Source organism: Salvia splendens, chromosome 15, assembly GCF_004379255.2.
Source record: "Salvia splendens isolate huo1 chromosome 15, SspV2, whole genome shotgun sequence".
In the NCBI taxonomy this organism is placed as follows: Eukaryota; Viridiplantae; Streptophyta; class Magnoliopsida; order Lamiales; family Lamiaceae; genus Salvia; species Salvia splendens.
In genome coordinates, this window is record NC_056046.1 from 11,973,916 (window position 1) to 12,118,094 (window position 144,179).

The 144,179-nt window shown below is 38.5% G+C and overlaps 10 protein-coding genes, 1 long non-coding RNA gene and 2 other non-coding genes across 16 annotated transcripts in view; 8 read left to right on the plus strand and 5 right to left on the minus strand.

Moving 5' to 3' along the window:
• Nucleotides 1-11,200: 11,200 nt before the first annotated feature.
• Nucleotides 11,201-11,272, minus strand: TRNAT-UGU. Its single transcript has one exon. It is a non-coding gene; the product is annotated as a tRNA-Thr (tRNA).
• Nucleotides 11,273-15,571: 4,299 nt separating this feature from the next.
• On the plus strand, nt 15,572-15,767 carry LOC121769572. Its single transcript, XR_006043602.1, has one exon. It is a non-coding gene; the product is annotated as a U2 spliceosomal RNA (small nuclear RNA).
• A 607-nt stretch (nt 15,768-16,374) lies between these two features.
• LOC121767885 lies at nt 16,375-17,229 on the minus strand. Its single transcript, XR_006043229.1, has 2 exons — nt 17,108-17,229; nt 16,375-16,695 (listed from the first exon to the last, which is right to left on the minus strand). It is a non-coding gene; the product is annotated as an uncharacterized LOC121767885 (long non-coding RNA).
• A 1,963-nt stretch (nt 17,230-19,192) lies between these two features.
• LOC121767284 (rho GTPase-activating protein 5-like) lies at nt 19,193-21,122 on the plus strand. The gene is made up of 5 exons (XM_042163524.1): nt 19,193-19,767; nt 19,837-19,957; nt 20,034-20,153; nt 20,227-20,457; nt 20,521-21,122. The coding sequence occupies exons 1-5, from the start codon at nt 19,412-19,414 to the stop codon at nt 20,941-20,943; spliced, it is 1,251 nt and encodes a 416-aa protein (XP_042019458.1). The 5' UTR covers nt 19,193-19,411; the 3' UTR covers nt 20,944-21,122.
• A 938-nt stretch (nt 21,123-22,060) lies between these two features.
• On the plus strand, nt 22,061-24,877 carry LOC121767285 (4'-phosphopantetheinyl transferase HetI-like). Of its 2 annotated transcripts, XM_042163525.1 has the most exons (8): nt 22,061-22,485; nt 22,596-22,771; nt 23,151-23,218; nt 23,316-23,417; nt 23,555-23,710; nt 23,821-23,940; nt 24,217-24,346; nt 24,417-24,877. In XM_042163525.1, exons 1-8 carry the CDS (start codon nt 22,388-22,390, stop codon nt 24,524-24,526), a joined length of 960 nt encoding a protein of 319 aa, XP_042019459.1. In that variant the 5' UTR covers nt 22,061-22,387; the 3' UTR covers nt 24,527-24,877. The 2 variants fall into 2 exon arrangements, with proteins under 2 accessions (XP_042019459.1, XP_042019460.1); XM_042163526.1 differs by lacking the exon at nt 23,555-23,710.
• Nucleotides 24,878-26,288: 1,411 nt separating this feature from the next.
• LOC121767286 (E3 ubiquitin ligase BIG BROTHER-related-like) lies at nt 26,289-29,655 on the plus strand. Its single transcript, XM_042163527.1, has 7 exons — nt 26,289-26,660; nt 27,053-27,392; nt 27,487-27,548; nt 28,508-28,549; nt 28,635-28,756; nt 28,870-28,978; nt 29,383-29,655. The coding sequence occupies exons 1-7, from the start codon at nt 26,493-26,495 to the stop codon at nt 29,431-29,433; spliced, it is 894 nt and encodes a 297-aa protein (XP_042019461.1). The 5' UTR covers nt 26,289-26,492; the 3' UTR covers nt 29,434-29,655.
• A 16,863-nt stretch (nt 29,656-46,518) lies between these two features.
• On the plus strand, nt 46,519-59,891 carry LOC121768396 (probable inactive ATP-dependent zinc metalloprotease FTSHI 5, chloroplastic). The gene is made up of 19 exons (XM_042164895.1): nt 46,519-47,554; nt 48,543-49,014; nt 49,711-49,911; nt 50,001-50,294; nt 50,442-50,711; nt 50,947-51,036; nt 51,113-51,244; nt 51,694-51,867; nt 52,845-52,966; nt 53,474-53,675; nt 54,869-54,997; nt 55,521-55,703; nt 55,891-56,010; nt 56,343-56,528; nt 56,610-56,684; nt 57,512-57,571; nt 58,366-58,473; nt 59,138-59,218; nt 59,456-59,891. The coding sequence occupies exons 1-19, from the start codon at nt 46,611-46,613 to the stop codon at nt 59,519-59,521; spliced, it is 3,909 nt and encodes a 1,302-aa protein (XP_042020829.1). The 5' UTR covers nt 46,519-46,610; the 3' UTR covers nt 59,522-59,891.
• A 515-nt stretch (nt 59,892-60,406) lies between these two features.
• Nucleotides 60,407-63,278, minus strand: LOC121769077 (histone acetyltransferase KAT6B-like). The gene is made up of 2 exons (XM_042165755.1): nt 62,847-63,278; nt 60,407-61,619 (listed from the first exon to the last, which is right to left on the minus strand). Exons 1-2 carry the CDS (start codon nt 63,201-63,203, stop codon nt 60,672-60,674), a joined length of 1,305 nt encoding a protein of 434 aa, XP_042021689.1. The 5' UTR covers nt 63,204-63,278; the 3' UTR covers nt 60,407-60,671.
• Nucleotides 63,279-72,991: 9,713 nt separating this feature from the next.
• Nucleotides 72,992-75,498, minus strand: LOC121767414 (cytochrome P450 86B1-like). Its single transcript, XM_042163679.1, has 2 exons — nt 74,094-75,498; nt 72,992-73,621 (listed from the first exon to the last, which is right to left on the minus strand). Exons 1-2 carry the CDS (start codon nt 75,402-75,404, stop codon nt 73,214-73,216), a joined length of 1,719 nt encoding a protein of 572 aa, XP_042019613.1. The 5' UTR covers nt 75,405-75,498; the 3' UTR covers nt 72,992-73,213.
• Nucleotides 75,499-86,163: 10,665 nt separating this feature from the next.
• Nucleotides 86,164-92,408, minus strand: LOC121766708 (protein FAR1-RELATED SEQUENCE 5-like). The gene is made up of 5 exons (XM_042162971.1): nt 92,243-92,408; nt 88,321-88,551; nt 87,795-88,230; nt 86,459-87,618; nt 86,164-86,390 (listed from the first exon to the last, which is right to left on the minus strand). Exons 1-5 carry the CDS (start codon nt 92,406-92,408, stop codon nt 86,164-86,166), a joined length of 2,220 nt encoding a protein of 739 aa, XP_042018905.1.
• A 17,660-nt stretch (nt 92,409-110,068) lies between these two features.
• LOC121769067 (ENHANCER OF AG-4 protein 2-like) lies at nt 110,069-120,927 on the plus strand. 3 transcript variants are annotated; one of them, XM_042165740.1, is made up of 12 exons: nt 110,070-110,406; nt 111,176-111,252; nt 112,441-114,231; nt 114,313-114,814; nt 115,924-116,032; nt 116,344-116,456; nt 116,526-116,713; nt 117,976-118,624; nt 118,726-119,200; nt 119,648-119,746; nt 119,843-119,927; nt 120,688-120,927. In XM_042165740.1, the coding sequence occupies exons 1-11, from the start codon at nt 110,296-110,298 to the stop codon at nt 119,905-119,907; spliced, it is 4,179 nt and encodes a 1,392-aa protein (XP_042021674.1). In that variant the 5' UTR covers nt 110,070-110,295; the 3' UTR covers nt 119,908-119,927; nt 120,688-120,927. The 3 variants fall into 3 exon arrangements, with proteins under 3 accessions (XP_042021676.1, XP_042021674.1, XP_042021675.1); XM_042165741.1 differs by having other exon boundaries at nt 119,651-119,746; XM_042165742.1 differs by lacking the exons at nt 119,648-119,746; nt 119,843-119,927; nt 120,688-120,927 and having other exon boundaries at nt 110,069-110,406; nt 117,976-118,649; nt 118,726-118,921.
• Nucleotides 120,928-123,021: 2,094 nt separating this feature from the next.
• On the plus strand, nt 123,022-125,594 carry LOC121769068. The gene is made up of 3 exons (XM_042165744.1): nt 123,022-123,423; nt 123,772-123,905; nt 124,377-125,594. Exons 1-3 carry the CDS (start codon nt 123,250-123,252, stop codon nt 125,194-125,196), a joined length of 1,128 nt encoding a protein of 375 aa, XP_042021678.1. The 5' UTR covers nt 123,022-123,249; the 3' UTR covers nt 125,197-125,594.
• A 12,941-nt stretch (nt 125,595-138,535) lies between these two features.
• LOC121768023 (nucleolin 1-like) overlaps nt 138,536-144,179 on the plus strand; it is a 29,019-nt gene continuing 23,375 nt past the window's right edge. The window contains exons 1-6 of the mRNA XM_042164363.1: nt 138,536-138,881; nt 139,015-139,175; nt 139,408-139,905; nt 140,221-140,312; nt 140,390-140,507; nt 140,607-140,698. Of these exons, the coding sequence (XP_042020297.1) occupies nt 138,857-138,881; nt 139,015-139,175; nt 139,408-139,905; nt 140,221-140,312; nt 140,390-140,507; nt 140,607-140,698 (986 nt within the window). The 5' untranslated portion in view covers nt 138,536-138,856. The remainder of the gene's footprint in view (nt 138,882-139,014; nt 139,176-139,407; nt 139,906-140,220; nt 140,313-140,389; nt 140,508-140,606; nt 140,699-144,179) is intronic.

Here is a 144,179-nt window from a genome sequence, read left to right on the forward strand (position 1 = left end):
ATTTAAAAAATGTTGCAACTGAATTAATCTTCCCTCCGTACCTAAGTATATGACAAGATAAATTGGTATTCCACCTCCAAGTAGCTTGAGTGCAGCGCCACCGCATTCGGGGGATATTTCACCGGGGAGTAGTTTTTAAGTATGTAATTTTTAATTTCTAGTATTTTAAATTATGTCTTTTTTATTTATTTTTTTATATTTTAATTATGTATTTTTTTGGGATTTTAAATTGTAATTTTATTTTATTTAATGAAGTGTATTTTTATTAATTGAATTTGTTGGAAATAAAAATAAAAAAATGAAATTGAATGAATAGTTAATGGATGAGATGATTAAGAGAATGTTAATAGATGAAGGGATGTATGTGTTGTCTCTTAATTAAGAGATGTGGTGAAAAGTACAGTGGAGCCCATAAATAGTGAAAAGATGAGCCGGTTAAGAGACGGATAATAGACAGTGTTGCGGATGGCCTGATGTGGTTAATTTTGTCTTGAATAAGACAGCCAATGAAATTATTTTTCGTATAGGTTGATCGTGATATGGAAGTGGATTCCCATTTATTTCCAATATCCACAGAGAGACAAGTGGATGTTTGAAATTTACAGAAACAATTAATGAAGAATTTCTCTCCCTTTTGTTTGCTCTTTGAATATAAAGTTCAAATTGAACACAAAATCTTTATTCATGATCAATTTTTTTTATGATTGAATTATAATTCAAGCACTCCCAACAGTACGTACCTGATGCAATTTCTAGCTCTTATAATTAGTTAGAAAAAAAGTCTTATGATCAAATAATTGTTCATTAGACAAAAGTCTTGCTGATGGGGTGCGTACTAAACAAGCCCAACAGCAATGACGGCCCATCAGCCCAAAGCCCAAGGAAGAGTATGAGTTCGGCATTACCAAAGAGTTCGGCCTCAGCCTACAGCTCGGTAAAAGCCAACCAATCAAGCTCTGCTCTCAGGTCGGCATCAAGCTCTACTCTCAGATCGGCAACCAAAGCAGTTCGGTCTCAGTATTCGACCGAACAAGGAGTTAGTGGACCCATACAGGATTTCCACAACTTCCAACACACCCACTACCACGTGGTGTCAACTCAGGCCACGATCGTAGGCCATGACCTACGCTACATCCACGATCTTAGGCCATGACCTACACGACATCCACGACTTAGGGTGGTGATGCAAGCCACGATCTTAGTTCAATATATAAATAGAACTTAGATCTGATAGACAGGGGTTAAGCTCTCTAGAGATAAAATATCATATAGCAAGTCTGTGTTGTAAGCTGTAATCCCAGATCAAGCAATACAATCTTGCCTTCCCTTCTTCCCGTGGACGTAGATTTACTTCAGTAAATCGAACCACGTAAATTCATTGTGTCGTAGTCTTTATTCTCTACCAGCATTTACTAACATCAGAAATTCGCGGACTCATCACTGGCGCCGTCTGTGGGAAACAGAGAACCAAATTTGTGATAAAGCGAATTTTTGACCCTTTTTCCACCCCAAAAAAAAAAATGCATACCAGATCACATACTACCCGTAATACCGTTCGTGAAAACCATGAGGAAGCTAGTCCAGCCCGCAGGTCCGGAAAACAGCCTCGGGAGACATCTACTTCCAGTTTTCACGATGAAGGAACAAGCCGCTCAAAAGGTCCACACACCGAGTCTTCCCAGCAGCCTGATTTAAATGAAGCTGTCAAGCTGTTCTTGGCCGAGAAGCAGGAGGAGTTCTTAACCTTCCTGCAGAAGAGCCAACAGCCGGAGAAGACAACGGCGGATTCTCCCTCCTCATCCAGACATGAAAGTCACTACCGCAGTAGTGACGTGTCTTCCAGGAGAAAGAATCCTCAACCCCGACATGTTCCTGTTCCTCCTCGGTACCGGAACCACAGGAGAACTCCATCTCCTCCGTACCGAAGAAATGTCGGGTTCGCCATGTACGGAGCATTAAAGACTCCGTTCTCGGACGATATCACCCGAACTCCTTTGCCGCGGAACTACCGGACACCGTCAATGACTTATGACGGGCTAGTGGATCCTCATGACTTCTTGGGATGCTATCAATATAATATGGCGAACCAGGGTCTCAATGAGGTCCATATGTGCAAGCTGTTCCCCGAGCTGCTCATCGGGAACGCCAGAAGGTGGTTCGACAGCCTTCCTCAAGGCAGCATTAGATCCTACCGAGATCTAATGGATGCTTTCCACAGGAGGTTCTTTCAGAAAGCGGAAGCCCGAATTACTTCGGCTCAGCTGCTTTCTATACGTCAAGGTCGCGACGAAAAGATCAGCGACTTCCTGACGAGATTCCATAAGGAATGCAAGTAGATAATCTCAATGATCTACTTGTCATTTCGGCATTCCAAAATGGAATCCTGCCCGGAGCTCTCTACAGAAAGCTCGTGGAATGCAGTCCGCAAACAGCTCAAGAGATGTGGGACATTGCGGACAAGTTTTCTCGTGCCGATGAGGCAGACCGTCGAAAACGGTCTTTAGACAGCTCATCTAGAGAAGACAAAAAGAAGCCCGATCATAGCGATCAGAGGCTTCCTCGCCGAACACCTTCCCCACCAAAGGAGGGATAGCGGTCATCCGAAGTGATCGAAAAAGAGCAAGTGTGTTCGCAGATTGCGCTTAAAAGTGCCGAGCAATCAGTTCGGCACCATCAAGCATAGCAATCACAGCAGCCGGAGTCAGAGGCAGGCGAAATGACCGAAGTCACACCGGAGCCGAACTCGATGGTGTACGGCACTGAAGCCGTGATTCCGGTTGAGATCGGCATACCCAGTCCCCGATCTAAATTTCTCCTCAGAAGTGAATGATGACGGACTGAGAGCCGAACTAGATCTGGCCGAAGAAAGAAGAGAATTGGCCTGCATAAAAGCAGCCAAGTACAAGGAGCAAGTAGCCCGGTATTATAACCAAAGGGTGAAAAAGCTGCAATTTCAAGTGGGAGATCTCGTCTTGAGAAACAACGAAGTAAGCCGAGCAGAAAAGCTGGGCGAACTCGAACCCACATGGGAAGGTCCATATCGGGTGTCAGAAGTCCTCGGCAAAGGGTCTTACAAATTGGCTCACATGTCAGGAGAACAGGTACCCCGAACATGGCACATTTCCAACCTCAAGAAGTTCCATTTGTAAGAGACAGTCCGGTCAGTCAGTCTTGAGTCCTGTTCGGTCAATGTGCTTTCTTTGGTTTGCTTGGTCTTTGTTTGTCTCTGTGCGTTTTGTCTGTGTGTTTTGTCTGTCTCTGTGCGTGTCGTCTCTTACAAATGTTACTGAGGTATCTTGTTCTTCGAAGGCTGATCCCCTTCTTAGAACATATACAAGCCAACGATTGTGAGTCAAAGCTTCTGAAGAGGATACAAGACCACAATTCAGCTTAAACAAGCAGTTCGTCTGAAACGAACTGCAATAAGCCAACGATTGTGAAGTCCAAGCTTCTAAAGAGGATGCAAGACCACAATTCAGCTTAAACAAGCAGTTCGTCTGAAACGAACTGCAATAAGCCAACGATTGTGAAGTCAAAGTTTCTAAAGAGGATACAAGACCACAATTCAGCTTAAACAAGCAGTTCGTCTGAAACGAACTGCAATAAGCCAACGATTGTGAAGTCCAAGCTTCTAAAGAGGATACAAGACCACAATTCAGCTTAAACAAGCAGTTCGTCTGAAACGAACTGCAATAAGCCAACGATTGTGAAGTCCAAGCTTCTAAAGAGGATGCAAGACCACAATTCAGCTTAAGAATCAAGCACTTCGTCTGAAACGAACTGCAACAAAAGTCCGATTCACGCGATAAAACTTGCCTGAATTAGGACAAGGGAAAGTCCGATCCACGCGATAAAACTCGCCGAATTAGGACAAGGGAAAGTCCGATCCAAGCGATAAAACTCGCCAAATTAGGACACAAGCTTAGTCCGGTCAAAGATGTTTATTTCATCAGACCAAAGACGAGTCCGGTCAAAGATGTTTATTTCATCAGACCAAAGACGAGTCCGGTCAAAGATGTTTATTTCATCAGACCAAAGACGAGTCCGGTCAAAGATGTTTATTTCATCAGACCAAAGACGAGTCCGGTCAAAGATGTTTATTTCATCAGACCAAAGACGAGTCCGGTCAAAGATGTTTATTTCATCAGACCAAAGACGAGTCCGGTCAAAGATGTTTATTTCATCAGACCAAGGACCAAGTCCGGTCAAAGAAGTTTATTTCATAAGACCAAGGACCAAGTCCGGTCAAAGAAGTTTACTTCATAAGACCGAGGACAAGTACGATGAAATTTTTTCGCTAAGCTGTAAATACAGTGTTAGAAGCGAAAACAAAATTTCATTTTTCAAATCTTGTTCGGCACACAACTCCGCTACCCTACAAAATGGCGTTACGCTATTACAAAGGACTATTCTACTGTCCGGGGTTGCTAAAGTTGAGCCACCTATTCACAAAATCCTCGTGAAGCCGAGTTCGGGCGTTCTCGGCAGCTGCAGAATAAGCAGGTCGACGAGATGCTCTAATCGACCTGCCACCTCTTCTCTGAGCCCGGGAAGCCCTAGCACCTCGGCGGCGAAGAGTCTCTTCACGAAGCATTTGCCGATCTTGCTCATTCATAACCACAGCTCCTCTGCGAACTTCAGTCCGTCCTCGACTTGACGTCTCTGGTTGTCCCTGAGTTCGTTGCTGACTTGGAGTAGGGTTTTGAGCAAGTGAATCAGAGGTTTGAGCTGGAGTACTAGCATCTATTGGCGGGAAATGCCTGAGGAATCTCTCAATTGAGGGACGCCGGGAAAGAACTATGTCGTACCGAGAAGCCCAGCGCCGCAATGATTTCACGACTTGTTGGCAAGCCAAGCTCTCCAGCGCATTGTTCCTCCGGAGTACATGATATTCCTCCCACAGTTCGTCAACTCGTTCCTGAACTTCAGAGATGGTCATTCCCCCACGCCTGCAGATGAAATCCTCATACGCAGTCCTCTCAGCGACGGCAGTGTTCAGCTCGGCCTCCAGATCCTTCTTTTCGGACTCTAAGTCCTTATTATCGGCCTCCAGCTTCATTGAACGAGCCAAGAGTTCGTCATTCTTCATCTGGTCAGCTATAGCTCTTTTCTCAGCTTCGTCTAAAGCCGAAGAGTACAGCCGCTTCCAGTGAAGTACCTCCAGCTCCTTGAGAGTTAAGAATACAAAGCAGCTACGTCAGTTCGGCATTTCAGCTTACCGAGCAGGTAGTAAACCACAACAGGAGTAAGAGAGTACGAAAAGCTATACGAAGACACAAGAGCAGAAAGAAGAATTTTTTCATTCATAAGAAAAAAATTTTTCTACACAAGGGCTTCAAGGCCGTTTTACAAGAAGGAAGAAACTAAACTAAGAGAAGGGAGACGAAATCATACTCCGCTAGCTTCGTCTCCGCCTTCTCGGTGAGGTTCAGCTTCCTTCTCCTTGTCTGCTTCAGCTTCAGCCTCGGCCTCCCTGCTCTCCCCAGTCACGTGCAAGGCACGTCCCCTGACATCAGCCTCCCCCTTGCCTTTATCCAGAATGCCGAAGTGACTCACTTCGCCGAAGTGATTCACTTCGCCCTTCGGGGGGGGGTAGTGATGGGGTGCGTACTAAACAAGCCCAACAGCAATGACGGCCCATCAGCCCAAAGCCCAAGGAAGAGTATGAGTTCGGCATTACCAAAGAGTTCGGCCTCAGCCTACAGCTCGGTAAAAGCCAACCAATCAAGCTCTGCTCTCAGGTCGGCATCAAGCTCTACTCTCAGATCGGCAACCAAAGCAGTTCGGTCTCAGTATTCGACCGAACAAGGAGTTAGTGGACCCATACAGGATTTCCACAACTTCCAACACACCCACTACCACGTGGTGTCAACTCAGGCCACGATCGTAGGCCATGACCTACGCTACATCCACGATCTTAGGCCATGACCTACACGACATCCACGACTTAGGGTGGTGATGCAAGCCACGATCTTAGTTCAATATATAAATAGAACTTAGATCTGATAGACAGGGGTTAAGCTCTCTAGAGATAAAATATCATATAGCAAGTCTGTGTTGTAAGCTGTAATCCCAGATCAAGCAATACAATCTTGCCTTCCCTTCTTCCCGTGGACGTAGATTTACTTCAGTAAATCGAACCACGTAAATTCATTGTGTCGTAGTCTTTATTCTCTACCAGCATTTACTAACATCAGAAATTCGCGGACTCATCACTTGCAGCTCTTGATTCTTCGCCGCAGCCTTACCATCTTCATCCCCTGCCGCGGGAGCACCTCCTCCCTTCAAGATTTTCCACAGCCCTTGCTGCATCACGACCGCCTTCATCTTGAGTTTCCACAACCCAAAATCATTCTTCTCGGTAAATTTCCCCAAATCGAACTTAGCTGTCGACATTGCAATCGATAGGAAACTCTTAAAGTTCCCATAGACGGCGCCAATTTGTGGATCGCGCTCCGATTCTCAAATGCCAAACACCAATCGCAATAGATCGAAAGCAAGAAAGAAAGAGTTGACAAACAGATATACGTGGTTCGGCCGTAAAGGCCTACGTCCACGGGAAGGTAACCCAAGCTTTATTCAAACACTCCAAAGAATTACAACAAGAAATACAATCGATCAAGATCACTAAGAACACTCAAGCTCACGTACAAATCGCTCTTTACAATCACAGCAAGAATAAGGAAAAATAGAGCTGCCCTCTTCTCCTCACCTTTTATCAGCCGGAGAAAACAACCTAAACTCCCTCAACTCCCAAATCTGTTTCAGCCGTTTGAAGTTCCCAACGGCTGCTAACTAAAGTCAATTCACTTATAGTTATTTCACTTTTGTCACGCCCGTATTTTCTAAAGATAGAAAACACGGTTGATAGCGACTAGGGAAGGATTAAAGAAGCGGGGAAGAGAGGGGAAAACAACACAACTCGGCCATAGCTCGAAACAAATGAGAATAACTCGAATAAAATCAGAGTATCATTTCAACAATCAGCAACTCCAAATGAAAATATCTCAACAATACACCAACTCAAAAGAAACAATATTTAGCGGAAGCATTTCGAGAGTAGAATAATGCTATGTATGAAGACACAACATATTCTAGACATTTGATAGACATTCTTCACTTTTATGCTCAACACTCACCGCGCTCGTCACCGCTCAACCTGCACATTTTTAAAAAGAAATGCAGGGCTGAGTACTTGATGCACTTAGTGGACAAATGCCAAAACAATTTTATAAAATATTGTGTTAGCATTTAAAAGTGAACTCGGGGTTTTATAAAAGACCAAGTCACCAAAACATTTTCTCGCTCAAAAGTATGGCCATGCAACCCATTTTTCTCTCTCCTCGTACCATATATGAACCTCATATGTGAAACGAGAACGTGGCCACATTCTTGATCACTGAACCGGTCAACTCGAAAGATAGCGCACGATCCCCTCTGTGTACACTAGCTTGAATAGAGACTCACTCCCTAGACAAACCCGAATTCGATTAAACTCATAACTTCTAGTAGGGACTCACTCTCCACTAGGCGATCAGATAGGCACATCCACTAAACAAAATAGTGCATGACACAATATATTTGGAATTTAATCACATAACTCATACTTGAAAGATATTGCGTAAATTTAAAAGTAAGCCTACACAATAATGTAGGATAGAAAGCCCACAAAATACTTAGTTAGAAAGCCCACCTCGTTCTCTTAATATTCTTAAGGCCATCCGCAATGGGCGGACGATGGCACGCCCGATGGCGCGCATCGTCCGCGCCATTCATCGTCCGCCCCCACTGTGGGTGTGTGGCATAGGCCGCGGACGATAGTCGCGGCCTATGCTTCGGGCGCGACTTAAACCGCGGACGATGGCCATCGTCCGCGCCATCGTCCGCTCCATTGCGGACGTCGCGGACGATGGTCACGGACGATGGCCATCGTCCGCGACATCGTCCGCCCCATTGTGAAGGCCGCGGACGATGGCACGCGGTCATCGTCGACCGCTGCAACCCCTGTTCCGGACCCGGATGAGCTCCCGACGCAGACGGCCACCGCGTTTGCATCGTTAGCTACAGCGTCGATGACAAGGACGATGTTGCAGACGCACAAGGCCCTCAAGAAGTGCACCGACCCCGAACAAGCCGAGTATCTCTGTGCATTACTCGATGAGTTGCGTAGGAAGTTGGGAATTGGCCCGACTTAGTTTTTTCTTTTTTTACTTGAATGGTGTAATTTTTTTATTATTAAAACTTCGCCGCTTGTTATTTAGTCGTTTTTTTACTCGTTACGTGTTATTTGAAAACAGTTAAATTAATTAAACAAAACAACAAAATGATGATGTGGCGCGTCATAGGGCGCGCCTTAGGGCGCCCCACTGCAGGTGGAGAAGGAGGAGGATAAAAATGCTGACGTGGCGCGCCATAGGGCGCGCCACTGCTGATGGTCTAACTTGAAAACTCTCACTTCATCTTACTTGCTTGCTAAAAAAAACCCTTTTGAACTAAAATAATAAACTCATCAAACTCAAGAAAACATCTAATTAGAATGCATGCATCCTACGTGTCTGCTTGTATTATTCCTCATCTCCTCTTAGAATGGTTTCTAGATTCTCGTATTTTAAAAACTTGGCCCGACCTCAGCTTCACAAAATATTTAATACACTGGCATATATTTATTAACCAAGACCTCCCACAAAACAAAATAATCCAACACAACACTAGACTCCCACCTATGAGCCCAACACATAAAAGTAGATTAAAGTGGCTCAAAGACAAAATAAAACAAATTGGTCCAATTAAAAGCATTACTTTGGCCCAATGCCTAAAACTAAAGAAAAAGAAAAAGAAAAAGAAAAAGTACATAAACAATGTATACTCCCACCTACACGTCTACCTATCCCAAGAGCCAACTCACTCCCTCTCTCTGTAATTCTTCTAAACTTCACAATTCAGAAACAACAAGCTCACTCCCAAATTCTCACTCAGGCAGAACCTAAATCCTGATTCCTATCTCCCAATCTAAAACATGTAAACGCTGACTTCACTTTCCCAGTTTTAATCAATCACTAAAATAAATAAAATAGTAGTAGTAACTCCCGTTTGAAAAGAAATAAACAAAACAGAAACTCCCCTCTTTCAAAATAAATGCCGGCTCCCTTCCTCCCTCAATGTGATTCCTGCTGAAATCCAGAATCTCCAAAGCCACATGAACACTTCCTGAGAGCAAGTTGCTGCCCAAGTCAAGAACTCTAAGCTGTTGCAGTTGCAGCAAGCCAATATTTGCTGGGATTTCTGTCGTCTCTCTCCCTCCCGTTTTGTTTCTTGGAATTTGGAGAGAATGGTTTAAATTGTGGAATTGATTGGATATATATAGGTAAAACTGATAGATATTGATGGATTTGGTGATTGGGGAGATTTTAGATAACTATCATGGATTTGATATTAAAGGGTGATAGATATCCTTGGATTTAAAATTAAGAGACTAATTTTGGGCTTAAAGGAGGAAAAAATAAAAAGGTTTTGGGCTCATAACAATTAGGTTCAAATTGAGTTAGGAAAGAATAATTATTTGGCTCAAAAAGTAAAATTCTTCTCTCGACAAAAGAAACAAGGTCGAAAAATTTTCAAGTGCACAAACGACCGTCCTTTCAAAAACACAATAAAAGGGTAGAAAAGTCGGGGTGTTACAACTTTAGTCCCCAACTTCTTCTTTATTTGTTAGTTCCAACCCCAACATAAATAAAGATAATAGTTTTAACAGTAATTCTATAAATTTATCATTTTTTCATTACATTATTTTTACCTTGAAAATAAATTCGCATCTGAAAAATATGCTTGCTTGCTAAGAACAATTGTTCAATATTAACAGATTACACACGCACTAGTTTGTTTTATGCGTTATAGGATATTTATGAATGCATGTAAAATTTATTTTCGTAGAGGATACTTTGCGTTAGACTATATTCAGTTCTTCAAAATTTGGCTAAATAAAATCCAACTATTCAGGTGATTGAAGGAAAATAATATTTTAAATGAGACCAAGAGATTATATTTAATCTAAAATATAAATAAATATAAGAATAATTGCGCTCCGATTGAGCGCGAACCACGATTGGGGAGCCTGGAAGCGGGTCAAGCAGTAGGCTTGTTCTTGTGCAATGGCGGCGGGGTTGCATCGAAATTGTCCATGGTTGAAAGAAAGTCGACGCAGATGTTATTTGCAGTGGTGGAATCGATTTCCATTGATGCTACATAATCAGGAACAGGCCCCGGAGGAACAGCTAATCCTGCGTCTCTCTCTGTCGAATGTAGATCGCTTCGCTTCCTCACCGACCTTGCTTTCTTCGGAACATCTACCATCTTTGTCTTTCCCGATGATGAGCCGGCTGCACTCTTCTTCTTTGTATTTGAATTCATGCTTTTGGCCTTGTTTTATTTTATCCAATAAACTAATCAGGAGAATTGGTTTTATACTAGCCGTCGATCTCTGACTAGATAAATCTTTGTAATAAGTGTACTTGATTTCAATGTATATATCTTTATAAACACTAGTACAAAACAAAATATAAGTTGAAATCCAATCGGAATTCAGTTACGAAAGATAACACTTGTATTTAGATTAAATTAAAATATCTGATTCTGTAGGCAAAATACACGCTGTAGTTACAAATCCTAAGTAGCAAAAATCTGAGAATATAGCATTAATTGAATAATTGATTTACTTATTATGAGAGACATAATTTGATGAATGTACGTATATATACTATTGATCATTGAGCTAGATAGTAGTATTTTTTTTTATTGTGTGTGCACTTATTTTAAAAGTAATCTCTTTGCAGTATCATATCTCATATAATATACATGTGTTTTGTAAGGTAATTCAATATATATACGTCATTGTTTATTATAGATATATAGATAGATATCTATAGAAAGATTAGTTTATTTCAATTTAATAAGCGAAAATAGACTTCGTCCAGTCTATCTATATAAATGAGAATATTGGAGTATATCTTATTTTATTAATCAGGCAAAGATCTGAAACATTAATAAATAAAAATGGCCATATCCATAGAAAGATTAGTTTATTCATTCAATTTAATAAGCGTAAATATTTTTCGTCCAGGCTATCTATATAAATGAGAAAATTGGAGTATATCTTATTTTAATAATGGGACAAAAACATTAATAAGTAAGTAAAAAAAGAAATTGCCCCCATGCAGGATCGAACTACAGACCTTCAGTTTACAAGACTGACGCTCTACCACTGAGCTATAGGGGCAACTTATCTGGACTTACTGGACTCTAATTATTTGACTCGTACTTGCGTTATTCATTAACAACTCCGGCCGTTTAGTGTAAGAAAATGGATCAATGGTAATATCGGGTAGGGTATCTAGACTGGGTTGGGTTGGTGTTTAGCTTTCATGGGTTCAACAATATCACCTACTATAAAATAAGCCTAACATCAATGCACTTAGTCCTCCTATTAGGTAGTAATACAATTTTTGCACACTTAAATAGTTAAGACTATATGAGTATGTAAGTTTCGAGGTTTGGAGATGGCATCCGGAAGTACATCACCGTTTAGCCAAAGGTTAAGGTACCTCAAATGAACTATGAATGTAACTGACTTCAAAATGTTATCTTTAGACAGATTTGAAACTATCATGTTTGGATGAAGAGATACATTTTGGAATGAACTTAGAACGCGGTCATGAATACACCACTTATTAGACGAAAAAATGCTTCTCCGTCTGTGACCAAATTTTTATCTACAAGATCCATTAAATATTTTACGTGTTGGAAATATAATGACCTTTACACTGGCAACCCTTACTATTACAAAGAACACAAAGCTGGAAGGTAAATGTAACAAATAAATTACAACGAAAGTAAAGAGATGCAAACTATAGTATTCTTCAAGTCGAGTCGAGGTGACCCTCTCTCCGCAAGACGAAATACGCCCCGGCTAGTGCTCACGGATTGGCGTAATGTCCCCAAAGATGAAACGACTTTCCTCCTATCGAGTTGAAGCACCTCAAACTCGTAGGCTCCGGCGAACTTGAATTGGAGGCGAGAACCGAGCTAGACAATGCTCCTAGAATGCCCACTAGAATGCTTAAGTGATGTAGAGAGAAGATTTGTTTTTGTTGTGTCTTCTTCTCCTCAAAACAAGCCTATTTATAGGCTAGGAAACACAAGTGAAAGGTCTTGTAATTAGGGCACCTCATAAAGGTTACACCATGAGAAAAGCCAAAGGCCTAGCCTTTTGAAATTATCACATGTGTTTTCCTACATTACGTAGTCTGTTTTCGAAGTGACAATCCTGCTTCGTGGTGCAATCCACATCTGGAAATGGGAAACTTTAAACATTCCCAAGTAGAAAAAGCACGGTCTCACACAGTAAAGCAATTCATTGTAATTTGCCTTATTAAATGGAACTATACATTGAGGAAAATCTTTAATTCCATACTCTCGATCCAACGTTAATTGTTCCTTTAATTTCGAACACTGACAAACACGGATTTTGCATGTTTTTAAGGGCTAGCTTTGACTCATTTTAAATGTCAATCATGCAACTTATGTTCTTAAATTGTATATTTTATACATTTGGTATTTTTGACGTGTTTGTTGATAAATGATAGAAAAAAATTGAAAAATGTGAAAAAGGGCCAAAGTGCAGCAGCGTCAGTTCAAGCCGATTTTTCAAGCAAATGTGAAGTCCAATAAGTGCTTAATACATATCATTCTCTTTGTCTTCGAAAGAGCTTCGCGTGGATATCTCGCACGTCTCAATCGGAGTTCTGTGAAGAAAGTTATGACTATTCTACAAACGTTGCACAGTGCAGTCAAAGCTGGCGGAAATTCACGGTATAAAAGAAATTATTATATTGTGAAGCCAAATCTCTCTCATTTCTTGAAGACCACGAAAATTATCAAAAAATAAACCTTTTTCCAACCTATAAATACCTCTAACCTAATTCATAATCATCTCAGAGCCTCCAATCATTCCCCCTCTACATATTCATATCTTCCATTAGAGCGGAGCTCTGCAGATCCAGGCAAGAGAAGGCTGAAGATTCAACTTTGGGTTTTATCAATTTCTTTCATGAGCAAAACATCAATTGTGGAATTTCCGCCAGCTTTGACTGCACTTATTTGTCTTCGAAAGAGCTTCGTCTTCGAAAGAGCTTCGCGTGGATATCTCACACGTCTCAATCGGAGTTCTGTGAAGAAAGTTATGACTATTCTACAAACGTTGCACAGTGCAGTCAAAGCTGGCGGAAATTCACGGTATAAAAGAAATTATTATATTGTGAAGCCAAATCTCTCCCATTTCTTGAAGACCACGAAAATTATCAAAAAATAAACATTTTTCCAACCTATAAATACCTCTAACCTAATTCATAATCATCTCAGAGCCTCCAATTCTCCCCCCTCTACACATTCATATCTTCCATTAGAGCGGAGCTCTGCAGATCCAGGCAAGAGAAGGCAGAAGATTCAACCTTGGGTTTTATCAATTTCTTTCATGTCTCGTACTTTATTTGTAGTTTTTACTTGTCTATGAGTAAAACATCAATTGTGGAATTTTTGGTGAAGATATTCAATTGGTTTCCTTGTTACCTCTTGCAGTTATTTGATTTATCCTTATGCCTTCTATATTCAATTGATTAGCTACCTCTTGAATACATGTTAGAGTTGATTAGAGTACTCGGGAGACGAAATAATTAACTTGGAAAATGGATAATTCACACTTTAGTGCAATAGAACTCGGGAGAGTTGAGGTTTCATGTGAGGTCATTGGTCTTCACGATCTTTGGGAGTTAGATGTTAGAGATTTAAAGGGGGCTTTGATTTCAACATCTAATCTACAGATTTCTCACATCGGGAGGGGATTTAATCTAATTAAGTGACTGACTTAATAACTCTATAGACCGTAATTTAAGGAAGTCGATTAGAGAATAGCTCTTGATTGTGTTTTTGGATCCTAAAATTCTACATTCTTTCGCCTGCTTGTATTATATGGTTTTATGCTTTATTTTATCTGTTTATTTATTTATGTCTAGTTTAAATAATCAACCCAAAAATCCATTATCTCTAGATAGTATGTGATGCTTAGTTTATGGTAGTCAGTTGCAATCTTATTCCATGTGTTCGATATACCGGTACTGGCCTTTAGCTATAAAAAATCTACCATGTATGCTTGCAGGTATTTTTAACACTAATAAATAGTGCATCAAACACTCACTTGTATTTTTGTGGGCAATGATAATAAGTGAGAATACATATCCACAATGCAATCAATATACATGAAAAAATATAATAAATTCATTTGCCATTTTATTCAAGACAAAATTAACCACATCAACTCATGGAGATTTTCCATAAAATTTTCATTTGTCATGGCCATTTACATTAATTAGTAGTATGACCTATAAAAGCTAGCATCTAAACATAGAACAACTCAAGATTAGCATTATAAAAAATAATATAGAGAATTTAGAGATAGTGATCCATAATCATGAAACAAAAGAGCAGTGCTCCATCAGCCTTGTTATTCATGCATTTGGTCTTAATAATAATAGGAAATGCATCAGCTTCACCAGTCACCTTCCCTTTATGCTATGGAGGATGCATTTTGAAGTGCATAATATTTGGATCAAGAATTCCATGTGCCATAGATTGTTTGGTAAAGTGTTATATTTCTCCACTTGCAACTCCAGCACTTTACTATCAAAATCTTGGCTGTGCAGTTGCCAACTGTGCCAAGTATGGCAATGGTATTATATCTCTCTTCCTCTCTCTGTTTCTGTCCATATGCATTGATATAGTAATATTTTTGTGAGTTGTTATATTTTGTAGTAAGAAATTGTTTTGATTTTATAGACACCAGAGCAGTGAACGACTGTGTGACAGGCTGTGAGACGGGCAAGTTCTCGGGGAAGATCCAAATTTAGTGCAACCGATGGCCTTACACATATTTATAATAAGTTCAACTATCTACTATAGATAGTTAGATGATTTAATCCTGCTTTCATGCAATAAGATTTGTGTTCTCAGCACATTTTTGTATAAGAATAATGGATTTGTTAATCGATCCTTGGATGATTTTGTTGTTTGTCATGTTTGTGAACTATTCTCTATTGATGTTTATTTCAGAGAATTTGTTCCTTGAAATTATTGTTGTACTTAATCTGCAGTTGAGTCTGACATTCATGGGAATTGTGCATGTATATGCCAAAACAGATACCATTATTTATTTTTTTATTTGTGTTTTAGTTGAGAACTTGAGATAATGAGCTAGCTCCTCTGATTAGCAAACCTGTTGTCTCCTATGCAGATTTTGAGTTGCAAGGTTATAAGTATTCTAGTTTTTATGTTTCGTAAGCTGTAAAAATGTTGATCAGGCATGCATATTGTTGTAGTTTTGTAGAATATCTTGGATGCTCAGTTTTGAAAATCAACTTATAATAAGAAAAAAATTTCATAAAATTATTGTCCCACATTGAAACCTCTAAGCTATATATCCATAGACAGAAGAGAATAAAAGAAGAAACATGTAATGTAAGAAAGCATACCTTTCTCGGCCTTTTGGCTAAGATCAAGTGTAGTATCTGTTCTTATCAGTTTAATATCTGATATGTGAGTCATTGATTCACACGATATTAAATTTATTTTTTGAGGGGGAGAGCCCTTCATGGTAGCTTGCTGCCTGGGCTTTTGAGTGTCGCCTTGGCGTTGCACTACTGCCATGGCTTGGCACACCCCACCCAACTCAAAGTTAAAATTATTTTCTGTGATTAGTGGAGATTTTTCCTGATTAATCAAATAGATTTGTTTGTTGATCACCACGTGATAGAATCGGACATCAACTAAGATGGTTATAATGATTATTCTTGGTGTATGCAAGAAAGAGTTGGAAAACCAAGACAAAAAAACAAACAAACAAAGGGTGGATGTAAATTCACTGATCTTATAGTGAGGAGTGTGCTTCTATCTTACTGTTGGAAGGGACAATAATAGTGTGAATTTCAAACTAGGCTTTGGGTGGCATGGCCCAGGCTATGTCAGTAGTGAACCGTCAAAGCAACACTCTAGAGCATCAACAGAAGCTTCTGTGATGGGGCTCTCCCTCCGCGTGAGTCAATAACCCACATATATTAAGAACAAATACTAGACTCCATCTTAGCCAAAAGGCAAGAAAGATGTGCTTTATTATGTTTCTGCTTTCCAATTAATAGTATGTGGTGCAAGTATCAACAGTGGGAGGATTGAGAGAAGAGCAGCCTATCAAAACCTCTGAATAATGTTTGTAGCATATCAACATTGATTGTAGAAAGGTTTGATATGAACTTTGGTGATGGCACAGCTTAGGTATGTTGAGTTGAGAATAGTTCACAAACATTGTAGATTGGCAGTTAAATGAATGTTTTTACATTCCCTGAACTAGCACTGCTATCCATTTCATAAAGACAGGAAAATATAACCATATACATTTTGACAGCAGTATCTCAGGATATATTATTAAGCAACATACAAAGGAAACCTGCATAGTTATACAATGCACTAAGGCAAACTTGGCATTGAAACAAGTAACACATAAAAGGTTCTTGTTGCTTAAAACAAATTAGGAACTGATTACTTTCCCACCTCTCAAATAAATGGCTTTATTGCTTCTCCGACACTGAAGAAGGTCTCCTTGCAATGATACGAAAGATATGTTATCAAGGTAATGTTGTAACATCATGCAAAAATGGGAAATCTGCAGTAGTACTCATATTGCGCGTGCTGTGCATGATAAATGATGGGATTGGAAAGAATCTCAGAGAAGCAAAAAAAGTGAAATAAGTAGGGAAAATCAGGGATCAAAATATGTGGCCATCTGAATGATGTAGTTTCTATGGAAAAGATTTTACCAAAGAGTAATTTGGTAATTGTAATAGCTGGAAATGGAATACACAGCATTCACAAGTTTTAGCGTCTAAGCATATAGGTTCAGTTGGTTAAAGTTGAACGAGTCTGCATAATGTTGTAATAATTGTAACAAGTGACAAAAAAACATTGAATCATGCAGGGATTCGAATCCATAACTTGTAACAGAAATCCTTACATAAATAGGTATAACTCTGTCACTGATTGTTCTGGCCTGAATTCAACCCTCTCAGTCCTCCAAACACGCATGAACAGTTACATGTCAAGCCACCTATGGTTATCTACATGTGTCGAATGTGGGATTAATTAATTAATTAATCTCATAACTCCATATTATTATGACAACTTTAATTCATTATTTCCCACTTATGGAGTTAAGAAAAAATGAATATACCATACTCATCTACTTAGAACAACGTAGATCAATTCTGTTATTTCACCAAATTAAATATTCAGTCACTTGTACGACCCGGTCAAAATGCGTTGACCGGGCTCTAGATTCCAACAACAATTTTTACACAGGAACCATTTGCTCTCTTAACATGATATGCTTTGCTTTGATTGCAGTATATTAAGTAAATATACATAGGCTGCACCTAAAATTATACTAGTAATGAACATGGTGGTGGAAAATACTGTGGAAGTGAATGGAAATGAGAAAACTGACATTGGCGTGGTGGTGAGTCTTTTTCGAAGCCTGGTTGTTGAGGATGTTCATGTATGCTTTTCAACATCATGAATCAACCTTAATTACCAATGTTGTTGAATGATTGCTTCTATTGCAGGTAATTTAGAGGTTACAGCGTGATTATCCTTGAAGCTATTGAACCAGTTAGTAGAGCACAATAAAGTGTGCATTGTTTGTGTATGCATTCAATCTAATTATGTAGTAATATTATGCGACTTATGTTTGTTTCTCAAACTAAATAGCTTAATAGCCTGTTGTTTATGATTTATATACCTGAGAATGTTTGAGCGTTCAAACATGATTCCAATATTTATTTCGTATTTTCTATAAAAACATTAGTTGATCTTTGATCACGGTTGGAATAATCTATATTTAAATTATGTATGAGATACGATACGAGATTATTGTCTTTCGAAAAATTAGGGAGTACTCCATGTTTTCACAATTCAAGAGTTACTTTATTTAAATTTTATGTATAAAAAATTAAGGAGCGTTTCTCTCCTTCCTTTTCGCCTCCAAAAGATCAAAATAGACTATAGCTTTTACTTTTTTCGCTTTCTGTAATCTCTTCACTGTGACCGTTGCGAATGGTTGCCCTTTTTCCAAATCTTCATTTCAATAACACTACTTTACGGCTTATTATGCTACCGTTTAATAAAGGGATTTATCCCACCTTTCAGCATTCAACTACATGTATATGGTTTATTATCACGTTCATTTGTGAAATTAAAATACATGAACAAAGGAATATGAGATTTGGAAGCTAATTGAGATGATTCCATGTACGTATATTACATGCCAAACTTTGTCGAGCAAAACACATGTTTGGTATAAAAAAATCCCATTTCTTCCTCTGTCATAATATGCGCAACTACTCCATTCTTGTTTTTTTTCTCTTTTTTCTTATATGGCCCTTGAATTTCTTTTCTCGATATGTGACAATTATTCTTAAAATGTAAATTAGGCATGCTAACTCATTTTAGCTAGCTGATTACTACTATGATCAATGATGCTTGGTGTCACAAATAAAAGTTGCAAGTTGGTTAATCCAAAATCACCGGGCTTTATTTAACAGCACGCCTAATCATCGGATGCACTTTGATTAGTAATTAGTGCGTCTTATAATGTAGTATAACTACTAATATTATCGCCACAAATGTGTTAATGCACCAAGATGAGGATTCAAAATCAATTTTTTTTTTAATTTATGGTTTTCGCCTACTCTATCTTGATCTAGTGCCATTATTACAAGCTGGTGGAAGTAGTTGAGTTCATTATAAATAGAACCATACATTGAATAATCATGGTGAAGATCCTTAATTGGTAGTAGAATGTAGGAAAAGCACACCTATATTCTAGAGCACTAAGTAAAGACAAATATTAGTAAGAAGTTACTTCAGATGTGGACTTGCCATAATTCATGTGAACAAATTGGATCCAACTAAGTTAGCCTGTCATATTTCACCATTTTGCTGATAAACTATACCTCCTATAAATGATGATGTACAAGTCCCACCATCCACAAAAAAAAACATTACTTGAATCACACTCTACTCAACTAAACACTAGCATTCTCAAAATTCTTGTCTTGCTCTTACACCATTGGCATTAACCCATCCATCTACCACCAACCTCATAATCATTAACCTGCAGTATTTACACAAAAACAAAACATTAATTAATTTATTCCAACTACCAAACACTTCCCTATTCAATATTCTTCCCTCCATCAAAACCCCCCTCCAAAAACTTGAAACACACACAACACGCATAGCCTGTTTTAAAGGAGGAAATATGATAGAGATACTACGTTCCCCACCTCAACAACTGCCCTCAACCTCCATCTCTAACGTTGTTGAGTTGTCACAAGCTGGCCATGAGTCGGCTGAATTTTTCAGTTGTGTGAGTGGAGAGATAGGAGAGGAAGGGGATGATCAACTGCCTGTTTTGGCTGCTTTCTTGACTGTTTTTAGGAAATCTTTGGTGGGTTGCAGAATCAGAAGTGGAGTTCAAGAACAGGCTGGAATGGAGATTGGTGGCCCTACTAATGTTAGGCATGTTGCTCATGTTACCTTTGATAGGTTCAATGGCTTTCTCGGCCTTCCCGTTGAGTTTGAACCCGAAGTTCCTAGGCGGCCACCTAGCGCCAGGTCAGCTTTTGAATGAATTCTTGTCATATGATTGTGTACTTGTGTACTGAGATTAATAATATGTTGTAGTACGAGGGTGTTTGGAGTTTCAACAGAGTCGATGCAGCTTTCTTTCGATGACAGAGGCAACTGTGTGCCTACCATTCTGCTCATGATGCAGCGACGGCTGTACTCACAGAGAGGCCTTCAGGTATATACACATCATATTCCGATTTCTGATCAACTGTGTATGCAATTTATTTATACTCTGCATATCTCATTTGCAGTCTGAAGGGATCTTTCGAATCAATCCAGAAAACGGACAGGAGGAGTATGTTAGGGAGCAGCTAAACAATGGATTGATCCCAGATGACATTGATGTCCACTGTTTAGCAGGTCTCATTAAGGTATGTATCGTTATATATGTGAAGTGGTTAAAGGTAAGTTAGTGATGATGACTTGTGTTGGTGATTTGCGTAGGCGTGGTTCAGGGAGCTCCCGAAAGGGGTGTTGGATTGTGTGGAGGCAGAGCAGGTGATGCAGGCGCAGTCGGAGGAAGAGTGCTGCCATATTGTGAGCCTCCTTCCGCCCACGGAAGCAGCACTGCTGGATTGGGTGATCAATCTGATGGCCGATGTTGCTCAGCTGGAACATCTCAACAAGATGAATGCGCGGAACGTAGCTATGGTTTTTGCTCCAAACATGACTCAGGTAAGTTGTTCTGAATACTTACATAGAATTTGGTTTTAAAAAAGTACTAACAAGTTGTTGCAGATGTCTGATCCTCTGACAGCGCTAATGTACGCCGTCCAAGTGATGAACTTCCTCAAGACTCTGATTGAGAAGACACTGAGACAGAGAGAGGAATGTGGTCCGGTGATTCAACCGGTGCCCTCAGATGATGATCATAAGAATAAAACCAAATGTGAAATACGTGAGGAGGAGGAAGATGACAAACATGTGGAATCAGACATGTTAGCAGATGGAAAAGGCCATTTTGGTGATATGCTAAGCAGCAACATGAGGCACATACTTGAAGGTGGAAGGAATGAATGGAAGATTAGGAGGTCGAAATCGAGAAGTTGGAATGGAGTGAGGAAAGGATTGATGAAAAACAGCTCTCAGTCAGAGGGAGAGAGAGACGAGGAAGTGAGGGTGATTAGGCGTGCCAATTCATGCACGCAGGCACGCCCATGAATCACTGCCTTCTCATCTCTATTTCCAGTGTGCATCTTTATGTATGAATATATTATTGTTGTTTGCCATTTCATGCTAGTGAAGTCGGAATTTGGGTTGTACAGATTGTTGTTTTCCTCGGAAAACATTGGAAATTTGGAATCTAATTTGATACGACTGTTATTTTCTTGTTGCAAAAAGGTGGAGGTAAAATTTCTATGTCTAAATTAATGCGAGTATTAGTTACTTGTGTTAGTGAATTTGTTCGGTTAATATATAAGTTTGTTGTTTAAAGGTCAAATTTTTTTTTATCTTTCTCTATTGATAATGTGTAAGTTGAACAACTAAAATAATCGGGAGTTTTTAGTATAAATTTATCCTTGACTCCGTAATAAACGATTCATGCATCCGCCATTGCCTAAATAGGAGTAAAATGCAGTAGCAACAATATAAGCTCGAAGACTTCACTTCATAATATCTTCATTGGGATCTTAGAGCATCCACAATGCTATGTCGGCGTTCCGTTGGCAAGAGTCGATATGGGTGGAGTGGCCAAACAGGTTGTCCCACCACATGCCCCCCTCTCGACAGCCATTGGCTGCGTGATGCCCACCTGCGAGTGGGCATCCATGTAATAATACTTCATATCTTTAAAAAGAAAATTAACCATATTAATTGATATATGTTTATTTGTTTTCAACAAAAAATGTTAAGAAATTACATCCCAAGTAATTATTTGTTTTGATTTTTGAACTAATGAACATGATTTTCAATAGTGCTAGTAATATTTTACAGGTTGTTCATTTTAAACTAGAATGCACTCTAGCAAAATTATAAAGTCTTAAGTGAATTTAATAGTCATAGAAATTTCAAATGAAAGTAGAAAATTATAAGGAATTAACTAAGATGTCTATTATCACTGTTGTTTTATTATGCAGGTTTTACTTTTTTTTCTATTAAAGAATGATTAGTATGATACTAATAGCAAAATAATTGAAATAATTGTACGTAAGTGAGCTATATTTATCAGGTATTGGGCCTTAGTTCGAAAGTTGGGAGGTAAAAAGGAGAGAATACCGAAGCCCACTAAATGAGCCCAAGTTAAAACAAAAATAATATCTCTCGCGACTCGCACACTGCTCTTTTCTGTGGTTCTTCTTCTCCCCACCACCATTCTTGTCGCCTCTTGTTGCTACCGTCTCTCCCCGTTCAGACACCGCCAACACCCCTCCGGCTACCACCTATGTTACCACATAAATCCACCGGTTTTTACTCTGTGATCGGACAAACTCCTGGTTGTCCCGGCTGTCCCACGTCTTCTTCGAAAATTGGGGCCGCTAGCCGCCGCAGTCTGTCAAACCTGCGCCTTTAGCTTCGTGATCTCAAAATACCTTTCAATCTTTGCAAATTCGGTAATATTTATGTAATTTGGATTTTCAATTGTTCTCTTCTCCGATTGATTCGAATGCGGAGAGAATTTTCGAGAATGAAGTTGCATTGCTTCGATAGAACATTCATCCGTTCTTCGCACTCTTTAAATGCCGTTCAACTCCCTGTCCCAATGTTTGTATTCCTTTTCTTTTCTCCCGTACAAAAACTTTCAAATGTGTAAATTTTTGTCCGAGTTTGATCCACCAAATATACTATACCAATTTTTGGGGGTTTTCTTTCAGGGAGACACATTTGTGGTATGTGAACCCCAGCGAAGTGAAGAGTGAGTCTTTGCTAAAGCAATACTTAGATATTCTGTCTCCGTGTGAGAGGGAGAATGTGCTGCGGTTACAAGGAGAGGAGCTGAGGAAGAGCGCGTTGCTGGCACGTGCATTGGTTCGCACCACGATTGCCAAATGTATGTCTGTGTTTTTTTTATGTTTTAATCGATTTGGATTGTGGTTATTCAAGTGTTGTGCATATATATATTGTGCCGCCAATTGATTGCATGTTTTTTCATATCTTGTTCATTGCCTAATTTCAGCTTTGTATCTGGAGTTTGGAGAACTAGGTTTTCTGTGTTTATATTTATTTTGTTCATGGCATTTATTGAAGATTAGTTTTTCTTAATTAATTTCAGAAGATGGCATATATGCTAAAAAAAACGTAGCATGTACCACAAAACTATATTTGTGTTCAAAAAATCTGTGTATATGGAAGAGGATAAAGCTCTTTCATGATCAATAAGCAGACCTTCCTGAAACTTTGGCACTCATAATCACGTTGGGTTTTGGTAGATCAGATGAACTCACCAGTTGAACCTAGATCATTGAAGTTCCGGAAAAACATGCACGGAAAGCCTGAGGTTTAGTTTAATATTGTTTGTTACTTCTTACAATTGCTTGGCTTTCCTGCATCGACATGGTCAATCTTTGCTTTTAAACATTGAGAGGTGTTGGCAGGTATGTTGGCCATCAATTGATGATTGGGATCCACCTCCTTTGCATTTTAACCTCTCCCATACATCTTCCTTGATAGCTTGTGGAGTGACTATTAATTCTCAAGTTAGTTCTCTAATCCTTTTTAGTTGAGTTTTTTACACTACTGATATTAGATTATTAGTCATTTAATAGAGTTGCCCTTTCGTGCCATGCACCATGTTTCATTAACTAAAATACCTGTGATTTTTACTTTCAAGTAGATTGGTATTGATGTAGAAGAAAAGAAACGGAGCATTAAACACGACATTTTATCCTTTGTTCGTCGATATTTCTCCAAATATGAAGTTGAATTGTTAGCTGCTATTTCCGACCCTCAAGTCCAGCAAAGGGAGTTTATCAAATTATGGACTCTCAAGGTCTGGCACTGACATACAATTACTTAAGATTTCTTTTAACTTGTAGATAGATCAAACTATCTGAGAAGACCGTTTTGAAAAAATTTCTCACTACGAGCTATCATTTTCAGGAGGCATATGTCAAAGCATTAGGTAAAGGATTTTCTGGTGCACCATTCAAAACATTCACTATTCGCTTCCAGGGTGTAATGGAAGGAGACTCTAAAGCTTTCGATGAGTCAAGCACTAAGGTTTCTCTTGAAAATTATTGCTAGCATTCCATTAAAGAAAGCTTTTTTTTATTTATATATGATGTTAGAAACGTTTATGCAAGATTTATCTATAAGGAAATCAAACAAATTAACAATATCCAATGGAGCATACAGTATATCTATGTGTTTCCAACGTGGTGTTGCTAATATTATGATACTATTGTTTTTCAAATTTCCAATGAGAACTTGTCATATAACTGCTGAACGGTATAGAGTTTGTTATTTCTCGGCTAATATGTCCAATATTGGTTCCAGGGTTGTGAAATAGTTGTGGATTCTCTGGATGATCCAACCGATGTTTCAAATATTTGGCAATTTTCGCTCTTGGAGTTGGATGGTTCACATTATGCAGCTATTTGCACTGAGAAGCAATCTTCGTTAGATGGTACAACTCCTCAACATGATAACTAGAAAGGAAAATCCACAGATGATGCAAAACTATTTCTTGTTTGTAGGCAAAATAAATATTCCGGGTAAGCTGATGGTGTGGAAGACAATTCCAATTTTAGGGGATGAATACGTCTCTGGAACAGATGCAGTCAAGATGATCTGTGGCTTTCAATGATCTGTGGTGGACATTTACTGCAATTTGAATGTTTGAATTACATCCAACTCATCTTATGTTATAAATTGCTTCATTTACTCGTAAAGAATTCTCTTGCATTTTGCTAATGACAGAAACAAACTGAGAGACATGAATCAATTTGTAAAGCAGCAACTTCAACAACAGTCTTCCTCTCTTACACTTAAAATAGATTCAGCTCTGTTTATAGGCAGCAGAATTGTTCAGTATTTGATTATACTTAATTCTGCATATTGCTGTGTACAGTCTCTTCTGTTGAGAACATAAGCCAAAGTGAGTGTATTATGCGAATAAAATAATTTTGTTACTAAATTGAATTTTCATTTTTCCCAAGCTAAGAGATGCCTTGTACATCTTTGATTGGATATGGTTAGACGCTAGCTTTTGCACATAGAGATAATTAACATGTCTGATGAAGAATTAGTAAATTATTATTATTATTTTCTTCTAAATTAGTAAATTATTATTATTATTTTCTTCTAAATTAGTAAATTATTAAGCATTCTTTAAGGCTTTCAATTATATCTAAGTTTTGGGATTTTAATCTCACAGTAATTTTTTCTTTTAATGAAATCCGTATTTTAATTTAAATAGTAGTATAATTGTATAAGAAATGAAAATTCTACAAGGGGAACTTATTTTAATTTGTATATTCTACAAACGGAGTATGCCTGCTTATTCGGCCGGTTCCGGTTCTAATCGGATCGGTTGACCGGTTAACTGGTTTTAAATTTTCATAAATCTTAGAACCGGAACCAGAACGATTCCGATTCCGAATCGGAACCGATGTGTAATTTTGATCGGTTCCGGTTTGGAACCGGTCGATTCCGATTCCGAACCGGAACCGATGTGTAATTTTAATCCGAATTTATTTATAATTTTAAATAGTTCAATACTAGTAAAAAATAATAATCCAAAATAATACCTAAAAATTCAAATAAATACATAAAAAATTCAAACCAACAATACAATAATATTCATATATGGATAAAAGTGATGCCAAGCGTAGTAGGTCGGGAGAATGGATCCCCTGCTGTGGCAAAATCACAGCAGGGGGTGCTGTGGGGCAAAACGCAGCCCCTTGAACATTAAACGCAGGTAAACTTCTTCTCCCTTATTCTTTCATTGTATATTAAGTGTTTATTATTTTTTTTATATTTTCTAATATTCAAAAAATAAAAATATAGAAAAAGATTGAATCAAAATGTTGAAAAATATAGTCAAAGACAGAATCAAAAGCAAAAGAATGTAAATAGGTTTCTATCATATGAAATGATATTGTATTTGTAAAAGTTCTTTTGGAAATTAAAAACAAACGAACGATGTCCTACTCATTGTAGTTAGTTCATAAAAAATGGATTGGGGAAATAATTGTAGATTCAAAGTATCACGGTTTAAACATTTTAAATACTTCAGAAAACACAGCTCGCAAATCTAACACTATTTAAATCTAAAAATCGCTCAATGTTTCAAATTATTTTACTTTAATTCAAAATTAATTCAACTAAATTAGATTTATTAGTATATTAAATTATAAAAAAAATAAAATTGAATTATAATCCAGTTCCCGGTTAGGAACCGGTACCCTAAATTATTTATAAGACAGTGGCGGATACTTAAATTAAACAATAACAGTATAACAATTTTTTTTATTAAATTGAAGGTCGCTTAAAATTAAATAATCAAAGTAAAGAGGGGTGTTTTAAAATCTGATTATAGTGGGCATGGAACATTTTAGCAATTTTCCTGGGTTCTTATAAATATTGATGCACTCGATTTGAAATATCAGCATTCCAAAAGCTGCCGCACCGCCTTCTTCTACATCTCTATCACTTTATTGTTCATTGTTTAATAATCCATGTGTTTTTGAATTTCCGCCGCATTTCATCCTTTCCACTCTTTTGCGATTCAAGATTGTCTCCAATTTCGATTTCCTGCTCAACAAGGAATGGATGACTCCAAAGTTAGTGCCAACACTCCCGCCGACACCGCCGACCGAGAACAAAACCCTACCAATGGAGGTGACGCCGCCGAAAATCTCCGCGGGCGAACTCCCTTTACGAACCTCAGTCAAGTCGATGCGGATCTTGCTCTTGCACGTACTCTCCAGGAACAGGTTTTTATTTCTTCAGCTCGTCTTTTTTTTTTCAGCTATCCAATGCCAATTTAATTAGAAATATGTTTGGATCCTACCTCTTTTGTGTTTTTTGGAGTGATTTTTTGTTCATGTTTTTTATTTTAAATTCAAGTTGATTTTATTGTGTGAGATTAAGTTTCACTTCCAAATTAGTCATACTGTATTACTGTTTTAAAAAAAATCAAATGAGTGTTGAATTTCTGGTGCATACTGTATTTTTTTCCCTGTGCATATGTATATACTTTTGTGATTATGTATGACATAAATGCATTTTATTTGGACTAAGTAAAGTTTTATCGTAAGAGTAGCAAATTTTCACTTTTTTGTAGTAATACTATTATTCTGAAATTGAGATTGATGTATTTTGGCAGGAAAGAGCTTATATGATGTTGACAATGGGTGCTGGTGATGGCTTTCCTTATGGAAGTTGGGGAAATGGGAGTTATGGGCTTGGAATTGAAAATTATGGTGATGATTATGATGATGCTAGTGAAGAGGATTATGATGGTTCTGATGTTGAGGTGGATGATGATGATGCAGAAGATGCTTTTGATGTACATGCTCGTGGTGAAGGAGTAGAAGATGATAATCAAACAGCAGAATTGGATCCCTCTTTGTTTTCCAGTGATGAGGCCTTTGCTAGAGCATTGCAAGATTCTGAAGAACGGGAAATGGCAGCCAGAATGTTTGCACTAGCAGGGATGAATGAGAGTAGGACTCGGATTTTCTTTGTTTAGTCCTTTATTTTATTAATTATCACTTTTATGGAACTATGTAGTGTTAAAATCTCTCTGGTGATTTTTAGTGGTTGTTGGGGATGATGAAGACGTGGATGAAGATGAGGAGGAGCAAGCTGGAATTCTTCCGGTAATTAAGCCATGTTTCAATTTCTATTTCATGTTTCCATTGCTTGTGAATGGGAGGAGGATACATATAATACTTTGGGGCTGGAATTGCTTATTTTGTGTCATTTTGGACGGTTTTTCTTATATGCATATTGTGCTGAACAAGAACAAAATGCAAGGGAACGAATCATGCTGAAGATATGTGCACATATTTTACGTTGATAATTATTCTACTTGATGAAATGTGTATGTAACTCCGTTCTATACTTGAAAAGAGAAGTGTGATAGATACTATTCATGAAGGAAACATGATAATAGTAAGGTGAAGGCTTATGCTAAGCTCCTAGCTGGCGCAAAAATAGTAGAGACTAGAGAGGAGTGGGGGTGTGGGTATCGGTATGTGAGGTGGGCAGGATAATGGGAATGATAAAAGGGTTGATGTGGGGGAATGCTTCTCTTACAGTAACTTTCATACCCCAAAAATGGGGTACAATACCCAATTACCCATGCTTTTAGTCCCGCTCCCCCAAAAGTATCAAACCTGACTTAAATATGAACTGCATTTATGATCCATGACTTTAACAATGACATAAATAACTATTTCTAACTAGATTATTTTTGACAATGACATCAAGCTTTCTCCATGTGCACAGAAGTTGTATACTGGTCCTGATAGTGGTATGTAACTTTTATTCCCTTTTAAAGGATTCCTTAGGGCTGGAGCACTTTTTCCACCCCTCAATGAACCCTGTCATACTACATGTCCTAGTTATTGGCCTTCCTCAATTGAATCTGCTTCTGGTTTGTTATGGAGTATTTGTTTATCCTCTAAAAGGACCGCCAGTTTACAACTTTTGAATTATGTTGTTGCTGTCTTACAGTCTTAGCTACTTTGAAAGGAGGTTGTTAATTGATGTTACTTATCCTATTGGGAATGGTCAACATATGTTATGTATGCCTGACTTGGTAATTCATGTGTAGGATACATGGGAAGAGGTTGATCCCGACGAACTCTCGTATGAGGTAAATTGGAAGGCTATGTCATGTTCTCTTTTTCATTCTCATTCTGCACATTGTACTTTGATCTCATGGCTGACTTCTTTTGCAGGAGCTGATCGCATTAGGAGAAGTTGTTGGAACAGAGAGCAGGGGTCTTTCTGCAGATACAATAGCTTCTTTGGCTTCCGTCAACTATAAATCACAAGACACTCAGGAAGGAATCAGTGATTCGTAAGTGAAAATCATGTTCCATCATTTGCTCATCTTCCCACCTTCTAGTCCTAGATTCATCTTTCACCTATGGTTTGGCAATATGTTAATAACAACTTACCTGTGTTCCTCAGCTGCGTTATATGTAGATTGGACTATGAGGACGGCAATGCTTTGACTGCTCTCTCTTGCAAACATTTATATCATCCAGAATGTATCAACAATTGGTTACAAATCAACAAGGTATACTCTTTTATATGAAAGCTTTTGTACCGTTTTGGATATTCCTACCTGTATACTTCTCGAACATTCGTTGCATTAATCTAACGTTAAGTTCGTGAAATTTTGTCCTAATTTAGACGATTTGTTGAACAAATTTGGTAGTTATCCCATGAGATGGTCTGGGTGCTTGAGAGTCTGATCCTTAGGTGTTGTACATTCTATATTGTCAATTGCATTGTCTACTGTATATTGGAACATAGTTTTATTTGTCATCTCCTTTCATTGTTGCTATATATTTAATGCCATTAGGGGTAAAGCTAGCTAGCTTGGTGTATTTCTCTGGTATGGGTTGAAATTGTTTACTTCCTCTTTCCCGAAACAGAGATTTAAATTCAAGCTTGTTTCACTTCTATTTGCATGTGTAGGTTTGCCCCGTGTGCAGCACCGAAGTATCAAACTCTTCGGGGAAAAGCTAGTAGACTCCATTATCTAAACTCTTAGACGGTGTGGAGGAGGAGCAAATAAATGGGATGCAGTCAAGCTTTGTCTGTCATGCAAGCTTGTGTCTTTTCACAAATTTCTTGGCAACATTATGTTAGCTTCTGTAGTTCATGAATTCTTTGATAGTTCAGATTATTACATCACTTTCTATAGTGAAATTAAAGTCAGATTATTACATCACTATCATTTTATTTTAATTTGTCATGTTTGTCGACGAGTGAACTTCAATGTGTCAGTTCAAGCGTTGAAATATAGCTTAAATTTCATACTTGGACAAATAAGCATATCACCTGCACTTGTAGTATTGCCGTATTAATCCAATCCTACATGTCATATAAATCTCAAGTTCCTTCTTCTTGGGTATCATCGAATGGAATAAACATGAGAATGAAATGATAATTCTCTTGCTCGTTTGTGATACGGAATACAAAAAGAAAAAGAATGATATTGTTATTTAGTGGTTGATTTTATTCATGTATTTGGTGACTACACATAATATACGAGTGGACTAGAATGAAATGTATGATAATTAGAATGGAATCAATATGAATAACTAATATATTGATTTCAAATAAAAAAATTGATTCATACAAAAATATTTTGGATCATATTATTATGGTATACACGTAAATGTATAATGTGAGAAATGGAGTTTTGTTAGTCATGTGGAGGAGAATAAAGTAAGAATTGGAATAAAGTAGAGAGGAAAAAGTAAGAGAGAAAATGCCAAATAAAGGAATGGCTCATTTAGCTTTGGACATCTAAAAAATGAATATGCATCACTTAACAAGGGATAGAGAGAGTATATAAAATTAAGATACGAAGAAAATAAATGAATAATTTATGTACTATACTTTAGATTTATAATTAATTTGTAAAAAATCATGGATTAAAATATGTCCGGTCAATGGATTTTGACCAAATAATAAATGTGACGAGACATTTAATTTTGTGAAATTAAATGACATATCGTCGATCTACATTTTATGTAGATAAATGTAGTATATTCACTTTCTCAAATCCGATTTCCGGTGAGTGAGAAATAGTGGATTAAAGTTGGGCATAATTAGCTTTTAATTAAAGCTTGGAGTTGGAGCTTAGGGAATAATTAACTAGTGTTAATTATCCCATATTGGAAGATTAACACATCTTTTAATGTGTATAAATTAAGTGACTTTATGTTACTTAATAATTATAGTGGATCAAGATGGGTGAAAGATCCCACACGCGCGCGCCGCCGCCCGCCCGAGCCCGAGCCCGTGGTCGCGGCCTCGGGCCTCGGGTTGGACTTGGCAATTGGTCTTTGGGTGGTCTTTGGGCTTGGTGCTTGGCCCAAACTATTCTTTTTAGACCACCGCCGAGTCAGCAATCCAAGTGGCTTGACACGTCGTCAAGCGAGGCACAGTCACGGCTGCCACGTGAGAAATCCACACGCTCCACACAAGGATGGCACCCTCCTGCCACACGCTCGTAACCGTCGGCGGTTACGGATCTGCCATGATGAGCCTTCATGGCTTGGTTGACCCTGCATGGTGGCTCGGCCTATAAATAGGCTAGCCATTCCACTGCATTAGCTACTCCATCATTCACAAGCATTACAACATAAGCTCTCTCCCTCTCTGCATTGTCTTTCTGTCGAAGCTCTGCCCTCTCCTCCATCCAGTTCGCCGGAGCTCTGCTGATTGCGGTGCTGCATCAATAGAGATGTAGCCGTTTTACCTTTGGGGACGACACGCCAAACCGAAAAGCACTACCGGGACGTATCTCGTCTTGCGGGAAGAGGCCTCCTCGACTCGGCTTAAACTTTATTCACGGTTACTGTTTCGTTTTTGCATTTGTAATCTCATTCTAGTTCAGTTCTTCCCTCTGTATTCCTTCTTTTGGGTTGTATTACGCCCGGTTTTGCTATCTTGTAATCCAGAAACCAACAATCGCAAGACGAGATAACTTGCCTTTGAAGGGATTTGGACCTTCTAAACTGAACTAAAACTTTCGAAACTTTAAATACCTTTGCTGGAGATGACGACTGAATCCAACACCGCTGCTGCCACCACCACCGCCGCCATTTCCTCCTCCATAGCGACCACTGGACCTGTCGACACTTCATCGATTCCGTCGATGATGCCAACCTCTGGGTTCTATCCATCTTCATCAACAACCCCTTGGGTGTATGTTAACACCCATGGGCTCACTGGTGGATCCACCTCGAGTGGATTGGTTGGTTCCACTTTTAGTGGTTCCTTCAGATCCTTTAATGGATCGAGTGCTGGGGCCTTCGAGTCTCACACGAATGTTGGGGCCTTCGGGTCTCATGCGGGTGCTAGTCCCTTCGGGGATAGTGCGTCCATGGCGGGCTCTATGCCCAACATGAATGGTGGGGGCTCTATGCCCAACCACGTTGTTGGCTCCTTCGGGGGCAACGGAATTGGTTCCTTCCATGGACCAAGTTCGGCACCTTTGGCACCAAGAATGATGCCACCTGCCGAGAAACCACCCAAGTTTGGAGGATCTGACTTCAAGAGGTGGTACCAAAAGATGTTGTTCTACTTGACAACATTGGGCGTCGCCAACTTCCTCACGGAGAACGAGCCGCCCGTGCCAAGTGACCAAGAGACTAGGCTCGAAGTCATGGCGGACTATGAAGCTTGGAGAAAAGGGGATTATCTATGTAAAAATTTTATTTTAAGTGCATTAGATGATAGCCTCTACAATGTATACTCCAATGTAACCACATCTAAACAAATGTGAGAAAACCTAGAAAAGAAGTATAGCATAGATAATGCTGCAGGGACGGAACAAGTTGTAGCTTCCAAATTTATGGACTACAAGATGGTCGATTCTCGACCCTTCATGGAGCAAGTCCAAGAGCTTCAAATGATCATCCACTCATTAGTGGCTGAAGGGATGACCTTGCCCGACAAATTCCTAACGTGCACGATCATTGACAAGCTCCCTCCCAGTTGGAAGGACTTCAAGAGTTATCTCAAGCATAAGCGAAAGCAAATGACCCTTGAAGATTTGATCGTGAAATTGCGCATTGAGGCTGATGTGCGCAAAAGCGACTAAAAGGCTAAGGGCTTCACCCCACTTGAAGCCAAAGCCAATCTGTTGGAGCGGGGCGGTCCCTCCAACAAACGCCCTCGCCCCAACCGTCCAAGCGACAAAGGGAGGGAAAGCAACCTTCAAAGAAGTTTGAAGGCGACTGCTACAAATGTGGCAAACAAGGCCACTTTGCTAAAGACTGCCGCAGCAAGAAGAAGAAGCCGGCTGCCCACGTCGTTGAGAAGGAGTTCAAAGACTGGGATGAAAACGACCTCATTGCTGTGGTCACTGAAGAGGTTAACCTTGTTGATAACAAGGGTGGCTGGTACATCGACACCGGCGCTACTGCTCATGTCTGCTCAGATAGGAGCAAGTTTGCCTCCTACACTGCTGCTGAAGGGAGGAAGATCAACATGGGGAATCAAGCATCGTCCGAAGTCCTCGGCGTTGGTAATGTGATTCTCATGATGACGTCTGGCGTCACGATCACTTTGAAGGATGTGCTGCATGTCCCGGACATCCGCAAGAACCTAGTGTCAGGATCAATACTAGTTAATAAGGGGTTTAAACTTGTATTTGAGTCTGATAGGTTTACTTTGTATAAGTTTGGAAAATCCCTCGGAAAAGGTTATGTAACCGATGGGCTTTTCAAGCTTAGTGTGGCAACTCGCAGTGTTGCAAAGCCTTTGGCTAATAACAATAAAGCATCTACTTCCTCTTACTTGACTGAGTGTTCAAATTTGTGGCATTGTAGATTGGGACATGTAAATTCAAAAGCCATTAAAAGATTAGTAAATTTTAGATTTACTAAAGGCTAATGAATTGGATATCCAAGATAAATGTGAAATTTGTCTTGAAGCAAAAATGACTAAGTTGTCGTTTCACTCGGTTGAACGAAGCACAAAACCCCTTGAATTAATTCACACGAACGTATGTGATTTAAAGATGCTGCAAACTAGATGTGGTAAAAAGTACTTTATCACGTTCATAGATGATTGCACAAGGTATTGCTACATTTATCTTTTAAGAAATAAAGATGAAGCAATAGAAACGTTCAAAAATTATAAGAACGAGGTTGAGAATCAACTTGGTTGTAAAATCAAAATGATTCGAAGCGATAGAGGAGGCGAATATGTAGCCCCGTTTGAGGAGTTATGCAACGCAAGTGGTATAATTCATCAAACAACTGCTCCATATTCACCACAATCTAATGGTGTTGCAGAACGCAAAAATCGAACTCTAAAAGAGATGATGAATGCACTGCTTCTAACTTCAGGATTACCACATAACATGTGGGGGGAAGCTGTTTTGACAGCCAACTATATCTTGAATAAGATCATCTCAAAGGAAAAGATGTTACTCCTTATAAGTTGTGGAAGGGAAGGAAGCCATCCTACAAATACCTCAAAGTGTGGGGGTGTTTGGCAAAGGTGATGGTTCCTCTGCCCAAAGAAGTTACAATCGGACCTAAGACGGTTGATTGCATCTTCATTGGATATGCACTTAACAGTAGTGCATATCGATTTGTTGTTCACAAGTCTGAAATATCGACTATAATAGTAGGGACAACAATTGAGTCAAGGAATGCCGTATTTCTCGAAAATACTTTTTCCTTGCAAAGACAAAGAAAAGTCGTAACCAATTCTGAGACAAGAATTGAGGAAGAAGCCACTAGTTCTAAACCAGTGGAGGGTGAAACCACTAGTTCTAAATCAGCGGATGAGGAACCTGAATCGCGCAAGCGTGCAAGGCCCGATCCAAAAGATACAGTACTAAGACGTGGTAATAGAGTCAGAACACCAAAAACATTTGGTCCTGACTACATTGCTTTCATGTTGGATGAAGAACCAACATCGATAAAAGTAGCCTTTTCTGGCCCAGACGGGCTGCATTGGAGAGAAGCTGTTCAAAGCGAAATTGATTCAATTTTGCTAAACCACACTTGGGTGTTGGTAGATCTACCTGAAGGTGCGAAACCTCTAGGTTGCAAATGGGTACTTAAAAGGAAATTTAAGGCCGATGGAACAGTGGATAAATTTAAAGCCCGACTAGTAGTAAAGGGTTTTAAACAAAAGGAAGGACATGACTTCTTCGATACCTATTCACCTGTAACAAGGATTACATCTATACGAGTGCTTCTCGCTATTGCTGCATTGCACAATCTTGAGATTCATCAAGTGGATGTAAAGACCGCGTTTCTAAATGGTGAACTAGAAGATGAAATCTATATGGAACAACCCGAAGGGTTTGTAGTACCTGGACAAGAGAAAAAGGTATGCAAGCTCGTAAAGTCCCTATATGTATTGAAACAAGCGTCATTGCAATGGCACTTGAAGTTTGATAATGTGATGTTATCAAACGGGTTTAAAATCAAAGAGTGCGACAAATGTGTCTACATCAAGAGCACTAATAACGGTCATGTTATAGTGTGTCTATACGTTGATGATATGTTAATCTTGGGTAGCAACACTCAAGTAATAACGATACAAAGGCCATGTTAAAGAGAAACTTTGACATGAAAGACATGGGTCTAGCCGATGTAATTCTTGGAATGAAGATTCTAAGGACGAATGATGGAATCATCTTAATACAATCACATTATGTTGAGAAGATATTGAATAAATTCAAAGCCTATGATGGCGCGCCGGCTAAGACTCCAATTGAACTCGACGTTCACTTGAGCAAAAACAAAGGCGAGCCCGTTGCACAAGAAGAGTATGCACGGGTCATCAGGTGCATTATGTATTTAACTAATTGCACTCGACCCGACATTGCTTGTGCCGTGAACAAGTTGAGTCGTTACACGAGCAATTCAAGCAAAGAGCATTGGAGTGCTCTTGTGAGGGTTTTGAGATATTTAAAACATACTCAAAATCTTGGGCTACACTTCTCGAGATACCCCCCGGTACTTGAAGGGTACTGTGATGCCAATTGGATATCCGATAATAGAGACTCACTTTCAACAAGTGGATACGTCTTTACTATTGGGGGTGGTGCTGTATCGTGGAAATCCACAAAACAGACATGTATAGCCCGATCAACAATGGAATCGGAGTTCATTGCCTTAGATAAGGCGGGTGAGGAAGCCGAGTGGCTTAAGAACTTCCTTGAAGATATTCCATGTTGGTCTAAGCCAGTGCCACCAGTGCTAATCCACTGCGATAGCCAAGCGGCTATTGGAAGGGCAAACAATGGTTTCTATAACGGTAAGTCTCGACATATACGTCGACGACATAACACCGTGAGACATTTGATCACAACAGGGGTGATTACAATTGACTATGTGAAGTCAATAGATAATCTAGCGGATCCGCTAACCAAAGGGTTAAACCGTGATCAAATGAATAAGTTGCTAGAGGGAATGGGTTTGAAATCCACAAACTAAAGAATTATCATAGTGGTAACCCAACCATGATGACTGGAGATCCCAAAAACTTAGTTCAAAGGGACAACTAAGCTATGAGAGTTCATGAGAAACACTCAACTATATCTATTCCCTAGAGAGCAATAGAGTGTTGGAGAACTTGCCTAGTGGTAAAGGCTAAGTCTATGACGTTTAATGGTTCTTAAGGATCTCAAAGAGATGGAATTCTCAAAGAGACCAAGTATGACAAGGTACTTGACTAAGAATCACCTATGTAAGTGCGAAGTGTGGTCGCTTCATAAAAAATGCACTTATGAATCCAAAGTGGTGTCCAAGACCGCAATGGACACAAAACGTGAGAACGGATGAGGTTGAGGTGTTTAAGCGTTAACACCATTGTCTCGGTGCACGCCGTGGGGGATTAGTTCAAAGCATCGCGCTACTAAGCCGCCTGTGTATCTGATGGTGTCGACTATGGAGGGTTCAAAGTCAACAACTACCTATCCTTATGCTTATATACCTCTCGAGGGTTGAGCTTATGTCTGCATGCATATGCATTTGGCTATTTCCACTCATGTGGGGGATTGTAAAAATCATGGATTAAATATGCCCGGTCAATGGTTTTGACCAAAGAATAAATGTGACGAGACATTTAATTTTGTGAAATTAAATGATATAGCGTCGATCTACATTTTACGTAGATAAATGTAGTATATTCACTTTCTCAAATCCGATTTCCGGTGAGTGAGAAATAGTGGATTAAAGTTGGACATAATTAGCTTTTATTAAAGCTTGGAGTTGGAGCTTAGGGAATAATTAACTAGTGTTAATTATCCCACATTGGAGGATTAACACATCTTTTAATGTGTATAAATTAAGTGACTTTATGTTACTTAATAATTATAGTGGACCAAGATGGGTGAAAGAGCCCACACGCGCGCCCCGCCGCCGCCGCCCGCCCGAGCCCGAGCCCGTGCACGTGCACGTGCTCGTGCTCGCGGTCGCGGCAGCAGGCCTGGGCCCGGGCCCGATCCCGATCCCGATCTCGATCTCGATCTCGATCTTGATCTTGATCTTGGACTTGGACTTGGACCTTGGCAATTGGTCTTTGGGTGGTCTTTGGGCTTGGGGCTTGGCCCAAACTATTCTTTTTGGACCACCGCCGAGTCAGCAATCCAAGTGGCTTGACACGTCGTAAAGCGAGGCACAGTCACGGCTGCCACGTGAGAAATCCACACGCTCCACATGCGAAAGGCACACGCCTGCCACACGCTCGTAACCGACGTCGGTTACGAATCTGCCATGATGAGCCTTCATGGCTCGGTTGACCCTGCATGGTGGCTTGGCCTATAAATAGGCTAGTCATACCACTGCATTAGAACACACCATTACAAGCCTTCTGCATCATCATAAGCTCTCTCCCTCTCTCTGCATTGTCCTTCTGTCGAAGCTCTGCCCTCTCCTCCATCCAGTTCGCCGGAGCTCTACTGATTGCGGTGCTGCATCAATAGAGACGTAGCCGTTTTACCTTTGGGGACGACACGCCAAACCGAAGAGCACTACCGGGGCGTATCTCGTCTTGCGGGAAGAGGCCTCCTCGATTCGGCTAAACATTCACGGTTTATTTGTTTCATTGTAATTCAGTTCAGTTTCGTTTCTTGTATTCCTTCTTTTGGGTTGTATTACGCCCGGCTTTTATCTCTTGTAATAAGTAGAACCAACCCATGTAAACATCTATATAAAGTGAGTTACTAAAATTTCAATTCTTACAACAACAACAAATATTCAAAAACGAAATCGTATTTCAAACAATTCAAGAATATCATGACTTCTCAAAAGTCGATTTTGTTTCTCACTCTTATGTTGATTGCCGTGGGTTAGCATCTTTCTCTAAGATCAAAATTATCTTCATAATTATTTACTATTTTGTTTTTCCATATGGAGCATTTCTATATAGTTGTGTTTAGACTTATTTTATTTACTAATACAGTAGTATTTTTTATAAACACAGTGAGCTCATCAAGTATTATTGTAAAGAAGCCTTGCAAATCTTTTAAAGATTGCCAATATCTAACTCCTATCTGCGAAAGGATTACCCAACTACCTGTTTGTATTCAGAGTCGTTGCGACTGTGGCATATCATTGCAAAAGGCTGAATGTAATTAAACTCAACTTTCAATATTTATTGCATATATTATACTTGTCATTTAACTTCAATATTTTTTATAGTTGGCCAGAGTTGCAGAAGCATTGAGGAGTGCAAAATAGAATGCCAAGTGGGTGTGAAGAGATGCGTAAATTTCATGTGCATTTGTAAAATTGAGGCGTAATTAGGAATACTATTAGAATTACAAAAAGTTTGTTTTGAAATTAAGGCTAATAATATTGCTTTGGTTTTGGTATTTCTAATATCTATCAAAGAATGAGTAAATTGGAGATTTTGTCTCCAAATCAATAAATTTGCTTGTAAGGTTTACAATAAGTTGTTATCGTAGTTTTTTTCCCCTAATATCTATAGCAAAACTTTCAATTGTGATAGGGATTCTTACCTATGGAGGCCATAAAATACTGAGAATAAAATCAAACCATAACTAGGTCTTGAATTATAGTCCACTTCAGTAATTTTAAAATTTTTAATCACACTACAATATTTTTTGATTGAATAATCTTATTCAGTGTTTGTGGAAATAATATATGGAGCAGTACATAAAGTTAAAATGTAAAATTTTCATATAAATTACTGAGTATATGTTTACTAACAAATATAAAAAGTATTTTCTAGATATGTGCTCATAACTACTACTAAGGTTGTACTTAGAGCACCCGCAACGCGTGCCGTTGCAGCTGCCCGTGTCGTCGTCATTCCGTGCTGGTGCCGTGCCGGGTGCCGTTCCCGCGAGACGCGGCACGACACGTTCCGCCACGCGCCGAGGCGACGTGGCTGCCTCCCATTCGACGCGTGACGCCCACTCGCTGCCCCGCGAGTGGGCGTCGTCACGGTGACGCAATAATTAGATTTTTTTTAAAAAAAATCGAATTTAATAAAAAAAAATTGCAACGGTATTGTTACCATTTTTTTTCGCCGTTTTTTATTTATTTATTTATTTTTAATTTATTTACTCTATAAATACTCCTATTTCATACTCATTTCACTCACAAACACACATCTATTCCTCTCAAATCCTCTCTATTTCCACCCCAATTTTCATCTCAAATCAACTCTGTTTTTCTTCTCCCAAATTTAATCAAACTAATGGATCCTTTTGAACAAATGTGTCAAATAGTGGAACAATCACTTGAAGAAGATCGACGACGGGAGGTGGAAGAAGCCGCGCCGCCCCAACGACGCTCCCGTACGTACATCCATCGTAACCGGGAGGAAGCCGCCGCAAGGTTAGTACGCGACTACTTCTACGATAACCCGGTTTGGGGAGATACGTACTTCCGTAGCCGTTTCCGCATGGGGAAACCGTTATTTCTCCACATCGCCAATACTTTGGCAGCCCGAGAAGAGTTCTTCCAGGAAGGGTTCGACGCGGTCGGCCGTCCCAGTCACACGACGCTGCAGAAATGTACTGCAGCAATCCGCCAGCTTGCGACTGGACAAACGGCCGACATGTTCGATGAATACCTCCACATCGGAGACAGCACTGGGCGAATGTGCTTGCTCAAATTCTGCAAAGGCGTCCGGGCAGCCTTCACCGACGAATTTCTCCGGAGGCCAAGCACGACCGATTGTCAGTTCTGCTCGACCTTCACGAAACAGATTCCCCGGGATGCTCGACAGCGTCGATTGCATGCACTGGCAATGGAAGAATTGCCCGGTGGCGTGGAAGGGGTCCTACACGAGCGGCCACAAAGGCACCCACCCAACCGTTATACTCGAGGCCGTTGCCGACTACCGCCTTTGGATCTGGCACGCGTACTTCGGGGTTCCCGGGTCGAACAACGATGTAAACGTGCTCCACCAGTCCGACCTCTTGACCGAAGTTTTGGATGGTAAAGCGCCGTCCATCAACTTCGTCGCCAACAACCGGCTTTATAAAATGGGGTACTATCTCGCCGATGGCATCTACCCGAAGTGGCCTACCTTCGTGAAGACGTCCAGTGGGTCTGCGAACCCAAAGCAGGCTCTTTTTGCGCAGAAGCAGGAGGCCGCTCGCAAGGATGTGGAGAGGGCGTTCGGGGTTCTCCAAGCGCGCTTCAACATCATCAAAGCCCCGGCTCGTACGTGGTTCATGGAGAACATGGTCGACATCATGTATACGTGCATAATCTTGCACAACATGATTGTCCAAGACGAAGGACCCGAGGCGGGAAATTGGTTCGACCCCGAATCCCCCGGAAGCTCAACCGCAAGTAGTCCGCCTCGAAGTGGAGCGCATCCGTCTATACAAGAACGATTATCTATTCGTGCAAGGACACGCGACTCTAGCGCACACACCCAACTCCAACATGATCTAATTGAGCACATTTGGGCAAACTTTGGCGGATGAAATTATTAAAATTGTGTAATTTTATTTTTTTAGGATTTTAATTGTGTGCTTTTTATTTTTTAAAGTTTAAGTTGTAACTTTGTTTTAATGTTGTGTGTTTTTTAATAAAGTGTGTTTGTTTTTTTATTAAAGTGTGTTTGTTTTAATTGAATTGAGTTGGAAATAAAAATAAAAAATGAAATTGAATGAATAGTAATTTAGGAACGGTTAAGGAACGGAGGGTTGCAGGTTCCGTTCCTTAGTTAAGGAATGGAGTAAAAAAGTACAGTGAGGCCCGCAAATAGTAGTTTAAGGAACGGTTTAGGAACGGTATAGGAACATCGTTGTGGATGGCCTTAGTAGACAGTATTAGTTATTAAAGATTTTTCTCTTAAAAAGAATAATTAGCTATTTATATAGTGTTTCTAATACTCCAAAGAATGAATATATTGGATATTTCTCTCCAAACCCATAAACTTGTGAATCGTTACATGGTTGTGCTAGCCTATTTTATAATAAAACTTTCTATTTGAATATACTTCCTTAACCCTTCGTCCCATAAAAATAGGTCATTTGGTATTGACACGAGTTGTAATACATAATTAGTAAAATAGAGATAAAAAGAAAAATAATTGAAATTGTGTAGTGGATAGTAGAGCCCATAAATAATAAAGTAGAAGTAAAAGAGAAGGAGAAAATGGTAGCCAATGTTTTAAAAACCGGACCGGACCGGCCGGTTCGACCAGTCGGACCGCGAACCGGTAGGTAGTCCGGTCCGGTTCACCCCTTTAAACCACCACTGCATTGAACCGCCGTGAACCGGTAAAACCGGCCGGTCGGACCAATTGGACCGTGAACCGGAAACCGGTTTTCTATTTTTTTTAAAAAAAATTTTAAAAATTTGTTGTTGGTAGAGGTTGAACTCATGACCTCTCTTCTAGTTAAGAAGACCTCTACCACTCCACCACATGAACTCATTGAACAGTTTGAACATTAAATATTTTTATACATTAACCATTAATTTTATCTACAAAAACTAATAATTCATTTTAATTTTATTATTCTTTAATATAATTGTTAATTATAATATATATAATTATCATCCTTTATATTTTAATGATGCTCTACTTACCACCTATATTATTATTAGTACCATATAAGATTCATTATTTACTATAAATAAATTTTTTATATTACATACTTAATTTATATACCCTAGCTATTGACATTAATGAATAATCTTATCTAAACTAATTAATAAGTACTTAATTTGTATTTAATTATATATTATTTTATGAAATAAATTTTCTTAAATTAATATAAACATTATCTATTTTAATACATGAAATATTAAATTTTTTATCTAGACTAACTAATATTAAATATATATATCTGAATATATATACTAAATTTTAATATTATTTATATTTATACATTACTAATTATCTATAAGGTTTAATGTTTTGTGATATATTATTAATTGTAAATCATTTACTTAATTTAATATATTTTTATATATATCTGCAACAGTAAAACGGTTAGACCGGTGGTTCGACCGGTTGGACCGGTTGAACCGTGAACCAGTAACGTCGCCGGTTCGCTTGCCGGTCCGGTTTTTAAAACATTGATGGTAGCCATAAATGGATATGAACTACTCGTATGAGATGGATGAAAAGGAAAATATGACCTATTTCTATTGGGTGGAGTGAACATAGAAAGAGATTTTAATTTCAATAGCAAAGGAAATTCTTAGAAGACCATAACATATTGAAGATTAAATAAATATTTAGAATGAACTAATATGTAAAGAACTAAGAATGTCCCAAATTATAATTTATTTTTACTGCCCTATTTTTTACTTACTACATAATCTTGTTTAATGGAGTACATGAAACGATAAATGTAACGCCCCAAAAATAATCAAGATCGGAATTTACTATTCCGATTAAGAAAATAACAAATTGTGATTAATCGGCTAACACATTAAATGTAAAGTGATGGTAAATGATAAAAACAAAAGATTCCATGGGATTTAAATGTTGATTCCAAGACTCTCGGCCCTTGTTTTTTGTTTCTTGGTTTCCAGTTTCCACCATTTTTCTTCTTTCTAAATAACTTTTGGCTTTTCACTTGTACTTTCCTCGGGTATGCCAGAATGTATGATGTAAACCAGAGTTTCAGTTTTTAATTTATTTATTCATAAAAAAAATATTGAAAAATCTCCCTTTTCAGTTTTACATGATTTTCAATTGGGAATCAACGGGAAGTCGAGAAAACGTCGGCTATTCGAGTAATCTCCTCCCCAATTTGAGAGCTATTGTCAAGGCAAAGTCAAGAAATAAATGTATATATGTCAATTGGAGAATGGCATGAGAGGTAACACTCTTACCTTATTCTTTTATAGCTTCGAAACTAATGAAATTGATATTGGTTTATACATTGGAATTTCGAGAAGAAATTATAGGAATTATTTATGAGACTTTTGAATATTATTTATGGGTTAATATGCAATTATTATTTTATTTTTACAGTTTTTATAATTATAAATGATAAATACTTGAAAGAAAATACCCATCCGTCCCATAAAATATGTGCACTTTCTATTTCTGTCTGTCCCATAAAAATATGAGCATTTACATTTATGAAAAGTTGTCTACAACTCATTACGCATATACATCAATTTATTTACAATTTATATTACCATGATCCACCATTACAACTCATTTAACTATAATAATAATTTGAGTCTCACTATCCGCTAACACTACGTTAACTACCCTTCCCTCCTTTCTATTACTTTATTAATTGTGCATTAATTCCCGCTATTTCATATGCTCATATTTTTATGGGACGGATGTAGTATATTTTTATATCTATATGGGTGAAATACTAGTAATTTAGAGTTGAAATAACACTGCCATGTAAGTTTGTATATGCATTAATTCAAATATATACAATTATCGGGGAGCACTAGTGTCCTTTCACCCAGTGGCAGATCCAGACTTTTGGAATATGGGGTGCCAATTTTATAGCAAAATAAATACTTATTAAAAACAGTATATTAAAAAATAATGTTCAAATTTAAAGTCACATAATCATAAAAAATTTTAAACCATCTAATATCTAAAAATGGGACGGAAAATTGAATATTTTGAATTCATTCCAAGTATTAAAACGTTAACTAAAATAAATTGCAACTACCTAATATCTAAAATATAAAATAGAATTATAAAAAAGAAATAATAACATTTAAAAGCTACCTAAAATCTGCATAAAATAGAATAACAACATTAAAAAACTACCCTAATATTTAAAATAGAATAATAAAAAGAAATAGTGATATTTAAAATCTACCTAAAATCTGCATAATAACATTAAAAACTACATAAGATCTGTAAAGAAACGTGACGAGGAAAGGAGGACTCGATCTTGGGTCAACACTTTGAAAAGTGGCTCATCCACCACTACTCTACCGATGCTATTTGTGAAACTCTTCTCAATAATTCTGCCAAGAGTATTTTTTGGTGTACAATCGTACCCCTTGCTCTCAGCTCGATCCGCCAGTGCTTTCACCATTAAAGTCGCAACATCTTTCCCACCACTGCTGCCACGTGGCAGGTATAAGGTCATCCACTACGCTGTCTCTATACCGTCCCCTAACTACTATTTGACCACTATTTGAGGGCCCCACTGTACTTTATTCCTCCATCCCTTAACTAAGGGACGGAACCTGCAACTCTCCGTCCCTTAACCGTCCCTTATTTCGTCCCTTAATTACTATTAATTCAATTTCATTTTTTATTTTTTTTTCCAACTCAATTCAATTAAAACAAACACACTTCATTAAAATTAAAATAACATTACAACATAAAATAAAAATACAACTTAAAATTAAAAAAAAACATAATTAAAATCTTACAAAAAAAAAATGACATAATTTAAAATACAATTTTATATGGACATCCTTGAATGTTTTATGTTTCACTTTCGATGTGGGACAAAATCATTCTTGGTATAGAGACATCCAAGAATGATTTTGTCCCACATCGAAAGTGAAACATAAAACATTCAAGGATGTCTCTATAAAAGAAGAACAAGCAAGAATGATTTTATCCCACATCGAAAGTGAAACATAAAACATTCAAGGTTGTCTCTATAAAAGAGAAGCAACCAAGAATGACTTTGTCTCACATCGAAAGTGAAACATAAAACATTCAAGGTTGTCTCTATAAAAGAGAAGTAACCAAGAATGACTTTGTCCCACATCGAAAGTGAAACATAAAACATTCAAGGTTGTCTCTATAAAAGAGAAGTAACCAAGAATGACTTTGTCCCACATCGAAAGTGAAACGTAAAACATTCAAGGTTGTCTCTATAAAAGAGAAGAAACCAAGAATGACATTGTCCCACATCTAAAGTGGAACATAAAACATTCAACATTCAAGGTTGCCACATCTAAAGTGGAATATAAAACATTCAAGGTTGCCTCTGTAAAAGAGAAGCAACTATGAATTATTTTGTCCCACATTGAAAGTGAAACATAAAACATTCAAAGTTGTCTCTATAAAAGAGAAGCAACCAATAATGACTTTGTCCCACATCGATAGTGGAACATAAAACATTCAAGGTTGTCTCTATAAAAGAGAAACAACCAAGAATGACTTTGTCCCACATCGAAAGTGGAACATAAAATATTCAAGGTTGTCTCTATAAAAGAGAAGCAACCAAGAATGAGTTTCATAAATTCGCAAGCCCATCAAATATACGTGGGCTATTACGAATTTCTTGTATTTATTTATTTGTAAAAAATATTTTTAAATATAAAAACAATTTTTATAAATAAAAAGTATTTTTTTTAAATTCATTTTTTTAAAAAAAAATCGATTTATTGTGTCAGCACGTGACGACGCCCACTCGCGGGCCGACGAGTGGGAGTCACGCACGACCCCGGGTTGCGTCACGTCGCCCAGGTGTGTGGCGAGACGGCCCGTCGCTTGTCTCAGCGACACGGGATGCGGGACGGGACGGGATGGCGAGCTGCAACGCGTCGCGCGATGGACCCGTCTCTCCGGGACGGGTCGCGGGACGCCGGCGTGACGCGTAGTGGATGCTCTAAGCAACATATTAACGATATTAAGCAACTAATGATGACACATAAGAATTACCTCGGATTGCATAAAAAAAAGTTTATTTTGTATTAGATGCAATTTATTTTGTATTTTAGTCTATAATGCAAAATAAATTACATTTAATGCAACATAAATAGTCTTTTATGCAATCCGCTCATCTAAGTCATCCACTAAGTTTGTTGCTTAATAACGTTGTTTTGTTGCTTATATATACCACGTGGCAGCATATGGTTGAAAGGATGATATGATTCTAATTTGAGTTATTTTTAAGTACACCCCTAAAATTATCAATAGAAATATATATTATGCAAATATAATTTTTTATTACTTCAATTGGCCCAACGAGTTAGCTTGAAATCATATAGCTTAGGTTTAGAGTTGAAAATTTATGACTTCAAATCCATATTCGAATGGCTTATATCCAAATAGTAGCCTAACTGACATCCATATATATAAGAAATATTTGAACCCAATATAGTATATTTCAATAAAAAAAGTACATCGCCAACAAACTATTTTCACAAAAGTTATTTATTGAAACGTGTTTAATATCTATCTTATAATCTTATGTATGTTATGAGCTTTTATCCCACTATTTTAAATAAAGAATTAATATAATTATTTAGTTTATAAAATAAAGTAGAGAGTATAAATTCTGGAGAAGTGTTGTAGGGTACTCTTATTTTATACACTAGTTATGTATTAAAAAATGTTTTAGAAAATGTAATAGATGATGCCTATCCCATTATTGAGTGTTTAATATACTCCTCAATCGTATAGAAATTATATTAATTGGAAATGATATGAGTTCTAATACGTGATTGGTAAAAATAAAACTAGTTGAAATAATGTAGTGCATAATGTAACTCATAAATAAAATAAATTAAAATAAAAGAGTTTTTTTATAAATTAATAAGTATTTTTATGGAATAGATAAAAAAGAAAATACTTTTTTTTTATTTTTAAGGTAAATTTCGAAGATAATTTCATCCTTTTTATAATCCACGATTACTAAAATAAATAAATTTATTACAACGTCATTTGCAATCAGCCATCGTTCCCAAAAACACGACTGCAACAGCAAGAGGAGAGTTTCTTATCTATTTCTCCAAAGAATTTCACAATACATTTCAAATGCGGTGATGAATTCAACTACTCTCACTCCATCCCTCCAAAACTTCTCCCTCTTCGATTTCCCTCTCCGCCGCGGCGCCAAACCCTCACCCAAGACCGCTCGTTTTCCCCGAAATTCCCCCGTTTCTCTCAAACCCTTCTCGCCGCTTCACCCTCTCCGAGTTCCTCCGTCCTCCGCAGCGATTCGAGTTATTAGATGCTCCGCCTCCGATGATAAGGCCGATAATAGCCGGCTTAGAACCCAACAAAGCAGCTTAAAACACTGCAATGGCGGAAATAATGCGCTTGATGTTGCCAAGCCAATCGCCTTTGCGTTGTTCTATGTATTTATTGGGGTTTTCTGTCCGTTTCTCGGGTTCCAGAAACCTGCATTGGCGGCTGTTGCTGCCGCCGCCTCTTCTGCGACAATTGCGAAGGAGGATAGTGAGGAAAAGGGTCATAAATACTCGCAGTATACTCGGAGGTTATTGGCGACTGTGTCGAAGCTGGTAAAAGTAATTGAGGAGGCGAGAAATGCGGGAAATGAGGATTTTGCTGTGGCTGTTGAGGAGGGCTTGAAGGAAGTAAAAAGGACGAAGACGTCTTTGCAAGAGGAAATACTGAATGGGCTGTACTCAGAGCTGAGTGTTTTGAAAGCAGAGAAGGAGGCACTGATGGACCGTACGGAAGAGATTGTGAGCAAGTCATCTAAGTTGAAGAAGGAGGAGCAGGGTTTAATGAGGAAAGCAAAAGGTGGAGGTGACAAGCTTCAGAGGTTGAGGGAGGAAAAGAGGAACTTGGAGAGAGAATATAACGACATATGGGAGAGAATTGGGGAGATTGAAGACCTGATTGAGAGTCAAGAAACTATAGCATTAAGTATTGGTGTGAGGGAGCTTTTGTCGATTGAGAGAGAGTGTGAGGCATTGGTCAAGAACGTATTGAGTGAACTGAGGAGTCATGGTAGTCAGAGGTATAGAATGCATTTTATATAGTTTGTTATGTGAAATATTTGAAGTGTTTATATGCCTCTTTGATGAAACTTTTGTTAAGGAATGACTTAAGTAAACTACAAGAAATAAATGAAGTTTACTTCTGTTTCCCTGTTTGATTGTCTGGCTTTAGTTATCATTTAGAGCAAGTATCTTGTTGTGCCTCTGTGATAAACTACAAGTTGGTTCTTGTGTTATGTCGAGCGTCATTCCACTTCACTTAATTGTGCATTTATCTTTATATTCCTGATGTTGCAGAGTGATTTAAACTGCAAGTAAGTGTGCTTTGAGAATTGTGGAAACATATTAGTTTTGTTCAATTACTCTTCATATCATGAACCTGGATGCCAGCTTAATGTCGATTTTGTGGAAAGATGCTCGTTAGCTGCATAATTTCCAAATTGAAATCTTGAAACATATTGTTTATTGTCTTCAAATATCTCCCACCACTTGATAACGTGTGTCTGCAACACCAAACTCTTGAAGTACAATTATGTTCTGAATATTATTGCTGTCTCCTGTCTCACAATCCCTAATTATGTTTCCTGGAAATTTCACTGAGCTATAGCCTAGGATTAATTATTCAACTCCGATTCAAAATTGATTGCATAACTTTTTAAATTTTAATTTAAAATTGGAGATGTTTTTGTAACTAGGATATTGAAACATCTGCTAATGCAATTGTTACCAAAAATCCGAAACCATCATGTTGACATCATGTGCCAACTAATATTCTTTTGCTTTCAGCCAACTAATATTTATTCCATATTCTTGGACCCAGTGCTTCATGAATTTTAAGCATGCTGGTATAGTTCATTCATTTCATTACATCTGCTATCTTGTGAATCTCAATTCCAAGGTACTTGTTGCTGTACATATAGGTCCCACAATTCCTCATCAGCTGTCCAAAGTATAATAATCTGATCCTGCCTTGTTTCTTAATCTGCTTCTGGTCTTATTGACTTACAGTACCTCAAAACCCCCTGCTACCAAGCTCTCGAAGAGTGAGCTTCAGAAAGAATTACAGCAAGCGAATAGGAAGTTTCAGGAACAAATTATTTTACCCAGTGTCCTGCTAAGTGAGGATGCAGAGTTTCTTTGCAATCAAGACCCAACTGCTTTTGCTCATCGGATACAACAAGTTCTCAGGGATTCGAAGGAGATGCAAAATAATCTGGAGGCTAACATCAGGAAGGCTATGAAGAAACATGGTGAGGAAAGACGCTTTGTAGCAATCACACCACCAGATGAGGTAGTAAAAGGTTTTCCAGATATTGAGCTGAAGTGGATATTTGGAAAGAAGGAGGTGGTAATCCCAAAAGCTGCAAGCCACCATTTACTTCATGGTTGGAAGAAATGGCGAGAGGATGCTAAGATGGACCTTAAGAAACGTCTTCTGGAAGATCCGGAACTAGGCAAAATGTATGTGGCTGAAAGACAGGTATGCCAAAAATGCACTTGTGCTAGTTGTGTTTCTCATGCACTTATTATGTTTAGTTCAAATAGAGCTGTAGAATTATCTTTCATTTTTATAAGATATCCTTTTTAGCAGTACTTTAGTGCAATTGTTTTATGCCTGCAATTGTTTTATGCCTTTTCTATTTTCATTTGAATATTCAGCTTGACTTTTATAACTAAGACATTTAAAGGATCATGTGACAATGTTCTTGTAACATCTCTTCTTTACCGGTTGATGGCCTGAATGACATGTATGCTTCCGTTACTCCTACCATTTTTCTTGATAACCCCTCATATTATTCTGGTCAAATGGCCTGGAATTTTATAACTTGCTCAAATATTGTACAGTTTGTGAGTACTTTCGTCACGTCTTATGCCTGGTGTACCAAACATTATGAAACTAACTGCCTTGCATGTATATATTGCTACTTTTTACTTGTTTGAGACTTAAACTCTATCCCTAGGAACCCTTCCAGCGAGGCTTCAGCTCTAACCCCTTCGTTCATTCTTCTTAGCACGATGGGACATGCAACACATGTAAAAGTAATGGATTTTAATAATGAATATAAGTAAAAATAGATAAAGATTAAACCACAATTTTGAAGGGGCTCTCTTTGCATATTTGAATATACAGCTTCTTTTACCATTCTTTATTCTGACTTGAGAATATATGATATAGGAGCGTATTCTTCTTGATCGGGATAGAGTAGCATCAAGGACATGGTACAATGAACAAAAGAATAGGTGGGAAATGGATCCAATAGCTGTTCCCTATGCTGTGTCCAAGAAGCTTGTGGAGAATGCTCGAATAAGACACGATTGGGCAGCCATGTATGTTACACTTAAGGGGGATGACAAGGAATATTATGTGGACGCAAAAGTAAGATCATTTACTGATCTCTTTGACAAACCACATCTCTTTTGAAATCAGTTTTGCCAAAGTCATACTATTATATGGTTTTGTCGCAGGAATTTGACATGCTGTTTGAAGATTTGGGGGGTTTTGATGCTTTGTATTTGAGAATGATAACAGCTGGCATCCCTACTGCAGTTCAGCTAATGTGGATCCCCCTCTCAGAGTTGGATATCAATCAACAGTTTCTCCTGATACTAACACTTTTCCGTCAGTGCTTTACTGGATTATGGAGGACTAGTATTGTATCACGTGCAAGAGATTGGACCTTTGTAAAAATAAGGGATATTAATGATGACATAATGATGATGATTGTGTTTCCTGTTCTGGAGTTTGTTATCCCCTATGAGGTAGTTGAATTATTCACCGACAATTTGAGCTCTGAATCTTACTAATTTGGTCCACTTTTAATTCTCTTATAACCAAGTGTGTGACTATTTTTCATGTTATAATGATATCCCAATGCATTATCCACTACTCTTCGTTTGCTGATACAGGTGAGGATGCGTTTGGGTATGGCTTGGCCAGAGTACTCCGATGTATCTGTTAGCTCCACTTGGTATTTGACATGGCAATCTGAAGCTGAAACGAACTTCAAATCAAGGAAAACAGATGGATTTTTGTGGTATTTTTGGTTTTTGGTTAGGACTGCCATATATGGATATGTGATCTTTCATGTGTTCCGCTTCTTGAAGAGGAATATTCCAAGAGTACTTGGTTTTGGGCCTATAAGGAAAAATCCAAACTTCAGGAAGTTGCGGAGAGTGGTAAATTTCTGCTTTGTAAATGTCTCTCGTATTGACTTTGTTTGACTTGAACAAATTTAGATGTTCCATAGTGTAGGAACAAAACAAACTAAGAACCTAATTTTGTTCTATTCTGATATTAAATAATCTCATTTGTCAAAACTTTATCTTGTCATTTTGAATAATGTAATTTGTCTACTTTTTTGGATATTGAAGTGTCATTGATTGTGTGTTTATGACCTGTACTTTTCTGCAGAAAGGTTATCTTAGGTATAGGACCAGGAAGATAAGGCATAAGAGAAAAGCTGGTGTTGATCCAATCAGCACTGCTTTTGATCATATGAAGGTTTCATCATATGCTCATTTATCTCATTATTTCTGACTTATAACTATTTGTAATTGTTTTTTGTCAATTCTTTTAGAGAATAAAAAGTCCTCCAATACGACTTAAGGATTTTGCGAGCGTTGAATCCATGAAAGAAGAAATCAATGAAGTTGTGGCATTTCTACAAAATCCTAATGCATTCCAAGAAATGGGAGCTCGTGCACCTCGGGTATGGCATTTTAACATATATGAACCAATACTGGATACTGTTCTCTGGGTAGTTAGCTCTCTTATCATGTGGGTGATGTGTCTACTTCTGGTGACTTACATTTTCATGATGACCAACACATTTCCCTATTTCACTTACAAAAGCAGCTGATTGATTGTATAGAAATGTGTCTTTTTAGGTGAGATACTTACTTGATGTAGCCTTGAAGTCACCTATTTTGCATTTGGTAGATATCCTTGAACTAACAATATGCACTGATCTTTGCGGTTTTGGTACTCTCCTAAGTTGTCAATTGTCATCATTATCATTGTCAAAACCTTCTCCTTCAGTTGATATCTGTCCTGTTGTTTATTGAGCCTATCATCATGTTCTTGATGGTAATGGTTGTTTAAAGTATATAGTTTAACGCAACATATGAGTTGAATCTGAGTTTCATACTTGTGTCACAGGGTGTTCTTATCGTTGGTGAGAGAGGAACTGGTAAAACATCCCTTGCACTGGCTATAGCTGCAGAAGCCAAGGTTCCCGTTGTAGAAGTAAAAGCCCAACAGCTGGAAGCTGGTCTTTGGGTGGGCCAAAGTGCATCAAATGTTAGAGAATTGTTTCAAACTGCACGTGATCTGGTTGGTTATTCATTCCTATTATTTAACTCTATTTTGTGCGATCAAAGTGTTTATTACAGCAAGGACTGTTATGAAACTTGTACGGTCGTGGGTGTTCCAAAGGGTCACATAAACACCGCATTGGTTATTGCATGATATTTTGATTTGTATATATATATATATATATATATACAGGGGGTGTGATCCTTTGCTAACTTTTCTTAAGTTGCTAACTTGCTAACTCATCAACGCAGTGTATTAAAGATGTCAATACGATGATACTGAAATGTCAACATAAACTTAAGTTGATATTTTAATACATTGTGTTGACATTGATATTTAAATGTCAACACAATATATTAAAATGTCAACACAAATATGTGTTGACATTTTTAATACACTACGTTGATGAGTTAGCGAGTTAGCGATTTAAGAAAAGTTAGCATTTTAACGCACCCCTATATATATATATCTATTTCTTTGAGGAAAATAAAGTTATGCCAGAGCCTCGATGCATTCGCCAATCATGACGTCGATGATATTGAACTGGCTCTGGAGAGTATCGAACTGAGCGGTGGTGAATGCCTCGACCGGCTTCTCCAATTCCTTGAGACGTGTTTCAGTGCTGCGAGGGATCACCATTGGACAAGATATGTTCACCGCACCAGTTGATATGTAGTAAAGGCTGAGGTGGCTGGAATGATGAAGAAAAAACACGCTCATAGACGATATGAACTGGAAATTAAATATGACTGAAATTGAGATTGTATAAAATTAACTGGAATGAGAAAGGTTCATCCTTAGGAGGAAATGGCATTTATTACTGTGTAATTTCAATCTCCCTTATCATTGCATCCTTCTTTTCGTTCATATCACATTCTTTCCAATGTACTGTGATTCTGTGAACTAGTCCTCTTAACTTTTTGAGTTTTTCCTCCTCCTTAGTCCTTAAGCATGTGCTTAACCACCAATCTTCCACTGCATCTTTATAAATGTAGGCTCCTGTCATTATATTTGTCGAAGACTTTGACCTCTTTGCTGGTGTCCGTGGAAAGTTCCTTCACACCAAAAAGCAGGATCATGAGGCATTCATTAATCAACTTCTCGTGGAACTTGATGGGTAAACTCATGTTTTCTTATTACTTTCTGATTTACATGGTTAACTGTAACACGCTCTTTTTGGATTATTATGAGGCCTTGAATGACATAAATTAATTGCTCCTGTTTTTGTGGTGTATTTGAAATATGAAAGAACTTTGCTTGATTTACTTTTAGAGCATATTCTATCTTATCTATCTTCCCCACGTAGAACAATGTTTTCAATTGCGTTTGCAGATGACACGGAGTGCCGAATTATTCTATTTTAATTTATTTATATCTATATATATATATATATATATTTGTGAAGTTACTATTCAACATTATTCCACTTGCAGATTATGACTTTCTTTCAGCCCATCACATGTGGATTTTTTAGCTGTAGAGAGTACCTAAATCATGCATGTTAGATTTCAGGATACTTAAATCACACATGCATGTTAGATTTCAGGATACTTGAATCACACTGGAGATCTGACTTATCACATAAATATGTCCTTCCTGTTTTGCATTTGCTATATTCTCTTAGGTTTGAGAAACAAGATGGAGTTGTGCTGATGGCTACTACTCGAAATCTCAAACAAGTTGATGAAGCTTTGCAGCGTCCTGGTAGAATGGATAGAATATTTCATCTTCAACGACCCACTCAAGCAGAAAGAAAGAGGATCCTACATATTGCTGCAAGAGAAACAATGGATGAGGATCTCATTAACTTTGTTGACTGGAGAAAGGTATTGAAGTTACAATGTTTTTCCATTTTGAATTTATCGTATATGTGCTTTAACTATGTACATATCTCATTTTTTTTTCTTTTTGAATCCATACTTTGGTGGGGTGCTTGCCATCTGGCCTTTTGGCATTTTGGTTGGTCTGCTCTATACTCTGTTAAAACTATTAAATCTTGATCCTATCTCATCTATATAAGAGTGGATAACCCTCCTCCTTATAAGGCCTTTTAAGGGGTGAGTGGCCCATTTATAATATGGGATTAGATGGGGCCCAAGTCGATGATGGATTTTATCTTTTTATCTCTTCTCTTGCCTACCCACGTGATGGAAGTCTGATGTGTCATTCCAGCCCACACGTGAGGGGGCTTGTTTAAACTATTAAATCTTGATCCTATCTCATCTATATAAGAGTGGATAACCCTCCCCCTTATAAGGCCTTTTAAGGGGTGAGTGGCCCATTTATAATATACTCAAAACTCAAATAGCACCGATTTGATATGGAAATTAGGATAGATAATTATTCTTTGTATGAAGATACTGAGATCAGGTTTACTGAATGCATGAGCTAAATTGGGAACATACAGTCCTTACTATTTTTATCTACTTTTATAACTCTGACACTCTGTTCATTATCAGAGATATTGTCTATGAAATTTCAAGTAATACCAAGCGTGGGATAATTTGGAAACTTATTGTCTATTGCTAATTGTTGTCGCTTCTACAGAACCAAGTGATCTTTTTGTTGGAATCAACTTCCAAAAATTACACTTTCTCTTGGAACCCATGAATTCCAAACTATTGACCCATTTATTCTCCTTACGAACCAATCAATAGTTCTGGGAGTGAAATGATCATGCACCTAATCATACGTGATAACTTGAAAAACTGAATTAAAGTTTGAACTTGTCTGCAGTTGAATTCTTCTGAAGGCAATGAAACTTTAGACCTGGGTTAATCTGAAATATAAATGATTTATCTTACATGTTGATATTGGTGCTGTAAGCTATGTTTCTACCATCTTTAATCCTGTTGTTTATCCTGGACAAATTGTTATTGTGCACACCTAAGAACAATAGGATATTAACGGGTACTTAACTTAAAATGATTGGTGGTCTGTTTAGATGTTAAATTTTTTTAATGCCAACTCGAAAATTTTTTGACTAGCAGATAACAATCTTCTAGTTACTAACCTGCAGGTTGCTGAAAAAACTGCTCTTCTTCGTCCTATAGAATTAAAACTAGTCCCACTGTCTCTGGAAGGTAGTGCCTTCAGAAGAAAGTTTCTGGACACAGATGAACTTTTGAGCTACTGCAGTTGGTTTGCTGTAAGAACTATTGCCTTCATCATTGATGTTCATTTTCAGTTTGCAAAGTCCGCATGATTGGTCTGTTGTCCATGATTTCATGTGAACACTGAATCTGGATCCTTAAGTCTCTTCTGCTTTTTGTTCTTGGTCGTGCTCTTTCTGTGGACATTGAAACTCATAGATGAATCTAGAGCATGTGTCGGGACTCAGATACTAGAAAGCGTTAATCTACTTATGTCAGATCTATATTACTTGATTTATGGGGAAGTGTTATGTAGATTAATACTGGTCACTAGCAAAATTCTGTTTGTATTGGCATTTCTTTTGAAGTTTCAATCATCGGTCCTTTGATGCTATTATGATATTATGAAACTGCATTCCTAAATAAACTCATGATTTTTGAAATATCACTGGACAGTAAGTTATGCCTGTTATAAGTTATAATCATTGCCCACCATACATTACTATTTTTGAGTAGGCTGTAGGCATAATGACTTATCAATTTACACATTTATTTCACATATGTATGTCCATGTTGCAGACTTTCAGTCCCTTGGTCCCTAGATGGGTTGCGAAAACCAAAATTGTGAAGAGAATAAGCAAGATGATGGTGAATCATCTTGGTCTGACATTGACAAAAGAGGATTTGCAGGATGTTGTTGACCAAATGGAACCATATGGTCAAATAAACAATGGAATAGAACTGCTAAGTCCACCACTTGATGTAAGCTACTGTATTGACTACAATTATTGCTAAGTAGAGTAGTCTATACTGATTAATATTTGCAAACATATACTGGGACATTCTAATGTAAAGCACATCTATGTTATATTCCACTGTGTAACACAGCTGGAAGCATTTAAATAAGCTCATAGCTCGCTCGACTAAATTTAAATTTGATATTCTGTAGTGGACTAGGGAGACAAAATTTCCCCATGCAGTCTGGGCTGCTGGCCGGGGTCTCATGGCTCTTCTGTTACCAAATTTTGATGTTGTTGATAACCTTTGGCTTGAACCTTCTTCTTGGGAGGTATGTTTTCTCTTTTCACAACAGGCATACTTTGTAATGTTTTGCATTTATTGTGAATAGAAGGTCATCATCCTCTTTGTTCTGAAGATACGTTCTGTAACTGCAGATGGATTTTTCCTTTTTCTTTTCTCCCTTCCAGTATATTGGTTGCATATTTCATTTCCAGTTCTTCATATCTAGATCTCTTATTTCCATTTCAATCAAGTTCACTTTTAGTGATGATAATTTTTACTTTTAAAATAATCTAATGTTCTTCACTATGATTTAACAGATTTCAAAAGCAAAATAATTTTGCAGTAATAAAGTGGCAACTTTGGCTCTTTTAATTGCAGGGAATTGGATGCACCAAGATTACCAAGGGTAGGAATGATGATTCCGTAAATGGGAATGTTGAGACAAGGGCACATCTTGAGAAGAAGCTTGTATTCTGCTTTGGCTCTTATGTTGCCTCGCAGCTACTACTTCCGTTTGGAGAGGAAAATATTCTTTCTGCCTCAGAGCTGAAGGATGCACAGGAGGTTGTATCTGTCTTTAATTTCTCATTCTTCATGGTTATCACGACTATATCTTCATCTGACTCTACATGGTCTTGGATGCAGATTGCCACTAGGATGGTTATTCAGTATGGGTGGGGTCCGGATGACAGTCCAACAGTTTACCACCATGGAACTGCGGTATTAATCTTCTAATGTTTGTGATGTTTTTATCCATTGCAAGGGGCACTACACTGACCCACAAATAGGAATGACAGGTGGTCGTTGTCACCTCATGTAGCAGTTACCATTTACCTTGTTAAAGTTACACCATCCAATACCTTCGCAACTCGATATTTTACAGATAGAGATCTCCTAGGTTCACTCTTCCAGTGCTCTGCTTCTGGACAATTTTGCTTCGATAGTGTCTTTTTACTTCTCCCCAGTTTACACTAGAACTTGATTTAGACATCTGTGAAAATCTTCTCTACCATTGAAGGTGTTATTTCTCTTCTTAGTTGTTTCAACCCAAGGATGATATCTACTGGAAACTCTGTATATCCTACTGATCCACCACCAATTATGTGTTTTTTCAGTTCTCTATTTTGGATACTGGTCGGACTATTTGTATTCAAATCTCTTTATATCTGCTTAATTTTTAATATTGTTATGAGGAAAGTAATTCAGTTAATATCAAGAAGACTAATATATCACAGATGATAGCCAGGTTTTAGAAATCATTACAAGAGCAGTATAGTTTGTCAGTCTTCAATTGAAATTTATGCTTTGCGATATGGTTTTTTCAACAAATGGGGTTGGGATGTGGGCTCTAGGAAGAAACTAGCACCACAAAGAATAAACCAAATATCTGAGCACAAGATTGTTCACTTTTGAGTGCTCCGAGTTGTTGTGTATCTTCCTCTGCATCAGTATCATAATGTCACGCAGAAGTTTATTTGTTAAGTCTGAGAAGCTTCCTTCTTAAATACTTATGCTGCAAGCATATTTAACTCTTGGTTATTTCACAGGTGACAGCTCTGAGTATGGGAGACAACTTTGAATATGAGATGGCTGCTAAAGTTGAAAAGGTATGTTACTTGTGCGTGATTGTCTAAGATTGTAGTGCTCTTTAAATATCTATGTATGAGCTAAGCCTGTTTCCCCTTCCGTTACTTTTTTTTCCTTTTTAAGTGCATTATACTCAATAATACTCTTCAATCCTCCTTACCTTTTCAATGACTACAGCCAAGCCCCTTCCCCACCACTGCCACCTGCTGACCTATCTTGCTCTCTCCATTTTCCAAAGGGATATAAAACGAAAATCCCACTTTTTGACAGAATTCATGGTTTTGGTGTTAAAATGACTGCATCCAAAAGAAACTATACTTTCAGTCCACTGGATTTTCCTTGTGAATAAAGCTGCTGTTGTGTACTTTCTTGCATTTTAGAACTTGTTATTGAAACTGGTATTTTATTGAAAATTCAAATTAATGATCTGTGGTGCCAAGCAGGATGTTGCAACTGTAACTCATATTTCAATTTAAGTCAGTTATCTTAATAACATACTCCCCCCAGTTCTTGTTAATAGAGGCGTTCGTTTTGGCACAAAGATTAAAAAATAGATGTTTAGTGTGTTTAGTGGAGAGAGGATAAAGTAGGAGAGAGAATAAGGTGGAGAAGTGAAGAGGGAATAAAGTAGAAGAGAAAAATGTAGCAGTATTACTTTTTGCAAAAAATAGAAATAACTCTATTATGTTGAAACATCCCAAAAAGGGAATACGACTCCATTAACGAGGAACAGAGGGAGTACATGTTTTCTCCTACAATTTCTGTTTCTACCTAGAAATACCATTTCATAATCGACTAAACTTAATATCTGCAGATTTACAACTTGGCATATGACAAGGCAAGAGTTCTACTTCAAAAAAATTGTTTGGTCCTGGAGAAAATTGTTGAGGAACTCATTGAGTATGAAATTTTGACAGGAAAGGTATGTTTTCATTTTCGAAGGTGAAGGCCTTATTCTTTAAGTAGCATTGTGAAAACTAGTTGATAATATAACTTGGCTTATTCTAGGGAAACTTGATTTCTATATTTTTTATTTTTAAAAACTTTATTTTACTTTCAGGGCTTCTTCTCTTATATGAGATCTAGACCAGTTAAATGTTGTGATGACGTCGAAGAGATATATCAAACTTATTAAAGCCAAAGTATTGTTATGCTTTTATTAGTTTTATTGTTAAAACTTGAACTATGTTTAGTTTTAAAAGTGAGTTTTCATAAACCATACAAACTGCCGAAGTTGTGATATGCTTAGCCTTAGATTTTGATTATACAAATGAATTTTCTTAACTTTCAAAGTGAGTTATTCTGAATAACAAACCAAAGTTTTTGTGCACAATATTTGATGCTTTTCATGTTGAAGCATTAGTGTTGTTGATTCATTTTTATGCATTATGTATTAAATATTATGGTGAAGATTACCCATATTGGTATTGCTGCTGAAATACACCAACATTTCATACTTGTTTTGAAATCTTAAATTTGCAGAATAAGATAATTGTGTTGTCCCTGAGAATGCATGAGTATACTTATTTGTTTTTCGAATAAAATACGATGAATTCTCTTTTTTTTTGTCTTTTCTTTTCTGGCAGGATTTAGACAGAATTGTTGCAGAAAATGGTGGGGTTAAAGAAAAAGAGCCATTTTTCCTTTCGAGCGCCAGTTATGAAGAGGTATAGTTATGAAGCATGTAAAAACTATTGGAATCAATTTCTCTATCTTGCAAAAAAATGATAGAAAAGCAAAAGGGGTGCCAACTAGCACCAAATAGCTAAAAATATCCAATGCTTCTCCACGTTGTGTTTCATTATTTTCTTATTCAGGAGTAACTTGAACTGTATTTTACCTTCTTCTTGAACACGTATTCAGTCTGTAAACCACATTAACAAAAACTGTTTTCTTGTTTGCAGGCAATATCACGAAACTCGCTTGATGATAATACACCAGCAATTGCACTTTTAAGCGCAACAAATTAGGACTGGTTGGGTAGTTTAGGACATAACTTGGACGGCGAAGCTGCTAAAGGGGGGATGAAGTTAAAGAGGCCTGTGAAAGGAGACTGTTTTTCCAGTTGAGAAGAGGTTTTTAAAATTTTCCTTCTCAGCAGTCAGAAAGAGGTACCAATTGTGCACATATGTGAAAAGCAAATAGATACTTATAATACTTTTTCTTTCTATATCTTAGATTATTTCTTAAGAGATACAACTGGCTCCATCTCTAATATATTTCCAGAAATATTCATTTCGTACCATACATAGATGCCTCTTCCCTCTTCTTCACATGTATACTAACTTATAGAAACTGTTCATGAAATTTCAAACTCTCGAGAGACTATTTTTCGTTTAAGTTACTATGCATTAAAACAATTACAAAGGGATCTTATAATTAACCAATATAAAATCTTTTAGGTGTATTATGGATTCAAAATGATGGATTCGTGAGCAATTCAGTTTGAATTGATGCAAGTTTTATACCCTGAGACTGATTAGTTTTAAATTTCTTAGTCTTGACATGACTTACTTTGTAGATGTACCATATATAATTATATACCCCCATCATATCTGGAATACCCTTATAATCTCTACATTTTTTGTTCTTAATACAATACATACGCTAGTACTGTAAACAACATTTTTGGATCACTGTTGAGTTACGTAACCATGGATTTCAGTTTTTGAATTACTGATTCGTTCCCTAAAAATTGTCTGTATAGTAGACGACATGAACAAAATGATTTAAGTTAGTATATTAATTAAAAGTGATGTGTTGTGAAGAACTAGGGTACTAATTTTGATACGAATAAAAAAGAATACTATTTTTAAAAACAGCAGGAGTATCTGCTTAACAGAGATGGATGAATATGAACAAAAAAAACAATCTACTTTTCATAAAAAGTACTACTAATGTTTTAAGATAGATACTCAAAAGCAATATGACAAGGAGCAAATCCTTCATAAGACCAGAACAATAGACTACAAATACATGCAGCTCAAGACGGTATGCAATAGAGGGATGTGATTGATCAGTAGGTAAGAAAATGGCAAGCAATAGGGACAAATGCCCCATATAACATATGAGCGGACATCTTCAAACCCTTATGTATCAACAGCTTTTATCGAGTTACGATCAATCTAAGTTGTCATCAGCATTACCATTGGTCTTCGTGCGGTATTGACGACCTGGTTTCTGAGAGCTACGTGGACCTTCATCAACAACATGGACTGGTTCATCTTCTTCCATTGCAGAGATCTCACTTTCTTGGGTGTTCTCTGCTGTAATATCAACAGACCAGCGTTTGTTCTCGAGATTCTCTCGTGTTTTGAGCTCGCTGTCACTCTTTGCTGTTGAGTCATTTTCAGCTTTCTTTTTTGGAGTGAACACAATGGATTTTGGTAACTCCACAGGCATCTCCTCCATCAACGTATCGCTGTTTCTTTTCCTCAGGTCATGGAAGAAGTCAGCATGTGCTTTACGATTTGATTCTTCATCCATATTATCTAATGAATCAAATGTATAGCACGTGTATTTTTCAGGGTTTATAAGATAATCAGGAACCCCTGCCGAATATTTAGAAGGATCAGAAGCCTGTTTAGAAGGATCAGAAGCCTGTTCAGACACTGAATTATCACTGATCGCATGAGATTCTGATGCCAAATCACTGGCCGGCTGCTGATCCTCATGAGTACTACTTTCAGGGCCAGCCATGAATCTAACACGTTTCTGTGATTTGGTGTCCACCGAAATATCTCTTTTTTTCAGGATCGGCTTAGGATTATCTATATCTAACTCTCCTTTTTTGATATTTTCAGTATCCAAATTTGTGGCCATGGAGCTATCAGAAAGTTGTAAACCATCAAGTTCTCCAGTAGCCTCTGCATCTTCTCTCAGTCTAATTTTTGCAGCAGAGTGATTGGCCCGAGGATCTTTTGCAGTAACCTGGAAAGAGCTGGGAAGCTCACCATATCCACTAACTTCTTCAAGTTCATAGTCAGCACATTTCACGTTTTTTAGATATATCCGGTCATCAGTTTCTTCAGAGCCAGCAGCGACTTTGTCAAATTCATCTTCCTCGTCCTGCGTAAAACAAAAAATAAAAGTTAATAGGGTAACAAAAAACCATATATGGAAGCAAAAAGACCAAGGGAAACAAATATAATTTGCATTACACAAATAGAAAAAAAAACAGCAAATTACAAAGTTGTGAATAAGAATGCATATAGTGAACTTAATGACCAGGTGATGAATGCGTAGCATCACATACAAAATGCAACCTTTACCAGCGAACTCAAGATATACCTAAGAATTATTCTGATAGCGGGAAAATTATGAGTGGGGAAGACAATATCATGTGCAACAGCCAACAAGTGAACCTCTTGAACTTCAAAGTGTGTAGAAACATGAAAAATACTCCACATATGTATGTCCGTACAGCATCTCAACCACACATCTAAGGGGCATACAGACAAGCATAAATGCTTTTTATTATTTCCAACAGCGATGAACTTTAAATCGAATGAAAGAATCATTAGTAACATCAGGAATTGGTTACGTATGAATTGGTTGACAAGATGTGAGAAGAGATGCACAATAACACTGATGTAATGGAGATGCATAAAAAAGCCTAAAACCTCTTGGGATGCATGCCAAAGATTCGCCAAGATGAGAAGCATTCCCTCTGTACCAACTATGTTTACTCAAACTCAAACCCGTAATATTAAGAACACATGCAGTTAGAAGAGATACTCCTGGATCTCTTCCCCAAGAAACTGTGCAAAAGCTCCAGACAACAGAAAATCACTGCACTTTCAGTTTGATACCAGCCTCTGATGCAAGCTCCAATTAAGCAGTACTGTAATACTATTACCTAGCTTGTATATATACATGAGACTTCACCATATGAATGCCCAAAAACACTAAGAACAACACAATAACATGTAATGACATAATATCACATGAAAGATAAAGTAAAACACTAAGAACATATTCCTGGTTCTAAGGTTTTAGGTTTGGTAATCTGCGGTGTGAGGACACTGAGGAGATAAGGCTTTGCCCATCTATAAAGTTGGCACACTCCGGGTTGATTTCTCAAACTACATTTAAATTCGAACTTAAAGAAATACCAGAAAGCACCATGATCCTTCTTATCACATCTGTCATATTAAGCAGCAATTAATTTCTAAAATTGAAAAAAAAAAGATGTACATGGAGTTGGCAATTAATTTTCAGGATTTAGAAATATCACAGCACGAAATCATTGGTAATATAAACGAGAAACATTGATCATTATGAAAAATAAAATACCTCGTAATCAAGGGTGCAGTCGCGCCCAATATTGGACTGAACTTCCAAATACTCCTCAACGCCAGATTCGCCGCCACCGCCGTTGTTATTGTTACGGCGTCGTTTGGCACCATCAATTTCCTCGCCCTCTTCTTGTTCTTCATCCTCCTCTTCGTCTTCCTCTTCGCTCAACTCGTTAAGATCCGATTCTAGGTCTTTTCCTTCTCGAGTAATATCCTTGTTGCGATTCCATTCTCGGCGTTCGATTTCTTCATCGGTGAGGGACCAGAGGGCAGGGCTTACGCCGGCGGATGGCGCCGTATCGTTGCCGAGAGCGCCGAAAACCTTATCTACGCGAACTCTGAAACTATCTTCCATTGCTGCGTCTGGGGCTATGCGAGATTTATCTGTATAATTCGATTACAATCAACACTTCTATATTTATAAACAAAATCTAATTCCAATTCTAAACATAGGGAATATTGAAATAGGGGTATTAGAGCATCCACTGTAAGAAGCTTCCAATAGTCCCGTCACTTTTTTTATCCACAGCCATTTCGTATTTGTCGGCGCCCACAAAAAAAGTGTCCACAGCAATACTGGACACTTTTAAAAGCCACTTTTCACTTTAATTTTTTATTTTTATATTTTAATTCAATTATAATTAAAATTATCGGACTACACATAATTAGAAAAAAACGGCTATATCTAGCAGTCTCTGGCACTCATCAGAGGTTGGATTTCGTAGGAACTCCGGACCAAAGATTTCCCAGATTCCCTTACAAAACTGCCTGAGCACCGTTAGACTAGTCGACTCACCCATCTGTAGGTATTCGTCGAACATATCAGCCGGGCAGGCATAGGCAAGCTGTCTAATTGCAGCGGTGCATTTCTGAAAATTAGACAGCCCGATCCGGCCAGTGCAATCACTCCGCAGGGTGAAGCACCTATATGGGTGAAGAGCCGTTGCGACATTCTGAAACGCCGACGGAAAATCTCGGGTGGGTAACGGGGGTTATCCACAAAGTAGTCTGCCATTAACCGCTGGTGCGCTCCGCTATGGTCTCGTTGAATGGTCCGACGATGAGTAATCGCACGAGGGAGCGCTGCCTCCGCCGTCCGCGCCGCATCATCCTCGTCGGCTTCCCTCTGCACCTCTTGAATCAGAGAATTCCACGCGTCATTCCACAAATCGTCCATTTTTAATACTAATGGAATCCAAAAATTTTAGTGATAGAAAGTATGAATAAATAGTTGGAATGTTGTGAAAATAATGAGGGAAATGAGGTGTATTTATAGGTAAATTAAATAAATTTTTAAAAAAACGAAAAAAAAATTGTCCGCCCCCTACCGGCGCGCCTGTCGGCGCGTCCTCGGCGCCTAGTCGCCGATCGCCCTTCCGGTCCAAAAAGCGTCCGCACCGGGGTGGACGCTTCTTCCACTATAGTTAGCCCGGCGGCGAGCATCCACAGCGACGAGCAATTGCTCGTCCGTCCGTCCGTGCCTGCGGCACGACACCGCTGTCCGCCGCTGCGCTCTTGCCGCTGGCACGGCGCTGCTCGATGCATCGAGCATGTCCGTGCCAGCGAGCAGGCGACGTGGCGCGTTCTGATTGGCCAACGACATATTTGTTGGAAAATCATTTTTTTAAAAAATAAAAAATAATACCAAAAAATTAAAAAAATATATTTTTTCACAATTCCAAAAAATGGCCGTTTTTTTGCCCGTTTTTATGTATTTTTTTGATTTTTTTTTATTTCCCCCCCCCAAAATCATCTATAAATACACACATTCATCATCCATTTTCCACATCAAATCATCTCTCATTCATATTTTTCATACAACTTATCTACACCTTCATCTCCCACTCAAAACCTCAAATGGATTTCACCCATCTCATTGCGCAAACGGAGCGCGAAGAACAAGAATACTACGAACAACATCGTGCCGCTTATGAAGCATATGTCGCAGCGAATACCCCCGCCCATCCTCAACCAACTAGATCAACTCGCCGCTACATCCATCGTGACCGGGAGGGAGCCCACGAAAGGCTCGTTGCCGACTATTTTTCCGACCAGCCGCGGTTTCCGGAAGATTACTTTAGACGCCGTTTTCGCATGTCAAAGCGCTTGTTCATGCGTATTGTCAACACATTGTCCGCCCGTGTTGAATACTTCCAAACAGGTCCAGATGTAGCCGGTCGGCAAAGTCTCTCGGCGTTGCAGAAGTGTACGTGTGCCATCCGACAACTCGCCACTGAGCAAACGACCGACCTCTTTGACGAGTATTTGCATGTCGGTGAGTCCACTGGAATCCTTTGTCTTAAAAATTTTTGCGAGAGCGTTCGTTCAGCTTTCGGTGATGAATTCCTTCAGGCACCCACCACCGATGATTGCCAACGGTTGCTTCGCCTTCACGAAACAGTCCATGGCTTTCCCGGTATGCTTGGCAGCATTGACTGCATGCATTGGAGGTGGAAGAATTGTCTGACTGCTTGGAGGGCGCAACACTTAAGCGGCCACAAAGGCGGCGGCCCAACACTTATCCTTGAAGCGGTTGCCGACTACCGCATATGGATTTGGTATGCATATTTCGGTGTTGCCAGATCCAACAACGACTTGAACGTGCTCTATTCTCCACCCCTCTTCAATGATGTGTTGAATGGTGTAGCACCAGCGATCGACTTCATCGTCAACGGAAATGTATACTACATGGGTTACTATCTCGCCGATGGTATCTACCCAAGGTGGTCGACTTTCGTGAAGACGCTCAGCCACCCGCAAGACCTGAGATGGGTTCTTTTTGCGCAGCGTCAAGAGTCCGCGCGGATAGACGTCGAAAGAGTCTTTGGGGTCCTTCAAGCCCGATTCAACATTGTGAAGGCTCCGTCTCGGCTGTGGTACGTGAAAAATATTGCCGACATCATGTACACGTGTATTATCTTACACTACATGATTATAGCCGACGAAGGACCGATGACGGCTAGCTTTTACGACGAGGATGAAGCCGGAAGCTCAAGCGCGAGGTCTCCCCCACACCGAGGTGTGCATACGACGGTGGGTGAGAGGATCGAAACAAGGTACACAATGCGCGATACCCGAACCCACGTTGAGCTACAAGAAGACCTAATCAAACACATGTGGGCGAAATTCGGCCACGAGTAGTGGATTTTTTAATTTTATGAATTTTATTATGTAATTTTTAATTTTTATGAGTTTAATTATGTAATTTTTATTTTTTAGGATTTTAATTATGTAATTTTTAATTTTTAATGTATTTTGTAATATTATTCCGGGTATTTTTAATGCATTTTAATTTTGTGGAAATGTTTTTATTTAAATTGAATAATGAAATGGTAGGACCCCTGTGCTCGTCCTTACAAAAGAGCACGGATATGAGTGTTGTGCTCTTGCCTAAGAGCAGGCAGAGATAGTGGAGCCGGATCCACATCCGTGCTCGTTAGCAAGAGCATGGACGTGGATGCTCTTATACTCTTATAATTACCGCCTATGGCGGTGGTTTAGTAACCTTCCTTCATTGGATTACAAAATATTTATAAAAGATAATAACCTATTGGGCCGTCAAATAATGACTCCAATGTTTATATTGCATAAAGGTCCAACTCCTAACAACTTATTTATTCCGATTATTTTGAAAGGCCCAATTCTTAGCGTCTTTTAATTGTCATGTCCCATTAGTGTGTTGAGTCGAAGCATTTCTTAGTAGTCTATTTTAAGTTAGAGCAATACTCCTTCATTCCATGTTAATTGAGTAATTTTTTATCATAAGAAGTTCCAATATAATTGAATTATTTTAATTTTTAGCTAAAAGTAATTGATCTTTCCTACTTTAGTCTCTCATCATCTTTATAACACTTTATTCTCTTTATATTATTCAACATCCACTTACCAAACTATTCTTAATCTCCGTATGAAAAAAAAGTGTCTCAATTAACAAGGAACAAAAAGGAATAATTTTTTTTAAAAAAATTAACACAATTAAATATCTTAATTTTATTATCTCTCTTATTTTATTCTTTTTTACTTTAATTTTTATTATTATTGTATTATGTTTCACTTTACTTATTCTCATTCAAATCAATTTATTAAATATTTACTTCTTAATTTTTGCATATAAAACTTACTTTATTTTCTCTTATAATTTATTCTTATTTAACTTAATTCACTAAATATTTATTATTTTATGTTAGTAATCCAAAGAAATACATTAGCATTAATAGAATATAAGAAAAAATCATTGATTTATCGTTGGCACCGCAACATACGCAATGAAATTACACCACATACGCAATGAAATTACACCGAAGCATATTTAACAATTTCAGTTTTTTTTTTGTCAGTTACCAAAATTATATATAGGACAATCACTTAGACCTGAATATTAAAAAGAGGGAACATAATTTTTGGCCCATGAACTTTGCCAAAGTATCATTTTGTTACTGGACCTCCGTCGGCACGGCTTAAGGAACGACAATTGCCTCAAGAAGATGAGCTCAACGCCGACACTAGGTTGCCGGCGACAAGGCAGCACGCTGAACCGGTCCAACGAGCTAGGTCCTCGCGACGTGTGGCACGAAGGCCGGCCCGATACGAAGGCTAGACTTTGTCTCTCGTTAAGGGACGTTCCTTATTAGAGTCTTTTATTCCTTATTTAGTAGAGTCTTTTATTCCTTATTTAGTAGAGTCTTTTATTTATGTTAATTAGTTAGTTATCCAATTCCTAGTAGTAATAGGATTTCCATCCTAATTAGTAGAGGACGTTTAGAAGGGTTATAAATAGGGGATTTGTTATTCACTTTATTCATCAAGAAATAAACTACTTTCTCTCAATCTCTCTATTCTTCTCTCTCTCTCTCGTCCGCACCTTCCCCCAAACTCTAGTTCTTGCGAAATCGTGAAGTTGAGGAACTTCTTCCTTAACAAGTGGTGCTTTCATCCCGAACTCACTGAATCATGTCACAGAACGACCATACGGAACCTATGACGATCCGCGGCCTTGAACCGCTGTCTTCGACTTCCAAATCCACGGATTCCAGTTCGACCATGCTGGAGCAGGTGCTGGCAGCCATGACTCGCATGGAGTCACGGCTGGAGGCGCGCATAGACGCGCGGCTGGAAGCACAGGACCGCGGCGCATCGAAAGCGATTCAGCTGCCAAGACCGGATCCGGAGCCACCGTCGGGAGGGCTGCCCCAGTGCGGCCAATATCCGGTGTATGCACAGGCATCCAGAGGGGCGCAAGCTGGAACGCCACGACTGGGAATAGGCGATCCGTCGGGGAGCAGCTACGCTGGGATCTTGCCGAACCCTAACCCTAGTATGGGTTTGAATTCTTGGGTGAACCCCAACGCACCACGATCTACCGCATGGGATCCACCGGGGTCTAGAGCAGAATCCGCGAGTGCCAGGCAGCCAACGGCCTGGGATAATCCAGCGGCTAGGCAGCCCGGGGGGCAGTTCGATCAGCCAAGACAATTCAAGATGCATCAGCCGCGATTTGACGGTTCGGAGGCGGCGACTTGGATCTCAAGGGTGCAATATTATTTCGAGCACTTGCTAATGCCGGAGGAGCACAGATTGCATTATGTGATTATGTTGTTTGATCCGCCGGCCTCGGAATGGGTGTTCAACTATCGTGAGAACAATCCGCAGGCAAGACGGACGGCAACGAGAGGATGACATTGAATTGAGGGGGGTAATCGGGGACATACCTGTCAGGGTCTTGGTAGACACGGGAAGCTCACATAACTTCCTACACCCCGACGTGGCGGAAAAGTTAGCTCTCCCACTGCAGCAGATTCGTCCTTTCCGAGTGTATGTCGGCAATGGGGAGTCATTGTTATGTTCCTTTGCGAGCATCCAGACCAGATTGGTCATTCAGAAGCATGTGTTTTTGGTCGATTTACACATTTTACCAGTACATGGTCCTGATGTGATTCTGGGGAGGATCTGGCTCAAATAGATGCGCAGGGTCACAAGCGATTATGTCGACGGAACGTTGGAGTTTTCTCGGAATGGGAAACGTGTGTGTCTTAAACTCGTGCCCCCATCAGCGAGGGAGGTATCCTTGAAGACGTTCTCGTCCTTGTTACAACTACAGGGCGGGGAGGAGTTGTTCGAGTTAATTCAACTCCCGCCAACAGAGAGTAACCCAGCGACGGAGGATGGGACGCTGGCATTGCCACGGGAACTACCGGAAGAAATTCGGAGCGTCTTGGTTTCACACGGAGACGTCTTCGGCTTGCCTTCGGGAATGCCCCCTAGACGGCAGTTTGACCACAAGATTCACCTCTTGCCCGACGCCAAACCAATAAATGTGAAACCTTACCGTTATCCATACTTTCAGAAGAATGAGATAGAGAAGCAGGTGAAAGAGATGTTAGAATCAGGGTTGATTCGCCCAAGTCAGAGCCCCTTCTCCTCGCCGGTTCTACTGATCAGAAAAAAGGACGGGTCCTTCCATTTTTGCATCGATTACCGGGCATTAAACGCAGCAACCATTCCTGATCATTTTCCGATACCGACGACGGATAAGTTGTTCGATGAGCTGGGTGCGGCCAGATTCTTTACAAAATTGGATTTACGATCGGGCTATCATCAAATCCGCATGAGCGATGAAGATATTTTTAAAACGGCATTTCGCACACATGACGGCCACTTTGAGTTCCTAGTGATGCCGTTTGGATTGACAAATGCTCCCTCAACGTTTCAGGCGGCGATGAACGCAATTTTCAGACCCCTTTTGCGTCAGTCGGTGATAGTATTTTTCGATGATATCCTCATCTACAGCCCATCCATGCCAGCGCATGCACGCCATATCCATGAAGTATTGTCTATCCTCAAGGCTCATCACTTCTTTGTTAAGTTATCTAAATGCACATTTGCGTGCTCTACAGTGGAGTACTTGGGTCACCTAATCGCGGACGGGAACCTGAAAGCTGACCCGGCTAAAATTGAGGCAATGACGGTATGGCCGGTTCCAAAAACGGTGAAGCAGCTACGAGGCTTTCTGGGGCTCACAGGGTACTACCGACGGTTTATAGAACATTATGCCTCCATCGCTAGCCCGCTCACGGAGTTACTGAAAAAGGACAGTTTTGTATGGACTGCAGCAGCGACGGACAGTTTCCAAGCATTAAAACAGGCGATGTCATCCGCCCCGGTCCTTCGCCTTCCGAATTTTGACCGCACCTTTTACCTAGAAACGGACGCGTCGGATTTCGGAATCGGGGCTGTTTTACTCCAGGACGGGCATCCGCTGGCGTTCTTTAGTAAAAAGTTAGGGCCGAAGCGCCGGGTCTCGTCGACTTACCACAAGGAGCTGTATGCCATTGTCGAAGCAGTGCAGAAGTGGCGTCAGTACTTGCTGGGATGGGAGTTTGTCATTCGCAGCGACCAGAAGAGTCTTAAGGAGTTGTTGCAACAGATAATTCAAACTCCTGACCAGCAATTTTATGCCCGGAAACTGATGGGCTACAAATTCCGCATTGAGTACAAGACCGGGGCTTCAAACAAAGTGGCAGACGCCTTATCCAGGCGAGATGTGGAGGGTCCAGACAGAGAGTCCGCGAGCGCGGCAGATGGGGACCCAAAGTCGGCGGTGCTGGTACCAGACGAGTCCTCGATCTCGGAAGTGGAGATTGGGCGGGCACTGATGGCTGCCGCACACCCGATTCCTGATGTTTGGGAGGTTCTGCGGAATGAGGTGATGTCCACCCCCGATTTGATTGAGTTACAGTCATCCTTACAACACGGAAAGGCAGATCCGGCGGTGTCCCTAGTTGACGGTTTATTGTACTTTAACCGTCGTGTTTATGTGAGCAAAGATTCCATGGCTAAAGCGGTACTCCTACATGAGCATCATTCGTCGCCTGCAGCAGGCCACCCAGGAGTAGATAGAACGTTTAAGAGGTTGGCGGCCTCGTTCTATTGGAAAGGGATGCGGAAGGATGTCAAAAACTTCGTTGATTCCTGTTTTGAGTGCCAAACGACCAAATACTCTACTCAAAAGCCGGCGGGCCTGTTACAACCTCTACCTATTCCTTCACAGGTGTGGGAAGATGTTTCGATGGACTTTATCACCTGCCTGCCGCCGTCGCGAGGTTACACGGGTGTCATGGTGGTCGTAGATCGCTTATCAAAATATGCCCATGTTGCGTTGTTACCAGTCCGTTACAACGCCTTGAAGATTGCAAACTTGTTTATCGAGACGGTAGTCAAACACCATGGATTCCCCAAGACTTTGGTGTCGGATCGTGATCCAGTGTTCTTAAACGAGGTGTGGGAGGATATGCTCCGGCTTAGCGGGACGACACTTCATTTCTCGACGGCCTATCACCCCCAAACAGACGGACAGACGGAGGTCAGGAATCGCGGCCTGGAGCAGTACCTGCGCGCCTTTACCGCGGATAGACCTGCTAAATGGTCAAATTTTTTGCCTTGGGCAGAGTTAGCTTTGAACTGTTTTCACCATGAGAGGTTAGGGATTTCGCCATTCGAGGCCCTTTACGGCAGGGAACCGCCCCCCTTGATCGCGTCGCCACCTTCGACAACAACGCCACCAGATGTGGCTTCTTTGATTCATCAACGTGGAGAAACGATTATGTGGCTCCGCCAAAACTTGGAGCGAGCGCAACAACGAATGCGGAAAGCAGCAAATAAGCATCGCCGGGACGTGGAATTCAATGTAGGTGACAAGGTGTTACTTAAACTCCAGCAGTATAGGCAATATTCCGTAGCAAGACCTTTGTCCTCAAAGTTATCACGCCGCTTCTATGGCCCTTTCGAGGTGTTGGAAAGAATTGGTCAAGTGGCGTATCGTTTGCAGCTGCCCGAGGGGAGTCGTGTCCATAATGTGTTCCATGTGAGTCTTTTGAAACCATTTGTGGAAGACATTGCGTGGGCACACAGGGAGCTTCCGGCATTGTTTGCACGGGGGAAACCGGTGGCTTGCCCAACCGGCGTCCTTGGTCGACGTACGGTTTTGCGAAATGGGGCAGCAGTGGAGGAAGTACAGCTAGCTTGGGCCGATGATTCGGGTGAGAATCCGACGTGGGAACCATTAGTTGTGGTGCAGCGAAAATTTCCCGCTCTCCTTGGGGACAAGGAGCATTCTAAGGAGGGGGGAGTTGTTACGGGACCTCCGTCGGCACGGCTTAAAGAACGACAATTGCCTCAAGAAGATGAGCTCAACGCCGACACTAGGTTGCCGGCGACAATGCAGCACGCTGAACCGGTCCAACGAGCTAGGTCCTCGCGACGTGTGGCACGAAGGCCGGCCCGATACGAAGGCTAGACTTTGTCTCTCGTTAAGGGACGTTCCTTATTAGAGTCTTTTATTCCTTATTTAGTAGAGTCTTTTATTCCTTATTTAGTAGAGTCTTTTATTTATGTTAATTAGTTAGTTATCCAATTCCTAGTAGTAATAGGATTTCCATCCTAATTAGTAGAGGACGTTTAGAAGGGTTATAAATAGGGGATTTGTTATTCACTTTATTCATCAAGAAATAAACTACTTTCTCTCAATCTCTCTATTCTTCTCTCTCTCTCTCGTCCGCACCTTCCCCCAAACTCTAGTTCTTGCGAAATCGTGAAGTTGAGGAACTTCTTCCTTAACACATTTTAAGTCCGTGAACTTTGAAAATATCATTTTAGATCTGTGAACTTTGAGTTAGTATCATTTGATGTACTTTTACTATTTTCAAGTTTTTTTGGACGAAAATACCCTCAATACCTTAAAGTGTATATATTTTTAATAAATTTATCATATACTCATATTTTTTTATAAATATCTTTACAATATATTTTTGACAAATTTTCTAAATATAATTTGACCTTAAATATTATCACTTAATTTTGTGACATGCAAGTAAAATTGCTTCTTCAATTTTTTATATTAATTTTTTTAAAAAATTGAATAAAGAACTTTCTTTAATAATAAAAAATTGAATAAAATGGGAAGGTGTGGAGGATGATAAAATTACATGTGATTTCTTTATACTATTACGGAGTATTACTTAATATTTCTAACGTTATTATAAAATGGCGATAATTATATTCGTGAATTACTTTTAAAATAACATTATGAGATCATCAGTTGAAACTTGTAAGATGAACACACCATCTAATGGAAGAATCAAACGCACCTTTCAAACATCAGTATTATTAACTGTAATCATACAATTAAAAAATAATGGCAAACTTACTTGCATCACAAAATCAACCAGCCACTTGAATCAAATAATCTTTTCCATTTGCATCTTATTCCAAGAATTCTCCATGCTTACCAATTACCCACCCCCATTTTGCATACATAATCCATATATAGGAGTATTATAAATTTAAAAGCATAGTAATTAAGCATTAATTTCATATGGCTTTGAAGCTGAGATATTTGTCAAGTTGATTACGATCGCGCTTCTCTAACACCACCTTCAATCCATACTTCATGTACATAGTCAAGGCCATCTTGGGCACCACCGGGTGGCCCTCCACCACCACCACCCTATACCGGAGCAAGATGGAGGCGGCCGCGAACTTCATTTGGTAGTAGGCGAAATCCTTCCCCAAGCAAAGGCGAGGGCCCCCGTTGAAGGCCGTGAACTTGTAGGCGGACTCGCTCATGAAGCGCCGGTCGCGCAACCACCGCTCCGGCTTGAATTCCCTGCAGTCACTCCCCCAAATGCCCTCCATTCGCCCCATTGCGTAGATCGCGTACACAACTTTCGTTCCCTTCTTCAACACCGTTCCATCTGGGAATTTATCATCCTCCAACACCTATTACATTCATTACCAAATCTATAATTAATAGTAGCATATATAGAGTTTAATCAGAGTAAATGGTCGCTTTTATCCCATTAATGTAATCTTTCACTAAAAAAAGTGTCCCATAGTAGGTTACTATTCAGTACCATTGTTTCACTTTTTGGAATAAAATCACCCCAAAATTTTTTTGTTGATCGGAGTATAGTCATGATAGTTGAAATTACACGTCGATTACCCAAAATTACACATCAATTATTCACTCGAAGTGTAATTTTGGATTTTACGATCATATTTCAATCACCGGAAATTTTTTGAAGGATATTTCATTCCCGAATAGAAACAATGGGTATTAAATTATACTACTCCTAGTTATCCAACAGCGTGACATTTTCATGTAAATGCGTTAAAAGATGTGACAAATTGACCATTTCGTTTACGGAGAGAGTAATAATAAGTACTCCTACTAAGAAATAGAAGCACTGACCTCCTTATGATCAACAGGAACAGAAGGATACAACCGAAGAGCCTCAGACAGTGCAGCATGCAAGTAGTCCATCTTCTTCACCTCCTCCGCTCTCAACACAACCTCCTCCGGCCTCAACACAACCTCCTCCTCCCCCTCTACATTTCTCTCTCTAACTATCCCACAAACCTCCTCCAAAATCCTCTCCTCCACCTTCGGATTTTGCCCCAGCAGCCAGAAGAACCAGCTCAGCGCCACCGATGACGTATCCCTCCCCGCCAAAATGAAATTGACGCAAATATCCCTCAACAGCTTATCCGAAAACGCCCTCCTCCCATCCTCCTCCTTCATCCCCATGAACACCGTCAGCAGATCCGTCCTCCGCCGCCGCTCCGCCCCCTCCGCCGCCATCTCCTTCCTCCTCTCCCTGATCACCTCCTCCGCGAAGCCGTTCACCCCCTTGATCGCCTCCCTCAGCCGCCCCTCGCTCCCCGCCCCCATCCACCGCATCGCCCGCCACACCAGCGTCGGCGTCACGAACCGCGCGATAGTCGCCTCCGTCGCCGCCTCGAAAGCCGCCGCGAACGGGATCTCCGGCATCCCGGGGCGCAGGCACCCCGGGTCCACCCCGAAGGCGATCATGCACACGTTGTCGAACGTGAGGCGGAGGAGGATGTCCTGCAAATCAATACACTCGAATTTCTCAATCGAATCTTCTAGAACCGGGAGCAGCCGCGCGTGGACCAGCTCCAGCAGCGAATCCGTCGTCATGCGGCGGAATTTCGCCGAGTGGAACTCCAAGCTAGTCGTCTTACGCTGGCGCTGCCATATCTCGTCGTCGGCGCTGAAGATCCCGTCGCCGAGGAGATCGCGGACGGTGGCGCGGAAGTATTCGCCTTTCGGGAAATTGGGGAATTTTGTTTTGAGAAGGTATTCTAGGTTACGCGGATCGGATGTGACTACGCAGTTGAGGTTGGTGAACCACGGCCCCTTGAACATGAAAGTACCATTTTGCCCCTTGAGGACATCCGAGATCCACTCGTACATATTCCCGCGCAGGCCGAGGATCAGGGACGGAAGCATCCTGACCAACGGCCAGCTCGGGAGGCCGTGGCGCTTCCTCTGCCGCAGGCAGTGTATCACCACAAACACTGCCGTGGCCAGGAAGATCTCCATCTTCTGTATCTCGCAGAAGGAGGAGAGGAAGCCCGCGGCCGACACGCTCGGAGCGAGGTCGTAGGAAGTCGTGTTCATGATTTTGGAATGAAGGAGGTGGTGGTGGAATGAGGGGGCGTAGTAGTTGAAGAAATGGTAATTTGATGATGGAGTCATGTGTTTGAGTTATAGTAATGGGTAGTAGTGTTTCTTGGCGTGCATGAGTTTGCACATAGGTTTGATTTGGTGAGCGGAAAGGGAGGCTGCTTTTTGAGGTGAATCACTATATGTGGGATTTCTTGCAAAATGGGATTAGAATTTTGGGGTGAATGATTTTGATCATTCTATGTTTGGTTTGAAACAAGTTATTCTAGTATTGTGATTTGACTGTTTTATGTTTGGGGTATAATGGGGGGTTTGGTGGGAACAGTTGGCCTAAGTGCATGAATTTTTCCTTTCATAGCTTCGGACACGCTTCCTTGGCCGTTGGAAACATATGTATTTATGTTGGTTAGCTACAGCTTTGGATATGTTATTGTGTATCATATAATTTGTCTAGTTGTTGTTTTTGAGTTGTGGAATTTGTTAACCAAAGCTGGATTTGATTGTTGTTCATCTTAATGAAATAAAGTACCTGCCCTATGATATGGACTTCTCCACTGCAAATATTTTTCTTTTAAATTATTATTATTCACAAACCACGTCAAAGATATACAAAACTAATTCATTTATTTATTTATTTGTGGTCAATCTTTTGCATCAAGTTTTTTATCAATCGGTATAGAGTTGGAGGTTGGACATGTAAAAGATTAACCTCAAGTCCCAATACAATCTTATAGCATAATGTGACAGTAATATGAGATCCATTAACTATAAATAGAAAAAGATAAATGAGACTTTAAATGATGAACGTTTAAAACTAGTGAAACGTGTTAGGTTTGGAGGAGTAAACGGGTGAATAATATTATTGTCCATGTGTCAAATAAAATAAAATTGATGAGAGCGAAACATCAAACATGAAAAAAATATCCAAATTAATTTCATTTATTGTATAGTAGACTAATGAATGTTTTAGCTTGCTTGTCTTAATCTTTTTATCAACAATAATAATTATTTTAAGGGGCCTAGATAAATCAGACGGTTAGTGATCAACGTTTACGGTACCTACCATTTTCTACACGATTACATAATATGATTCTCACACATCATACAATAATTCTTTTAATCCATCAGGAATTCTAAATTTCTAATCGTTACACCTATAAGGCTTTAACTAGTGCAATATATATCTATTGTAGATTAACCTAGCAATATCTCACTTTTCAAACTTGTACGTCGCAATCGTAAATGGCATTGAATTTATTAGAAATTACGAATAATAAGAATTACTAACATGGATATTTTAAAGTATAGTTTTGGAATTTTAATTTAGTTAAAGAGAATTGGAATGTTTATATTAGTAATTTTGGTAAATGATATAAATATGATTCATAAATAATCCATTTTTGTGATATATATAGGTGTGTGCGTTTGCATAATTAATTTGGACCTATTGTGTGACTTTAAGTAAATATAGAGTACATGTGCATATGGTTATTACATGTATATGTTCACAAGTTTATTATGAATCGAATAATGCGAGACAACGAGAGATCTATATTGTCGATTTTTTAACATTAAATTATTTTACAGTAATTTGTTAATAATATGAGCTATATCAATTATTATTGTGAAATGTCAGATATTTAGATTTTGAAATTGAATTGATAAAGTATAGAATTGATGTTGACCTTACAAAACTATAAAACTGAAAAATGCCCAGTAGGATATCTAACCGTTTAGAAAGTATTTATATAATAATATAATAATAGGGAAGCATTAGGGTGCATCCTTAATTAAAGTCACATCGTACATCTAATCTCGTGTTGCCACGTGGCACGAAACATGCAATATTGTAAACATAAAAATACAATATACATTTATGAAGCTATAGATGGATTTCTGCAAATTGCATTTTAGTTATAAACAGATTGCATTTTAACATAAATTGTCTACAATGCAAAATAAACTATATATAAATGCAATCCGTCTATATGTAAAATGTAAATTAAACAGTCTATATCTAAAATGCAAAACTCAACAATGAAAAATGCATCATGTCTATAACTAAAATGCAATATTCCGAAATCTATTTATAACTTCTAAAAATGTATATTACATTTTAGTGTTTACAAAATTGCATGTTTCGTGCCACGTGGCAGCACGAGATTGGATGTACGTTGTAACTTTAAAATTAGTTAGCATATTAGTATATCCCTATAATAATAACATTATCTATACGTATATAAAAGGGGAGTTTTAGAGATATTTATAAAAATGTCATTTTATATTAAAATAAAATAAGTTCCCTTGTATCGCACGAGTGTGATGCTAGTTTTTATAAGAACTTAGTAACAAAATTAAGCTACAATTTTTTTCTGGCCATTTAAAGAAAATAAAGGGAAGCTTGTTCCTTCAACTTATTTAAGTTTGGAAACAATTCAAAATGGATGTCCTAAATTTAAGACAAATGTTGATAATTTAATGTGTTGGTAATTCAAAATCGGGTATTCACCGGTATTTTGGGTATACCCGTGCGGGTAACAGGTTACCTGATACCCACAACACACTAAATTGTACTAATATCCAACCCTCATTGTTTCTCGTTGTCGCCGAGAAGCGATATCCGACGGGTATCGGATCGGGATGGAAATTACCCGTTACCCACTACTCGTTTCGACATCCTTACTGTCCGCCATTATAAACATAAAGAAGAACATGGTACACGTTTCTACATTGACAAGGGGGTTGGAAGACCTAGTCAAAGATATGAATAAGGAAGAAACAGAGGTTGGTGGACTGGATAATGAATAAAAGAGAATTTGAAGTGTTGAGCCACCAAAAAATTGCATAATGAAAATGTTGAAAAATGGAGAACCCTAATCAAAATGCGCAGAAAAAACACATTGTTGAGATCGTGGTACAAAAGATTACATTCATTTTATAAGCTATGTGACATCAGATCAACAACGATCACTTAATCATTAAAAAACTCTGCTGAGGTTATACGAGAAGATGGCAAACTTCCAAGGATTTTTCGTGATGATATACGATCTAGTGGGGAAAAAACATTGGTTTTGATTAAATATATTAGACAAAGGATCAACTGGATCACTCTTATAGAATGGTTAATTCACAATATATTAAAACAAGATCCAATTTTCGGCATCATTGCACCAGCTGTATTTTTTATAGAGTTTAGTCTGGTTAGCAATGTGCTCAAAACTACTACTCCTTCCATCCATCAATAAACTTCTTATTTTACCATTTTCGTCCATCCTCCAATAAACTTCTCATTTGTTTTTTACTAATTTTGGTAATAGACCCTACATTTCACCAATTTTGTCTCACTCACATTTTATTATAAAACTAATACTCTCTCCATCCACGAAAAAAGACCACATTGTAAATGACACGGGTTTTAATGTGGAATTGGTATGGTAAGAGAGAAGGGAAAAAAGTAAGAGAGAATTAGTGTTAGTGGAATGTGTGGTTCATATTATTAGTAGTGTTTAATTGTGTTAGGTAGCAAACGTGGGGTCCTTTTTCAAACTTGTTCTATTTTTCGTGGACGTAGGGAGTATATAAAAGTAAGATTCACCTTTCCCTAGTCTTTTCAACCAACTTTCTACCGAATTTCTGAAAACCCGTGCCAGATCGAAATTCCCCTTATATTGGTGGGTGGAGGGAGTACAAGATATAAGAGAGATGGAAATAACAGTTGTATGGCTAAGAAAAATAGTAGGTTCTATAGCTACACGACTACTACATGGAGACCACTTAATGAAGGTAGACGATTACCTCATCAGAGTGGAGGTACATGATGAGTGCAGTTGTACTGATAAACAAAGAGGAACAGTGGATGTAAAGAAGAAGAAAGTAACAATTCAAAAAAACAATGAGAATGCAGTTATATTCGTAAACAAGGAGTAATAAGAAGATATAAAGAAGAAAACCGCCATTCTGGTAAACAATGAGAAATCAGCCGGGTAAACAAAAAGAATGGGAAACAAGGAGGAACAGAAGGAACAGAAGGGGAGGCAATTCTGGTATAATCAAGGGGGAACTAAAGGAAGACCACAAGATTAAGGTCATCATACTTTCAACATTTATAATAAATAACTTTCATGGTACTACTGAGAAATGATCAACTCATACTTGGGTAAATAAATGAATACTTGTGTTGGAATAATCCAATACCTTTTTGTGCTCCCTTTTGTCAACCATTTCTTCAACAGTCTGTCTGCATCAAATTTAATAAGAAAAATATATACTTCCTCCGTCTCATAAAATTATAAGCATTTGAAATGATACAAGAATTAATACAGAATTGTTAGAATAAGAGAAGGATAGTTAAGGTAATGTTAGTGGATAGTGAAACTCACATTATTATTACTTTTTAATAGTTGTATGGTGGGCCATATTGGTATAAGTTATATATAAATTGATGTATATGAGTAATGGGTTGGGGACAACTTTCCATAAATGGAAATGTTCATATTTTTGTGGCACAGATGAAAACAGAAAATGCACATATGTTTATGGGACGGAGGGAGTATTATCATTAAAAAATGAAAATTTTTATGTGAAAATATTAGTTTGGCAACCTTGTCTCATCAAAAAAGGAATAAGAGGAATCAACATTGAGTGCTCCGACGGTGGCTTCCCTACAAAAAAGGGGACGGCTTTGGAAATGCAACCCTAGAAAATAAAAAGAGAGAAAAAGGGGATGAGTGATTGGACTGTTCTAACTGTTAGGTTTGGTATACTGAAAAAGCATGTTTCGAGCAAGTTCGCGCGAATAGAATCTTGCTTGTATACGGAAAACTCTACAATCCACTTTTAACCCGATTCAGTATTATTCGAGCAGTATCACACGAATAGGATCAGTATATTATTACATTGTGTTTGCTTGTGCATTTATAAGATGTTTTATAAACATTTAAATGTATAAGAAGCAAACAAAGTCTAAGTCTTTTGCTTAGTAGACTGGTTGTGGGCGTCGTCCACTTTAAGGTAACATAGTCGGTTCTATGCAATGCTTTGCAAAAGAAAAGAAGAATTTCACAACCCAGATAGACTTAGACTACCTATCATGAAAGGTTGCAATGTCAGTCTGATTATTTCTACGTCTTTCTGAAATAAGATGACATTGATGTGGTATAGCACTGAATGGATCTAACAGCAAAACGTGTCTTTATGCTATCTACTGAAATACTAGGTCTTGATAAAATACTATTTCTAAATCTACATACGTTAGCATTGAACATACAGTATTGATTATGCACTACTTTGACTTATCAAATGGTGCGGGTTTTTCGCAACCCAGTAATCCTAATATATTGGGTAGTGGTGATTAATATCTAGCGGTGCTAGGATTGCTATTATGTTGAATCGCGTGCGAGGTGAGGAGCTTGAACAAGGTTTTATTATTCGGAAACTGGCCAGTTGGAGTTTAATTATTCCATGAATAATAAATAAGTGTTTCTTGCTAAGTCCACTCTTGGAATAAATAAGATGTTGATTAATTAAGTCCATAGCCGACATTAATTAATTAATAGACATTTATATCTTAGGCACGGGAAATAAACAACAAACAAAATGGAAACCCGGATTACTTGTAATTTCGGATTTGGATGGGCAGTGCAATATTGCTTCTGTAGTGGCTGCTCGTAATATTCCAATATAAGCTTATATTAAATTGTGGGTTCAGTTTAATTGGTAAAAAGCTAATTGGGTGGGGTCATATCCAAAACATTCCATAGATCCCTGACTGGGCACAATATGAACTTAATATAAATAGGAGAATAAATGAGAGAAAATACAATTATTTTTTTCTGAAATTTTCGTCCCTTCTCTTTTTGAAGGAGTACGAAATTTTCTGATTTTTCTCCTCCGTGAGTTTTCCAGCTCTCCTCCGTGAGAAAGTTCTGTCTTCTTTATTCGAGTCCTAGTATTTTGATAAGATCAACCCACCCTGATATCGAGATACAGTTTGGGAACCAGTCAGAAGATCTGTGGTCTAGTATTGAAGATCATCGTGGAGAAGGCGTGAGCAATTGTCGATTCTTTGGAGAATCAAATCGGCAACTCTAAATCGTAGTATTCATGTTTAGGATTTACTTTCTTTAAGTATGAATTATTTGCGTTCTAGCATGTAATTATATGTTTAACATGTGAATTGATTAATCGCATAATCTGTGACGTCTCTAACCCAAAGAAATACATCATTTTGCATATTTACATATTTCATTTGCAATTGCATATTTTGTGATCATTTGCATCATATATATATACATATATATATATATATATGTATATATATATATATATGGATGTATTCATTTCCTTTTTGTATCTTTTGTTCTTTGTTCTTTTTAATCTCAGCCCCACGATTTTGTCATCCGACGGTTAGATTGGTGCCATGTGTAATTTAATAATGCAGATTTTCAGTTGAATAATGCACACCGACTAATAATGCACCATTATATTGTAATAATGCAGATCATCTGGACCGTTGATGAATGAGATCTAACGGCCCATATTAGGAAGAATAAAGGATCTAAGGGATGAATAAGAGAATAACGCTCATATATACATATATACATATATATATATATAGGGGTGCATTATAATGATAACCCCAATTTCCGTAATAACCCTATAACTAAATCTGGACCACACATTTTTAAAATCACGTGGTCTAGATTCAAACTTAGATTTACTTCATAAAAAAAAGCGCGAGGGTAAATATGTCATTTCGCTCATGATAAAATTTATGTATCCAAATTTCGCTCATTTAATTTCTGAATTTCGCTCATTTTATCAATCAGTCAAAAGTATCATTTTATCAACTCAGAGTATCATTCTATCCGGCAAAACTATCATTCTATGCAATAAACCTAACATATATCATTTTATCATTTTATCAGTCAGTCAAAAGTATCATTTTATCAACTCAGAGTATCATTCTATCCGGCAAAACTATCATTCTATGAAATAAACCTATCATTTTATCACAAAGCAGTAAACGTATTATTTTATCAACTCAGAGTATCATTTTTATAAGGTTACTGTCATTTTATCCGCTTAGATTATCATTTTATCAGGTAAAAGTATCATTTTATTAAACAAAAATGTCATTTTATACACCAAAAATACCTATCATTCTATCAGCTGAAAGTATCATTCTACCCGGCAAAACTATTATTCTATCGGTTGAAAGTATTATTCTATCCGGCAAAAGTATCATTTTATGCACTAAACCTAACATTTATAAGCTAAAAGTATCATTTTATCAACTCAGAGTATCATTCTATCCAGAAAAACTATCATTCTATGCAATAAACCTAACATATATCATTTTATCATTTTATCAGTCAGTCAAAAGTATCATTTTATCAACTTAGAGTATCATTCTATCCGGCAAAACTATCATTCTATGCAATAAACCTATCATTTTATCATTTTATCAGTCAGTCAAAAAGTATCAGTTTATCAACTCAGAGTATCATTCTATCCGGCAAAACTATCATTCTATGCAATAAACCTAACATATATCATTTTATCATTTTATGTGATATTTGGCGAAATTCAGAAATTAAATGAGGGAAATGACATATTTACCCCCGCGCTTTTTTTATGAAGTAAATCTAAGTTTGAATCTCAACCACAAGATTAGAAAATATGTGTGGTTCAGGTTTGGTTATAGGGTTATTACGTGATTTAGGGGTTATCATATGATCACAACTCTATATATATATATATATATATAGGGGAGCACTATTCTCCTTTTCCACTCTAAGATCCTTTTCTCTTCTTACTAATAACCGTTAGATCCTTCCAATCAACGGACCACATTAATCCTTATTAATTATTTCCGTGTTGCATTATAGTTCCTTTCGTTGTGCATTATGGGGGTAATATAGTAAAATTGAGAAAATGGAACCGCCTTTTTTTTGGCAGTCGCGAATTTCACGTGATTTGCAATCTTCCAACTCTTCAGTTTTCTCCTTCTTTACTCCAGGAGACGCCTCGACTCCCCCCGCTCCTTCCACTCTCTAAAACCCTAATTACATCCGCCACAATTCGATTTCCACAGCCTCCGCCATAGATTTTGTCGATTACACTCCACTGTGGTTACATCTGCCACAAAATCGACCGGTGTTGACGTGTTTCGACTATTATTCAACAAATCTCGCAGGTATGTAAATGGAAAACATTCAACTGAGCGTATGACTAGGCTGTAGAATATCAGAATTACCTAGTTAATCGTCTAGGGTTGTCTCTGATTATGAGTGCTGGACATTGTGTTGGGGTTACCACATCTTAATTCAGGTATCTTATATTTTTCGGTTTATTCCAGATCAAATATGCCAAAAAGAGGTCGTCCGCACTCGCAAGCATCACAGGATGCAGGTAAATTGCACTCGTTGGTTGTGCTTTTCAGTATTATTTTTGGTGAGGATTGCTACTTGCATGTCTCTTTGTTGCTCGTTATACAGTGTAAAAATGGTTTTACTGGACCATTTTAGGTAATTGTTTTTGCGGTCAATTGGTTCGTAATAATCTTATCTGTGGTTCGTAATAAGGAGCTTAGTGTATTGTGTGTTATACAATTTATTTTTAAAACATATAGTTATATGCATTATTGAACTTAGCCTGTGCATTATGTACCAAGATCTATGCATTATAGTATTTATATTAAGCATTGCTATTGGTATTAGCCATGGTGGTTAAGAAAAACACTTAAGTCATTTGTTTTGTGTTAATGAACCGTGTTTGCTATGGGTACGGTTTTATTCATTAATAGTTCCTAATGCATCATGTGTGACTTGCTGCACGTAATTATCCCGATTTATCTCATTATGTAAAATTAAAATTGCATATGTTGAAGTATATGGTGCATTTTATAGGTGTATGTAGTGTATCTTGTGTGTTATACAAACTGGCTTCAAGAAAAAGTGTTGCGTGCATTATTGAAATTAACTTGTGCATTATGTACCATCATGTATGCATTATAGTAGGCATATTAAGCATTAGTAATGGTATTTGCTGTGGTTGTTAAGAAAAATACTCAAGTCATTATTTGTTATGACTTAAGCATAATATGTTGTTATATATGCATTACTCATTCTATGACATCTGCTCACGATGTGTTGTTTGTGCCATTTCAGATAAACAACTTAGAGTAGACATAGAAGATGCGGTAGATGACATTATTCCAGTTGCGCTTGCAACGAAACTCAGGCAGAGATTAGCCGAGATAGCTCCTGGTACTTCTGGTCGTCAGGTTGAGCCTAAACCAATTACAGGGCGAAAACATGATCGACTATACTTTTGTCCGAAGCTGCACTACTAATGTGGTGAGTATGTCGTGGAGGAACATCTTGGTAACGATGGAGAATGGTGTGTACGTGATGCGCCATATGGAAACCTATTTCGGGGAAAAAGAAAAAGATTGGGAGTGCGGGCTTAGCGCAAAGGGAACAAAAAGCTTGGAGATGTTCAGAATCAAGTTTGCACGGACGCTCCTGACTTGTGCACACAACATCCGAGGTGCCGCAAACCAATCTAAGGCGACCAGGTTTTGGAGGGAGAGACCGGCCAAGTTCAACTTTGAATAGTGGGTCGAGAATTATGGACTGTAGGGATTGATGGTTCGACTTTAGGGTGATGGATGTTATTGACCTCGTTGACTGCTTGGTTGATTTTTTGCTTTAGAACTAACAACTTTCCCCACTTTTTAGTAGTTTTTTGATATTGGACAATGATTTTGGGAAGATAACTTATGAATGGAATACATGCCATTATTCATCCGTATACTGTGTGCCTAACGTTTTTGATGATGTCTAATTTTATTTTACAAATCCTAATCGTATTCCACGTTATGTAAATCACACAGTAATTAATGCACGCCATAACACAAATAATGCACTTTATCAGAAATGTGTTATGTGGATTAAGTTTATTTATACATTGCATTATGTATACAAACAAAGGGCATTATTTACAATATATTATGCATCATGAGAGTTATACTGATTATACGTGTAAGTTGGTTTTCTGTTTTTATGCGTACTTTAGTATTTGGTACATTACATTAGTGAAGCATCACCGTCCACATCAGCCAAATAAAATTTGACATTACTTATGTTATGTGATGCATTGTTTTTGTAAAAGTGGATATAGTTAGAGAGAGTAGATATGTGCATTTTTATTTAAAACAGTGCATTATGCATCAACAAATGTTGTATGCCTTACTGTTTTGATGTTGTGCATTTACTTGAAGGATCCATAATGTATTCCACGTTATGGAAAATAACACAGTATATAATGCACGGTGTATCACAAATAATGCACTTATTCAGACATGTATTATGTGCAGTACGTTTGTTTATGTAGTGCATTACGATTACTTATTACACTATTATTTACAATATATTATGCATTATGAGAGTTATCATGTTTATATGCGTAAGTTGTTTTGTGAAGTCCTTTACAGTCGTGTAATTGTTTAGTGTCTTACATACTTTTGTATTTGGTATATTACATTTATCTTGTTTATATGTGCATTATTTAATTAAAATCGTGCATTATGCATCAACAAATGTTCATTATTTTGCATGCAGTAGGGAACACAAGTATCCATGGCACCATTGAGTTAACTACACACATATATTAACTACTCGACGTATATATAATCCAATAAATAACCACAAAATTCTACTAATGCAACAACCACCTGTTTCAAGTTATAACAGTTCGTCAACAAATTTGAACAACAATACTAATAGAGGCCAAACAAAAGCTGTGATGCGCAGTTTAAAAACGAAGCTCAAGCTGCTCTCTTACCCTTGCGTGCATCTTTCTCCATCGTCATCTCTTTAAGCAGTGGACAGTTCCTGGAGTCGTGATGAACCATCTCATCACACGCCTTACACCTTCTAAGAGGCCTTGTCGCATCCTTTATAGCCTTCTCTCTCTTCGAAATCAGACGACTCGCAGAGCTGCTGGCGTGACCCTTCGTCTTCACGACATCCGGAGGATGAACCGCAACAGATTCTGGCCTTACCATTCCATAAAACTCTTCAACCATACACCCCTTCTCAGCAGCTGGGTTGCCGGAGTACCAGTTTGAAGAGAGTTACCAAGTTCTTCAACGCCACCTACAAATGCACGTAATATATCGATGTCGGTCTCAAACCGTCTAAGAAAACCATAAAACATCGAAATCGCCTGCTTAGACACAGTTTGCCTATCGTCAGCGGAGGAATGGGTATGCACGGGATCCTTCAACTCCCCATGTACAGCCTTGGCTAAGGGAGTCTTCATCCATCGGCTGTCACAGTATTTATCCGGGATTTTTTTCACCTCATTGTTCTGAAACAAGAAAAATATATGACTGCACAAATAACCATGCCGAGCAAATAGTTTGCATTCGCACGAGTAAGTATCATCAGTCTTGTCATGACGAACAAAGTATGCATTACGCTTGCTATCGCCAAGCTTGTATGTGTCAACCGTTTCTCCGGACATAAAACCCAGCACACGACATCTGTCATTACCCTCCACAATTTCTTGTTGTATTTTCTTGAACATACTATCGGTAAACAACGTAGAAGCATGTTTCTCGAACGGCAGAGTAGTTGCTAGTATGGGTATGGCAGTGGCATCGTGGTAGTCCAAAGCTATTCTACTGTTCCGCTGGAATTCTGTGGCATGGTTGAAATTCAAGTAGAATTCGGCTATGTTAGCTCGGGGCTTCAGAAAATTTTTGTAAAAACTGTTCTCTGATTCAGATATGGACGTAGTCCTAATCATTGATCCCATACGAAAATCCCTGAAATACGCCGGTATCCAGTACTTCCTATACGCATACAATGTGTTGAACCAGTCGATGTCCTCTAGCTGATGATGTTCGACCAATCTATTCCACTCCTCCTCGAATTCGTCCGGCTCAACTAGGTCCGACCAAACACAAGCGTTAAATTCCTTTTTGAACTCGTCGTCCCGCAACAATCTGTTTGGTAGCTTGACAGCCAGCTTATGCATTATATGCCACATACACCAACGGTGGCATGTGCCAACTAGGACCTCTTCAATCGCTGACCTTATACCCAAATCTTGATCGGTCACAATCATACTGGGTGCTACACCCATACAATCTACAAAATGTCTGAACAACCAAGCAGAAGCCCCGGTTTTCTCGCTGCATACCAATCCGGCCGCAAATGTCACAGGACTACCATGATTATCCTTTCCAGTGAAAGGGGTGAAGATCATACAGTACCTGAATAAATCGTATTAACATGGCATCAGAGAATGTAAACATATCATAATGCAAAGTGCTGCATTGAATAATGGAAAGTGCGGTGGTGCATAATGCAGTGACGTACAGTAATAATGCACACGATATAGAACATATCACTAAACTACAAGGTAAACAACACATTAGTTAGTTTCAACCTGTTTGTGTTGTACGTGGAGTCGAAGCTCACAATATCACCAAACATGTGGTAATTTTGCTTCATCAAACCGTCGCACCAAAACAGAGCAACCAACTGGTCGGATTCGTTAACATCGTAGTGATAGGTGAACGCCTCAGACATCTCCTTCTTCTTATCATCCAACACCATTTGTACATCAAATCCCTGTGCGTATGCTTTGATGTCCCGTGAGGCATTCCTGATATCCACAACAGTGCAACCAACTAGGTCAAACCCACCAAGAATTTCCTTCAACACCTTAAATGTGAGCGTGGGTCCTATATTAGCCTTGGAACAGTCGATGATGAATTTATGATGTACATCATCCAGCTTGCGATTACTCGACATGAATTGTTGATGTTCCGTTTCAACCATGTGATGGTTATGAATCTCGTTGAACTCCTCAATTATGTAACCTGACAAGCAATCTTCCTAGAAAAACCTAAACGATATACTAGCCGTGCAACCACACCGCTTAGATAACTTCCTACGCTTTATAGTGAAACCAGAACGGGCATTCAACTGGTCATTTTCATCACCCTTCTTCCTTCCTTCCCTATTGCATACAACACGATACCACGTCATGACATCGTCAACCTTCCTCATAGCTTGTTTGCGCGTATCAAAGCCAACAGCGCGGGCATATACCTCGTAGCAAGCGAAAGCGAAGTCCAAGGATTGGAATTTCTGACCTACAACAGGCTTCAGATCGGGAGAACATTCAGGTACAACGACCACTGTACATAATTAAAAGAGGGGTCAGCATAAAAGTACAACTTTGCAATGTAGTAAGCAAACAATTAATGCACAATTTTCATTAATTTAATGTGTAACATATATAAATTGGAGAAGTACGTGATGTATGCATACATAAAATGCACGCTAATATTAAACGTTGTTTGTAATGTGTACGTACTATACCCTACCCCCTAGGCGTATTAACCCTTAGGGAAAAATAAGAAACGTGTACCAAAAATAAAAAAATATTAGCCGATATTTAATCCCTAGATAAACGAGACATACTAGCGTTCATATTCGAATTCGTACAACATACACATTGCAAATAAGCTGTTATTAATTATACAGACAATATAATCCATAACGCATATTCAGTTGGTGCATTATTTGTACGACCATTATTCAGCATACAATGTGCATTGGAGACTAAAGTGCTTTGTTTATAGGTCAAACACAAACTATGCTAAACGGTTGTTATTAATGTTTACGTACTACACCCTACCCCATAGGCTTATTAAACCCTTATGGGAAACAAGAAACGTGCCCCAAAAATCAAAACTAATAACCGATAACTAATCCCTAGACAAACGAGACCTACTAGTTGTTCTATCTTAATTGGTACAACATAGACATTGCAAATAAGATTTTATGCATTATACAGGCCATATAATCCATTACGCATATTGAACTGGTGCATTAATTGTACGAACTTTATTCGGTATACTATGTGCACTGGAAACTTACGTGATGAATTTATAGGTCAAACACGAACTACTCTTACACGTTGTTAGTAATGTGTACGTACTATACCCTAGTCACTGGGCTTATTAAACCCTTAGGGAAAACAAGTAAGGTGCGACAAATATCAAAACACGGACAAAAAAAATTATGCATTACATAGGTATTATGCATTGCTGGTGAAGAATTATGCATTACATAGGCAGAAATATTCATCATACGTGATCAATTTGTGCATTACATGCATCGTTTTAACCAACTGCTGCTTATATACCGAGAGCAAAATCCTGAAGGAAGTCGTCAAATTCTTTGCTGATTAATTACACTATCCTGAACATTGTTGTTCTTAAAAAATCACATCGAGCGATCAAATAATCACAGCAAGCGATCATATAATACCATGAAAACGAACTACACGAAATACTTGGTGATTAACTATCACATAATCAGCCTGCTGCAACTAGAACCCTAACATCCGAAACAAAAAAACAAAAAAGCCAAATCAGATTTACCTTCTTCCATTATTATTGCTCGAAATCGATTGCTACGACACCAATTAGACAAGCTTGAAAGACCACGTATTGATTCACACCAAAATTGAGAAGTGTGAAACTTGAAACCTTGCTGCTAGAAATCGAAATACAAAAACTGTGCGCCTGACTAAAAGCCCTGCTTCTTCAACGTGAGATATGAAAAAAAGAACGTGAATATCTTCAAGGCGAGAATCATGGAATTTCCATAACTGCAACATAATATTTTACCAAATCTGCCCTTTTTAGATATTTAATTGATTATAATTTAATATGATCTGCGAATTTTTGCATCCATCGGATTGATGTAATTGACGGTATAGATTAAGAAGGAAAAAAGAGGAAATATAGAAAAAGGAAATGAATACATCCCTATATAATATATATATATATATATATATATATATATATATATATATATATATATATATATATGGGAGCAGTATTCTCCTTTCCCACTCTAAGATCCTTTTCTCTTCTTACTAATAACCGTTAGATCATTCCAATCAACGGACCACGTTAATCCTTATTAATTATTTCCGCGTTGCATTATAGCTCCTTTCGTTGTGCATTATGGGGGTAATATAGTAAAATTGAAAAAATGGAACCGCCCATTTTTTTGGTTGGGGCGAATTTCACGCGATTTGCAATCTTCCAACTCTTCAGTTTTCTCCTTCTTTACTCCAGCAGACGCCTCGACTCTCCCCACTCCTTCCACTCTCTAAAACCCTAATTACATCTGCCACAATTCGATTTCCACAGCCTCCGCCACAGATTTTGTCGATTACACTCCACCGTGGTTACATCTGCCACAAAATCGACCGGCGTTGACGTGTTTCGACGAATATTCAACAAATCTCGCAGGTATGTAAATAGAAAACATTCAACTGAGCGTATGCCTAGGCTGTAGAATATCGGAATTACCTAGTTAATCGTCTAGGGTTGTCTCTGATTATGAGTGCTGGATATTGTGTTGGGTTTACCACGTCTCGATTCAGGTATCTTAAATTTTTTGGTTTATGTCAGATCAAATATGCCAAAAAGAGGTCGTCCGCGCTCTCAAGCATCATAGGATGCATGTATATTTCCATCGTTGGTTGTGCTTTTTAATAGCGTATTTGTTGATTGTGAGGAATGCTCCTTGCATGTCTATTTGTTGCTCATTATACATTGTAAAAAGGGGATAACTGGACAATGTTATGTAATTGTGTTGAGGTCAATTGCTTCGTTAAATTTTTTTATGTGTTTTCACTTTTTATGAATATGCAAAGCATTATTTAGATGTCTAGTTTCATGACTTGCAGTAAAGAATGCATTTTAGGGGTATTTAGATGTGTAGTGCTTAAGAGTATATACATATATTGTTTGTTCGTATTAGTGCATTATGTATATGTTTGGAGATTCATTGTGTGTTTTAAATTATGCATTATGTAGAGTAGTTAGTGTGCTGCAGAATACACTATGTAAGAATTATGTGTGCATTTTTTATGCCAGACAGTGCATTATGTATTATGATGTATGCATTATGTTGCTTTTAACATTGGGCATTGGTTGTATTGGTTTGTTGCCTCAGATTGTTACAGAGGAATCTGTTTGATGATTAGATATAAAATGATTAAACGTGCATCCACAATGATCATTATTTGTTTTATCTTATGCATTATGGGTAGGGTTTTATTCATTATTTGTTCGTAATGCATCATGTTTGTCTTGCTGTACGTAATTATCCCGACTTATTTCTTTTGATGTTGTCTTTTTAAATATGTAGTGCATTATGTAAAAGAATAATAGCATACGTTGCAGTATATGGTGCATTTTAGAGGTGTGTGTAGTGTATTGTGTGTTTTACAAATTAGTTTTAAGACAAATAGTTATGTGCATTATTGAACTTAGTCTGTACATTATGTACCAAGATATATGCATTATAGTCTGAATATTAAGCATTACTATTGGTATTAGCTGTGGTGGTTAAGTTTCTTGATGTGCAGAATGTGATGCATTATGTAGGCTGTTGTGACTTTAACTCACTAGACTCGGGGAAATTTATATTATGCATTATGTACGTGCTTTATTTGGTTTAGGCAATGCATTATTTATCTGTTAATTGTCATTATCACCAGTATAAAATGCATTATGAGAGGTATTGTGTCTATGACTTAATCAACTCAATTTCAACTTACATATGTGCATTAATGGGTTTAGGCAGTGCATTATGCAGTTTGTAATTTTCATTATACGCAGTATATTATGCATTATGGGAGGTATTGTGTCTATGGCTTGACCAACTCAATTTCAACTTACATATGTGCATTATTGGATTTAGGCAGTGCATTATGTAATTTGTAATTTTCATTATATGCATTATATTATGCATTATGGTAGGTATTGTGTCTATGGCTTGATCAACTCAATTTCAACTTACATATGTGCATTATTGGATTTAGGCCGTGCATTATGTCGATATCCCAGATGGCAAAATGAATATAATAGACCACAACTTGGCAGAACCTCACGTATCCTTCAGCGCCAAGTATGGCCACACACCCTCTACTTCTGGTACGTACTGCGGTTACTCGGATTTGTTGCATCGTATTAAACAAAATTAACATTATATTGATTGCTTACAAACCTTTACTATTTGTTGTAGGAAAAATTCACTGCCGATGCACTTACCAAGTGCAAACAACCGAAAATGGCATGGCTCGTACAACGCTGCAGTACCCATGTGGTGACAATGCCATGGAGGAACAACGTAGTAACAATGGAGACGGGGTGTACGTCATGCGCCATGTGGAGACGTACTTCGGGGAGAAGGAGAAGGATTGGGATTGCGGCCTGAGCGCAAAAGGAAAAAAAAACTTAGAGATGTTTAGAATCAAGTTTGCAAGGACGCTCCTTACTTGTGCGCATAACACCATAGGTGCCGCAAACCAGTCTAAAGCCACACGGTATTGGAGAGAGACACTTGTCAAGTTCAACTTCGAACGGTGGGTCGAGAATTATGGGCTGGAGCGAGTGAAAGTTTTGGCTAGGGTGTTGGAGGTTCATGGGTTAATTGATAGATTGAGTGATATAGTATGCATTATGATAATTTTTGTGTATACGGGTGAATTTCTGCGCTTGTTATTATCAGGCGGTTGGTTTTAATTTTTTAGGTGTTTTTTTACCAGGGAGATCAACTCGGTGGAGTATGAAAGTGCTCATTAGTTGATTGAGCCCGAGTGTTATGTATCAACTAGTTGTCGGTATTTGCACTGTATTAGGCATTGGTAGATTTATTGAATATATGAGTGAGTTGTTGTTTTTATCATTATCAGCCGTGTGTTTTTAGTTTTATATTTACATTGGAGATCAAATCAGTTAATCATTAAAGTCCCATCAGGCAATTAAAATTTTACATTATTGGTGTTTTGGGATGCATTGTTTGCTAATTATTTTGCATTATGTGTCTGTCTAAGAGTGAATGCAATATTTGTACATTATTTAGCTAATTCTATGCATTACTTATCATGTTTTATGCATCATTAGACTGCTGTTGTACATGAGTTTAAGAATGAATGCAATATTTGTATGTTCATTACTTGAGTGATTATGTACATTATTTGGCTATTTGAATGCATTATTTATCATGTTTTATGCATCACGTGGTTGCTGTCGTACAAACTAGACCCTAGCCTCTAGGCTTGTTAAACCCCTAGGGAAAACAAGAAACGTGCGCCAAACATCGAAACACGACACAACTTAAATTAAACGGGTCAGGATAAATATTCATTCCATATTACAAATAATGCATTATAGAAACTAAACTACGCATTATACTACACTAAAATGTACATTATGTATGTCTGTTTTAAAAAATACCTACGCGCTATGCATGTGTAACCCGAAATGAATTACTGCAGCTCGTGTATTTGGACAACATTTTTTTGACTTAAAACATACTACACCCTAGCCGCTGTAAAAAAAATTCATAACTTTATTCGGTAAAAAATTTTAATTACAAAAAAACGTGATTTATATATGTAAGTTCTATACCCAAGCCCATATGCTTATTAAACCCTTGGGGTAAACAAGTAACGTATTCCAAACATCTAAACACGGCACATCAAAAACCTAAATGAATGAGGCATACTCGAGGTCCTTCATTACGTCCTCCAACGTTTTATGCATTATACAAACAGTAGATATCATTATGCATACTCATTTGATGCATTATATGTATTCAACTGGGCATCTTCATCCGACTTCTTCCGCTTGATACTGAAACCAGACCGAGCATTCAACTGGTCATCTTCGTCCGACTTCTTCCTTCCTTCCCTATTGCATACTACGAGATACCATGTTGTGACATCATCGACCTTCCTCATCGCTTGTTTGCGCGTATCAAAGCCAACTGCGCGGTCCATCATTAATTCATGAGGCATACTCGTGGTTCATCATTAATTCCTCCAACGTATTATGCATTATACAGACAATAAATTTCATTATGCACTTTCAGTTGGTGCATTATATGTAACCGTGCACCTTTTCATACCTTTATTCAGTAAAAAATTTTAATTACAAAAAAACGTTATTTGTATATGTAAGTACTATACCCTAGCCCCTATGCTTATTAAACCCTTGGGGTAAACAAGTAACGTGTTCCAAACATCTAAACACGGCACATCAAAACACTAAATTCATGAGGCATACTCGCGGTCCATCATTAATTCCTCCAACATATTATGCATTATACAGACAATAAATTTCATTATGCACTTTCAGTTGGTGCATTATATGTAACCGTGCACCTTTTCATACCTTTATTCGGTAAAAAATTTTAATTACAAAAAAACGTTATTTATATATGTAAGTACTATACCCTAGCCCCTATGCTTATTAATTCCTTGGGGTAAACAAGTAACGTGTTCCAAACATCTAAACACGGCACATCAAAACACTGAATTCATGAGGCATACTCGCGGTCCATCATTAATTCCTCCAACGTATTATGCATTATACAGACAATAAATTTCATTATGCACTTTCAGTTGGTGCATTATATGTAACCGTGCACCTTTTCATAACTTTATTCGGTAAAAAATTTTAATTACAAAAAAACGTGATTTATATATGTAAGTACTATACCCTCGCCCCTATGCTTATTAAACCTTTGGGGTAAACAAGTAACGTCTTCCAAACATCTAAACACGGCACATCAAAAACCTAAACGATTGATGCATACTCGAGGTCCTTCATTACGTCCTCCAACGTTTTATGCATTATACAGACAGTAGATATCATTATGCATACTCATTTGGTGCATTATATGTATCCGTTTTTTTAGACGTAGCTACTAAACCCATGCCCCTCAACTAATTAAACCCTTAGGATAAACAATAACCGTGTGCCAAATAACGAAACACGGAGCGTCTTATTCGTATGTATTGCGGTTCACATATTGAGCATTATATAGGCAATAACTAGTGTAGACATGTGCTGCATAATTTCCTGTATAATAGTTTAATCCTATGAAATCAAATGACCCTTTCAACATTAAGCTTTCATCCTCTGTAAATTTTGGCAACCGATTTTTTACAATGGAACGCAGTATTGCTGGATAATCTCCATATACTATTGGATTCATAAACCTACAAACAAACTATTGGATTCATAAACCTACAAACAAACGTGAATACATTAATTCCACATTTATAATATCCAATTAAATTAGACTAATCGAACTTGCTCACCAACAACCGACTATTCAGACTGATCTTTATTGTTATTAACACAATCGATACAAAAACAAACGAACGCGGCACTCAATTACCTTCTTCCATTTTTGAGAGAACAAAGATCTCTACACCGTCGGCAACAAACGAATTACCTTCGTCCATTAATGACAAAAAAATGATTGCAACAACGCCGACATGACAAGACAGAAAAACCGAGGATCCAGCAGCCGAGAGACGACAATTGCAACGTCCCAAATACTAAAATAATAATTGCAAAGATGAGAGACTGAAAAAATTGCGTCTGCACGCGTGAAAAAAATGAAAAAACGGAAGATCTTCAATTGAGGATTTCATGGAAATTTCCATAACCACCAAGATATTGTTTCACTATTATGCCATTCCACGATTAAAATTGGATTAAAATGTAATATTTAGGCTGAATATTTTGGGCCCCTTTGGATGTACAAAATAAACGGTTGAGATTAAGAAGGAAATAGGAGGAAATATGGGAAAAAGAAATGAATACATCCATATATATATATATATATATATATATATATATATGATAAACGTAAGTGTACAAGAATAATGATACATATAAAACTAAGGAAATGCTAGTTAAGTAATTGTTACTTTAGTATAGTTTATTATTATATAATTGTTATTAGTAAGCTATGGTTTGATTGCAACGTGTCAAATTCTTAAACTATAACTTTTTGTCCAATTTTAAAAATATATTCTAATTTGCTTAAAGCCATATAATAGATAATTACAGAAGTAAGTCGGCTAAGTTGTTGGAGTATAATATATATGAGTTAGGCTTTTTTTTTAAAAAAAAAGAAAAGAAAAGAGAGGGGAAATAGAGAAGAAACAACGAGAGCTTTAAAGCTATCAAAGTTTGAAGAGGTAGTAGACTCTGATTTGAGTAAATTTTCGCCCATCCCAATTCTTAGTTTTTCATAATTTTCTTTACTTCTAGTTACTTGATATATAAATGCTATTTTTACTTATATTTATATAAGAATGTAAGTATAGGGTTTTGAAGGAGTTTGTGGTTAAGTTATCCACTCAATACTTGAAAGTATCTATTGAATTATCCTTTTGTAACTAATATTTGTATACGAATTTTAATTTTTGACCTATTTAGCTAGAATCAATTCATTTAATCACAGTAGTTAATTAGTAGGCAACAATCCCATGATAATAAAGTGGTATTTTTTTCGGCTCTCATCTAAGATGCTTTTGTCTCAATCGTATATAATATTTATCACTTGTTTGAGATGCTTTTATTGATAAGTGTTATGTTAATATCCATTATTATGAAGTTAAGTTACTCAATTTATGCATATATACATGAACTGATATATTTGAATGTTATTTGGAATTTTAATAAATAGTGAGGTTACAGGGGCTGTACTTATATATATGTTGGTATTCATTTGCATAAGTTCATAGAACACGTATGCATAGAAGCAATTAGAAATTTTGTAGCATGTAAATAATTTTTATAAATTCATGAGATATGTAATATTTTTCCATAAATGGATATAAGATATGTTAATAAAGGATTTTGCAACATGTTGATTACATCCCTATATATGTGTACTGTGTACATAAATGAGATAGTAAGTTAACTTTCTTTATTTATATATACACGTATGTCATAGAATATGTATAATTTGATTTATACGAATATAAGTAAATAGCATAATTATATATCTCTTAAGATTATAGCGTAATATTTAACTACAGTTATGTGTATTAATATATGGGACTATTTACAATATTAAATAAAGTAGATAACATACAAATAGTTGTAATAATTTAAATGTGCACGTATTATATAGGATCAATGGCTATAGATCGAGAAATGGGAACAAGTGCCCGACCAGATGATCTATCTTAATCAGGTGTGTATAAATCACACTTTTAATTTTACATGTTTTATGTGCTTCTTTGCTATGTATTTATATAAAGTGAATAATTGGACTATATGATGTGACTCTGATATGATTATGTGTTATTTGATATCAATGGTGGAATATGATAGAAATATGTAATTGATGCAATTGATATGTTTGCACATAATTTTGGAATTATTTGAATCATTGGATTAAAGAGGATCTGTGACAGTCATGCCCTGGGTCTTATATCAATGGCAATGGACATACAGGTCATATATACAATGGCAATGGACCTTCGGGTCATATATATGTATACAATGGCAATGGGACCTCCGGATCATATTATACAATGGCAATGGACCTTCTGGTCATATATATATATAGGGATGTATTCATTTCCTTTTTGTATCTTTTGTTCTATTGTTCTTTTTAATCTCTGCCCCACGATTTTGTCATCCGACGGTTAGATTGATGCCACGTGTCATTTAATAATGCAGATTTTTAGTTGAATAATGCACACCGACTAATAATGCACCATTATAGTGTAATAATGCAGATCATCACAACCATCCAATTCAAGGATTCAAGGGTTTGATTAAAAAGAAGCTTGGACTGAAAAGCTGCGAAGGACCTTAACACACCCATATATATATATATATATATATATATATACATACATATATATAGGGGTGCATTATAATGATAACCCCAATTTCCGTAATAACCCTATAACCAAATCTGGACCACACATTTTTAAAATCACGCGGTTGATATTCAAACTTAGATTTACTTCATAAAAAAAGCGCGGGGGTAAATATGTCATTTCGCTCATGATAAAATTTACGTATCCAAATTTCGCTCATTTAATTTCTGAATTTCGCTCAATTTATCATTTTATCAGTCAGTCAAAAATATCATTTTATCAACTCAGAGTATCATTCTATCCGGGAAAACTATCATTCTATGCAATAAACCTAACATATATCATTTTATCATTTTATCAGTCAGTCAAAAGTATCATTTTATCAACTCAGAGTATCATTCTATCCGGCAAAACTATCATTTTATCAGTTTTATGTCATTTTGTCACGTTAAAGTATCATTTTATCAGCTTATATGCAATTTCTTCAGCTAAATTATCATTTTTATAAGGTTACTGTCATTTTATCCGCTTAGATTATCATTTTATCAGGTAAAAGTATCATTTTATTAAATAAAAATGTCATTTTATACACCAAAAATACCTATCATTCTATCCGGCTGAAAGTATCATTCTATCCGGCAAAACTATCATTTTATGCAGTAAACCTAACATTTATAAGCTAAAAGTATCATTTTATCAACTCATAGTATCATTCTATCCGGAAAAACTATCATTTTTATAAGGTTTCTGTAATTTTATCCGCTTAGATTATCATTTTATCAGGTAAAAGTATCATTTTATTAAACAAAAATGTCATTTTATACACCAAAAATACCTATCATTCTATCGGCTGAAAGTATCATTCTACCCGGCAAAACTATTATTCTATCGGCTAAAAGTATCATTCTATCCGGCAAAACTATTATTTTATGCAGTAAACCTAACATTTATAAGCTAAAAGTATCATTTTATCAACTCAGAGTATCATTCTATCCGGAAAAACTATCATTTTTATAAGGTTTCTGTAATTTTATCCGCTTAGATTATCATTTTATCAGGTAAAAGTATCATTTTATTAAACAAAAATGTCATTTTATATACCAAAAATACCTATCATTCTATCGGCTGAAAGTATCATTCTACCCGGCAAAACTATTATTCTATCGGCTGAAAGTATCATTCTATCCGACAAAACTATCATTTTATGCAGTAAACCTAACATTTATAAGCTAAAAGTATCATTTTATCAACTCAGAGTATCATTCTATCCGGCAAAACTATCATTCTATGCAATAAACCTATCATTTTATCATTTTATCAGTCGGTCAAAAGTATCATTTTATCAACTCAGAGTATCATTCTATCCGGAAAAACTATCATTCTATGCAATAAACCTATCATTTTATCATTTTATTAGTCGGTCAAAAGTATCATTTTATCAACTCAGAGTATCATTCTATCCGGCAAAACTATCATTCTATGCAATAAACCTATCATTTTATCATTCAGTCAAAAGTATCATTTTATCAACTCAGAGTATCATTCTATCCGGCAAAACTATCATTCTTTGCAATAAACCTATCATTTTATCATTTTATCAGTCAGTTAAAAGTATCATTTTATCAACTCAGAGTATCATTCTATCCGGCAAAACTATCATTCCATGCAATAAACCTATCATTTTATCATTTTACGTGATATTTGGCGAAATTCAGAAATTAAATGAGGGAAATGACAGTTTTACCCCCGCGCTTTTTTTTATGAAGTAAATCTAAGTTTGAATCTCAAACTATCATTCTATGCAATAAACCTATCATTTTATCATTTTATCATTTTACGTGATATTTGGCAAAATTCTGAAATTAAATGAGAGAAATGACAGTTTTACCCCCGCGCTTTTTTTTTATGAAGTAAATCTAAGTTTGAATCTCAACCGCATGATTAGAAATATGTGTGGTCCAGATTTGGTTATATGGTTATTACGATATTTAGGGGTTATCATCTGATCACGACTCCATATATATATATATGTGTGTGTGTGTGTGTGTGTGTGTGTGTATGTGTGTATGTGTGTGTGTGTGTGTGTACAAATGCAATGGGACCTTCGGGTCATATATAATGGAATCCCGGGCAGATACCAGGCTTGATTTGTCACAGAATAATAAACTGAACAAAGTGGCATGTGCATATGTATATGAATTCGTTTTTAAATATTTATTGGTTATTGCTATATATATTGGTTAAAGAATATGTGTGATATTTGGGATATGGAATTAAAGGTAAGGTTTATATACACTGAGTTGTGGCTCATATAAACCACTAATATTTTTTAAGAATAAGATATCACTGAAGTTTTTGGTTGACATGGGTCGTAGGAACTGCACGTGTTATCAGGTTCGGCGGTTGGCGCGTTTTGACAACCTTCTCCTCCTCATCACTTTGCATGTAGATAAACGTATAGTATATCGAGTGGTGAAAGGGTCTCACTACTGTTCAGAATGTTTTGAATTATGTACTTGATAAATGTTAGTTTTTGAACTTATTAATATGTGTGTTTCTTTAGTTGACACGTGGGTTTTTTATTTTAAATTTTGGATTTATTTATTTTATGTGCATACGTCATAGGGGGTTGGGTGTGATATAATCGATCAAATAGATCCTTGTCTGATTTATTTATTTTGTACAAGTCTTTAGCTGTGCAAGGGGCACCAAACACCCACACTAACGAATCGAGGTTGAGGGAAGAGATAAATGTAGGCGGCGTCGAAAACGTTGTGGTAAAACATTCGAGGACCTTACCCCATTTCCGTTCAATTGGCGATGTGGATGCGAGACGTGAGGGAAAGTGAAAAATTAGGGTTTGTGTCGTGTCAAGACAAGATATTACCTTAGTCACTTGTGCTATGTCTTTGTTTCTATCGGGCCACATGTCTTTCATTAAAACGTTGAGTTACCTATGTATGACCCTGTTTTTATCGGGCCCATATTTCCTTCTATAAAACATTTGAGCTCACTTATTATTTTATGTAATTCAACCTTTATTTATGGGTTTAATCATTTTCATTGTTTCGATAATATAATAGTACTAACTTTTTATTATCTCATATATGGCTATACTACTTAATACTCTCTTTCTCCTACAATAGAAGTCCACATTTAACTCGCACGAGTTCTGAAAAGTGTAATGAAAAGTGAGTTGAAAAGAGTTAATGAACTAAGGGTCTCACTTTTATATACTTCCTCCGTCCCTGAAAACTATGAACATTTGATTCGACACTGCTTTTAATATATAATTGATAAAGTAAGCGTGAGATAAAAGAGTAGCGTAAATAGTGTTAGAGGAGAGTGAGCTCCAGATTACTAATAGTGTAGTGTAATGATATAAGTTGTAAATAAAATAATGTGCAAAGATAATATGTTGTTTAACTATTTAAAAATTAGAAAATTCATACTTTTCAGAGATGGATAGTTCATATTTTCAGGGACAGAGAAAGTATTAGTTTTATAATAAAATATTAATGAAATGAGTTACTGAAATGCGGAATGTCAACCTCCCCACAACATCCCATCTACAAGGCAACCCTTTACACCGCTGTTTGACGGCTCCGGTGGGTTAAGATCTCTCTTACTCCCTTTATCTTCTCACTTCATCCTCTTTAGATTTACTGCTTACTAGTATTATTTAGAGTTAATTATTTAGAAGTGAAGAAATAATAGGGAGAAGATTTTTGGTTTATTTACTGAATGATAATTACAACGTTTCATACAATATTTGTAGGCATAGAATATATTCCTATATGGTAATCCTTGATTATAGGGATCACATCTACCTTAAATTACAATCAAATCATAGCAAATTATTCTCCCAATCTTCTGCCCAAATCTTCGGTATCTTCTAACACTCCCCCTCAAGTTAAGTGAGGGGATTTCCAACACTTAACTTGCCTAATACTTCTCTGAATAACTTTGCATTCACGGCCTTTGTCAATATGTCAGCCAACTGGTCCTCGGACTTGACAAATGGCAGTTCGACAATTTTGGCTTCGATGTTATCTTTTATAAAGTGTCGGTCTACTTCCACATGCTTAGTTCTATCATGCTGAACTGGGTTTTCTGAAATACTGATTGCAGCTTTGTTGTCACAAAACTGTGATGAGTAGAGACCAAGTTCTGTCATGAGTCTCTTTAACCACAATACTTCTGTGAGGCAACTTTTTATGCCACGAAACTCCGCTTCTGCACTTGATAAAGCGACCACCTTCTGTTTCTTGCTTCGCCAAGTGACAAGATTCCCCCCTACAAAGGTGAAGTACTCGGCAAGTTCCCTGCCCAATCTGCATCAGTAAACCCATGTACCTCCAAGTGACCGTGCTTCTCAAATAGCACTCCATGGTCCGTCGTTCCTTTCAAGTACCTGACAATTCTTATGGCTGCTTCGCAATGATCCTCCTGCGGTGAGTGCATAAACTGGCTGACCACACCCACATCATATGCTATGTCTGGACGAGTGTGTGAAAGATAGATCAGTTTACCTACCAAACGCTGATATCTCCCCCTGTCGGTGAGTTTCCCTCCCTCACGGATTTGCAATCTATGATTCTGCACCATTGGGGTGTCGACTGGCTTGCAGTCTATCATTCCAACTTCCGCAAGTAAATCGAGCACGTACTTTTTCTGGTTTATGAAGATTCCCCGGTTCGACCTTAGGACTTCAATGCCCAAGAAGTACTTGAGGAGACCTGGGTCCTTCATCTCGAACTCTGTGAACAAGTTCTTCCTCAATTCGCCTATCTCCTCCTCATCATCCCCTGTAATAATCATGTCGTCGACATAAATGATGAGACACGTAATTCTTCCATCCTTCTTCTTGAGAAACAGTGTATGATCCGAGTTGCTCTGCTTGTACCCATATTTTTTCATCACCTCTGTAAATCTGCCGAACCACGCCCTCGGGGACTGCTTTAGTCCATACAACGTTCTTTTCAACTGGCATACTTCTCCATTTCGAAACTCTTCAGTGAACCCTGGAGGAGGGACCATAAACAGTGGTTTTGGCAGCTCACCGTGTAGGAAAGCATTTGTGACATCAAACTGGTGGAGGGGCCAGTCTCTGTTGGCCGCAATTGAGAATAGCACTCGTACGGTATTAATTTTTGCTATTGGGGAGAAAGTCTCGGCATAATCGACTCCATAGGTTTGGGTATATCCCTTAGCCACTAGTCGAGCTTTATATCGATCGATCCATCCATCTGGCCTTCGTTTGATCGTGAACACCCATCTACACCCCACAGCCTTTACTCCTTCGGGTAGCTTTCCTTTCACCCAAGTCTCATTTCTCATCAATGCTCTCATTTCAGTGTGCATAGCTTCTCTCCAATGTTTGCTTTTCATTGCTTCTTCGGCACTTTGTGGGATCTCTTCGTCTTCATACAAAGCTGCCTCAAATGCTCTGGCCATCTTACTTAAGTTGCCTTGAACAAAGTTTGCCACTCCATATCTGCTTTTCTTGCCGATCTTCTCCGGAGAGTATCTCTTTGGAGGAACACCTCGATTACTCCGTGGAGGAAGAATATATCTACCCGTATCACCGTCTATGGCATTCTCCTCTGTGTCTGCATTGTTAGTATCAACTGCAGTATTTTCCTCTGAGATTGGTTCCGGACATACCTCGGATATCGGTTGAGGAAGATCGGATGAGCGCGGTTGAGGAGACTCTGGAGAGGCCTGCTCGGCGGAAGTGACAATTGTCTCGGGTGGATCCTCAATTGAGAGGCTTGGAAGTGGTACAGACCATCTTAGACAGTCCTCATGAATACTTTTAGGGCCACTGTCAGTTCTCTCCCCCTGACTGCTAAGGTGGTGTGCGTAAAAGAATTTGGTTTCTAGGAAGTCACAATTGATGGTAGTGATGATCTTCCTAGTGTTTGGATCATAGCATCGGTACCCTTTTTTATTAACCCCGTACCCCACGAAGACACATTTAGTTGCGCATGGGGAAAATTTCGTTCTCTCATGTTTGGGAATGTGAACGTAAACAGTACATCCAAAGACCTTTGGTGGCATGCTGAGAGATTCTGGTATTTGGGCTTGTTGGGAAAGGACATCGAGGGGTGTTTTGGTGTTTAGGATCTTAGTGGGTAGTCTGTTCATTAGGTAGACGGAGGTTGCAACAGCTTCGGGCCAAAGATTTTTTGGGATATGGGATTCGATCATAAGGGCACGGGTCATTTCAAGGATGGTTCGGTTTTTTCTTTCAGCGACCCCATTTTGTTCGGGTGTATAGGCCCAGGAGGTTTGGTGAAGGAGACCCCTTTTTGTTAAGAATTCGGACATATTGTTATTAACGAACTCCCTCCCATTATCTGAACGAAGGATTTTAATGGTTGTGTGGAATTGGGTGTGTATCATATGGAAAAATAGGATGAATTTGTCAACCACTTCGGATTTATGTTTTAAAAAATAGATCCAGGTCATTCTCGTGCAGTCATCAATGAAAGTCACAAAATACCTAAATCCACTACCCCCAATCACAGGTGCAGGTCCCCACACATCAGCATGCACTAAATCAAACATAAATTTCATACGAGTATCTGTAGGTTTAAAAGACTGTCTGTGGCTCTTGGCCAAAACGTAAGTTTCACAAGAAAAATCCTTAGGTAAAGAAAAATTTGGGAACAAAAGTTTAAAGTAACCATGAGACGGATGTCCTAGTCTTTTGTGCCATAGCCAAGCCTCCTTTCTCGTGGATCCGTGAGCCAGCATCGCACTGCCATGTTGAGCTACCCCATACACGTAGTAGAGTCCTTGATTCTCAGTGCCACGCCCAATGATCCTCCTCGTCCGAATATCCTGTAGATGCAGAAATTTGGATGCATTAGTAAGGTACAATTCAGTTCCCTTGTTACATGGCTTACTGACATGAGTCGTTGAGACAGACTAGGAACAAATAAACAATTTGACAATCGAAGAGTAGGGGAAATTTTTATGGTTCCCGCCCCCGCTACTGTAATTAATTCCCCATTGGCTGTCCTAATGTAGGTTTTAGTAACCTCCTCAAAATTGCTAAAATCAGATCTCTCTGGAGTCATAGTGTCTGTGGCACCACAATCAAAAATCCATTCCTTCCTATCAACATTATTGGCATTTCGTACAGAGAGAGCAGTGGAAATATGCATTAATGGTGAAAACTTATTATGCGTGGGAATATGCATGCTAGAGGAGTAAAATTCGGATTTTTTAAGACTTCTGGGGGTTATTCTGCAATTCTCTAAATCTGGGGGTTCGCATTTGGGATTATGAATATGGGTAGGACTTAATTGCATGTTATCTATTTCTGGGGAACTCAATTGCAATAAATCAGAAAATCTAGGGTTTGGTCTAAGACCAAACCCGATACCTCCTGAAGCGGCGCCCCCATTCCATTTTTGTGCTCCTGTCCTCTCTACAAAGTTTCCGACCCGAACCCCGCCGTTTCCGCCGCCACCGCCATTGTCGCCGGCGTATTCTCGCTGGGTTTCTTGATTTGGGCCTTCTGTCGGTCCTTCTCTGGGCTGATTTTGCGGGTTCCCCTGTCTCAGCCCCATCTCACTAACTCCGAAGGCGGCGAGCTTCATCTGGGCTCGGGCTTTCTGCTTCTCGTCCCACCACTCCGGGAATCCCACCCTGAGAAAGCACGTATCCCTTGTGTTCTTGTTCTTCCCGCAATGAGAACACCAAAGTTTGGATTTGTTGATCCTTTCTCCGGCTTGGTGACTGGAACCGGTATGTGGCGGTCTCGGTGGGCCTCGGTTGGTTGGACGGTCTTTCTGTGCTCCGAACCCACACCCGATTTCTCCCGATGATGCATCGGCGCTACCAACGCTGTGGTCTTCGGAGGCTTTGGAGGACGCCGGTGGCATGATTTTCAATCGAGCCGCCTCCCTCTAGACTCTCCCGTAGGCCTCTTCGACTGAGTGATAGGGCTCCTCTTTTAGGATGTCCCTGCGAATCGTGTCATATTCCGGATTGAGCCCGGTGAGGAATTTGAATAATCTGGTGGTGTTCAAGAATTCCCGGAATTGCTTGACCCCCTTGTCGCAGCAATCGACCGGCTGTTTTCGACATCGATCCACATTGATCCACAATCCGTGGATTCGTCGGTAGTAGGTCTCGAGATCCAGATTTCCTTGGCGGAGCGCAATAGCTTTGTTCTCCAGATCGTATATGAGATGCGGGTCCTTCTTGCCTTCGAACGTCACGGCGAGATTGTCCCATATCGCCTTCGCTGTTTGGGGTGAGCGAAGTCGGCTATTATGTCGGTTTCGACGTTGTCGATGATCCACGAGAACACGACAAGATCCGTTTCCTCCCACTCGGCATACCCGGGATCCTCCGGTCCTGGGGACAGATCTCTGATATGAGAATATCCTCCTCGGCTTCCTATCGCGACTTTCATTAGTCGAGCCCACAAAGGATAGTTCTTTCCATTCAATTTGAATGCAACAGTAACATGTTTGCTTGTTTTCATCCGTGATGTCTTGACTTTGGGTTTGTTGTCTCCCTCTGAGTCTGAATCTGACATTTTTGTGTATAGGAAATTGCTATGGATTGGTATTGCTTTTGGTTGGCTATGGATCGAATTCAGCCTTTCTGGCCGAGATTGGTATGTTTTTTGCTATGATGAAGCTTTTCTGAGCCAGATTTTACTCTGCTCTGATACCATGAAGAAATAATAGGGAGAAGATTTTTGGTTTATTTACTGAATGATAATTACAACGTTTCATATAATATTTGTAGACATAGAATATATTCCTATATGGTAATCCTTGATTATATGGATCCCATCTACCTTAGGTAACAAATTACAATCAAATCATAGCAAATTATTCTCCCAATCTTCTGCCCAAATCTTCTGTATCTTCTAACCAATTGGTGATAGAAATCCATGGGTTCCATCCTAAAACCAATTGGTGATAGGAGGAGGGGCCCATGAGACTTATATACTAGTTTCAGTTTTCTCGTAACAAATTACAATCAAATCATAGCAAATTATTCTCCCAATCTTCTGCCCAAATCTTCGGTATCTTCTAACCAATTGGTGATAGAAATCCATGGGTTCCATCCTAAAACCAATTGGTGATAGGAGGAGGGGCCCATGAGACTTATATACTAGTTTCAGTTTTCTCTTGACACCGATGTGGGACAGTTATATATTATATTTTTAGTTTCAATTGTCAACACCCTCCCTCAAACCCTTCAAGGTGAACCTTGGAGGGGTTGGACTTTTTTTCTAATCGATTGGACAATCGGTCCAATTTTTTTCTATCGGTTGGGACCACTTGGCCCAAACCTTGAAGGGTTGGACTTTTTTTCTAATCGATTGGACAATCGGTCCAATTTTTTTCGATCGGTTGGGACCACTTGGCCCAAATTTTCAGCCCAGTTATACTGCTGAGTCAGTCATTTTTTTCGGTTTCTGCCCAGATATACTGTTGGGTCAGTTAAATATGACCCACAATCGGCGACCCGCTCTGATACCATGATAGAAATCCATGAGTTCCATCCTAAAACCAATTGGTGATAGGAGGAGGGGCCCATAAGACTTATATACTAGTTTCAGTTTTCTCTTGATACCGATATGAGACAGTTATATATTATATTTTTAGTTTCAATTGTCAACAAGAAGCGATATCGTTTATCTTATGAATTGTCAGCTTTCGTGAATAATTCTTTTCATTTAGTTTGTAATCTTATTTATTTCTTTCACAATCGTCTACAGTTATCGTTCTAGTTCAATTAAATAATTTTACATCTCTATGTGAATTACCATTGTATTCTTGCAATAGTTATAGCTTTAGAGACAATCCTCTAAAATACTAATGAATGAACTCAAATTATTTGTGTACACCATGTGAATGGAATGAATCACTTATCATATATTTATGGCGATTGAATTTTTTCCGAAGCATGTGAATCACTAAACATATACTCCTAGTAGTAGTATATAGTAGAAAGACATATTACACGATAATAGTCATTCGATTTTCATCCTTCACTTTTTAAAATAATTATATGTATAATTACTTGCAATTAACATTATACAATGGGTGACCTAGCTCTATCAATATACACATTCAGCCTTTGTTTTTTAGGGAATGATATTCATTTTTCACTATTTTTGTTTTCCTTAGTAGTTTGAATTATAGAATTAACTCTTAATAGACTCTGCATCACCATCACATAACTTGTTTATAGCTAAGGAATTTTCCTATACTCCAAAAGACTTCCCTTTCAATGTGAATATATATATATAGAGGAGCGTTATTCTCTTTTTCACATCTTAGATCCTTTTTCCTTCTTAATATTACGTGTTAGATCTAAGGCATCAACGGATCAGATTGATTCTATAAAACTGGTTCCGTGTTGCATTATAGAAGGTGGTTGTATGCATTACAGGGTTATTATTGACATTTGACGGAAAAGTAATTGCCACATTTTGGTATCTGCGCATAATGCACCACATGGTCACGAGTAATGCATATAATTGACTATATAATGCACAATATGTGAACTGCAATGCATACGAATAAGATGTACCATGTTATGATGTTTGGACACACGTTTCTTGTTTCCCCTAAGGGTTTAATAAGCTTAGGGGGTAGGGTATAGTACGTAGACACGTATGTAATCTTCACATGGTAACGAGTAATGGATATAATTGACTATATAATGCACAATTTGTGAACTGCAATGCATACGAACAAGATGTGCTGTGTTATGATGTTTGACACACGTTTCTTGTTTCCCCTAAGGGTTTAATAAGCTTAGGGGCTAGGGTATAGTACGTACGCATTAATAACAAATTATAAAACGATACGAATAATTCACCAAATTGTCACGAGTAATGGATGTTATTAACTATATAATGCACTATATGTGAACTGCAATGCATACGAATAAGATGTACCATGTTATGATGTTTGACACACGTTTCTTGTTTCCCTAAGGGTTTAATAAGCTTAGGGGCTAGGGTATAGTACGTAGACATTACTAACAAATTGTTGTTATTGGAATATACGTATGTGCATTATTTGGTTTAGGTAATGCATTATGTAGCTGTTAATTGTCATTATCTCAGTATATTATGCATTATTAGAGGTATTGTGTATATGGGTTAATCAACGGATTGAAGATTACATACGTGTATTTAGTAATGTCTACGTACTATACCCTAGCCCCTAAGCTTATTAAACCCTTAGGGGAAACAAGAAACGTGTGTCAAACATCATAACATGGTACATCTTATTCGTATGCATTGCAGTTCACATATTGTGCATTATATAGTTAATAACATCCATTACTCGTGACAATTTGGTGAATTATTCGTATCGTTTTATAATTTGTTATTAATGCGTACGTACTATACCCTAGCCTCTAAGCTTATTAAACCCTTAGGGGAAACAAGAAACGTGTGTCAAACATAATAACACAGCACATCTTGTTCGTATGCATTGCAGTTCACAAATTGTGCATTATATAGTCAATTATATGCATTACTCGTTACCATGTGAAGATTACATACATGTCTACGTACTATACCCTAGCCCCTAAGCTTATTAAACCCTTAGGGGAACAAGAAACGTGTGTCAAACATCATAACACAACATATATTGTTCGTATGCATTGCAGTTCACAAATTGTGCATTATATAGGCAATTATATGCATTACTCGTGACCATGTGGTGCATTATTCGTAGCGGTTTCCAGCCTAGATTAGATTACTATTGTACCCTCATAATGCACAAAATAGGACAAATAATGCAACACGGGATTAATTACCCAATGTTGATCTTGACCGTCCATTTCTCTAATCTAATGGCTGATATTAAGAAGGAAAAAGGAGAAAATATAGGAAAAGGAAATGAATACATCCATATATATATATATATATGCGCGCACATATATTTTTATCACGAACATCTAATACTATTTGCATTATTTTATGAGACCGCATATATTCTCAAATTCTAAACTCTAAAATCCACCACCATCATCACAATCCATTTATTTTTTATTTTATTATATTTTTTTAACTTACAAAAATAATCATCTCTTCTCGGTGTCCTTGTGATCGGCGGAGCAACCTATCGGTGAAACACGATGCGCGGCCGACTACCGGAAACTGACGTCGTCCCCACGAACTAGGACTCCTCTTCACTGCGTGTATCTCATCATGGCTCCGGGGCGGAGGCGCGGAGGGAAAGGGGCGAAAACAAAGAGCGAATTGAGTTTGGGCGATCTCGTTCTTGCCAAGGTCAAGGGATTCCCTGCTTGGCCTGCCAAGGTACATTGCGATTCACGTTTAATCCTCTTCTATTTCTTTTACATATTGTTTTCGCTCAATTTTGTTTGAATAATGTATTTAGGAATTTATCGTTTTGGGAATTTTAATTTTTCATTGTCCTCGCATTCACTAGGCTCATCACTTAATGGGGTTGCCCTGGGCTATTGAGAATTTGAGATGGATTGCAGAGCAGTCTAGTTGACGTAGATAACGCGTATTAGGGTAATATAGGTGAGTGGAGTGTGATGTTTGATACTGCTAGTCTTCTAGATCCACATGTAGACATATATACCTTGGGGCAGGGGGCAGTATGGGGGCACTATGAAGGCCAGCAGGTGAGGCTTTACAGTTAGGGTTTAGAATGAAATAACCTGATGAATTTGGGGTTAGAGTTGATGAGATGGGTTACCTTGATGTGTTATAAGCTCCTCATGGTGCCATGTTTATTTTGTATTTATTCAAGGTTTCTTTTTGAGCCATTGTATGCTTAACTATCTTTGCATTCCATTCAGGATAATGAAATAATGTGTTTAGTTTGAAGCTCCACACTTAGTGCATATAAATATATATTTGCAAAAGATTCAACTCTTGATTATTGGCCATTGTTCTTTTCTTGAGCATTTGGTGTCACATGTTTTATGCTTTTGTGTTGTATTGTCAAATTGTCATGCATGCACATGTTATCTAAACTACGGATTGTTGCGACTTGGATTTTTCTTGTATGTGTTAATCGATTGATTGGGTAACCTTTCATGGCATGAAATTCCAGATTAGCAGACCTGAAGAATGGAAGCATGCTCCGGACCCGAAAAAGTACTTCGTGCAATTTTTTGGTACAGAAGAGATGTGAGCACTTTCTGATTTTCTTCATACATGTGTGATCGGAGTTTATTACTAATAAACATTAGAAACTTTAATTTCATATCTTTAACCTGCTGATGTACAAACTTAAAAACTAGTACTATCACTTTAGGAGAATATCAATTTTGAGTTTTTGTAATAGTTGAAAAAAATACATTGTGCCTATACTGCAAGTTGCTTGACGGTTTTTCTTATTAACGCCAAGGCCTAATATCTTCTTAGTAAGAAAGTTTCTATATAGTGGCAACCTGTTTTAACATGGATGGTCAGTGGCAGAGTGATGTTATGATTCTTATCAGTTGGGTGATCTAGGAGTCGTATAGGCCTTTGTGTAGTGATGGACATGACATAATAGGAGGTAAATATATAAACAAGCAGCAGGGAGCATAATAATCTGCCAAGTGTTTAAGGGAGAATTTGGAATTTTTGGTTTTCGCTTTTGTTTCTGGAGAGGAGAGTGCTTGCTTAAGTGATTTGGTTCTCAATCAAGGAAATAAGTGGAATGTATCAATTATTTTCTGCAGTTTGATGAGCCATTCTCAGTATCAAAAGAATATATCAGTTAGGAAATACCAGTATGTCAAGAGGAATTTTGATTCACCTCTATTCTGGAAGTATTGCACTTGGTCTAATCATGCATTGTAGTCAGATAAAAGCTTAAAATCAGGCTAAGATCAAGGAAGCATAGGTTTTGTTCACCATGCTCATTATTCAAATGCTTGATATAGTTTCCATCTGGTGTCTAAACTTGTCAAATGCTTTGGTTCACTAATGCTTTCACTGCAGAGTCAGTCCTTACTCGTTTTGTACAAATCAAGTGTGATATGTCCTTTTATTTGAAGTATTTTTCGATCTTGTTTCTCTACATTATTAGACATTGATCATATGTAGTGTTTGATGTTTGCTATCTATCTCTGCTTTCTTCTATACCAAGTTGCCAACTAGCCCCAAATGGCTGCTGTTAGTTAAATATTTGATCTGGAAGGTGCTTTTGATTCATCATGTTAGTATATATTGACATTTAGTTTGCTTGTTAATGATCTCACACATGGCACTCTACGGCTCTCCTAACATTGATTTGATATTAAAGTATTAGGAAAATGAAATATTATCATGTTCTTGTGCAAGCACCATTTGTGTTGAACTCTATGGTCTTACTTTTTCTTTTAACAGAGCTTTTGTCGCTCCTGCGGATATCCAGCCGTTCACAAGTGAATCCAAGAACAAACTGTCTGCTCGATGCCAGGGTAAGACAGTCAAATATTTTGCCCAAGCTGTGAAGGAAATATGTGAAGAATTTGATGAGTTGCAACATAAAAGCTTAAGTGGTGTAAGAGATGATAGCAATGCAGATAATCTTGCCTCTGAGACACATTCAGTTGATACAGTTACAGGAGAAGCCTCAGAGGTTAGTTTTAAGAATGGGAGGGATAGTGAGGGACCAAACTGCAAATTAGAGACAGCAGGACTGAGTGATCTAGACCCTAGTTCAGAGCATTGTCCAGAAATACTTGGTGAGATGGATAGTCAAAATGTTAAGCCTCACTTGTTAGATGACATGAGCCATAGTTTGTCTCCACATCCATCTTTGGGAGAAATGAATAAGTTATGTACGAAATCTGCTAATCTGGTGAAGGAGACAAATGGTGACCAGAGTGCATTGACAAATGGCAGCCAATCTAAGCTGGAAATGGATCCTAAGAGGAAGTACGATGATGGAAAGCACAGAAATAGTGACGTGGTTATATCACGTGAACACAATGAAGATGTAGTAAAATTAAAACAGGCTTCTGGTGGGAATATGAAGATGTCATCTGCAGATAATTCAAGATCAGATTTAAGTAATGGCAGTAAAAGGAAAGGAAAAAAGTTGCTGACAGGGAAAAGGCATCCAGCAATGGCAGATCATGATTGTGTAGATGCTGAAGCCATTCCTGAGGACAATAATGAAGTAATCTCTAGGAAAAAGATGAAGCTACAACATGACCAGGAAAAGCAAACTTTTCGGAGCAATGAAGCATCACTTCCTCCCAAGATGGACGACATTGAGGGTACAAGGTTAATATCAGGAGGGAAGCCTAAGTACCAACCTTCCAGAGCACAGCCAAGTACAAATGAGTTCAGCAATTCTCCCGATGAAGATGATCTCCCTCCAACAAAGCGCCAACGCCAAGCACTTGGAGTTGTCTCAACTTCTACTTCATTATCTGAAAATAGACAGGGAAGTTCTACATCAGATAAAAATAACGTGGTGCATCTGAACAAGGTTCAACCTCCAATAATGCAGCTTCCAGCAAAGCGGAGAGCTGTCCGCCTATGTGATGATGATGAGGATGACGAATTACCTAAAACTCCAATCCATGTAGGATCTACCCATAAGGTTTCTGTTACTCCACGGGTTTCAGATTCCAAAAAGAAAAATGCTAAGCGTGGGGAGACACATGGAAACAGTCATATGGTCATGAGAAACACAGGAACGCTTAAGGATGAGATCAAAGATCAGGTACAATCTTCTCAAGTATCCACTAAAGTTTTATCACCAACTGCTCAGCCAGGCATGGAAAAGAGCACTCCAGAAATATCTGCAAAGCATGTATCTCCTGTTCATCCCCAGTTACATACTGAAAGCATGCCCTTGTTAGAGGCTAAGCCAGTTTCAGGCTCCCCCGAAAGGTCCCCTCGATCTGTTACTGCTGCTAGACCATTAACAGATTTACAGAAAAAACAGTTGAACAAGACACCTGGTAGTGTGTACCAGAAGAAAGTTCCACTAGTAACAAACAGTAGCCTTGGTACAGCTCCTAACAGGCTAAATTCTTCTCTAAATCAATCAGCAACTGAAAGGAGTAAACCAGCTTTGTCTGTTGAGAAAAAGAAAACCACCTCGAGGCCAATTTCCCAAATCAATGATTCTTTCCATTCAGTTGGAAATACAGACGAAAGCATTACCTCACATAGTGAAAGGTAATTAGATGTTTTTGGTTTTCTATATCTAATTATCTTTGTTACTGGTGCATATCTGTGTCCTGAATCGGGTTTTATCAGGTTGGATGGTGGTAAAGCCACCAAAATAAATTTGCCGGTTGATTTGGCGACTTCAGACTCGGCCATGTCAATGAAAAACCTAATTGCTGCTGCTCAAGCGAGAAAGAGACAAGCAAACTTGCATAACCCTTATGGAAATCCTTTGAGTCTATTGATTCCTGATGCTGACATTCTTGGGCATAGTCCGAACCCGACCTCTGCTGCATTAGCAGTTGAGTCTAGGAACATACTCCTAATCGATGTGCAAGACCATCCTACTTCCACTTCCTTTGATGTTCGCCAGTTATCGTCTGTCAATGGACATGAAAATGAAGACCTGGAGGAGAGGAGGGTGAATTCATGCCATCAGGCTACTGGGAGCTCTCTAAGTGGGGGTACTGAAGCTGCTGTTGCTCGTGATGCTTTTGAAGGGATGATAGAGACCCTGTCGAGGACCAAAGAGAGTATTGGTCGTGCAACTCGTCTTGCAGTTGATTGTGCAAAGTATGGGATCGCCAATGAGGTACATCATGAGTACCGATCAACTTTTTTTGTGTAGGTCATCTAATTCCGCATTTCGTTTCTAACGATAACGGTAGATCATATGTACTAAAGTGTTTCTAGCATCTCCTGCGCATTTCAATTATATATCTTCATCAGTGCTGTAGTATATTGCCATCATATTTTATACTCCTTCTATCCCATAGAAATAGGCCATTTGGAGATGGCACAGATTTTAATGCGTAATTAGTAAAGTAAAGGAGAAGGAGAAAAAGTAGTTGAAATAGTGTAGTGGATGGTGGGTCCCATAAATGATAAAGTAAAGAGAAGAAGAAAAAGTTCCCATAAATGGATATGGACTATTTCTATGGGACGGAGGGAGCGTATTGTATCTGGTCATGCACTCAGATTCTCCTTTGGAATCTTTTCTTTACTTGATTCCTATTTCTTTCTGGGTTTAGGGTTATGAATTTCTGAGAAGCAGTGTGCCAAGTAAATCTAGTGTATATGATATCAGACATCCTTGGATGTAAGTTCAAGGATTTGTCAATAGTGGTTTTGAGAGAAGGGTTACATTGCTTCAGAAGCTGATTGTTCCCTAGTTGTATTCGTTAGTTTTAATTTCTAATTATTGTGACTCAGGATAGGTATGTAATAAGAACAATTTGGTCATTTTCATGTCAATAGAGTTTGAGTTATTGAGGCTGTGGCCTGTGAGTAATGAGGAATCACATATCATACTAAACAATAAGATCAGAATTCAGAGACTATCTGTATATATAACTGGACTGCCCCCTTATATTTGAATTAATGTTTGTGGTTTTGCATCCTTAGGCACTTCATGGGTTTGAAATTTTATTTGTAGGTTTTTTGTTAATTTCACATTCCAGGATTTGTACTTGGTATGATGTAAATTAGGTGCTCCTGTATCACCGGTAGCTTTTACATACTGATTATGACATTTGATACTAAAGAATGAGTCTGGAAGATTGCTACTAAGTGTGGTAGTTTCGCATATGTATTTGAGGACAATTTTATGTATTCACATCTGCAAAATTAGCATTATCCTAGATTGAGATGCATGTAGTAATACGACCAGATAATCTTATGTCACAGAGCCCTGTGTTGCAGGTTGTGGAACTTCTAATCCTGAAGTTGGCAAATGAGCCAAGTTTACATCGCAAAGTAGACATTTTTTTTCTGGTTGACTCTATAACCCAATGCTCTCATAGTCAGAAAGGTATGAGATTGTAAAACATTACATTACTATGCAAAATACTCTCCTCTCATAGACAAAGGGATACAATATACTTGCAAGCCCACTGTCTCACCCCATTGAGGTCTTATAAGTTATGGTAGATGTTGAAGGTTTTTTAAACACAGATCATTATCACGCTAATCAGATGCTGTTTATCAAAATACGTCTCAACTTGCTTCTTCTTTGCCTGTTTTTCACTGTTTTTTTGCTTCTGGAACATAATTCTGCAGTTTCATCATCTGTTTCCTTAATCATGTGAAACATTTTATAATTCCTTTGTTAATGATCTTCAGGAATTGCTGGGGCATCTTATATTCCGATTGTTCAAGCAGCATTGCCTCGTCTCATTGGAGCTGCTGCTCCACCTGGAGCAGGTGCACAGGAAAATCGACGTCAATGTCATAAGGTGACTATATCTAAATGATAGAAACTATGCAGGCATTGTGCTTGTTTGATTTATTTGCAATCCTTTTAGGTCTTGGGGTTATGGCTTGAGAGGAAAATCTTGCCAGAATCTGTCCTTCGACGTTACATGGATGAGATAGGAGCAGTAAATGATGGTGGAGCTGCTGGATTTTCCCAGAGACGCCCATCCCGAGCTGAGCGGGCCATTGACGATCCAATAAGAGAAATGGAAGGCATGCTTGTGGACGAGTATGGGAGGTATGGATTATGAAGTTTACTCAATCCTCTCCTAGAATTTGTCTTCTATTTCCTCTCTTCCAGTCATTCCTATTTTCTTAAGCTCAAGTGTTTCTGTATGTTTGTGGTGGTTGTCTTTCTATTTCTATCCATATATCGCCTGATGGCATATAGAGATATTATTTCATATTGTTATTGGTTTAGGAGATGGTTTGATAGCTAGGCACATTCTTTATTACTTTTTACACTGCTAACTTGCTTATAGTTCCAAGATAAATTATGTTAACTTCACACTCAGAGCACACTTTGGCTCTTGGGGTAGTAAGTTATGCTTGAACCAAGGAACTATGTAGTCCCTAGAGGAAGGTTGCCCTTGGCTGGATTGTTTGATACCTTTGAACCACATTTTCACTAAAAGGGAGCATTTGCAAGTAGGAGTTGAGTAGTGAAACCACATAAACAAAACGTGCGCTTCAATAGAACCTCACATTCTTAGATTGTGTTTCGAGCAAATCCTGAATGTACCTATGTCTCAAATCTCATTATAATAAAACCTAGGTGATCCACATGTCTATGCACTGCAAATCCTTGTTTAATTGGTAAGAGAAAGAATTAAATTGTGTGCATCATTTCATTTCACTAGAAGGATCTCATATAAGAAAACCTTAGTATGCAAGATAGATATCCCTTAACAAGAACGGCAATCCCATCCACATTTATCGTTTGTTTTTTTGAGCGAAAACAATAACCAGTTTCCAACCATTGGGTCAAAATTCTAAAAGAGGAATGTAGGAGTAGATCCGGAGAGGATTAAAGGGATTTGGCGATCCTTACTCGCTTAAATAGTTTTACGAGTACTATCATTTATACAAGAGTGTAACGGTTTATAGCAGAACCCAAGTTGTGAATACTCTTGGAAGTTCCACCTTTTGTAGGTCCTGTTTTTATTTTATGTGATTATTGTTTGGTATATGTCACTTGAAAGTGTGAAATAATTGCTTCTGAAATGGATTTAGACTTTTAGTAGGCCTGTAACTGCTTTGTTTAATGATATATGAGCTCCACAGTTGTACCCATCTGTATATTAGTAGATTTTTTAATTGAGGACTATACTTTATAAGCATTTTCATCGGAATCGATTATAGTTATTCTGTGGGGTATTAAGCTATGCATGTAGGCTATAGCTAGTTTGCATTTGTCATGATTCATAATTATAGTGGATGTATTATCTTAATTCTGGAATTTTTGGGTACAATGTTCATTTACTGTTCTGTTGGTTCCAGTAACACCACATTTCAATTACCTGGGTTTCTGTCGTCTCATTTATTTGAAGAAGATAATTCTCCATCAATGCTATACAAGGAAGTTTTAGATATATCGTCATCTGAGCATAACCTTGCAAATAAGGATCTTGAGAACTGTACTGTTACTCCAAGTGACCGGCGCCACTGCATATTAGAGGATGTTGATGGTGAGCTTGAAATGGAAGACGTTTCTGGCCATATTAAGGATGATAGAATATTAATTGCCAATTACACCTCTATAGTTGCTTTACTCGAGCCAAATTCAGATGTAAAACTTGAATCAGCTTCTGAAATGTCTGAGTTGCTGCCTTCTCCTGAGGGTTCCCCACCGTTACCACCTGGCTCTCCTCCTATGACTCCACCTCTACCTGCTTCACCACCTCCAGTATCCCCACCACCTCCACCTCCACCCTTACCATCATCATCTGCACCACCGCCCCCACCTCCACCACCACCTTCCTCACAACAACTAATTCCTCCACCACCTATCGGTCCTCCTCCATATGTTCAGTCATTGCCACCTCAACTTGCATTGATGTCCCAATACGTTCCTCCAGCTCCGTCAACTTCTCAGCCATTAGCTTATCACCCACCTCCATTACATCATGAGATTGGTGGCACTACCAGTGTAAGTCATGTGGCTTCCAGAACATGTATGTTTATCAGTTTATGTTGATTCAAGTATTTTACTCTACAGTTATGTAAAGATTGTGAATATTGCAATTCCAGGGAAATCCACCTATCCATATGGTTTCCAGTACTCAAGGGTCCCATATTGAAGCACCAAGAGGTGAAATATATTCACAGCATTCCTCGTTCTTCTCTCCAGCTTCTGGCAGCAATGCACGAGAACATGTTGTCTATAATTCATCAAGGCCTGTTGAATATGGACAGAATGATCCATGTATTAATCACCATGCTTCACAGCAGAGGAAGCATTTACTGCCAGGTACTGCAACGTTTGTCCATAGACCACTGCATCCTGAGGTCCCACCTCAACAAATATCCGCCCATTTCTCGTATCCAAATCCAGTCATGCAGCATCAATATCCCCCTTATCCATTGCCAGTAGCTGATGGTCCTAGGAGGTATTCTACTGATGAGCAATGGCGGATGCCAGTAAATGATTACAATGCGGATCTTCCCTGTGGAGGGTGGAATGCCGCAGCTCAGCCATTTTCTGGTCAACCTTACTCGCAAGAAGGTGTGGGTTATGTTTTTCGTTCGGAAGTAAATAATCATGATTAGTTAGTCATTTTCAGCCCTTAATTTCAAAATTGTATATCCTCATTGAAAAGTTATGATTGCTTAAATGGCTTTGCGGTAACCACGTAATCTAGAAGCAAGCATATGAATACAGGAAAAGCTGCAACTCTTTAACCAGGAAATCATTGTTGTATTTACTGTATTCTTTTGCCTGATGGTCCTTACCAACAACTGGATAATCCTATTTTCTTACACCGCTACAATCACATGGTTTCTAGTTTGAGCTATTATGCCTTTCAAGAACTAAGGTGGAGTATTCTGTTTCATTTTTTTTCTGAATGTCTCTCCCTAATTGACTAATGACTTTGATCCTGGTTCTTACTAACAAAAATAGTGGAAGAGTCCCCATTAGTGAAACTCACTTTCTCAGCATTTTGATCTCTAGCAGGTTATTTTGGACCTCCTTCAGAAAGGGCTCCAGCAAGTGCCATAAATTTTCGGCCTGCTGCAGCAAATAGTTTACCACCAGCACCTCCAATTCCAGGTGATCTTACTTCTGCAGTTGAGCTGCTTGGTATTTGTGACTTTAGCTACCCACAGAGTGCAATTTATGTTGACCCTCTTGTTGTATTTATCACAGTTCATGGTGTTCCAATGATGCCTTGTAGGCCGGACATGTCTGCCGTCAATTGGAGGCCAGTATAAGATGACTTTCTGGATATGTGGTCAGTAGTTGGTCTTTCTCCTTTTCATTTAGACTAGCCATATTCCTTGCCAACAATTTTTGTCAGAAAACACTTAAATACATGGTGACTATAATAATTAATATAGTTCAGCAGGAAAATCTGTTCTATCTAAATGTGGCAATCCTGATTATATTATTCTTATCATGTAACGTAAGTGGATCATCACTTCTTCCTCTGGTAGAATCGTAGAACATTAATAAATAAGTTCAAATTAGGGTGTGGACAAGTGAAATAGTTCTGAGTGAATTACCTGACTGAAGATGCCATATAGCAGTTATCTTTAATTCCATACTTATAGCTGCATCATGATTGAATGCCAACACTTAGGAATATTCTTTCTGGTGTAGGATAGTAATGCATACCATTTGTTTTTGGAGAAGTTTTATTCTTCCTGCTGTCTGAATCTTTTACCCAGCTAGTTTTGAATTTGAACAGTTTGAACTTGTTTTTCACACTGGCCGTGAGGCATTTTGTATGTACAGAATACATACATTTGGTTACACACACACACACACAGATGGCTATAGACACTGTTCTTTTTTTGCTTAATTTTTTTAAAAAATTCCTTAATAACTCTAGATTTGATTCTACTTTACTGCACACTGCATACACCCACTTATGGCAATGTAGTGGTTAGGACTAGTCACACTGCAGCTGCATCCAATCAAAATCACACTCTTCTGCAATACTTGAATGGTTGCATTTTTTCTCATCTTCCTATCATTTTTTCTGGTTATAGGCTGCGGAGCAAGAGGAATTGGCCCAAATAATGTTTCCACCTAGATCAAGTTTTAGATTGCAATGTGGAATTTTGAGAAGTTATGGAGAGCCTTGGCAGGATTGTTTATATTAGATTTTTTCCTGACAAATGCATCCCCGCACACATACTCCTAAGTGTAAGCCATTTTTCTTATTTTTATTGACGCTTGTAATTATTTATTATATTATCCAAATTAAATGGAGGCTACAATTTCATCTACGTTACTGCATTAAAACCCTTCCTGCCATCCTGCATTTGTTGAGTGCATGTTGATTGTCTTTATTGCTACTTTGATACACACCGAGTGAACAGCATGCTAGAGCATAAAAGTTTTGAGATTTGGCCTTTTGAGTTCAAAGTTACTGGTTTTGAGTATTAATTATTTCAAAAGTGGGGATTTGATGCTTGCTGACTATGCTAAGTGGATTTCATGATTTCATCTCATTTTCTTGCTGATATATATCTTCTGACTTCTGAGAAGCCATGAACTACTGCTTTTATTTTCTTCCTGCACAAATTTCGTCTAGACTTTTCTCTGTGTGGTACATGCTAGCTCGGGTCCTTCTAGGGTCATTATGTTCCCTGGGAGGGATCAATGCTACTCGGTAGTTTCTTTGCAATACTATCTAGAGGGCCTTTAGAATTCTATCACTTAGTTATCCCCTGTGATCTAGCCTGTCTTTTGTCGTCACCGAAAATTAGATATGTGTTTGATGGGGTAGGGGTCTCGTTGAGAGGGATAATTGAATCATTACTATCATGCTATTCCGGACACACTTAGTACTGCAATGTTGGCAGTGCTTTTAGTTTATAAGCTACTTGGAGCATGCGATGAACTACACTCCTTGAGAATGGTTTTGATTCCATGACCGTATTAGGACAATTCAAGAATTAGAACTTTGCTGATGGAACCCACTTAAGCTCATTTTGGGAACTTAACTAGATATATAAGTTTTACTAATTATGTTTATTAGAATTAGCAAAAAGTAAGGATGCCTAAAGGACATACTTCGAGGGACCAAGGTATGCAGTTTGTGGATTCATTTTGTTTTGATTGAAATATTGTGCAAATTTATAACTATTTTAATATCTAAAATCTTGGCATGCATAAAATAGATAAGGATTTAGATGTTGCTTTCACTATAATGGAATAAATAAATCTAAGTGGAGACGTTCCATTGGCTGTTTTAAGCATGTGATAATATATAGAGTATCAATGTCATTTTCTTGTGCACTTTAGTACTTCCTGAATTAGTGAGATTAGTTGAATAAGTTGAACTGTTTAAGGTTCTAAACATAGAAGATACCATTTACATTTTCTCTTACTTTGCCATAATTGAATAATTAAGTGGTGAATTTAGTGTATGAATTTTCTAGGTTATATAAACATCTATGAGAAAACAGCTATATTACGACAAAATAATTTTCCAGTTGCTAAATTTGAAAATCATGTCGGTATGAAGTAGTGACATTTTCTCATGCGATTGACCGCACATTTCTTTATGATTCAGACATTAGAAAATGATAGTGTTATATAATTGACACATAAGTTCTATCTCTGTCATTTTCACTCATTGAGTAATTGTTTTAGATCTCTTTAACCATTTATTGAGAAATTGATCAAAAATGATGTATGAAGTATGATTGGTTTCATGTTTTTGTTCTAATGGGAACTTGATGTGGCTAGGAATAATGATTGGGTCAACTTTCTGGAAATATAAATATATTCCGGAATAACTATCTATCAGAATCTTTAAATAAAAAAGAGAGTGTATTAGAGATTATGTAAAAATTACTCCTCTGTAACGCGGAAAGTTGTCGGTGGGGCGTGAGAACTGAGAAGCCAAGCACCAAGTATTTTTTTTCTAAATCCAACGCAACAACTCGTTTTACATTGTTGACTTTTTCCACTCTATATTTAATTAGGACCTAATCATTTTTCTCTTTTATCAGTAATATTGCACATGATTATTTATTGTTTTTGGCGTGAAGTGCTGAATTTTTGCTACGCATGTCTTACGATACGATACTATACTATACTATACTATACTATACTATACTATACTATACTATACTATACTATACTATACTATACTATACTATACTATGTTAATGAAACAATTTACGATTATAGTATTATATTTATTTAAAAATATATTTTGAAGCTGGTTAGGTACTTAATTAAGATCAATTAAAAACAAATGAAAAAAAGAAAGAAAAAAAGAAAAAAAAAAGGAGAAAGCTTGAAAATTGAGTGCTACTTAGCAATATATATACACTCGTAAAATTTAGACATACCGGATATGAGAGAGAGATTTTGAAACTCTCTGCAGATCTGCAGCAGCTAGCTCATCTAAATTCCTTACTGAAATCTGATGAATTTGATATTTTATCAGAAAAAGGTGTATTCGAATTGAAGATGGATGATTAGTTTCAGAATGCAGATATTCTATTAGTACTTGCTGTAGTTCCACTATCTTGGGTATTTTTTTGTTTTTTTAGTTTTATCGTTTTGCGGTGGAGAGAGAAGGGTTTCTGAAAATGAACGAATATGGAGGAGCCGAATTATACCAAATCGGAGCGGTCCGATCTTCGTCGCCGACGATTTATCCTCCGCCGTCTTCCGCCGGGGCTAATGGTGCTTTAAATTACATAGTCCACACCGTGTCGAAGTACGACACACTCGCCGGCGTCGCCATCAAATACGGTGTCGAGGTATAGATGGATAGTTTTCACCTTTCTTCTGTTTTTTATAGTCTTAATTAACTTGTGCGACTCCGTCTACGAACTTTCCAGTTTTCTTCCGTTCTATCTGTGCGACGTCAGTACTTTGCTTGTGCTCTGTATAGTTATTTGCTTGCAAGTGATATAAATTATAGTAGTTCGAATATGCGTGTCTATTTTCAGTTCGCGCTCAATTCTGTTGAAATTTCGTAAGATTTAGCTCCTTTAAACTTCGAATTGTGAGTGTGTGTATATTATCGCATCTGAGTGTTGCAGATTGCCTGATTCTAAACTTAAGTACTTTCAATTCTGTGTAAAAAATTCTTATCTCTGCTGTAGGTTGCTGATGTAAAAAGGCTAAATGGATTGGTGACAGATCTTCAAATGTTTGCCCTTGAGACAATTCAAATTCCGCATCCCGGGAGGCACCCCCCTTCACCCGTCTCGTCTAATGGTCACAAGACTCCTCCACGGTACATGATTTGTTCTCATTCTTAGGGGTGAGCAAAAAAAACAAAAACTGAATATTCAAACCGAATCAAACTGAAATTTTGAAATATTTGAAACTGTAATAATGTAGCAGGTATTGATGTCAGTGAAATGACTAATCATGCCATAGATCCTGATACTTTTTGTTCATAAACAAGCTATGCTAGTATTTTCCCATTGTCTATATGTTTGTTAAGTACATCGAACATATCTAAGCAGAAGAAGAAACTGGTTGTCTTCAATTTTCTGAGGCTGTTAGGCTGACTGTATCGGTCTCATTTCTAAAGAACAGATTATCTATACCAATTAAGTGTGCATTCTCTTTGGTTGTAAATTTAGTACCAGCTATGGAACTCAAAGTTATTGCATCTCCCTACCATGTTGAATAACACCAAATAACAAATACTAATAGTTCAGAGTTTGATGAAGTATCTTATTTTGGTATCCACTTGCAGGCCAAGCACCACTCAGCAGACATTATCAAGTTGTGGACACTCTGATTTATTTGATTCATTTTCATCATTGAAATTGAAATCGAAATCGAAATCGAAATCGAAATCTTCTTCAGAAATGAAAGTGTCTCTGTCCATGAGCAGGATGCAATGTTATTATGGTCTTAGATCAGCAGAGATGAAAGGTGCTGGAGAAGGCTGTGAAATGGCAATGTACAAAAAAGGGGGAGCTCATTATCTTGAGGATGGGCCACTTCTCAAATCATCCATCTCTAACCCACCACTTAGCCATTATAGAAAGTCAAAAAGTGCAGCTGATTGTTTAGATTCGGAAAATGGCAGTCTCATTGATGAGGATTTGTTACAAGGAGCTGAAAGTAATGGCTCCACTGAATTAATTGCCAAGTTGGTAAGACGCCGCCAAAAATCTGAGGCTGATTTTACTTCCCGCTCTACTGAGAAGCTTCTGACGGAGGAAAACAGCAATGGTACTGCAATTTCAGGCAAAGGCCTGGCTCTCTGGCCCAAGTCATCTGGTCGTACTGTGTCACTAGGAGCTGATGGGGAAGCAGGAGGGTTCAAACCAATTCCTATAGGGTTGGGGGATGCCTTTCTAAATGATGATGTTAATGGGGTAAAGAAGTCATCAAGTGTATCCAGTTTGCAGGATTCAGACAACAGTGCCATGTCATCCATATGGCCGACGTCAAAGTGGAGTTTAAAGCAAGATTTTCAGGCTCTTTCTGCTGCAGCCATGACTAGTCCAATCTTCGATGGCTTATCTAAGCCTTCAAACTGGAGAAACAAAGCAGCAGTCGATTAATTCAATCGTTGTTCCAATCTGGAATCACACGCGATTAGAAGCAGTCATTCAGTGGGAAATATCAGGCAAGTATTCTGGTAAATCAAAGAAACAAGAATTTTACTACGATCGGATATTGTTCAAAGATTCTGTTCTGTCCTGTAGTCAATGCCTAGAAGAAAATGAGCTGGAGAGTCGAAAGCTTTGAGTTCATTTCTCAGTTGACTTAGAGAATTGCTTAGATTGTATCATGGGACCTAGATAAAGAATTGTATAATACATTGTCAAGAGGCCTGTTATTTTTTGTCAGAGAGGAAATGAAGTCGTTATACATGTAGATTTACTCGTGGGAAACTGTTTCTTTAAATTTGTTGTTACATGCATTTATTAATAAAAAGTCTGGTCTCTTTCGGTTTCCATTTTCGAGTGATTCAATGTGAGGCGGTGGAGAAAGTATGTGCAGTTTGACATTTTTGTTTGCAGGTTTTGAACGGTGAAGTTAATGGGGGTGAATCTTACGTGGTATTAAAATATTGTCGAATAGCACGTGGAGTCCAAGTCTGGTGTTGCGTGATAGTACTTCCTCCGACTCAATATGACTTTGTTGAGAGCATCTCCAGTAAGACTGGACGTTAAATAGCCCTCACATAGTCTTTACACTGCCATATCATCAGTACTATAATTCTCCTGCCACATTAGCTTGCCACATCAACTGGACATCAAATAGCCCTCACATAGCCTTCACACTACCTATCCACATCACTAATAACAATTATATAATTTAATTTACACTCGTATCAACATACGGAATTTAATTTACGAGACAAATTCGAATAATAATATTAAAACTTAAAAAATACATTAATTTTAAAAAAAATACAATAATTTAAAAAAGTAAAACAAAATCACTCCTCGCCGCCGTCCTCGTCTCCGTCGTCGCCCAGCGCTTCTTCACCGTCGTCGCCACCTACCTCCGTCGCCACCTAGCCGCGGCTATTCCCGCCGGTGTCCCTACTCATCGCCTCCAATTCTTCACGCTGGCTCTGGAGCAATACACGAAGAAAATCCTTCACCTCGGGGTCCACCGCCGCTTGGAAGTCGGCTAAGGTCTTCACCATTTGAGCGCGCGTTTGTTGGCACGCGAAGAATTTGAGCTCCTCGGTAGACCTGCCGAGGGGGGATGACGAATGGACCCCCTGGGAACTCGGGGTGCCCCCCCTCGCAACCTGTTGCGCCCGCCTTTGGCCAACCGGGCGAGGTCGGCGACCGAACGAATGAGGAGTCGGGACCTCCTGGGCCGTCTCGGGGAGGTCTGTCGAACCACCGCTGCTGCCGCTATAATCTCCGGTATAGTTCAGTTTCTGCCTCTTCGGCCAGCCAGCGTCGACGCCTGCCCGGAATTTCTCCGACTCGTTGAGGGCAAAATGCTGCCGCTATAATCTCCGGTGCACGGTCTCCCTTCAGGGCAAAATGCCCTGTAGGCTGCGGCTATCTTGGCCCACAAGTTGACGATCCTCTGGTTGTTCGAAACGAGAGGATCGTCGCAGACACTCACCCACGCCTTGGCAACCGCAACGTTCTCTGCGTCCGTCCACTTCCTCCGGCCTCGGATTTCGGCCTCCGGCTGCGACGACTCGCCGACCTTCTTGGCCTTGCCCTTCTTCTTACCCCGCCCTACTCCCTGGCTTTGAATGAGAGTTTCCGGAACCTCGTTCATATCAAAACCTAAGTCCGCTAAGGAGAAGGTCTCCGTATACTGTGCATCCGTTGGGGTCGATGTGTGTGAAGAACCGGTGGAAAAATCAAAAGTCGGCCGATAGGCGTTGTCCCCCCCGTGCGTCCCCTGCGCCGGGGGAATCATCTGCTGCGCCGGTGGAATCATCTGCTGCGCCGGTGACTGCATCCCGGGTGCCCACCCCGGCATCATCTGCTGCGCCGGTGGCTGCATCCCGGGTGCCCACCCCGGCATCATCTGCATAGGGGGCTGCATGCCGGGTGCCTACCCCGGCATCATCTGCTGCCACGGGTACATGTTGTAGTACCCGGTGATGCGAAGCTTATTTCCTATTCTTTACCCCGGATTTCATGTTAATTATAACTCACCAGGTCGTGCTTTGAGTGTAGTTTCGGGTGTTAGAAGCTGGAAGTTCGTCAGAAATGCATAGCTGAGATTCCAGAGAGTTCGCCCGGTCGGGCGTTTTGATGTCGCTAAACGCCCGGTCGGGCGTTTCCATATTGTGCATGCGGAGTCCAGAAAGTTCGCCCGGTCGGGCGTTCTGATTTCAACTAAACGCCCGGTCGGGCGTTTCCCGCGAGGCCATGCAGTAGCCTTTCGCCCGGTCGGGCGATTACCTCCTTTGAATTCGCCCGGTCGGGCGTTTTAGTCGCGTAACTGCGATTCTGCAGTTGACCCAGCGGTTGAAGGATTAAAAAGGCTGGGAATGCGAAAAAGACTGGGGGGGAACGAGACAGAGAAAAGGACAGAGGGAGAGAAAGGAGGAGAGGAAGAAGAGAAGGAAGGCATTCCGGCCATTATTCCGACCATCCATTCCCGAATCCCGACTCCACTCGACGAGAGCATCACACCTATGGTTTTATTTCTACATTCTACCATGTGTATAGGCTAGGCTCTCTTTGTTGCTCCGAGTTGTAATCTAGGCTTGTGTATTTGTTTTAACACCTTGAATCGTATGTTTGATACCAACAATGTGTTTGATAATTAAAATGCTACGTTTTTTGCTAATGATGTAGTGTTGTTAAATCTTAACTATTGTCTCTTTAACATAGCTTAGGATTGATCGTTTGTTGGTATGCTTTCGATTTAGAACTGTTCAGGGGATAAATTGATAGTGGATTAGGTAAGTGATTATAGTAGACGACATTTATTCCCGCGCATCCGCAGGAATTAAATGTCGTTGAAAGTTGGTTCATGGAACATGTGTTCAGCTGACTGTGAACTATACGTCGTAGACATGTTCAGTGCACGCGATTAGGTTGATAATTATAATCTCGTCGTATGTTTCGTTGTAAATGGTGTAAAACAACGCAAGCTTAGTGAGCAACTTGGAGTGACCTGTCTTTCTCGTGTCAAAAATCTCATTTTAGTAGCTTAAATTAGTTAACCATCTCAAAATCAAAACAAAATCTTTATATGCTTTGTGTAGTCATATTAAGTGTAAGCAATCTTGCCTCCCTGTGGATCGACACTTGAAATACTACTACGATACTGTATTCTTGCAGTAGTGTAGTATTATTAGAGTTAAAATAATTGAACTTGATAATCTTTATACATTGATTAAGAACTCTAAAATATCACATCACCCGGTCATCGGAGGCCAACCACATCCCCCAGGAGCCGGGGAAGTATGAGACCCTACCCCGGGAGTCGGGGGCGTCTGAGACCCTACACCGGGAGGCGGGGGAGTCTGAGACCATCCCCCGGGAGTCACTGGAGTACCTTCGTAGTTGTTCTCAATTGCTCGTTATTGATCTTGAACAGAAAGTAAGGTAGAGAGAGTACTCGTTAAAACAAGTGGTGCGAATGAAAATGACGTTCAAAGCGCGTATATATAGTGTTTTCAAAAGAAAAAAAATAAAAAATAAAATCTGACGCCGGTTTGACCCCGATCCGGAACCCACAATGGCGCCGTGAGGATCGGCGTCGGAACCGGCGTCATCGCGCGAATCGGCATGGCCACGCCGATTTTGACGCCGATTTCGCCGACGCCGGTTCCAATGGTTCGGCGTCGGCGAAAAATCGGCGTCGCGATTTTGACGCCGGCATTGGAGATGCTCTGAGGAGTTTCTTTTTGGCGTTTTTTAAAAATTGGAGTATTTATTAAATTAAGTGGAGAGAATAAAAAGAGAGAAAAGGTAGGAGAGATGTTGAGAGAATAAAGTAAAAAAAGAGGGAATAAAGTAAAAGAGAGATAGAAAAGAGTGTTGTTTTGCCCAATGTTTTAAAAACTGGACCGGCGAGGCTACTTGTACACGATTCAACTGTTTTTTTAAAATAAATATAAATTAATTAATTAATTACTTAATAAATAAATATAAATATAATAATTTTACTAGTGCAGTGAACTTACGGGACATTGATGGGACTTGCAATGAATAATTAGAAACATTTTAATTATATTAATAATTTAATGAAATATTTGAAATACTGCATTAGTTTTACTTTGCAGACACTTTTCTTTTTCGTAATTCATACTCTTCCTCTCTGAGTTATTTTCTCTCCTCTCCCCATGCCATCACTGATTCACCGCGGCTATTGATGATAGTCGGAGACCATAGAATCAGCCACAACTCCCTGATGCTGCTTGTCTCCCTCAGCCACTTTTCCATCTTTTCCCCCAATTCTATTTCAAAATTACAAATCCCTAAATTTCTCCATCCATTTTGCTTGAGCAATACCTCAAAAGACGACGCCAGCCACCTTTTCCGCCTTTGTACGACTGATCTAGAAGGGAGTAGCGCTAGTCGAAGCATGGGTTGGGTGGCGGACTGGCGGTGGAGAAGATCGACGTTGTTTTCAGAGAGAGCAATGGAGTCAGAAATGAAAATAGATTAAAAATAGAGTGAACGTCTTTTATATCCACAAATTTTGCCGTGTCAAAATATCATTTTAGGTTCGTAAATTTTGAAAATATTATTTTAGATCCGTTAACTACAAGTTAATATCATTTGAGGTATTTTGAATTTTTTTCAAACGAAAATGCCCTTAAGGCCTTCAAAGGGCAATTTGGACAATTATTTTGCCACTCATCTTGCGTCAAACACCTACACTCCAACAATTTTTTTTACTACTATTTAATTCAAGAGGGAACATCTTTTTTGGTATACTAACTTTTCCAAAGTATCATTTTAGGTTCGTGAACTTTGAAAATATCATTTTATGTCCATGAACTTTGAGTTAGTATCATTTGAGGTACTTTTTACTATTTACAAATTTTTTATACGAAAATACCCTCAATACCTTAAAGTGTATATATTTTTAATAAATATATCATATACTCTTTTTTATAAGAGTGAACTGCATCAAAAGGCCATAACTTTTCGCTGTGTAACAGCAGAGGCCCTTAACTTTTACAAATCCCACCAGAGGGATCTAACAAAATATGTAATCACAAATCGTGTTTTTTCGGACCATAACAATCTCAGGGCTTGGAAGGGCAAAACCGCTCTTTTGTATGGCCGCCACTGCTGCATGCACTGTTGATGGGACCTGCGAAAGTAATTGATGTGACAGCAAAGCATGGTTCTTGTCCCCTATTATTTTCCCAAGCTCGGACCTGCATTGTAATTTATTAAGCCGAAGTTTAGTTTCATTTCACACATAATTTTTTGTCTTCATTTCATATTTATTTGACTCAGTTCAAGTATTTTCGAAACCATTGATTATTCAATTCCCTTTTTAATGTTATATGGCATTGTTGTTGACAAATTGTTAGGATAAGATCATCTATTAATATGGTACAGTATAATAAAGTTGACTAATGAAATTTAAATAAATCATAGTAATAAAAATAAAATAAGCATTTGTCCTTATTTACATTTTTGCATTTGTCCTTATTTACATTTTTTATTAAATGGTACGTTTCCACTTTAATGTAGTACTAGTAGCTTTTAAAAACACAAATAACTTTTTGAATATATACTTACTATTTTAACATGGGAATTGCAGCATTAAAAATATAAATATTATGAATCCAAATCAATTTTTATAAAAATTAAAAGGGATACTGTGACACAACATCCCATCGGACTTTCATCTTCATACGTGACTAAAATCCTATTCTTCTGCTGGGCACATTTGTTTGCTCCAATAAAAGTAGTTCACTTTTATATTTTATTATATTTTATTTTTTTAATTATGTATTTCTATTTTTGATAATTTTCTTTCTATTACCAATTGACCATTTTCCAGAGTAATACTTCACTCACACTTTTTTTCATATCTGTCCCATATTATAAATTTCACATTAGAACTTACAGCACACGTCTTCCAAATTCTTTATTTTTTAGAAATTGGAATAAGTATTTATCTTGGTTATGTCCGTTGTTTAATTTGCAAAATAAATTGATAACAAGCCCATGTTATTTTCTCGATGAGAAAGGACCGCACAGAGTTTATTTAACATAATCGAAATTCAGAGCCAATTAATTCTATATGGAGTACTACACCATTACCTAACTTCCTCCAATGTAAAAGCCACAGTACGTTTGCATTTATACCAAACGGCTACATCAATTAGGAGAAAGGAATTATGAAGACTATACTGTTTGACAAGACAGCCCCTGCACATGCAGACTATGTGCAGGTATAGGGAGCAAGTGTAGTTCGTAAAAGGTCTAAACTGCCCTTCAACCTATTTGGGCATTTTCGTCCGAAAAATGGCAAAATATACACGTTTTGTGATTACATATTTTGTTAGATCCATCTGGTGAGATTTTTAAAAGTTAGGGGCCTCTGCTGTTACACAGCGAAAAGTTAGGGCCTTTTGTTGCAGTTCACTCTTTTTATAAATATCTTTACAATATATTTTTGACAAATTTTCTAAATATAATTTGACCTTAAATATTATCACTTAATTTTGTGGCATGCAAGTAAAATTGCTTCTTCAATTTTTTATATTAATTTTTTTAAAATTGAATAAAGAACTTTTCTTTAATAATAAAAAATTGAATAAAAATCTTTTCTTGCATATCACAAAATTAAATGATAATATTGAAGGTCAAATTATATTTAGAAAATTTGTCAAAAATATATTGTAAAGATGTTTATAAAAAGATCTTTATTCAATTTTTTTATTATTAAAGAAAAGTTCTTTATTCAATTTTAAAAAAAGTTAATATAAAAAATTGAAGAAGCAATTTTACTTGCATGTCACAAAATTAAGTGATACTAATATTTAAGGTCAAATTAAATTTAGAAAATTTGTAAAAAATATATTGTAAAGATATTTATAAAAAAATATGAGTATATGGTAAATTTATTAAAAATATATACACCTTAAGGTATTGAGGGTATTTTCATCCAAAAAAACTTGGAAATAGTAAAAAGTACCTCAAATGATACTAACTCAAAGTTCACGGACCTAAAATGATATTTTCAAAGTTCACGGACCTAAGATGATACTTTGGCAAAGTTTGTGGACCAAAAAAGATGTTCCCTCTTAATTTAATTACCATCCAAATTGAATTTAAATTTAATTAAAATTTGTTGTAAAAAATAGTACTATGTGTTAAATTTTCAATTATTAGATGACCAATTATATAAGGATAGTGAATTGAGACTTGATACTTTATTTTATTTTTTCAATCTAAATTGCATTTTAAGAACTTACTATAGGTGATTTGTGAATTATATTTAGTTTATTTGTCTTAAAATTAGATAACTATTAATTTGGATGGTCATTCGGAGTATTATTAATATGAATTTCAGAATGAAGATCAATTGCCATCCAAATTGAATTTAATTATAAAAATTTGCCGTTAAAAATTGTTGGACTATATAGGCTTCTGGCGCAAGATGAGTAGCGAAATAATTGTCCAAATTGCTATTTGAAGACCTTAAGGGCATTTTCGTCCAGAAAAAGTTCAAAATACCTCAAATGATATTAACTTGTAATTGACGGACCTAAAATGATATTTTCAAAGTTCACGGACCTAAAATGATACTTTGGCAAAGTTCGTGGACCAAAAAAATATTCTCTCTTAAAAATATATTGAAGTGGTCAGACAGGTTCCCGGTTTCGGATTGAACCGCCCGGTTATTCCGGTTCAAAACGGTCGAACTCTCAACTGATTTTATAGGATGAATCGGACCGGACAGGTCTCCGGTTCGCGGCCGAACCGGTCAAACCGGTCGGTCCTGTCCGATTTTTTAAAACACTGATTTTGCCAAAAAAAAAAGGAAATATAATCAGGATAACCTAAAATGAAAAGTCATCCAAGCCCCTTGGCCTAGCGGTAAAGGGTGCTGGATACCGCGTCCATCCTGGAGGTCTCGAGTTCGAACCTTGGGCGGCGTAATTTGTCTTTCCTCCTTGTTATAGGAGTTGATTTGTAATTTCCTCCTTCATATATATGATATAAATATATGAAGTTAATTAAAAAAAAAAAAAAAAAAAAAAAAAAAACCTAAAATGAAAAGTTGATTACTCATAGTGGGACTGAGCTTAGTGAGGGAGAGAGAATGATATATGTGCTTCAAGAAATCCATTTCCATGCCCATATTTGCCAAATATATGAAGGCATTAATAGAATTCGAATTGTTACATAGTCTCACGGTTACTTACTCTAAAACTAAGTCATCTCCAATTCCAAATTCGACTATAGTAGTACTCCCTCTGTTCCATAGCAGTGGAGACATTTTTTTTCGGCACAGAGATTAAGAAAACTTGTATTGAGTGAGTTAAGTAAATAAAGAATAAAGTATGAAATGAAAAAGATAGAGATTAAAAGAGAATAAAGTAAGAGAGAGTAAAGTGAGCGAGAAGAAATGTGTTGACTTTTATTAAAAAAATGACTTCAATACTATGTAACGTACCAAAATGTTAAAATGACTCCACAACTATGAAACGGGTGGAGTATAATACTAGTAGTCTAGTACTACTTTGTGTTATTTAAAAAGAACTTTCAGATAATCTTTGTTTTTAAAAAAAATTGTATATCTAAATTTATATTATTTGAAGATGACATGTCAGAACTAGAAGTGTCAATATTAACAAATATGATGATCACTAAACTATGTTAATTTAATAGAAAAGTTTTTCTTGAACTTTTTGAGATTATTTAGAGAAATCCTTCTTTACAAATTTTTTTTCTTACGGTAGAATTTTCATTGAATACATTTAGGACCCGTTTTATTGCTTTTTGTGTGAAAAGATGGATTGGATAAATTGCTTGGATAATTTTGGCTTTAACCAAGGTTTAAGCAATCCAACTATGGGAGTTTTATAGCAATTGAAAAAAATGGGTTGGGCTAAATATTTGGTTAACCCGTTTCGGTCGTTTGGGCTCGTTTGTGGACTGAGGATTAAGAAGTTGCATTTACCTTTTTATCCTCAAAATTGTGTGAACTGTCTTCTTCATTTCCCAAATGAAGAAAATCGAATTTAGCCCTAAATGAATCCCGCCACTCCAATTAATCTTCCCGCCTCAGACGTAACTCCATTATATAAGGAGTGGTCTTCACCCTAAATCAGACGACCGCCATCCACACACTTAGTCTCGCCGCAGTCCAAGACGAGTTCGAGCTAATCCTTCCCGTGCATTGAAACCAATGGCGAGCTCTCAACGATCCGTTGGAAGCATCTGGATGTCGTCAGAACCCCCTAATCTGCAGTACTGGTTTGTATCCCCTAATCTGCAACTCGCAGAACCCCCAATTGCGCCGGCTACAATGAATAGTCATACAAAAAGAAAATGCGATCAGTATGCAGCAATTAAATCGCCTCGTATGTCGTCAATTAAATCGCCCCAGTATGCAGCAATTAAATCGGCGGCTAGTATGAATGACCATACAAAATGAAATTGTATGATTATACCGAATGCTTACAAGTTGGTTCGTATGCAGCAATTAAATAGCATCCTTACTCTCCAAGTTTGGATGTGGAAATTGCAGATTGGAGGGGCACGGTAGCCATTTTGCTCCTTAATCCAGATGGAGGCGGTGACTAGGGTTTATAATCCATAAGAAAGTGACGGACTATTTTTAGCCTTTTTTCCAACCCCAACAGGGAACAAAGCCGGGTCGAAAAGATTAAACCTGGATCATTAGGAAAACAACACAAATGTATCAAACGCTGGATTGTGGTGGGCCCCTCATACCTTAACCTGGGTTTAGGCAGCAATAAAACGGGTCCTTAATGTCAACCATCTGTTTGAAAGTTGGGTATAGTATTACAAAGACGTGTTTCCAGTATGAGTATAATAAATTTGTGTCTTAATAGGTTGATGAGTTTTCAGTTTGAATCGTATGCAAATCTCCCGACTCTTGAGAAGACTCATGCGTAAAAGCACTAAACCAAATGCAATTTAAAGACAAAACTCCCAGACATCTCGATCAACAAATATATCGTAAAATTTGTTATCCATTCGCGAGTGTGTTATATTGCTAACTTCCTCTTAAATTGCTAACTACAACTAACTAAAAATACGTATTAGATCATTAAATCAAGGTATAAGATCAATCATCCACGAATATCAATACAATACATAAAAAATATCAATTAAGGGTATTAATGTCAATTAATAAAAAGTTAGTTATGACCAACTTTTAAAAAAATCTCAAAACTTTAAATGATTATGACCATCTCAATTTGATATATTTTTTACACAAAATATATCAAATTAAAGATAATTTTATAAGGATTCTAACGAGATCTCACTTGCATATGTTCCGATGTCAAAATTTAATTTTTTTTATTTTCGTAATTTACGTAACAGTTAAATATAAATGTCGACATCAAAAAATGTCAATGTAATACATCTACAATGTCAATACAAAATTGTGTTGACATATTCAAGGAATCACGTTGATATTTTTTATATACTTTATTGACATTTGATCCAAAACCCTAAATTTGGTCATTCTTCTAATCTATTTAAATCTTATGGACTTAAATTAGTTATAGTCAGTAATTAAGAGATGAGTTAGCAATTGATCACACACCTCAATGATAGTCCAATATACTAATTCACAAAAGAGTTGTTATCTAAAAAAAAGTTAAAACTTAATGCCATTTATAAAATAGTTAAATTAGAGCAATAGACAAAACATCTTTAATTTGATTGAAATTATTCGTCGAGAAAAATAAAAAATAAAAATTCAAAGTTCATATACTTAATTAAAAAAATGAAAATATAAGGAAACAACGGAAAATATTAAATGTTTAGACCATTATTTTAAGAGTAAAGGCCAAAAGTGGTCCTAGACATATGCCCATTTTATGATTTTGGTCATATACTTTACCTTTTGGATTTTTGCATCCTGAACATTTCAACTTGGATCACAATTGGTCATACACTAACAATTCCGTCAATTTTTAAACGGTTTTAACCTGATTTTGACCGATTTTTAAACGGCTTTAACTCGATTGAGACTGTTAAAACCATCAAAATCGGGTTAAAACCGTTTTAAAATTGACGGAATTGTTAGTGTAGGACCAATTGTGATCCGAGTTGAAATGTTCAGGATGCAAAAATTCAAAAGATAAAGTATATGACAAAAATCGTAAAATGGACATATGTCCAGGACCAGTTTTGACATTTACTCTTATTTTAATTTGTCAATTATTGATCGAAAAAATAACAAAACAGTCAAAAATCATGAATTTAGATTATAAAATAAAATTTAAGAAAAAAAGAAAATATACAAATTTTATGAATTTTACCCAAATTACTCTAAAAACCATCCCATTTCTGGGAAGCTGAATCCTATATTATGCTATTTCAAGGGAAAAGCCCCCCCCCCCTATTTTGAATTTACAAGTAATATAGATTATACATGCAAGAAAGTGGTTTGGGGGAAATTTTTTAAGTCTCATAGGAGCATTAGCAATGGGCACCCTAATGCGCGCCACGTCAGCAGTTTTATCCTCCTGCCTCCCCACCTGCAGTGGGGCGCCTTAAGGCGCGCCCTATGGCGCGCCACATCATCATTTTATTGTTTTGTTTAATTAATTTAACTGTTTTCAAATAACAAGTAACGAGTAAATAAAAAACGGTCTAAATAACAAACGGCTAAGTTTTAATAAAAAAAGTTACATCATTGAACTAAAAAAAAAAAACTAAGTCGGACCAATTTCCAACTTCCGACGCAGCTCATCGAGTAACGCCCGGAGATATTCAGCTTCGTCGGGGTCGGTACACTTCTTGAGGGCCCTGTGCGTCTGCAACATCGTCCTTGCCATCGACGCTGTTGCTAACGACTCAAACGCGGTGGCCGTCTGGGTCTGGAGCTCTACCGGGACCGGAGCTTGGGTTGCAGCGGTCGACGATGAGATCGCGGTCGCCTTTCCCTTGGCCTTCGTAGCCTTGACGCCGGGAGGACGCCGGAAGGACACCGGTGTGCCGGAACTCCCTTCATCCACGTACGTCCGGTTGAGGTCAACCGGGTGGTTGCTGCTGCCGCTGCTCGTGTAATCACCAGCTTCAGTGGTCTTCGTCCTCTTCGGCGCACCAGTGTGCAGAATTCTACCTTGGAACTTCTGCTTGTCCCCTCAAGAGCACCTAGATGGCCTCGTGCTTGAAGTCGCCGTACATCGATCGGTACGACAACAGCCCTTTAGCGCGCACGTCGCTCAAGCTCTCGCCGCTCCCCTGTGACCGCGTGAACTTCTCGAACTCCGCCGCGTACAAGTTCACTTGCTTCTTGACTTGATCCTAGTGCTTGCGGAGTTGCTCACGCTTGCGCTTGTACGCGGTCGGCGGCTTGACCGAATTGTAGAGGTCCGCGATGCGTTCCGTGTACGCGATCTGTCGCTGGTTGTTCGCGAATATCGGATCTTCCGATATATCTACCCAACACCGGGCCAAGGTGAGAGTTTCGTCGTCGTTGTAGTTCGTACGGTCGGGGGCGTACTCATCGCAATCACCGGGAGGCGGCAACTTCTGCGCCCGCTGCCGGTTCTGCTTCTTTCTGGCTGGGGCAGAAGCGGTCGCGGCGGGGTTGGGATCGGCAGCTGCGGTTGGGCGATGCGGAGACGGCTCCATGTCAGACAACCCATACGATTCCGTACTGAAATCGGGATCGTAATGGGTGTTGGTGTCGAACGAACAATAATCGCCGGGTTCTGTACCCGGCCAATGCGCCCCTGCGCTAAACGTAGGACTATTGGGGCTTGAATCCATTTCGTAGTAATTATGTAAATGTAAGTTTCGAAAATGAAATCGAGTGAAATGAAATGTTACAAATGAACGGTATTTATAAAAAAACGAAACCGCGTGCCATCGTCCGCGACCTCCACAATGGGGCGGACGATGGCGCTGACGATGGCTATCGTCCGCGCTATCGTCCGCGACCGAAGTATAGGGCGCGACTATCGTCCGCGCCCTATGGCGCGCACCCGCAATGGGTGCGGACGATGGATGGCGCGGACGATGCGCGCCATCTGGCGTGCCATCGTCCGCCCATTGCGGATGCCCTAACGGAATATACGTAATTAAAATTTGCGTTAACTCGAAAGTAGAGATGCATTTCAATTCGGTCTCCAATAAAGACGCTTAACTCAGATTAATTGATTAACGCCATATGTGTGTTTTATAAAGATGCAATCTTAGAAAATACAAAATGAATATAGTAGTATGTCTTTTCCATTCCAACTTAATCCTTCATTCACATAAAAAAAAAGTCCATAAACCTCTAGCGACAGGTTCTCTAATCTCTATGCTAATCAGTGGTAATTCATCAATATTTTTTATGAATCTTAATATTACTCCCTATTCTCGAAGATATTTTAATGAATATAGAGATAATTTAATATTTAATGCGCTATATGTCCTCTCAAATTAACAAGAAACGGCTATACACTACATTCTCATTCATGCCAATTGCCAAGGGTTTTGCATTCGACACTGCTACTGCTACTGTCAAATTCTGAAAGGGAAGAAGATCCATCAACATACTTGCTGCGTTCTTCTCTAATTTGATTCGCTTTTATATGTGATTTATATGGATTTAGCTTCTCTGGAAAAAGGTTTATCCCTTCCCCATTTCCTTCTGTTTTCCCGGCTGACCTGATTCCTATTTGCTCTGTTCTTTATTTCTTTCTTGACGATTTATGCGATCCTTAAAAAAAATCTGCTTTGTTTTAAATTTTTAATGTTCAGTAGGGAAGAGAGCCATTGAGGCGGAATTGGTGAGTGCTAAGAAGCAGAAGGTAGCGGAAAATGCGTCTGAGATCACGACTGATACCATAGAAATTCAAAAGAAAGTCGATACCTCCTCCCTGGCAGATGATTGTTGTTCCAAGCCCGAGCACTGTATCGAGGTTTATGCCATTCTTATCAGTTGTCAAATTGAAGTGTGTTTTCATCAATGGTGTTCCGTTCACTTGTCAATATATTCACCTTCATGGCCTACCATATATTGCTTATCTCTTAGATAATTTGTTTAGACACAATCTCTGTTTAATGGCTGATTATGTATTCCTTCAACTATGAACCGGGTGAGTTCTTCTCGTAGCAAGTAAACTAAGTTTATTTCATATTAACTTTTTCCAGGGTAAAGTATCTGGAGTGGATGTGCACATAGTTTCAGTGTTAGAAGGAAAAATTAATGTTTTGGACGAAGACACTGTCACAGCTGAGGAGGGGCATATAGCTGCTATCGTTGAGATAGATGAACCAAATTATGACGTTGACTCTTGCTTTCTGGGTGAAACCAATTTGTATGAGGATGCCCCTGCAGCTATATCATTGAGTAAGAATGACCCCACAGCTCCCCAAAAGAATAAGGAAGAATCAAGTAAGGATTTTGTCGTTTCCTACGAAGATGCAGCCTTTCTGAATGGGGATGTTACCACAGGCAACCTATCTTCTCCACTGCCGAGTACAGTGGAATCACTGGTTTCTGTCGAGGAGAAAGATGATTCGAGGATTTATGAATTTGACTCTGCTCATGAGACTAACAATGATGATAATGTTGATACAGCCCAGGAGGAAGATATGATTAATCAGGAACTGGAATTAGATGATGAAACCAGCAGCTCAGACGATGATGTAAGGTCATAATCCTAGGCTTGTTTCTATTTCTCAGACAAGCATTTCTTTGCTTACGACATACTGCACATGATGCACATTGAAAATAATTTTCACGTTGTATATATCCAAAGGTAAGTGAGTTATGTGGGGTACATCGGTGGGAAATTAAGCCTACTTCCTGATATGAAGTTCTTACTTAGAGACACTCCAAATGTCACCTGGATAAATATATGTAGAACATTTTTGAAAGATTATGTAATAGGAGTATGTAGTTATGTATGAGTAAACTCAGTTCACGATCCCCTTAACATATTGATTTCTAACATTATGCAGCTCCACACCCCTACCACTCCCACAGACCAGACAAGTGGCGGAAAAACTTTGTATGTTGGGAATCTATCCTTCTCCGTTGAGCAAGAGGACGTGTACGGTTATCTTTTCTTAAAATCTTTGATTGTAACTGGTATGTTTTCTTTTTCATGAAACTTCTATAATTTTTCAGTGAGAATTTCTTCAAAGCTGCTGGAGAGGTTGTTCATATTGGCTTTGCCATGAACTTCGATGAAACGTTTAAAGGCCATGGTTATGTTGAATTTGCTTCAGCAGAAGCAGCAGAAAAGGTAACTTTTCATGTCACACTTAAGAATCAATTAGATATTCACACTCTTACCTTTGTTCTTTTAGCTGTCAGTTCTCATTTGTATACTTATAAGTTATAGGCCCTTCACGAGTTGAATGGGAAAGAGTTGCTGCGACGTCGTGTAAGACTTGATTTTTTGAAGGAAAGAGGATCGGTTACCCGATACAATGGGTATGGACAAATTTTTCAGTGGTTTATGTACCTGTAGTATTTTATTATATAGTTCCTTTTGAGTATATATTTTTTTAATTCTTCTAGTTGTCAAGGAACAGAGCCTTTTCAGAAGGGAGGAAATGCTCAGGGGCGAACCGTATTTGTCCGTGGATTTAGTAAATCTAAATGTCAACATGAGGTGTGTATTATGATGGGGTACGTACTAAACAAGCCCAAAGCCCAAGGAAGAGTATCAGTTCGGCATTACCAAAGAGTTCGGCTCCAGCCTACAGCTCGGTAAAAGCCGACCAATCAAGCTCTACTCTCAGATCGGCAAAAGCTGCTCGGCAATAGTTCAGCAGTTCGGTCTCAGTATTCGACCGAACTGGGAGATAGTCAACTCATGCAGGATAGTGGACCAAACAGAGAGATAGTGGACTCATGCAGGATCTCATGCAGGATAGTGGACCAAACAAAGAGATAGTGGACCCATGCAGGATCTCCATGACCTCCACGACATCCACAACCATCATTAGTGGTGATGCAAGCCACGATCTTAGTTCAATGTATAAATAGAACTTAGATCAGATAGACAGGGGTCAAGTTCTCTAGAGATCAAATATCAAATAGCAAGTCTGTATTGTAAGCTGTAGAAAACAGATCAAGCAATACAACTCTGCCCTCTTTTCTTCCCGTGGACGTAGATTTACCTCAGTAAATCGAACCACGTAAATCTCTGTGTCGTGATCTGTATTTTCCTGCATTCATCACCATCAAAAATTCGCCAAACCATCACTGGCGCCGTCTGTGGGAAACAGAGAACCAAATTTGTGATAAAGCGAATTTTTGACCCTTTTTCCACCCCAAAAAAATGCATACCAGATCACATACTACCCGTAATACCGTTCGTGAAAACCATGAGGAAGCTAGTCCAGCCCGCAGGTCCGGAAAACAGCCTCGGGAGACATCTACTTCCAGTTTTCACGATGAAGGAACAAGCCGCTCAAAAGGTCCACACACCGAGTCTTCCCAGCAGCCTGATTTGAATGAGGCTGTCAAGCTGTTCTTGGCTGAGAAGCAGGATGAGTTCTTAGCCTTCCTGCAAAAAAGCCAAGAGCCGAAGACGAAAACGGTGGATTCTCCTTCCTCATCCAGACATGAAAGTCACTACCGCAGTAGTGCCGTGTCTTCCAGGAAGAAGAATCCTCAACCCCGACATGTTCCTGTTCCTCCTCGGTACCGGAATCACAGGAGATCTCCATCTCCTCCATACCGAAGAGATGTCGGGTTCGCCATGTACGGAGCATTGAAGACTCCGTTCTCGGACGATATCACCCGAACTCCCCTGCCACAGAACTACCGAACTCCGTCGATGACTTATGACGGGTTAGTGAATCCTCATGACTTCCTGGGACGCTATCAGTATAACATGGCGAACCAGGGTCTCAATGAGGTCCATATGTGCAAGCTGTTTCCCGAGCTGCTTATCGGGAACGCAAGAAGGTGGTTCGATAGCCTCCCCCAAGGCAGCATTAGATCTTACCGAGATCTAATGGATGCTTTGCACAGGAGGTTCTTTCAGAAAGCGGAAGCCCGAATCACTTCGGCTCAGCTGCTTTCTATACGTCAAGGTCGCGACGAAAAGATCAGCGACTTTATGACGAGATTCCACAAGGAATGCCTACAAGTAGATGATCTCAATGATCTACTTGTCATTTCGGCATTCCAAAATGGAATCCTGCCAGGAGCTCTCTACAGAAAGCTCGTGGAATGCAGTCCGCAAACAGCTCAAGAGATGTGGGACATTGCGGACCAGTTCTCCCGAGCCGATGAGGCAGACCGTCGCAAACGGTCTTTAGACAGCTCATCCCGAGGAGACAGGAGGAAGCCCGATCATAGCGATCAGGGACATCCTCGCCGAACTCCTTTTGAAAGGATTCAAAGGACTCCGGTGCAAGACCGATTGGGGCCACGTCTCAATCCTGAGAAGCCGCCCGCTCAGTTCGTACCATTGAACAAGTCAAGAGCGGAAATTTTCGAACTACATTCCGATATGTTCGAAAAACCAAAGCGGATGACGAAATCGGCCGCGCGCCGACCTCAGGATCAATATTGCTCCTTCCATCAAGACCACGGTCACGACACCGAGGAGTGCCGACATTTGGCTGCAGGTATTGATGCTCTTGTGAAAGCAGGGACATTAAAAAAATACCAAAGCAAGCAGCCGAAAAAGAACAAAAAGCAGAGAGGTGCGAACTGCGCTCCTCAGGATCCGAAAAGGCAACAGGATCCCGAAGACGATGACGAGCAGCAATATGATGGAGTAATCCTGACTATTGATGCTCTCCCTGCCGGGAAGACTAAATCGTCCCTGAAGTCAGAGCGCAGAGGCTTCAATCGAGAGGAGCCAACGCATAAAAGGCTGAAGCAGGACGAAGTGATTACATTTTCAGATGCAGATCCCGTCCCGGCCATCTCTCCTCATCAAGACGCTATTGTCATCCAAGCCGGAGTGGCAAACAAACTGATCCACAGAGTGTTTGTGGATACAGGAGCGTCAGTCAGCATTCTTTTTAAAGAATGTTTCGATAAACTAGAAGTGGATCCAGCTCGGCTTAGTCCGGCACCACTTCCTCTGAAAAGTTTCGCCCAGGAGGACACCCGCCCTGAAGGTATTATCAGCCTTCCGATCACGGTGGGAAAAGCGCCTACAAGCTCCAGTACGATGATCGAGTTCTTTGTGGTAAAAGCTCGGTCTCCGTACAACATCATCCTGGGAAGAGACTGGCTCAACGCAGTTCGGGCCGTTTGCTCTACTTATCATCTCACCATCAAGCTCCCCACTAAAGGGGGGATAGCGGTCATCCGAGGTGATCAAAAGAGAGCAAAAGAGTGTCTGCAGATTGCGCTTAAAAGTGCCGAGCAATCAGATCGGCATCATCAAGCATAGCAATCACAGCAGCCGGAGTCAGAGGCAAGCGAAATGACCGAAGTCACACCAGAGCCGAACTCAATGACCGTTCAGTTATACGAAGATGATCCATCCAGAACGGTCAAGATCGGTTTCGCGGGAACGCCTCTACTCCGGGAAAAGACCATCCAGCTCCTCAAGGAGTACAAAGATGTCTTTGCATGGTCTCCGTTGGACATGACCGGAGTGCCCTCTGAGGTAATCACTCATCGGTTAAATATTGATCCATCAGTCCGGCCTATAAAACAGAAGCAAAGACTCTTTGCGGCAGAAAGAAATCAAGTCATCCATGACGAAGTCCGCCAATTACTGAAAGCGGATGTATTATTCGAGGTGAAATATCCCTCTTGGGTGGCCAATCCTGTGATGATCAAGAAAAAAGAAGGAGGATGGCGGATGTGCATAGATTTTACCGATCTAAACAAGCACTGTCCTAAAGATTGCTATCCCCTTCCAAACATAGACAAAAAAGTAGAAGCTTTGATCGGCTTCGAAATTTTCTGTTTTCTTGATTTATACAAAGGCTAC

Coding starts and splice junctions, on each gene's coding strand:
- LOC121767285 (XM_042163525.1), top strand. CDS start 22,388: ATGCGGAGAGAATTTTCGAGAATGAAGTTGCATTGCTTCGATAGAACA. Junction 23,711..23,820: donor TCAAATTATGGACTCTCAAG/GTCTGGCACTGA, acceptor TATCATTTTCAG/GAGGCATATGTCAAAGCATT. Junction 23,941..24,216: donor TCGATGAGTCAAGCACTAAG/GTTTCTCTTGAA, acceptor TATTGGTTCCAG/GGTTGTGAAATAGTTGTGGA.
- LOC121767284 (XM_042163524.1), top strand. CDS start 19,412: ATGATAGAGATACTACGTTCCCCACCTCAACAACTGCCCTCAACCTCC. Junction 19,958..20,033: donor ACTCACAGAGAGGCCTTCAG/GTATATACACAT, acceptor TCTCATTTGCAG/TCTGAAGGGATCTTTCGAAT. Junction 20,154..20,226: donor GTTTAGCAGGTCTCATTAAG/GTATGTATCGTT, acceptor TGATTTGCGTAG/GCGTGGTTCAGGGAGCTCCC.
- LOC121768396 (XM_042164895.1), top strand. CDS start 46,611: ATGAATTCAACTACTCTCACTCCATCCCTCCAAAACTTCTCCCTCTTC. Junction 51,245..51,693: donor TGGGAGCTCGTGCACCTCGG/GTATGGCATTTT, acceptor CTTGTGTCACAG/GGTGTTCTTATCGTTGGTGA. Junction 57,572..58,365: donor TGGCTGCTAAAGTTGAAAAG/GTATGTTACTTG, acceptor TAATATCTGCAG/ATTTACAACTTGGCATATGA.
- LOC121767414 (XM_042163679.1), bottom strand. CDS start 75,404: ATGACTCCATCATCAAATTACCATTTCTTCAACTACTACGCCCCCTCA. Junction 73,622..74,093: donor TTCCTGTTGATCATAAGGAG/GTCAGTGCTTCT, acceptor TGAATGTAATAG/GTGTTGGAGGATGATAAATT.
- LOC121767286 (XM_042163527.1), top strand. CDS start 26,493: ATGGATGACTCCAAAGTTAGTGCCAACACTCCCGCCGACACCGCCGAC. Junction 28,550..28,634: donor CCGACGAACTCTCGTATGAG/GTAAATTGGAAG, acceptor CTTCTTTTGCAG/GAGCTGATCGCATTAGGAGA. Junction 28,979..29,382: donor ATTGGTTACAAATCAACAAG/GTATACTCTTTT, acceptor TTGCATGTGTAG/GTTTGCCCCGTGTGCAGCAC.
- LOC121766708 (XM_042162971.1), bottom strand. CDS start 92,408: ATGCAACAAATCCGAGTAACCGCAGTACGTACCAGAAGTAGAGGGTGT. Junction 88,552..92,242: donor AAATCCAATAATGCACATAT/GTAAGTTGAAAT, acceptor AATTATGTACAG/TGGTCGTTGTACCTGAATGT. Junction 88,231..88,320: donor CCAGTTGAATGCCCGTTCTG/GTTTCACTATAA, acceptor ATTGCTTGTCAG/GTTACATAATTGAGGAGTTC.
- LOC121769068 (XM_042165744.1), top strand. CDS start 123,250: ATGAACGAATATGGAGGAGCCGAATTATACCAAATCGGAGCGGTCCGA. Junction 123,424..123,771: donor CCATCAAATACGGTGTCGAG/GTATAGATGGAT, acceptor TCTCTGCTGTAG/GTTGCTGATGTAAAAAGGCT. Junction 123,906..124,376: donor GGTCACAAGACTCCTCCACG/GTACATGATTTG, acceptor ATCCACTTGCAG/GCCAAGCACCACTCAGCAGA.
- LOC121769077 (XM_042165755.1), bottom strand. CDS start 63,203: ATGGAAGATAGTTTCAGAGTTCGCGTAGATAAGGTTTTCGGCGCTCTC. Junction 61,620..62,846: donor ACTGCACCCTTGATTACGAG/GTATTTTATTTT, acceptor TGTTTTACGCAG/GACGAGGAAGATGAATTTGA.
- LOC121769067 (XM_042165740.1), top strand. CDS start 110,296: ATGGCTCCGGGGCGGAGGCGCGGAGGGAAAGGGGCGAAAACAAAGAGC. Junction 111,253..112,440: donor TTTTTTGGTACAGAAGAGAT/GTGAGCACTTTC, acceptor TTCTTTTAACAG/AGCTTTTGTCGCTCCTGCGG. Junction 116,033..116,343: donor ATGCTCTCATAGTCAGAAAG/GTATGAGATTGT, acceptor AATGATCTTCAG/GAATTGCTGGGGCATCTTAT.